Raw genomic sequence first — 134,109 nt, 5'->3', positions numbered from 1 at the left:
TCAAGAAGGGAGAGAGGCAGAAGAAGGGAAACTATAGGCCACTAGGTCTGACAGTGATTTGAAAGATGTTGGAGTCGATTGTTAAGGATGTGAATCTGGGACACTTGGAGGCACAAGATAAAATAGGCCAGAGTCAGCATTGTTTCCTCAAGGGAAAACCTTGCCTGATCAATTTGTTGGAATGCTTTGAGAAATAATAAGCAGGGTAGACAAAGGAGAATTGGTTGATGTTGTGTACTTGGATTTTCAGACCTTTGACAAGGTGCCACGCACGAGGCTTCTTAACTGAGCCTGGTTGGGCAGCGATGAGGAAGGATCTGATTTCAGGTTTGTGTAAGTCGAAGGTTGGCTTCAGTGGGAAAGGGCCGGGACCGAGCCAGACGGCTGGACAGTCTGGGACAGGAATGTAGGATCAGTTAGTTCTGGTTCCCCAAGCGGTGAGAGTGGATGTCGGTGATGAGGATCTGTCTACATGTATCGGTGTGGGATAAATGGTGGGAAAGTTGTGGGGATACTGACGGGGTGGAAGGAGGTTGTGGATGTAGGTTATCAGACACAGTGTGACCCAGGAGGATGGGTCCTAGGGCAGATTTAGTTGTACGCAGAGGAGGATCTGGTCCATTGCTTCAGTCAGCTTTGATGAAACAACAAATCTTTCTTTATATTAATCAGTCTAATTTTGCTGCTGACATCGTGATTGTCACAGAGCCCAGAGTCTGGGAACAGCTCGATGGTAGGAAGCAGATGGTGATGATGGGAGGCTGTTTATTGGAGTCAAGGCCCGTGCCTCCTGGAGCTCCCCAGGGTGACACCCATTGCTACGTCATCTATGTCAATAATATGGTTGATAATGTACAGGGTATGGGTCGTGAGTCTGCAGCAAGTAATTACTTCTTTTTGCAAGATAGTAAATTGTGTACAATTCTGGTCACCGAATTATAGGAAAGATATCAATAAATTAGAGAGTGTGCAGAGACGATTTACTAGGATGTTACCTGGGTTTCAGCACTTAAGTTACAGAGAAAGGTTGAACAATTTAGGTCTCTATTCATTGGAGCGTAGAACGTTGAGGGGGGATTTGATTGAGGTATTTCAAATTTTGAGAGGGATAGATAGAGTTGACGTGAATAGGCTGTTTCCATTGAGAGTAGGGGAGATTCAAACGAGAGGTCATTATTTGAGAGTTAGTGGGCAGAAGTTTAAGGGAAACACGAGGGGGTATTTCTTTACTCAGAGAGTGATAGCTGTGTGGAATGAGCTTCCTGTAGAAGTAGTAGAGGTCAGTTCAGTTGTGTCATTTAAGGTAAAATTGGATAGGTATATAGACAGGAAAGGAGTGGAGGGTTATGGGCTGAGTGTGGGTAGGTGGGACTAGGTGAGGGTAAGAGTTTGGAATGGACTAGGAGGGCCGAGATGGCCTGTTTCTGTGCTGTGATTGTTATATGGTTATAAACACCCCTCTTTCCATCTCCAAACTCTGAACCGACCAAAAGCTACTTCAGAAGATGCAAGATCTTCAAATGAGCAAACACCAAGGGAATGTGAGTGACTTTAAAGAGCTGGAATATTGACAGTACATTACAGGCCTGGAGTGATTGCAACTGGGTCTGACAGACTTAACTGATCCATGCATTCTCACCTCAACTATTCCCTACTTTATTTTGTACAGTATATAATGTCTAAAGGACCAGTGTTTGAGTAAATGAGACTCACCAAACTTGCTCCTGACTAAATCAATGGAAATCCTGAGTCAAAAGGGTTTCTCTCCAGTCGGTGCTCTCAGACCTTGGGCTGGTTCACTTGCTGCTGTTCCCTCATCTTCAGTCACGGTTTGCTTCCAGTTGTGGGCTTTTATTCAGATAAATCTCTTACCACAGGTCTAACTTTACCATGAGAGATGATGAAGCATGTTAACACTACAAAGCAGAACAAAATAACAAAATATTCCTGCTCACTGAAATCTAAACAGTGAAGACAAATATAACAATCTCAGTGAACAAATCTGTAATTGTCCTCGCACGTCACAAATCCTAATATAGTATAGGAAGGAGTCATCATTCAGTCACGGTCAGATATAAGATGCAGGGACAGAATTAGGTGATTTGATCCGTCCAGTCTGCTCCACCACTGCACCATGGCTGAGATTTATTCCAACGCCATATTCCTGCCTTCCTCTTGTAACCCTGAAACTACTTAGCAATCATGAGTATATTAATCTCTGTCATAAATATACCCAAATGGCAGCCTCGACCAACATCTGTGGCAACAAATTCCACAGATCAGACATCCTTTGGCTTTAGAAATTTTTTCTTGTTTCAGTTTTCAAGGGAAACATCTTTATTCTGAGACTGTGCTGTCAGATCACACTCCCTCCGTCTAATGGAAACATCCTCTCCATGTCCACTGTATCCAGGCTTTTTCAGCATTCGGTAGGTTTACTTAACCACCCCCTCCCCTTTCACCTCTGTCTGAACTCTATTGAGCACAGTACCATAACCATCAAATGCCCTTCGTACATAAAGCTGATCATTCCTGCGATTATTCATGTGGACCTTGTTAGTAACAACTGCACTGAACACATTCCAAAGTATAACAGACAATCAGGAAATTTAAACCATTCCAGAGTGAATGGAATAAAAAGAAACTGGAATCACCAGAATCGCTCAAAAGGTAAGGAACTGCTGTGGGGAGAGCAACAAATTTAACGATTCAGGTTCACAATCTTTTGTCAGAATGGATTGAGAATTTTTCATTTTTAGTGCAGATCTCCAGCACCTTGAGTTTCTGTTTGATTTCCATTGTCTGACAGACAGGTGACAGCAAGGAGAAATTTCCAGACACAGTTCGAACTCTGAACCCACCCAGGTCTACTTCAACTGGTGCAAACACAGAACTGCCGATTTATTCCCAGCCTACCCTTGTGAGGGATGTCATACAAACTCATTCTCTCCTCTGATTAGCAGCATTGTTTCAAAGGAACTCCAGAAACAAACATTATATCTCAGACCAGAAATACTCGCTCAACACCTCATAAACCTGGGCCGCTTGATCCCCGGGTCCATTTTACTTGGATCTAAACAGGGGTCCGGAGCTCACCGGAGCACCACTCCAGCACCTCTGTAAAAAAACACTAGATCCCAGACCAGAAATACTCGCTCAACAGCTCATAAACCGGGGCATCTTGATCCCCGGGTCCATTTTACTTGGATCTAAACAGGGGTGCAGAGCACCTCCGGAGCTCACCGGAGCACCACTCCAGCACTTCTGTGTAAAAAAAATCAAAATAAACAAGCGGGGAATTTAACAGCGGCTGCATATTACGGAAGCAGGGTTCGGTGACTGGTGGGGAAAACATTAGGATAGGATGTTTGATTGGTTTTGGTGAAGTCCTGGAGCTGTGTGTTTTTTATTTAGTTATTTGTGAAATTCGTCTTGCTCGACCCGTTGTTTTTGCAGCATACCCTGCTGTAGCCTCCCGCCATTTCACAGATCCTCAGTCTCTCTCCAGCCGAGGAATGACTGTACACAAGTGAGAGCATTTTTCCACTCTTTCCAATGGGTACCACTGGATTCCAGGTTGGAGCTATATTAAGCAAGGAAGGAACATTGAAACCCAAGGTTAAAAGTCGAAAATAATGAAAGAAAAATTCACTGCTCACTTATCTTCGGCCTGACTTTGATGTAATATTCAAGGCAATTATCCAAAATCCTCTTCTACACCTACATGAAGAGAATTTTTTTTTACAAGCCAAATGGAAAAAAAAAGCATTTCTAGGCTAGTTTTATGTCATTTCAACTATCATTAATAGCGGATCAATCCCTTGCCCTAGTTCCACCAACTGTAATTGATTGGAAAGAGGCTTTCTTTTCTCTTTGTGTTGATAGGAAAAGGAGTAACTTAGTGAGGCAATGAACGAGACAAAACGCATTTCCATACCTCCCGAATGGTTGCTCTCCTCCCGTTAACATTTGCCACTTCCAAAATACGATATTTTTTATTCGTATCGATACAATAATTAGTTATGTAAAGATTCAAGTTCCTTTAACTGTTAATATATTTAAAGACTAAACAGGATCTGTATAGGTCTAACCATGTAATACCCGGCATGTGAGATTTGGCAACCTTCCGCTTTTGAGACTAATATTCAGCAATATTCGTCGCTTTAGCAGTAGTTCATTAGACATTCTTTTCTCATACTTGATTCCAACGGGTTCCAGTTTAGGTGGCCAGAAGTATAAAAAACTTATTTGTTTTATTTCTGATATTTTTATACCTGCTTAGGAACACTGCTAAGCACTGCTGTCTGCTCTGACTCAGCTGTGATTAGTAAGGCCACATCTGTGGTAGTCCGTGGAGGACTCGCTAATACATAAGTAAATTTGCTCACTAACAACCTTATGGCTACAACCAAACAATGTTAACTTCTTTCGTTTGTAATTAAGATGAGGAGTGTAACAAGAATAACATACAAGAGACTGATCATGGTGAAAGTGACAAAAGCTGTGTTTCGCCTGCCTCTAAGTCAAATTTTCTAACCGGGTCCAAACGCAGTTCTGAAAGTCAGGCTTGTGTCCCTGTTCGGATAACTGATAGGCTAGAATCTTTTTAATGTCTTAACTATCACTATAGTCCTGTGGAGCTCTGGAATTCATATACAGAATTTCTTTCATCTTGTGTTAGTGTTTTGACATTATAAGAAGCCCTGTTCATATATGGCACACCCAATTTGTGTACCTGCTCATGACATGAATGGGGCAAGGAAGTTGCCCAGTACATGAAATCAGCAGGTACACTAATTAGGGGTCACCTACACGGGGTGATTGATAAGTTTGTGGCCTAAAATGGAAGGAGTCAATTTTAGAAAAACTAGCAATTTTCAATTATCTGAAATAGAATTGCCACAAAAGTTATTAACTTCAAACTTTCTGCATAATCACTCAAAGAGTTGAACTGCATGTGCAGTTAACAAGAGCTGTAAAACCTTAGGTCACGGACTTATCAATCACCTTCATACAGCTTCGGCACTGCAACCCCGCCCACAGTCCGGGCTCGGGGGTAAAACTAAAATCGGTAAACCGCAGTCAATGAAAACAAGATTGCAGTAAGATTAACCATTTACTGTTCACTCTTCCTCATTAAGGTTATGTTAGAAGGGCAACTGACACCAATGATGATAGATACTGGAGCCACGTACACTTGTGTACAGCCACAGTATGCCCTTCACCTTCCCGTGTCAGGAAAGTTTATTAAGATGGTACGGTTCTCGGGGAAAACACTGTTGACACAGGGCACGGCTCCAGTGCGTTTGAGAATGGGAAATAAAGGAATTGTTTTGCTGGTTATAGTATTTAAAGGAACTCCGATTAATTTGTTAGGCAGAAATGCCTTATTGAAACTGGAATTAAAATTAGAATGCACCAGAAATGGGCTGAGTGTGGAAAGAGCAGGGGCTCAATTGATAGTGCGAGAAGACAAGAAGGCTAATGTCTTTTGGATAGGAGACGTCGCAGATCAGATTCAGGAAACCTGGGAAAAATGGAAAAAGGGTGTGCAGGCTACATTACCTAGGGCTGTAATGCCCAAATCTGAGCTACATTGTACAGTGATTTTTGACGAGACTCAGAACAGGGAATTAGAGGAGATGGCACCTGGAGGCATGTACCCAACAGCACCTGGAACGGGAAGCTGTGATATTTGGAAAGCAAGGGGCAGCTTTACAAGTTAAGTGGAACACCTTTTTACAGGATACCGGAGGCTGAGCCCCACGTAACGTTGTTGGTAAACATGGGATATCAGTCTAAAGACTTAGGACCCTTAGTTAAGAGTGCTGAAACTGTTACAGTGTGGAGGAAAATCACGCCAGAGGTGTGGATATCAGAAGACAACAATTGCATTAAAATAATGGTAAGTGTAGATATGGTAGGGACAGTGAGAGAGGTCGAAATAACTCCCCAACCACACCTGCCCTTACTGGGAAAGGAAAGAGGCCAGCAGAAAGATAGAAGGTTAGATGAGTTGCCATCTATTCTGTGGTCACAGCATGACACGGACGTAGGGAAAATAAAAACAGCTAGTCCGGTGGAAATAAGGCTGAATATGGGAGCAATTCCACCCAGGAGACCACGATACCCTCTAAGACCAGAAGCAGAAGAGGGAATAGCATCGACAGTGCAGCGGTTGCTTAAAATAGGAGTGCTTAAAAGAACAAACAGTCCATGCAATACCCCGTTGCTGCCGGTCTTAAACGCAGATAAATCTAAGTGGAGATTGGTGTATGATTTGCAAGCGGTAAATGATGTGGTAGAGGACTGGCCAGCGGTAGTCCCCAACCCACACACGCTTTTGACTAATTGATTCATGTTCGGTGTTCTTCAGCATTCCTCTGGCCGACCAGCGTCAGGATCTGTTTGCACTTACTTACAGAGGTACTCAGTATACCTATACCAGAATGCCACAAGGGTTTAAACATTCACCACATGTTTTTAATCAGGTATTGAAGGCAGACCTAGAGGGCATGCCATTGGAAAGTACATTGTTACAGTATGTGGATGACCTGTTCATTTGCTCCCACAGCAAGGAACAGTGTGAGCAGGACACTATATCTCTGTTAGAGAAGCTGCTGCACGGAGGACATAAAGTATCCAAAAAGAAACTGTAATTTTGTACGCAGCAAGTGGAATATTTAGGCAGGGTAATATCTAAGGGAGAGAAGGCAATAGCACCAGATCAGATTGAGGCAATAACTAAGGCCCTAAAACCCCAGACTGTAGGGCAGATGATGACGTTTTTGAGAATGGCAAGTTACAGCTCAGATTGGATAGGAGAATATGCTGAGATTGTGGCACCTTTGAGAAAGATAATGAAAGAAGCAGGACATACAAAATAGAAGAACGGCTTACAGTTGAATGGAGAGGCGGAGATAGCTTTCAATACTATTTAGCGGGAATTGCAGTCAGCACCAGCGTTAGCTTTGCCTGACTACGAGAAGGTTTTTCATTTGTATGTATCCAACCAAAAGGAGGGTTATGTCACAGCGGTTCTAACACAAGAGATAGGCACAGGAAAAGCAAAGCAGGCGATAGCATACTACAGTATGAGACTAGATGAGGTGGTTCAGGGGTATCCACCCTGTTATCAGGGATTCGAGGCGCTGTACTACGCATATGGAAAGGCATCATCTGTAACCCTGGGCTATCCTGTGACTCTGTACACACACCACAAAGTAGCAGAATTGCTGGAAAGAGGGAAATTTGGGTTGACACCAGCCAGGATAGCAGCATATTAGATGCTATTGATATTTCCAGATATAACTATACAGAGATGCACTGCCAGTAATACAGCTGATTTTGTCCCTTTGGGCTATGAAGGAGAACCCCATGATTGTGTAGGGAAGATGATGACATTTGCCAAATTGAGAGCAGATTTACGGTCAGAACCACTAGAGGATGCAGATTAAAAGGTTCTGCTCGTAGATGGCTCTTGTTATAGGGACTATGATGGATATCATGCAGGGTTCTCAGAAGTGCAGCATGATCAGTCGAGCTATAACATTATTAGGATAGAGTCCTGTCCCAAACCGTGTTCCGCCTAACTAGCGGAAATCAAAGCCCTGACAGCTGCGTGTGAAATGATGGAAGGTGAAAATGTAGACATCTATACTGATTCGGCATATGCCCATGGAGTATGCCATTTGTTCGGGGCAGTGTGGTAGCAGAGAGGTTTTAAGAAAAGTAATGGAGATCCCATACAACATTGTCAGCAAATTCTAGACTTAATAAAAGCCACAATAAAACCTGAAGCATTGGCTATAGTAAAATGCCAGGCATATAAAAAGGGAAATGATGCAATAACAAATGGACGATGTAGCCAGAAAAGCGTCTGGATGTACTTCAACTGTCATTGCCCTCCAGGTAAGCCTAACTCCAGAACCTGAGGTAGAGGACCTAATTGAAATACAAGGTAAGGCAACTTTGGCAGAACAGACAATGTGGAGAAAAAGGGGGGTCAAGCAGAACCCGGAAGGCTTGTGGAGCATGAAAGATGGTTTGTTGGTAGCGCCCACCCCTCTACTGATGATTCTGATTTCAGAAGTGCATGGGATTGACTGTTGTGCAAGGGGGGAAGTGATAAAGAAAATAAAGAAGGATGGTTTTTGGTCACCTTATTTACAGGCTTCAGTGGACTTTGTCTTGTCACAGTGTGAAGTATGAGCACAGAATAATGTTCGGAAAGGAATTACAACCCCAATAGGTCACATTCCTGTACCTGAAGGACCATTTAAACATCTAGTGATCGATTATGTAGACATGATACAGACAGTGAGAGGAAAAAGATACAAGCTGGTAGTAATTGATCGATTTAGCAGATGGGTGGAGGCGGTACCTTCAAGAGATCAAGGGGCAAAGACAGTGGTAAAATTTCTGACAAATAAAGTGATCCCAAGGTTAGGAATACCTACAGAAGTTTGCTCAGACAATGGTTCAGCTTTTATCCAGAAAGTGGTCAAATTAGTATTACAAGCGCTAAGGATAAAGCAAAGATTTGGATGTGTATACCACTCTCAGTCGCAGAGCATGGTAGAGAGAATTAATGGAACCCTGAAAGCATTGGACTGGCTGTTGGCAGAAAAAGGAGGAGGTTGTGTGATGTTTGGAGAGAAGTGCTGTATTTTTATACCAAATAACTGTAGTCCAGAAGGATCGTTTACTAAGGCAATGTATAAGTTGAAAAGTCTAAGAAAGTAAGTTAAACAGAATGCAGGGTCCGGACATCAGTTATTTGACTGGCTAGAAAGTAGACTCGGAGGACAGGGAGCATGGCTGACTAAAATGGCAAAAACTGTCAGTATTGTACTGTTGAGCTGTGTGCTTGTGCTGTGCTGCTTTCTTCCTTGTCTCAAATCTCTTGCAGTGCGTGCTGCAACCAAACAATTTCCAGTGCTATGGGCAATTACTGAAGCAAGCTTAGTGGAGAAAGAAACACCGAAAATATATCGTTACAGCCTACAACACCTGCAGGATGAACAAGAGCAAAACGACAGTGTGGGAGTAGATTGTAAGGGCTTATGAGTCTTTTTCCTTGTCTCAGGTACAGAGGGACAGGTTTTTGGCTCAGCGGCCCAGGAGAGAATACCTTGAGGACTTGGCGCAGAAAATGATAGTTTAACCCGAGATTTGGGGATAAGTGCTTGAGTTTATTGGGGCTTTTGTGCGCAGACTCTTAGTCTTTTCTCTGTGTGAGACCCTCTGGTCTCAAAGGGGGGTTATATTGGAGTATAAAAGTTGCATTGTTTACTGTGTAACCAAAACTATGCAGTCAGCTTTGAGCTTGCTATTTGCTATGCATGTATCCAATTTAGTAGGAGAATGAAATCTTAAGAATGTAGAAGAAGATAATGGGGCGTTAATGAGAGGCTAGCTAAGAGATGTAGATTATAATGATGTGTTAATGAGAGGTAGCTAAGAGATGTAGATTAGAACATGATTAAATCAATGGGTAGAAACAATAGTGGCGGATGTACTTGTGAGACGCAACTATAGACCGTTTGGATATGCTAATACAACTAAACCAGGAGATTGCTATAAAACATGCTATGTGCAAGGATCGGTGGGCAATCAGCGACCAGCTCACAGACTGTCTCAGCTTTGATTTGCAAGTTAAAGTTTAATACTACTTGAAGAATCTTCTGCGTCTCCTGGTCACTTGCACGAGAAACCACGACAAAAGAGAGCCTGCAGCCGTTCAGCAGAGCTCCGTCCCGACCCTTTCCCATTGCGATCGACCCTCGAATTACACAAACCCAAGATCAGACCTCACCCCCGCCCGACCCGGAACACCACCGAACACGACTGGGGTCGGCACTGCGGCTGCGCTGAACAGGAGTTCGCCACAGCGCCATCCATGCTCGGAGGTCGCCATATCGACAACAGTGGCCGGAAGTCGCCGCAGCGCCGCCAATGGCCAGAGGTCGCCACGGCGCTACCGTGGTCGGTGGTCGGAGGTCGGAGCGAAAACGCAGGTTTAGCAGTCCTGCCCTTTAACTGGGACACCCCGACCTTCACATCAACTTCGTCCAGCCGTCTTTAAAGACAAACAAACATAATTCTTCTCAGCGATCAACTGACTGAATGGTTCCGGCTGCTAAGGGAAGGGTCGCCTCAACATTGACAACATTGTTAATTTACCAGGATTATTAATTTATAGTCTGCAGGGTCGAGAGGTATTCTGTTGAAGAATAGACTGTGTATACACCCCGCTAGCAATTCTGTTATAGATTTGGATTCAGAATGAAAACCATGATTAATTGTGTTATACCGCTGAAATTATAAGGGATATCTATTAAGGTGTATTAAAACACAAGCTCTTCCCCCCTCGTGACGTCACAACGGCACTCACACGCGCCTGACGTCATGTACACGGACTCCCATAATCGGGATCTGTTACGTCTGCCGCCGTCACATGCGCCCACACACGCGCTAAGATGGTTTAACTGCTGAGCAAACGATCACCTGACACCCCCGGGGGTCACCAGTGGATTTCGAATCTACGCTATTCCCATTGGCCCGAGGCGATGTCAGTCACTGGTTATATCCAATAGCTGAGCCAGACCAGCCGACAGGGCGTTATCTCCGTTGATGTTTCTTCTGCCCTTGAGCTGAACGCTCCACAAACCCGAACAAATCCCAAGGTAAATGTCTGATTTATTTCCATTTTCCTGTGAGGAAAGTTGGGGGCGTTTGAGAAGTGTCTCCTGTGATCAAATTCTGATGTATCACAGAGAGGTGGGACAGACCGCTCGGCCCATCGGCTTGATTCTGGATTCCCGGGGACGGAGGGATCCCGGCAGACGAAAGAGTTAAAGGGGGGGGGGGATTTTATTGAAAGCACAAAGATGGCATGAGAGGGGGCGGACAGAATGTGTGTCCCGGTCGGGACAGGAGGGTCTCATCTGTGAAAATGTCTAAGCCAACGGTGATGGCAAGCAGAGGGATTTACCACATTGTGGGGCAAACACCGGCAGACTGTTGACCTGCTACAATGGTCATGGCAAAGTGGGGATAAGAGGGGTGTTGGGGGTCAACGATGGACAGGCCTGGATCCTTATTGAATGACAGGACGGGCTGGAGGGGCCCAGTGGCCTGTTCTTGTTCCTGGTGTCTGTGTGTTTACCGAGAAGGGATAACCAGATCCTTCCCAGGCCTGCAGGATGACCAATTCGGTGTTGTCAGGACCGGGGCTTGGAGCCCACTGTTTCCCAAACTGAATCAACCATTTGGCTGAAATACAGAGAAACATAGAAAATCTACAGTACAATACAGGCCCTTCAGCCCACAAAGTTGTGCCAAACATGTCCCTACCTTAGAAATTACCTAACTTTACCCAGCATTACCCATGGGCCTCTATTATTCTAAGCTCTATATACCTATCCTGGAGTCTCTTAAAAGACCCTATTGTATTCTCCTCCACCATTGTTGCCGAAAGACCATTCCACGCACTCACCACTCTCTCCATAAAAAACCTTACCCCTGACATCTCCTCTGTACCAGTACATTTCTGAGTCTGTTGTTGACAGACAATTTATATTTATATGGCAAAATGATGGAAAATTCATTTTTTTTTTCATTTTGTGTATCACAGATCTGTACAATTTATCTGGTCTACATTTAAAAGTACAAGTTCAAAGTAAATTTATTATCAGAGTACGTATACGCTGCCTTATACAAAGCTGAGATTCATTGTCTTGCGGGCATGCGCAGTCAATCCAAGAGACACAATGGAAAGCCAACACACAACGGACTGACACGATGTAAAAGAGAGAACACACTGTGCAAATAAAAAAAAATAATTATCGTATATGAATAATGCAGCAAAAATGCCAGAAACATCAGGTGAAGTGTCTTTGAAGGTGGCTCCATGGATTGTGGAAACGGGTCAGTGATGGGGTGAGTGAAGTTATCTCCTTTGCTTCAAGTGTCCGATGGTTTGGGGGTAATAACAAGTCTGTGGTGCTGCTGCAAGTGAGTGTTTCACTGTGCCTGTGCCACCCTGTACTTGTGCACTTGGCAATTAAACTCTCCTGAAAGTGAGAAAACCCCCTGAGGTTTGAGTAGTGATTATATCGTCAAGAGGCTTCAGGGTGACAAAGGGAAACGGAGTGAATGGGGACAGGTCAGCTGGCAAGGAGAGGTCACCTTGCAGGAGGCACAGAAACACTGAGTGTGTTTAAATGGTGAGGGACTGGTGTGCAGTGGTTGGGAGGGAGGTCAAAGTTATTTACTGGAGGAGTTACTGGGTATACAAGGGGTGATTGATAAGTTTATGGCCTAAGGCAGAAGGAGTCAATTTTTGAAAACCTATTACAATTATTTTTCAACATTGTCTCCAACCTACATTTACACCCTTAGTCCAGTGGTCTTGGAGCATACGGATCTTGGACCTCCAGAAAGTGTCCACAGATGGGTGATTGATAAGTTCATGGCCCAGGGTAGAATGAGAAGAGTTATTAACTTCAAACTCTCTGCCTAACACTCAAGGAGTTGACCTGCATGAGCTTGTAACAAGAGCTATATATCTCCTTCTACCTTAGGCCACAAACTTATCAATCACCCATCTGTGGACACTTTCTGGAGGTCCAAGATCTGTACGCTCCACGACCGCTGGACTAAGTGTGCAAATGTAGGAGGGGACTCTGTTGAAAAATAAATGAGATTGGTTTTCTGAAATTAACTCCTTCTACCTAGGCCACAAACTTATTAATCACCCCTCATAAGTGAAAATATCCTCACATTCTGTGAGCTTTGTTGGGATTGCACCTACAGTACTGTGTAAAATCCTGCTCTCTTTACTCACAGAGGTTATTTGTGCAAAGAATGAACTACTGGAGCACCTCAGGCAACACGTGCAAAGCACTGGAGGAAATCAGCAGGGCCAGGCAGAATCTACAGATAAGGATAAGGAGTCAACATTCTGGGCTGAGGCCCTTCATCAGGACTGGACCTCAGTCACAAAGGCAGCATCTAGTGACAGAAATGGCCAGTCCAGGTTTTGGATCGATGACCTCGCTCTGGACTGTAAGCGGAGTGGAGATGACCAGAGAAAAAGGGCTGAGGTTTGGGCATTTGAAATGAACAATAGAGCGATAGCTGGGTCCAGTAGAGGGGAAGTGAGAAGTTGGAAGTAGTGGCAGGGTAATGGAGGTGACACACAGAGTCACACAGGGCTGGCACAGATGGAAATTAATTACACAGTAGTTTAAAAACAGGTTAGATAATATTTGTTATAGAGTGCAGAATGAAGACTCTGCACAGTGATCTCAGAGTGTTGTGGTCATCCCAGATGAAAGATGAAATGTGAGAACTGTTCCTTTTAGAGAATCGAGGACTGAAAGGTGAAAGGATTGAATGCACAACATCATGAATGGTTGAAACAGGGGCCAGAGTCTCAGAAAAAGGGGTGGACTGTTCATGACTGGGAGGAGGAAAAATGTCTTCCGTCAGAGCATAGTGAATCACGAGACTCAAATGGCAGTGAAGACTCAGTCAGCCTCCTCACATTAAGCATAGGTCAGCACATCTGCAGAGTCTGCAGGAAGCACAAAATTGAGGATCAGGCAAAAATCTCACGCGGCATCTGTGGAGCGAAATGAACAGCTGGCATTTCAGGCTGAGACTGAGAGTCAGGGTCGGTGATAAGTACAGTGAGGGGAAGGGGTGGGGGCAAAGCTGGGAAGATTTAGGGAAGTGTGAGATAGATCCGGGTGTGGAGCGTGATGAAAGATGGAGAAGAGAAGGGTGGAGGTAGTGATTGTGTCCGGGAGATCAGTAAACAAATTTACTTTGAAGTATGAAATGAAATGACACACAGGTCACAATATACAACGCTGAGAGTTGTTTCCTTGTGGGCATACACATTAAATTGAAGAGCCAGAATAGAATCAATGAAGGACCGTCCCCAACAAGGTGGAGAAGCAAACACTGTGCTAAAGACAATTGTGCAAATAAAAATGTGAAAATAAAATATTAATAATGATGATAATAATAAAGACAAAAATGAGCAAAAATATCATCAGATAAAGAGTTCTTGAAAGTGAGTCAATAGATTCTGGTAACATTTCAGTGATGGCATGAGTGAAACTCATGAAGTTATCTCCTTTGATTCATTATCCTGATGGGTGAGAGGCAATAACTGTTCCTGAACCTGGTGGTGTGAGTCATGAGGGTCTTGTACCTTTTTCCTGATAGCAGGAGAGAGAGGAGAACACGAGCTGGGTTGTGGGGTCCATGATGTTGGATGCTGCTTTCCTGTGACATCTGTCTGTGTAGAGAGCTCAATAGTGGGGAAGGTTTTACTCGTAATGGACTGGGTTGTATCCACAATTCTTTGTAAGACTTTCCCTTAAAGGGCATTGGTGTTTCCCTCTCAGGCCATGATTCAGCCAGTCTATATACTCTCCACCACACATCTATAGAAATTTGTCAAAGTTTTACATGCCGAAGAATCTTCACAAACACCTCAGGGTGCACTTCTTCATAATTGCACGCACTTGCTGGGCCCATGCCAGGTCCTCTGAAATAATAAGAATTTAAAAGTGCCTGACCCTCTCCACCTCTGATCCCCCGATGAGGACTGGCTCATGGACGTCTGGGTTCCTCCTTCTGAAGTCAATAATCAGCTCCTGGTCTTGCCGACGTTGAGTGAGAAGTTGTTATTGTAGCAACACTTGGACAGGTTTTCAATTTCCTTCCTAAATGCAGATGTGTCACCTACAGCAGTGCTGTTGTCAGCAAACTTGAATATTTAATTGGAGCTCCGCTTAGCCACACAGTTAGAGGTGTAAAGCAGGGGGTTAAACACACAGTCTCATAGTGACCTGTGCTGATGAGGTTGTGGGGGAGATGTTGTTGCCAATCTGAACTGACTGGGAACAAACTTTTGTGGATCTGCACCATAATGAGCGGGTCCCCACCACAAGTAGGAGCAGAGGATTCCAGAGATTCAGGACTCCTTTGAGAGAAGAGACTTCTGCACACCTCGATTTTAACTGATTTGCCCCTTAATTTTAAAATGTCTCTCTCACTACTGAAACCATCTCAGAACATATGTTCTAAAGGACCCCTACATGATCAGTTACTTTTCGATAACTGAAATCGTGCAATGATTAACTAATAGCAATAACAATCGATATAAAACTGACTGGCGTCTGCAACGCAACAGCCGGAGTGTCCAGTTGCTGAAGGGGATATTGAGACCAAGTTTGAAACGTATTGTGGAGTACAAGTCTCTGGAGGCATTCAAGAGAGAGTTAGATAGAGCTCTTATAGATAGCGGGATCAAGGGATATGGGGAGAGGGCAGGAACGGGGTACTGATTGTGTATGATCAGCCATGATCGCAGTGAATGGCGGTGCTGGCTAGAAGAGCCGAATGGCCTACTCCCGCACCTATTGTCTATTGATTAGGTTTGAGGGGATGGTAGCATTGAATGCTGAGCTGCCGTCGATAAAGAGCATCCTGATGTTTGTACCTTTGCTGTCCAGATGCTCCACGGTTGAGTGAAGAGCCAGTGAAACCGCATCTGTTGCGCCGAGAAGCAGATTATCGCAGGTTTCATGCTGCGCATGCGCTTATCGCCGGTGGGCGGAGTTTCCTTCTGTCCGGAGTTTGGGGAAAGTTTTCACCCGTCGAGAGAGGTTCCCGGCTCACCGGTGAGTATTTGCGCCTGTCGCGGAGTGTTGCTGGTCTGATATCGGGCAGTGTCCCCAGTTCAATTCACCGAACGGAAAGAGCACTTTAAAACGGAGAAATTGTACTTTCCGGGCGCAGCTCCACTTGTAGGAGTTTCTGCCTTGGGCCGTTTCGGCAAGGCAATGAGGCACAGATCCGACAGATCTGTGTGGACCGTCCGGTAGGAGGAGAAGCTATTTCCAATCGGCACGAACAGTGGTCTCCCAGTGAGGAAGTCAATCATCCAGTTTCAGAGAGAGGAACAAGAGATCAGGTTTTTGCAGCTTGTCGATTAGAACTGAGTGAATGTTTGTGTTGAACGTGAAGCTGTAATCGTCAAAAAAGCAGTCTGATGTAGGGTTTACTCTTGTAGTTCCGTCTGGCCAACGTCTCCCTCCTCTTCATACAAGGACGTTAATCTCAGATTCACTATCCTCCACTCATTCTGTTTGACTACACATGGACACCCAGGTGTGAACGGTCACATTATATACAGACACACGTAAAATTTACTTCAGAGTACACCGTTTCCAGCCCTTGGAAGACTCAAGCCTGCTGTTGATACGCAATATGCATGTCCCACCAATGCATATGGCATAAAGACTTAATTATTCACAGACGAAACAGAAAATAAACAATTCTCATTAGTATTGAACCTGCAAGTGTTCACATGTCACTTGACAACAATGTCAATCCTTTTCAAAGGGCAGGTTACATTATTCCCCTGTTGTAGAGTGTGGAACTCCGCAGCAACATGAAACCTCTCTTTACCATCACCATCCGTACCCAGTGTACTATTGGTTAGTTAGTTAAAAAGGTAAAGTCTGTCCCGAGCCATTTAGGCTCATCAGGCCGGTGATAATGCCGGTTTCTGTGGCATGAAGTAACTGAGAGTACGTGACTTCCCGCCCGAGAGGACGCCAGTCTACTGCGAGGTTAACCCCAGCATTTTGCTGGTACCCATTTTCAGTTGGCTAGACTGCAGCAAAGTGTGGTTAAGTGCCTTGCTCAAGGAAACAACACACTGCCTCGGCTGGGGATCAAACTCATGACCTTCAGATCACTAGTCCAACGCCTTAGCCATTTGGCCGCATGCCATGCATTATGGGTTAGTGTAAGACTTGTAATGTGACATAAGGGTACCTTGTCTTCAAGCCATTCTTTTATCTGCCTGCCTGATACCCAGTTTGATACTTGATATGGATCAAGTTGTAATAAATCTGCTATTAATCATGCAGACTGTGTGGCAGAAATCTCAGTCTTCTGTGTTTCCTTTATAGTTGAGTCTGTATGGTCAATAATCAGGTATGTTCTAGCTTGAAGGGGCTTCACTGCATCTAGAGTCACCTGGGATACATCACAAAAATTTGATTAATCTGGTAACCTTCTCCAGTAATATCCTGTATTTTCTACTGAACAGACTGTATCTAGCTCTAAAATTCGGCTATACTTAAGGTATTGACAGTGAGTATACCTGAGTGATAACCTGATCCCACTCATTCTAATAGTCCCCGTTTCCTTCTATCTTGGACAGTTTTAAAATCTGTCCTCCTTTGTTGCCTTCCAAGAAGGTGAGTAAATAACTGTCTCATTGTAGGCGAGCACCATTATTTTGGTTTGATTTTAAAACTACCTGTAGGAGCTGGTATCCTGTACCAAAGTGACAAATTAGCTCACATCTTCTAACACTAATCCCAACCCCTCTGTGTTACCCTGGACTCTGGTATCATTTCACTTACCTCAGGGTAACATAGAAACATAGAAAATAGGTGCACGAGTAGGCCATTCGGCCCTTCGAGTCTGCACCGCCATTCAGTATAATCATGGCTGATCATCCAACTCAGAACCCTGTACCTGCTTTCTCTCCATACCCCGATCCCTTTAGCCACAAGGATCATATTTAACACCCTCTTAAATATTGCCAATGAGCTGGCCTCAACAGTTTCCTGTGGCAGAGAATTCCACATATTCACAACTCTCTGTGTGAAGAAGTTTTTCCACATCTCCTCGGTCCTAAAAGGCTTCCCCTTTATCCTTAAACTGTGACTCCTCATTCTGGACTCCCCCAACATTGGAAAGAATCTTCCTGCATCTAGCCTGTCCAATCCCTTTAGAATTTTATACGTTTCAATAAGATCCCCCCTCAATTTTCTAAATTCCAGTGAGTATAAGCCTAGTTGATCCAGTCTTTCTTCATATAAAATTCCTGCCATCCCAGGAATCAATCTGGTGAACCTTCCTTGTACTCCCTCTATGGCAAGAATATCGTTCCTCAGATTAGGGGACCAAAATTGCACACAATACTCCAGCTGTGGTCTCACCAAGGCCCTGTATGCTGGCTTTTGGTATGCTGGCCTTTATAAATCAGAGCATTGAGTATAGGAGTTGGGATGCAATGTTAAAGTTGTACAAGGCATTGGTAAGACCGAATTTAGAGTATTGTGTACAGTTCTGGTCACTGAATTAAAGGACGGATGTCAACAAAATAGAGAGAGTACAGAGAAGATTTACTAGAATGTTACCTGGGTTTCAGCACCTAAGTTACAGGGCAAGATTGAACAAGTTAGATCTTTATTCTTGAGAGCGTAGAAGTTTGAGGGGGTACTTGAGAGAGGTATTTAAAATTTATGAGGGGGATAGATAGAGTTGAAGTGGATAGTCTTTTTCCATTCAGAGTAGGGGAGATTCAAACAAGAGGGCATGAGTTGAGAGTAGGGGCAAAAGTTTAAGGGTAACTCGAGGGGGAATTTCTTTACTCAGAGAGTGGTAGCTGTGTAGAACGAGCTTCCAGTAGAAGTTCAGTATTGTCATTTAAAGTCAAATTGGATAGGTATATAGACAGGAAAGAAATGGAGGGTTATGGGCTGAGTGCGGACCAGTGGGACTCGGTGAGAGTAAGCGTTTGGCACGGGCTAGAAGGGCAGAAATGGTCTGTTTCTGTGCTGTAATTGTTAAATGGTTATATGGTTAAAAATCACTACATCTGAAGTCCTGAGTAACATATTTTATGTTCTGTAAAAAGAAGGCAGTCTTGTGAGTAAAAGCAGCTTTTAAGATTGCTCCCCAAAATTACAATCTTCCCGATTATTTTCTTAAAATTCCTTATTTAACTGTCTACCCATGAGCAATTCCCCTCTGAAATGAGGGCATCTGATATCTGGAATAGAGGTGTATAAATTTCCATTACTTTAACCTGGTTTCCACATGGCCAGTGTGGAATCTGGGTCTCTCTGTGCAACTGTTTCATGGAAAAACGCATAAAGAAACACTGAACAAAAAGAAAGATAGGACAGAACAAAAATCCATGCTTGTAATTTTCTTCTTTCAATACCTTCGTAACTAACTGCAACCATTAGAATGAACAGTTAATTCCCACCGTGGAAAACCTCAACATTTCTTTTGGCACCATGTCGGTGTGTATCGGCATTCCTAGGTCCCTTTGTTCTATCGCAGACCTCAGTCCCCTAACACTCACTGTGTAAGTTTTAGCCTGGCTTGTCTTGTCAAAATGCCGCACCTTGCAATTGTCTATGTGAAACTCCACTAGTTATTTTTAAGCCCATTTTCCCAGCTGGTTCAGATCAGTTTACAAGCCTTGGTTGGTTTCTGCACTGTCCACTCCACCCATAATCTTGATGTCATCCGCAGGTTTTTGATTCTGTTTGCCCTGTTACTATTTCATCATTCAAATAGGTGCTAAACAACAACAGACCCAGCACCGATGCCTGCAGAACATGGGACTAATGACTGGCACTATTTGCTGGCTCTTCCCACTAAGCCCACATTGAATCCAGTGGACTGCTTCATCCTGAATGCCAAATAACGTATCCCTTTTGGGCCAACTTCCATGGAGTATTTTGTCGTAGATCATACAGACAACTTTCAGCTTCTCCTTCATCAAACTGCTTGGTAACAGCTTCAAAAACACCTATAAAATTCACTGGATGTGATCTGCTACAGGCAAAGCCATGTTGAGTATCCCCAATTAGTCCCTGTTTCCCCAAACACTTATATATGATGTCCATTATAGTACCTTCCAATAAACAAGAAAAATACTGGATTCCAGTCAGTCTATGTATGTCTATTAAATAGTTCAGTTGATAAATCTGTAGCTTAAAAAAAAACAAATTAAAATGTAGTGAGGCTCAGTGCCATTCGGGAATTGGATAGTAGAAGGGAAGAACATGTACAAACAAGCTGGGTGAACTCAGCAGGTCGGGCAGCATCGATTGAAATGAGCAGTCAACATTTTGGGCCGAGACCCTTCGTCAGGAGGGGGCAGGGGCCCTATAAAGAAGGTGAGGGGAGTATGGGAGGAGCCAGGTGTAAAACCAATCAGAAGAAAGATCGAGGGGGTGGTGGAGGGGATAGGCAGAGGGGAAGAAACTGTTCCTGAATCACTGAATGTGTGCCTTCAGAATCAGTACTTTCTTCCTGATGACAAGAATGTGAAAGAGACAGGTCCTGGGTGACAAGTTTCCTTAATACTATGGAGGCTAGTGCCCATGATAGAGCTGATTAAACTTACAAGTATCTGCAACTTATTTTCATCCTGTGCAGTGTACCCACCCCCCCCCCCCCCCCCATAGCAGCCAGTGGTGCAGCATGCTCTTCACGGTGCATTTGTAGAAGTTTTCGTGTGTTTTGGGTGATAAACCAAATTTCAAGCTCTGAATGAAATATAGCCACTGACTTGCCTTCTCTGTAGCTGCATCGATATGTTGCATCCAGATTCGAATATGTGGTTCTTTTTTAAAGACAGGATACTTACACTGAATGATGTAGACCAAGCTATTTCACTAGGAACAAGGAAACAGAAAAACAATCAACTTGCCTCATCAAAGGGGACTGTGTTGTGGGATGATGCCACTCATGTTCTTTACATTCATTTATCTTGAACAGCAAATACTTGTTCGAATTTTCAGAGTTTATAAAAAATAAACATCTTCAACGAGTTGAGAGATTTGTAAAACAATAACGAAATCAAATGCATCATCAAGGAAAGAACTAGCACTGAGATACACAAACTGAAATGTGAACATTACTCTTGTCAGCTAGAGGACAGATTTAGCCTGTTGTAGAACTGCAGTTGTTACCTTGAAGTTTGTCTCAGGAGAGCAAGTTCATGGGCCTGCTGAACAACATTCCTTAAATGGAATAATCAGGAGCAGACTTGCTTCATCACGTTCTTGTTGCCAAGTTCAGCACAGATACAAAGTAAACATGTACAATCACTATCTGTGGAAAATAACAAGAGAAAAACAATTGAATACTTAGCAAGCAGTGCGTGTTATATTAGTGTCTGGCGGCCAGTGATGTTACAGAAACTCCTGCCCCTATCAACTGGAGTTTGCTGTGGGTAATAAACGAGCTGTGTTGTGTCGTATAATGTGACTGAGGCTTAATATCGTATCGGGCCTGAGCTCGCTGCACTTCCTCTGAAGCACAGATAGAAGGGCCAAGCGAAACATAGTCAGTGTTACTGGACATGGACATAAGAAAAGTGAACACATACAAACTTGCTGGATGAACTCAGCAGGTCGGGCAGTATCCGTTGAAATGAGCAGACAATGTTTCGGGCCGAGACCCTTCGTCAGGACTGAAGAAGGAGGGAGCAGGGGCCCCATAAAGAAGGTGGGAGGAGGGTGGAAAACCAATCAGAGGAAAGATCAAGGGGTGGGGGAGGGGAAGCTGGGAAGGGATCGGATAGGAAATGTTGACAGCTCATTTCAACAGATGCTGCCTGTCCTGCTGAGTTCATCCAACTTGTTTGTACGTGTTGATTTGACCACAGCATCTGCAGTGTACTTTGTGTTTAGAAAAGTGAGTAAATTGCAAAATTTACTTCAAAAGTCCAAGTTGCAGTGAACAGCTTGATTCCAAGCAATCACTGAGCCTAGGAGGTAGATGTGAGCTTGGTTAATGTTTATCAAACGGAACTGAAATTTCCTCAGTGCTTGCTAATTTACCTCTGCAACCATAATGTTGGCTTTCTGGGTTCAGAATCAGGAGGGTACACACCAAGTAATATACTGACAGAAGTCATCCACCGTGTTCATCTCAATCACTGTCCACTCACACTATCAAGACACTGAACAGTAATTGAACAATAATGCTCAGAAATTACTAAATTATCAAATGGACAATGGATATGTGACATATTGATTCTTAACTGAATTAGCAGTGTTCTTCCACGATTATAATTAACAAAGCTGCTTAGTATATATTCCTCCCGCACCCACTGCTGTTGGGAAGATTAATGAAATTGTCCCCCTTCCATTGCAGTTCTGAACATTGAGCCAGAGATACAGATTTTTAAGGACAGTGCAGCCCAGACCATCTCCACACACCTGTGCTTCCAGTGGCAGGAGGTTGGTTCACCCCTCTGCACTGATCTCAGTTTCTGAGATTACTGAGACCGGGGCCCAGGAGGGTGGCAGCAGCCGGGAATTTGTTTCATTTATACATTTGTGCAATGTGGCATTGTGTGCAAGATCAGCCTCATTTCCTGTTTCTAAATACCCTTGTATTAAATGTAAAACTAAGCCATTTCTCGGAGGACCATATAAATCATCTCCAATGCCGGGGTTTCTTGATGGATATTTGGAGAGGAGGTTCCCTTCTTGAAAGGACAGCCGCCAGCATATTATTTAATTACTTGTCCTTCATTATCACCAGTATAGGGAGGGTACATGACAATGCTATGTATCGTTACCTGCACTGTGGTCAAGATTAGCTCTGTCAAGGCACATAGTTACTGTTCCATCATAATCCTCATACAGTGAGCATAATATACGTAAGCACAATAATGTGGCCATTTGACCATTTGATGCTCCATTGGAGTATGGTGGGTCTACCTGACTGGCAGATGGCAGTTTCTGCAGCTTGAGAGCTGTGATTCAGACGTGGCTATGAGCAGCACTGTGCCCCACGGGGGACTATATTGGACTATCCTGTTTACCCTGTACCTAGCTCAGACCTTACATACAACACTGAGCCATGTCATCTGCAGACATTCTCTGATGTCTCAGCAATAGGTGGATAAAGGGAAGATGGTAGGGCCCTGGTGGAGGACTTTGTCAAATGGTGCAAGCTGTATCATCAGTAAAACAAAGGAAATGGTGATAGACTTCAGGAAGACTAAGCCTGCACTGCTCCCTGTTACTGTTGGTGGTGAGGACGTGGATGTGGTGAGGATCTACCACTACCTGGGGTGCACCTGAATGACAGGCTTGAGTGGATCACCAACACAGAGGCTGAGTACGAGGAGAGCTAGAGACACCTCTCCTTCCTCTGGAGACTGAGGTCCTTTGGAGTGTGCAGGTCCCTCCTTCACATATTCTATCAGTCTGGTGTTGACAGTACAGTTTTCTATGTGGTGATGTGCTGAGGCAATGGCATGAAACAGGCTCAATGAGCTGATTCGAAAGTCTGGCTCTGTTATATGAGTCCAAGTGGACAAACTGGAAGTTGAGATAGGAAGGCAGACTGAAATTCCTCCTGAATTGTGGGGTGATCAACCGAACTGTAACATTTGGGTCCGATTTTTGAATTCCCTAACAAGTCAGAGGACAAGTGTTTCTTTGCCGATAGACACTGCTCCAAGAGGCAATGTTGTCTCCATGGGTCCAGGATAGTGAGCGGCTGCAGGACATTCAGAAGCTGCGATTGCAGTCCAAATGGTTACCTAGGACATAAATGGATAGAGCAGTGAAAACCTGCTGGTGTAACCTAGAGAACACGGAATGATGTTATAAAATGCCAGTTCAAAGTGACTAATCTCTGATTTACCGACCATGTTGTACATGGTTGTGTAGGGAAGTGGGAAGTTGGAGCAGATTACTGAGTGGCTGTAGAATAAGGGTGTTGAGAATTATCTACCACAAACTGCTGTAGAGTTGGAGTCATTGAATAATTTCAAGGTGGAAGGCTTGAAATACCGAAGAATCTGGTGGTGCCGGGGAGAATTATATGTGGTCATCAGTGTTTTGGATTATCATGGATTGTATTGACATCATTGCAGACATGGTGCTCTGCTCCCAAACATGGTTCTGCCTTATGTCTGAGAGTAGCAAATCTAACGACATTCCAATTTAAAAGGTTGGGAATGAGACAATTAACAATATGGTAAAGCAACAGCATGAGAATGCTGTGACACGGACCTGTGAAGGTGAAGCACTCATTGTATTTCCTCACGTTCTCAAAGTGGTGACGTGGACTTCCAGCTGGTAATTGATTCTAACTTCTTCCGGAAATCCATGGGTAGGTTGATGTTTCACCACCGGTTGCTACATTGCTGTTAGGCATTGGTAGTCACGACGAGCTGCTGCAAGGACTGTGGTTTTCTGTGTTGTAATTAAATATAATGGGATGTAATCTGAGTGACTAAAATCTTGACTGACACTGACCTCCCAGTACCTTTGGTGTGATCTTTTCACATTCTTCATTTGGGTTTACACATTCTCCATATGTCTTCCCAAAACATGTTGGTTGTTTAATTTTTCACCACAATTGCTACAGTGCCATTAGGTATTGGGACATCATCTGAGTGAGCAAAATCTTGATTGACAGGAAGACAATTGAGGAACAGAACTTTTGAATGCTTATTGAAATGGCAAAGGACCAGGTAACGATCTTGCCAGAATGGACCTGAGTGTTCCAGTGCACACAACACTTGCAAATACTGCAGGCAATGAGGGTTCAATCATAGAGAGCTTTCAATCAGATCACATCTCAAGTGTGGAGTGAATTCTGATATTATTTTCTCAAAAAGACAATACCCTGCAGATCAGAAGATGATGTAATGAAAAAATTGGAGTTTAATTACCGGAAGTCGCGTCAGTGTATTGTGAGAGATTAAATGGGCTGAATGTTTAGAAGCTGGAAGGGGCCTCATTAAAATGTTTATACATTTTGAAGTCCCGCACTGGAGCACATCTGCTGAATGCTTCGCTGGGCAGTCCAGTTGCAAGTCAGACACTGAACAGCCTGTGAGCGTTTTAGCAACAAAATGAGGAGAAATTTCTTCACTCAGATGATAGAGATACTGTGGAGCTATCTTCCGTGGCAGGTACGCAAAGGCTCAGGCATAGATCTCATTTAAAACAATGACATTTTTTGGGGGAAGTAAAATATCCCAGTTTGTAGCAAGGGTGAGGAAACATAGAGGAAGCCTGACCCAAAAGAAGGGCAGCAGAGACGATTAGCGGTGAATTATAACTTTAATACTAGAGTGTAGAGCCACACAGCCACAAAACAAGAGGGAACAGAAACTGAACAGAGCAGGCTGCAGGATAAACTTTAGGGAAGGAGAGTGAAAACTCAGGCAGCCAGTTGAGATCGGCTGGATAGATGAGTTGTTAACAATTGTGGGGTTACATAGGCAGAATAACACTATCATCCGGGTTGAGACAGGGACGTGCCTGCACGTCTCCAGAGGAAAGTGTAGACCTGATGGGAAGAAATGGGAAAACAAGTTGTGGAGGGAAATTCCATACAAGCTTTCTGAAGGTTGTGTGGGTGAATGATGCGGATTAACTTACCACTGCCTCAGTGTTTTTACATTTATACTCCAATGCATGACGAGGTGGGGGGAGCGGGGAGGCAATCGCTGAAATAGGTTACATTTTAAAAACAACAAGTATGAAAGGTGATGTATTTGAATTGTTTACATACTATAGGAGCCGTTGAGATCAGGAGCTGGGCCTATGATTCTTTCTGCATGATGTAAGGAGAATATTCCTCTGGAGACTTGCATGGGCTCTGGGATGGGAGGGGTGTGGGTGAGGTCAGATAATCTGTGATCAGCTAGATTGTGATCCAGAAAGGATGGATCCCAGGAGATTGGACAGTGTGTAGCCCACTAGGGCTGTGCTCCAGGGGATTTGAAAGTGTTTGAATGGGCAAAGAGTAGATGAAATGAGCGTAGGAGTTTTCAGGACAATGCTTTTCTTCTCATAATAATTTCCTTATCATCCTCTTAATGTTCCATCCATTACAGAGCACCCGGAATTGGAACGCTGATCTCCATCATGGATGATGTTGCAAAGATGAGAGAGGATCTTGAGATATCAACAAGGACGGAGAAGGGTGTGTTACTAATGTTTTGCAAATATTATTGTGCCTCCTGACAACTGAGCAGCATCTGGCTTGCAAAAACGCATTTTTACAGTGAAGATAAATAACCTGAACTGAGGGAAGGGTAGAGCACAATTACAGCTACAGGGGGAACAGGAACATTTGAGTAGTTGTCATTAGCTGGTCTGTCTAATTTTTGAAAAGATATGAGGAGAAGGCAGGAGATTGGAGCTGAGGGAAAATAGATCAGCCATAATGAAATGCCAGAGCAGAGCTGATGGGCCAAATGCTCCAATATCTTATTGTTTTATTAAAACAGGAGACCACTCAGAATGAAATGGCTGTGAATGGCAGGTTAGACACGTTAGTTGGAGCATGAGAGCAATGAGATTAGCTGGAAGAATCGGCCAGTTAGTCTGACGTTAGAGTTTGGGACGATGTTGGAGTTGATTGTTAAGCTTGAGGTCTCAGGGTACTAGGAGGCATATGATAAAATAGGCTGTAGTCAGCCTGGTTTCCTTAAGGGAAAATCGTGACTGGTGGAATTCTTTGAAGTAATAAAAAGCAGGATGGAGAAAGTAGTTGATGTTGTGTTGGATTTTCAGAAGGCCTTTGACAAGGTGCCACAAAAGAGGTTGCTTATAAGCTACGAGCCCATGTTATTGCAGTTAAAGATTCTGGCATGTATAACGCAGTGGCTGATTGTCAGGTGGCAAAATGTTGGATTACAGGGTGGTTTTTCTCGTCTGCTGCCGATGACTAGTGGTGTAACACAGGGTTATGTGTTGGGACTGTTTTTTTGTGTTATATGTCATTGGTTTTGATGATGTGCACTTGCAACACTGTGTGTAAGACAGAGTGGTCAGCAGCACTGGGGCTCCACAGTGGACTGTCCTGTCTCCCTTTCTCTTCACCATCTACACCTCGGACTTCAACTACTGCACAGAGTCTTGCCATCTTCTGAAGTTTTCTGATGACTCTGCAGACATTATGAAGATAGGTGGAGGGGTATGCAGTTTTCAGATAGTAGAGAAGCTTCACAACGACAGTCAGATTTGCAGAATGGGCAAAGAAATCACGATGGAATATAGTGTCAGGAAAAGATACAGGGAAAACCCAGGAGTTTGGAACTGAGAGAAATAAACTGGATGAGCCATGAAGAAAATGCAGAGGACTCGATGGACATCATTACGCATGATGTAATTTTGCTCCTGTATCTTACGGTCCTATGTCTGCTCCGGGGAGAAATGAAAAGACCAGCAGTTGAAACCAATTCTAAAAATGGAAGCTGGTGGGAAAGTAAGTGTTAGTGTTTAGTGTGAAAAACAACTGAGGTGGAATGTCCTGCTCCTCTGCTCAGTCTATGGACAGAATTATCTATTTTTAAAACAGATATTTAGTTATTCTGATAGATGTGAGTTTCTGAGGAATAGTTATTAATGGTGGTATTGGTAATTGAGCATTGTAAGTACTAAATCTAATTTATCAGATGTCAGTGGCGCAAGTAAGGCAGTTATTGTCTGTGTAATTGTAACGTTGATAACTTCTGATCAGATGGTCAGATGTGATCCCGTATCCAAAGGAGGAAGCCCAGTATCCATAGGGACGGGCTTGGAAGGATGAGAAAATGACAGACAGACAGACGTACTTTATTGATCCTGAGGGAAATTTGGTTTTGTTACAATCGCACCAATCAAGAACAGTGTAAAAATATTGCAATTTAAAACCATAAATAATTAAATAATAAGTAAATTATGCCAAGTGGTAATAAGTCCAGGACCAGCCTATTGGCTCAGGGTGTCTGACACTCAGAGGGAGGAGTTGTAAAGTTTGATGGCCACAGGCAGGAATGATTTCCTTTGACGATCAGTGTTGCATCTCGGTGGAATGAGTCTCTTGGCTGAATGTACTCCTGTGCCTAACCAGTGCATTATGGAGTGGATGGGAGACATTGTCCAAGATGGCATGCAACTTGGACAGCATCCTCTTTTCAGACTCCACCGTCAGAGAGTCCAGTTCCACCACCACAACATCACTGGGCTTACGAATAAGTTTGTTGATTCTGTTGATGTCTGCTACACTCAGCCTGCTGCCCCAGCACACAACAGCAAACATGATAGCACTGGCCACCACAGACTCGCAGAACATCCTCAGCATCATCCAGCAGATGTTAAAGGGCCTCAGTCTCCTCAGGAAGTGGAGACGGTTCTGATCCTTCTTGTAGACAGTCTCAGTGTTCTTTGACCAGTCCAGCTTATTGCCAATTCATATCCCCAGGTATTTGTAATCCTCCACCATGTCCACACTGACCCCTTGGATGGAAACAGGGGTCACCGGTACGTTAGCCTTCCTCAGATCCACCACCAGCTCCTTAGTCTTTTTCACATTAAGCTGCAGATGATTCTGCTCACACCATGTGACGAAGTTTCCCACCGTAGCCCTGTACTCAGCCTCATCTCCCTTGCTGATGCATCAAACTATGGCAGAGTCATCAGAAAACTTCTGAAGATGGCAAGACTCTGTGCAGTAGTTGAAGTCCGAGGTGTAGATGGTGAAGAGAAAGGGAGACAGGACAGTCCACTGTGGAGCCCCAGTGCTGCTGATTGCTCTGTCTGACACACAGTGTTGCAAGCATACGTACTGTGGTCTGCCAGTCAGGTAATCCATAATCGATGACACCAGGGAAGTATCCACCTGCATCACTGTCAGCTTCTCACCCAGCACAGCAGAGATGGGGAGGCTGGGCCGGTGATATCGGAGAGTTGGCATGTGAGAACGAGCAATATTGTGTCAGCTCTGAGTCTGGGGTGCAGTGGCATCAATGGAGGGAGAAGTAGAATAATTTATTTGGTCTTTGCTGCATCTTTGGATTCAGAACTAGACTGTGAGCTGAGATTTTGGTGAGCAGTCTCCGGAGTGGCCAATGTTAACGAATGCCAACTGGGCCGGCTATGTGGTGCTCATGTCGAGGGAACAGTCATGGCTCTTGTTTTAATTCACCCTTCGTATTCACAGGTCCTATGACTACAATCTCTAAGCACACCTCACAGTGGAATGAGGAACAACTGTTTCAGCTGTCAAAATTCTACCGGGAAAGACTGAAACAGGCAATTGAAGAACGTGTGGAAGAACTCACTGAAATGCTGAGACTGGAAGGACACATCAGTGATCAAGAGCAGGAGGTGAGCGGGAAAAATGTGGTGATGTCTGCTGGTTCTAACATCACGGAACTGAAGGTATCCAATGGGAAAAAAAACAAATTGTCTCTTCTCCCAGGTCTGCAGCTGTTTGATGTCATATTAACACTGATCTCTGAACATTGTTTTGACAGATCTGGCATCAGCACTGGAAACTTTGAGCTGGGCTGCTGGGAACTGGCTTCTGGCTGATCTTTCATTATCATGTTATAGTCAGGGTTTTATAGCTTTGTTAAATATGCAGAAAAGGGAATCTCAGGTAGTATGTGATGAGATATATGTGCTCTGATTATAAACTTTCCTTTGAACTGTAGAGTTAGGGAAACCCATTCTTTCCAAACATAACATGCTTATCACAGTGGCAAGTGAGCAGTGGGAATGTATCATGCCTGGTGAACAGCTGAGTTAAAAATTAGATCCAATCGTTCTACAAAGCTGCTGTTTAAGTTCAGTCAGTCAACTCAACCTCAATAAAAGATAGACCTTGCAGATGGTGACTCAAGACAGGTTGAATCACGGCCGTCTTTTCCCAGTTAACTAAAATTGACGATCATCCCAGCCCTGACCATCGCCGTATCAGTTCCTCCTGTAGTGTGAGAGGCACGAGCTTCTCCAGATGCTTAATCAGTGATCGTTCTGCCATCAGGGGCTCCAGGTGGGGTGTCTGGGTGGGGGTGATGATGGCTGTCTATTAAACAAAGTTCTGTTTATGACTCGTCTGCACATGTGGCAAGATATAAACAGCCCTCAGCCCGGGCTGTGCGCAAATGCATTGTTAGCGGTGACAATTTGCAATAAACAAGGGTGTGTTCACATTCCCTTGACATGCCATGACCTCAGCTCACCATTAGCACCCTGGAAGACAGAATTTGCAGTTAATAGCACCAGTTTACCTTGTTCACTGTATGAACCCATTCCACCTGAATCCATCTGAAAATTTCAGTGGAATGATCCAACCTCCCCACAACAAAAACCACATCAACCGTAATACCGTAAGCAAAGGATTTAGTTACATCTTTAAAAATACTCAATTAGTATAGTCATACAAAGATAAAGAAGGGAGGAAGAGAAAAGAGAGGAGATTACAGGCCAGTTAGACTTACCTCAGTAGTTGGGAAAGTGTTGGAGTCCATTATTAAGGATGAGGTTTCGAGGGACTTGGAGACAAATGATTAAAAACAAAGTCATATGGTTTCTGTAAAGGACAATTTTGCCTGAAAATTCTTTCAGGATTCTTCAAGGAAGTGTGAAGCACAGTGGACAAAAGGGAGGCAGTAGATGTCACTGGCTTAGAGTTTCAGAAGGCATTTGATAAGGTGTTACAAGAAATATACTGGCATGGATAGAGGAATGGCTAACAGCCAGGAGGCAGCAAGTGGAAATGAAAGGGACATTTTCGAGTTGGCTGACAGTGACTAGTGGTGTTCATCGGGGGTCAGTATTGGGACTGCTGCTTTTCACATTGTTTGTCAGTGATTTAGTGGAATTGATGGCTTGTGGCAAAGTTTATGGATGATCTGAAGATACGTGAAGGGGCAGGTAGTGCTGAGGAAGCAATGCATTTACAACAAGACTTAGACAAATTGGAAGAATGGGCAACAAATGGCAGATGGAATACAGTGTTGGAAAATGTATGATCATCTATTTTGGTAAAAGTAACAACAGTTATTATTATCTAAAACGGGAGAAGATTCAAACATGAGAATTACAAAGGGACTTAGGGGCCCTCGTGCAAGACTCCCAGAAGGTTAATTTACAGGTTGAGGCTGTGGTAAAGAAGGCAAATACAATGTTTGCATTTATCTGAAGGGGATTAGAATATAGTAAACAAGGAGAAAATGCTGAATCCTTATAAGACACCAATCAGGCGGCACGGAGTATTGTCAACTGTTTTGAGCCCCTTATCACAGAAGGGATGTATTGCCATTGGAGAGAGGCCAGAGCAGGTTCACGAGGATGATTCCAGGGATAAAAAGGTTAAAGTATCAGGAGAATTTGGCAGCACTGGTCTTGTACTCACTGGAATTTAGAAGAATGCATCGGGATCTCATTGGAACCTACAGAACTTCGGAAGTACTGGATAAAGTGGATGTGGAGAGAATGTTTTCTGTGGTGCAGAATCCAGAACGAGATTTGAGGTGTGACCTGTGAAAACAGAAGTAAGGAGGAATGTTTTTACCCAAAGAGTGCTGCATCTGTGGATTGCTCTGCCAGTGTCTGCGCTGGAGGCCGTCCATGGGTATATTGAAATTGGAAGTTGATAGATTCCTGATTGGTTGGGGCATCGGAGGATCTGGTGGGAAGGCAGGTGTATGGGATTGAGTGGGATCTGGGGTCAGCCATGATGGAATGGTCTAATTCAGCTCCTATGTATTATGGTCTTATGGACAAGTGTAAGCACAACGGGCCCACAGATGCTGGAAATCCAGAGCAACACAAACAGAATACTGAAGGAAGTCTGGAAGAGAATGCACATTTGTGGCTTTGGGCCGAGATATCATCAGGATGGGAAACAGACGGACATACTTTAGTGATCCCGAGGGAAATTGAGGAAAAGGAAGTGTGAAGAAGCCATCAAAAGAAGATTGTGCTGGGGTGAAGTCGTAAACTGTGGTGGATGATAGCTGAAACAAGTTTGTGGGGAGGTTGGTGGGGAGGTGATAGGTGGTAAAGACAAATGGCAGAAGATGGAAGCTGATAGGAGAGGGGCCGTGTGAGAAAGGGAAGGACGAGGAGCAGCAGATGGAAGTGATGGACAGTCGAGGAGAAGAGAACAAGTGATTGAGGATCCATAATCAGGACTAATTAAAAAGGAGAAAGGGGGAGGAGAAGAAATTACTGGAGGTTAGAGAAGTGAATTTTCTGCCATCAGGGTAGAGGCTACACAGACAAGATATGAGGTGTTGCTCCCAAAACCTGAGCGTGGCCTCATGGTGGCAGTAGAGGAGGGCTTGGTCCCAGTTTCTCATGCTGGCTTCTCATCCCTTCCTTTCCAGTCCTGATGAAGGATCTCGGCCCCAAATGTCATTTGTTAATTTCCCTCCAGAGATCCTGCAGTACCTGCTGAGGTCATCCAGCATTTTGCCATGTTGCTCATGAACCAGTTCATGTTGGCTCTACTTGATCACGAACTGTCTTTCCAAATGAAGATTAATCCTGCTTCTCTCATCAGTTTCTAATAATCACCAAGCCAGTGAGATTAGTCAAGAGGCATATAATCACATGTTTTATCTCTGCTCTCCTAGAATAACGTGAAAAAAGGGGTTTTCTGTTTTTCAGTTACATAATGGCTGGCTAATGAAAGTTTCATTCACCAGATATCAGAATCAAATTTCAGGTTTCATATCGGTTTGCACATGTCGTGAAATTTGTTAAATTTACAACAGCAGTACAATGCAATGTTTCTAAACAGTTATTGAACACATACCTCACTGCAATTTTCATATTTTGCACTACCCATTTCAACTTAGTAGTGCAAAGAAAAGAAAAATTGCAGTGAGGTAGTTTACAGGTTCAATATCCATTTAGAAATGAGATGACAGAGGAAAAGAAGCTGTTCCTGAAGTGCTGAATCTGTGCCTTCTGACTTCTGTACCTCCTTCCTGATGGTAGAAATGAGAACAGGTCATACTTTCTGAGTATGGAGTTTAGTAATGATGGATGCTGACTTCTTGAGGCACTGTTGCTTAAAGATGTCTTGGATACTACAGAGGCTAGTGCCCATGATGGAGGTGACTAATTTTACAAGTTTCTGCAACTTACTTCGATCATATGCAATAGCCCACTCACCTCCCCCAGCCCCACATCCGTTGTCTCATTCGAGAGACTGCTGCCGCCAATCAGAATGTTTCATGCTACTTTGTGAAAGTTTTTGAGTATCTTGGAAGATAATGGAGATAATGAAGATAATGGCTGATTAATATCCTTCCTCATGTCAAATAGCAGCCCAGTTTAATTCACATCACTGAGGTACGTCTAATCTGTCCAATTTCGCCTTGTTTGAAGAACCTTTTGAGGCATCCTCCCTCGGTTTTGCAGTGAAGGCCTCGCAGATTAATAATGCATTGCTTCCATCTTGCATTCCCCACAATTATCAAGCTTGAAGCTTCTTTATTGATAAATCTGTATAAAGTTGGATATTGAATGACACAGGAACTGATCACATTAAATCTGCATAGATCATTCCCCACTCTGCTACAACTAGTGAATTCAGAGTTTTATTAATTTTCATTTCCTGTTTTACTGCTGACCACTTGATCCAAGGATCGCAGAACGAGAGACGAGCCCGTCTAGTGACTGTACCTTGGCTGCCGAGACATCCCATAACTGGGCAGTGACCTTCCTCGTGTGCTTCGTCAGTACGCTCCTCAATATATTTGTTTTTGTTAATTATAGAAAGTTTCTGAACTTGTGGGGAAGCGAACCCGGCCGGAGGCTTCGAAGGTATTCTTCAGCCTGGTGATGGGGAAAGGCTCCCGAGCCCGGAGGGTGATGTGGGAAGCATTTGTGAAAATGCGAAATGAATTACCGAAGTTGGACAGAATATTGAAGGAAATCCAGGAGCTCGGTACAGTAAAACAACACATTGAACTCAAAATTGACAATAAAAAACATTGTAGCTGGAGCAATATAATTCAATTTTAATTTATTGATTTAAACAGGGGCTGACATACCGGAATACATGAACATCAGTCAAGGGTTAACCGAACTCCCACGTCAGTTAAAAGGTAAGAGATTTCACTTTCTGACACCGCTCACTTGCCAGAATCAATGTGAGCCTCAGATGCTTGTTCCGAGGGTTGAACCGTCTGGGAGACAGAGAGAAAATAAATTGTTTGATTCAGAAGGAATGATTGCGGAATTCAACACCAGTCACTCAGCTGTTTGCAGTTTAAATTTTTAATTATCGATTCTCTGCCAAATATTGAAAATGTTACGATGAATTATGTTGACCGATCCATCTGTTTAGCGCTGACGGGCCCTGAACACCTTGCACATTCTGTGACAACCATAGACCAGTGTTCAGATCCTGATGAGCCGCTGAGCCTCATTAACTCCTACAATGGTTCTGATGTACTGCGAAACTCCCACACACGTTACACACGTGACACCATCGTGATTGAGCTCAGGAGCAATGAGATGCCGTAATATTGGGGCTGTTTAAAACTCTGGTAGGGCCACACATAGAAGGTTGTGTTCAATTCTGGTTGACTCCTTATTGGGTAGATGCAGAAACTTTAAAGAAAATTCAAAGGAGATTTGCCAGGATACTGCCCATATTAGATTACATATCCTGGAGCTATCTAGGACTTCCCTCCTTTGTGTGAAGGAGGATGAGAGGCAACTTCATACAGGTGATAAAAGGCAGAGTTAGAACCTACAGCCATCACCCTTTCTCCCCAGGTGGCAATGGCTAATACCAGAGAACATACATTTATTGTGATTGGAGGAATGTGTAACGAGGAATATGTTTTGCCGAAGCAGATTTCCGGATTCGGCAAGAATGTAGGTGTAGCATTCTTCACCAGTGACAGCACGTAGGTTGAACTTCTCTGTGAGCAGGTATTCAAAGGTCATCCTCCTGCAAGGCAACAATTCATATGGACATAATTACGATCAATATTCAGATCAGGGCTCAATCTGTGTGCTTGAGCATGGTGGCATCTTGTTAGCTAGTGTCTCCATAACAAAGGCCAGGACAGGGTGGCTGTATCACACCGGGGAAAAGGTCTTGCGATGCAGAGTAGAGGCCTTCTACCACTGCTTGCCAGCTGGCCATCTGGTTCAACAGGTTGCTGCCTAGATTACTTGGAATGAACTCTAGGGAGAGTTCAGATAAACGTGGCTCGTTTTCTCTGGATTGGTGTGGTCAGAGGGCGGAACTGATAGAGGTTTATAAGACACTGATAGCTAGAGTTGACAGCTAGTATCTTGTTCCACAGGTTTGAGATGATTAGTGCCGGGAGGCATGTGTTTAAGGTGAGAGGGGGATGCTCTGAAGGAGATGTGTCGGGACACAGAGTGATCGGAACCTGGAGTGTCTAGCCAGGGTTGGTGATGGAGAAGTGGTGGACAGGAACACTTAACGGACTGTTAGACACGTAAAAAATGAAAGGAGGGGAGGATATGGATGGAACAGGCAGAAGGGACAGAGTTTAATTTAGCATTGTGGCTGCCCATTCTTTATAAACCTCATTTTCCTCTGCAATTGAAGATATTCAGATTTTCTAAGGGCTTCATTAGGACAGTGATCTGAAAGGCTAATACTGCTGTCTTCTACACATGTGGTGACTGTTTTGATAAGTTCTTCCAGTAAATATTTTAACTTGACAAAACGTCGCCTGTCAATATGAAGATATTATAGATTCCGGCATTGCTCACGTGTCCAGGCACCATCTACAGAGGGAAGTGAACAGTCGACATTTCAGACTGAGACCCTTAATCATGTGGATTTTCAAACATTATCCTAAAAATAAAGTACTTGGAGATTAAAGGATCTTGAGTTGGTCAATGCAGGCAGTTGCAGTGGAGTAGTAGAGGCATGTTCACCTTCACAGCAGACTGTGCTGTGAAGATTCAATTTTTAAAAATAGTTTTGCATATTGGCTACAGGCCAAACAGCTGTGTGTTGGTGGAACTTCACTTTGAGCAGTAACAAACATGACAATTTTGAGTTAACTGTTGACTTTCTAGTGATTTGAATTTTGCATGTATCCCTATTAAGTTGAGAATTTAACTGTGTCAGTTTTCTTTCTGTTCACATGGAAGATGTTCATGAGAAACATAAGAAAACACTGCAGGAAGAAACTGAAGAGCTCAGAGTGAACACGATTTTGTTGAGGGAGAAGGTGAAGGTTTCCAAGCTTGTTGATCGATACGCTGAGCTGACGGTCATTTCTTCTGTTCGAGAACGGAGGTTTGTGGAACACGAGCTGCTGGCAAGAGGCCGAGACCATGAGGAGTGGAGAGAGAAACACCTTCGGGGAGAGTTGGAAAAAATCCGTTCCGATCAGTTGCTTCAAAGCAGCTTTTCCCATAGTGTGACTTACTGGCAGCAAATAAAGAGATTCTTCGGATTTGACTCCATGACTCCGACATCAGTGAACAGAGTAAAACCTGGGAATTCAGCAGCAGTGGCCGGTGTCCCGGGGATCGGAAAAACAACAATGATTCAGAAGATTGTTTATGACTGGGCCAACGGGAATATATACCAACACTTCCATTTTGTGTTCAGTTTCAAATTCAGGGATTTAAACACCATTCACTGTAAAATAAGCCTGAGGGAACTGATTCTGAAACAGTATCCTTACTTTGAGAATGTTCTGGGAGAAGTATGGAAGAACCCAGAGGGATTGCTGTTTATATTTGATGGTTTGGATGAACTAAAGGATGCAATTGATTTTACTGAGAGTCAAAGAGACGCAGACTCTCAACGACGCGGTGCAGACCCAGAATTCCGGTGCCATGTGTCGGACATCGTGTACAATTTAATCCAGCACAAGCTGCTCCCAGGGTGTTCAGTGCTGGTGACCACCCGCCCCACTGCATTACATTTATTAGAAAAGGCAGAGATTAGTGTCTGGGCGGAAATCCTGGGATTTGTTGGTGAGGAACGGAAAGAATATTTCATCAGACATTTTGATGATCAGGCGGTGGCAGAAGCCGTTTTCAAACACGTGAAGGAGAACGAGATCCTGTACACAATGAGCTACAACCCCTCCTACTGCTGGATCCTCGCTCTGGCACTAGGCCCCTTCTTCACGCAAAGAGACAGGGACCCTCAGCAAGTTCCCAAGACAATCACCCAACTGTACTCCTACTATATTTACAATATCCTGAAAAACCATGGTCGTGAGATTGAGAACGTTCATGATGTGTTACTCAGGGTTGGTCAGATGGCCTTCGTGGGAGTGTCTGAGAGGAAGATTGTTTTTACAGATGAAGATTTGAATAAGTACAATCTGCAGCCTTCTCAGTTCCTGTCCGGGTTCCTGATGGAGCTTTTGGAGAGAGAGGATTCTGCCCACAGCGTGGTGTACACATTCCCACACCTCACCGTCCAAGAGTTTCTAGCTGCAGTCGCACAATTCCTGGAACTACATCCCGGGGATATCCTGACATTCCCCACTGAAGCCCACAAAATGACAGATGGGCGGTTTGATGTATTTCTCCGTTTTGTTGCTGGTCTCTCCTCCGGGTCAGCCTGGCGCTGGAAGGAGTTTCTGGGTCCTTTTCCTGCCGATACAGCCCGTCGGGTAATTGACTTTGTGAAGAGGGAGATCAAACGTCTGAGTGGCAACACAAAGAGTGAAGATGGTAAAAGGAGCCTCCTGAACACATTGCACTATCTGTTTGAGTCTCAGAATCGTGTACTGGCTCAGGACTCACTGGGATCTGTGGAAAAACTTTCACTCAGTGGACTGCGACTGACACCGATTGACTGCGCCGTCCTGTCTCATGTCATTGGGTTCTGTGATACAGTAAAGCACCTCGACCTAGATCACTGCTATATTCAGTGTGAAGGACTCCAAAGACTGGCACCCTATCTTCACAGATGCCAAGAGCTGGGGTAATTCTAAATATTTAGATTTTCTAACAGTGAAAATTAAAGATTTAATGTTAAAAATCTTTAGACAAATAGTAAGCCCTGTGTCATTGTTTGATCGGTTTGCCGGTGACTAAATGTCTAAAGTTTGTCATTAGCAAAGACCAGTAACTGATCTCTTCTCCCAGACAACGGCAGTGACTATCACCATGTGCTGCACAGGGAGCAACCACATCTCCATTCACTGCCAAAGATCAGAGCACAGCTTTGTTGTCAGTGGGTGATCTGAGCTTCTTCAGGTGGCCAGATGTTAGCTTAACTTAATAATGACACAGTCCTTTGCACTTCTCAACCACCTGCATCCCTTCACCCATTTCTAACCTTCTGCCTCTCTGGGCCGGGCAGTCCAAGTGCAGGCACAACACCCACAATCTTCATTGTCCAGTCGGTGATACCCTGAAGTTTATAGCAGCCAGCAAATAGTTCCAATATACCGGCTGCAGCAATTATCCTGAGAATAGAGACATAATCGGACCAATTTTCTGGCTACCCTCACACCACACATTAACTGCGAAGTTGTAAAGTGGTATGATCTGTTTGCTGATTATTGCTCTGCTTGAGACAGGGGCTACAGAAGTTCCTCAAGAATATTTGGGTTTGAAATGAAAGGCATTAATAAAGGGCATTGATACTTTGAAAAATTGCATCTCCAGAACTTCTGCCTGTCCAGAAAAATGCCTGGAAGGGTTTCCCAGCTGCTTTTCATTCTTATCGAGATCATACTGGAATATTGCGCATGGCAGATCGAGATTATATTTAATTTTATGGAATGTGGACCTTCCTCTGTGAAATCTGGGATTTCATGCGCATTGTAAACTATGCAGGATCACAAATATGAACTACATTATAACATCAAAATAATTCACAAAGCAAAACTGGACAGAGATAAGTTTAGATAGAGTAACTAAAGACACCTTGAAAACAACTGGGATAAAACATATTGGGATTTATTCTTAGAGCAAGAACAGATTGGCTGAGAACTTCTTCACTACTTTGAAATATTTACTTGAAATGTCAGAATGGCAAAATGGCAGAATGGCATACCAGGTCAGGTCTGATTCAGTTTGAGACTCACAGATCTCTCTCTCCCTTCAGATTGGCAAACAATGAATTGGGTGAGGGTGATTCAGCGGTGAAACTGATCTCTGTAGTTCTGACTGACCAGGGCTGTAAAATACAAAAACTGCGGTAAGTGCCATGCTATGAAAGTCTGATTCTCTGATTATATATTGAACAGAACACAATTAACATAACTACTGGTAAAATCTGGTGATCTATATTGAGTCGTTTCCTCTGAGGTCTCAGTCTCCCTTTTATCTTTTCATTACCGACGCTAGATTGGGCAATAACGGTATCACAGACTCTCAGACAGCAATCCTCACCTCTGCTCTCGTTAAAAACAGCTCACTGATGGACCTCGATATGAAAGACAATAGACTGGGAAATACAGGTGTAAAACAGCTGTTAAGAGTTCTGAATAACTCGGAATGTAAAATACAGAAACTGGGGTAAGTAGTGGAGAATGGTAGATACTGTTTCTAATTGTTGTTGTATGACATTAACTTTATTATCAGGAACACAGATTGAATGGTGTACTGATGTTCTCTCTGTCTCTCCCCAACTCTCCCCATCTCCCACCCCACTCTCTCTCTCGCCCCACCCCGCAATCCTCTGCTCTATTATACTCATTCGTTTCTGCTCTCACTCCGATTCTCCTGGTTACAAGGCTGAAGAACAATAGTTTCACAGCCTCCTGTGCCAAGAATCTTGCCTGCATTCTCAGAGCAAATCAATCTTTGATCAAACTGGAACTGGATAACAATAAGCTGGAGGATTCAGGAGTCAAACTGCTGTCTGAGGCTCTGCGGAACCATAACTGTAAAATACAGGAACTGCGGTAAGTACGAGACTGAGAATTTGTATTCACAACTTGAAGCCTAATGTAGAATGTATCTGTTTACAATTTGACTTCAGATTGAATGATGTTGACAAATATGCATTGGGTTGCACTTGCTCTTTTTGAACTGCAGGCTATGTAGAATCGGTCTCACAGCAACTGGTGCAGACTATCTCGCCTCCGTTCTAGTTACTAGCCCATCACTGACAGATCTTGCCCTGGACTATAATAATTTGGGTGATTCAGGGGTGAAGCTGATACTTGGACCTCTGATCAGCCCAGAGTGTAAAATACAGAAACTACGGTAAGTATCAGTCGAAGGAGAGGTCATCTTTTACATTTACAATGTGTCTGAAATTTAATAACATTCAAGAGAGTGGATCAGTGTTACTATCAATAATATGCAGTCTACAATAAGATATGGAGTGTATTGGAAGTGAAATTAAAACCTTCTTACAGACTGAAATGTATTCATTTCCATCTTTGTCTCTGGCCCTCAGATTATGGGATGTTTCTCTCACAGATTCGTTCTGTGAGGACCTCGCTATCGCTCTCAAAACAAACTGCTCCCTGAAGCTTCTGTCACTGGGTGATAACAATATCGGAGATTCAGGGGTGGCATGTCTGTCTAAGGAGCTGGTGAAGCTCCAATGTCAACTGCAGGAACTAGAGTAAGTAGTAATGTGAAAAGATTTGTTCCTAACTTTTAATGCGCAGTGAATATCATTCTCAATGTGGTAAAAATGGCACATAGACGACTGGACATTATTCGAGACATTGATTATAATGACCCAACTAATGAGAAGTTTATCTTCAACTTCTTCAAATATTGTTCAGATCCCAGCTGGAGCTCATGCAGTTCTGGTCATCGTGTGAAAGGGAGAAAGTCTGAGCACTGGAGATGGTGCAGGGAAACTTGATGGGATGCTGGTCCGTATTTAGTGTGCCAATCAGAAATGGCAACTATGCCACCACAGACTATGCATGGCCATCTCAGGCCTCCAGTTGTTCGTGGTGTTCTCCATATTCCAGTATCTACAGGAAAGTGCCCTTGCTGGGGTGATGCCTGGAGTAAAAGCCTCGGAAATCTCAATGAGTTTTCCATGGAACAGAAGAGGTACAGAGTGGCTAATTGGATATTGAAAAGTAATGTCTAGATAAATACTGCAAGACAGTTCTTCCTACATAAAATGGCAGAGTTTCCTGGAAATAGTTATAGATTTTCAAGCTATTACGTACCCCGTAACTGAGTGTCTTACCGGCAAAGTTAGAAGTATCCGTTGGAGTCTGGTACTATTTACAAAATAGTGTTTATTAGTAAAATATATGAATCAATATCAGCAATGCAAATATACAGATAATACACTTTAGCAATAATTCAACCTAAATGTGTGGATATAATAATAATCAATAATAAACAAGCTCTATCGATGTCTAGGGGATAATGAATTGTCATATGCGAATATAAAGTTCAGTTCAGTTCATACGTGCTGAGGTAGTTCTTGGTCGATGTGTTGAAATTGTTGCAGAGAGAGAGAGAGAGAGAGAGAGAGAGAGAGAGAGCGCGCGTGAGAGAACAAACTATGACAACCAGTCAAACCTTCCTTTACGTTCTTGATCCGTCGATGTGTTGTAGTGGCCATTCAGGTATGAGCCCTCTGTCCTTCAGCTAGACCGTTCTTCTCTGGTGGACTCGTCACCCAGGCAAGGGTGGACACACACACAAGCCCCCACCGGCCTCGCCATAAACACTGTGAGTTATAATTGACCGATCCTTCGTTCATTCTCCGATGCCCCAAACTTTTCTCGTGGGTTCCAACACATAAGCAGTGCTCACTAGTGTGTCTCTTGGTGCGTCTCCTGGTGTGTCTTAGGGGTGTCTCCCCAGGCCTCACTTTTATCCCTACTCATGGGGTCTCAGGTGTCAATCAGTTTTGAATGGCTTAGTCCATCAAACCAGCCCACTCCGGCTGTCCACTTTGGAATTTTAATTAAAAGAATAATACCAAGTAAACAGCCCTCTCCGGAGCCATAAGTCTTACAGGAGTCCTAATATGGTCTCTCTCCCCCCGTGTTATCTCGCCCTTGTCTGAAGCAAATGTTCCAGTCCCAATATGTTTTTGTTCCATCTCTTTCTCTCTCATTAGCAGCCTGGCAACAGTAACGGTTTGTAATTCTCCCAGGGCAGGGGGACATGGGCAACCCTGCACCCTTCTGCCCATTAGAGCTGTTCATCCTTCGTAACACCCCCATCCTTCTAGGAATTTTCACCAAATGGGAAAATAACTAGTACAGCGTTTTGCAGGATTACAGAGTTTAGCAAAAATACAGAAGTGTTCTTAACTATAAAGCAATACAGATATACCTTCAACTTAGCATCTAGATAACCAGTTTGAGATTACATTGTCACTTCCTTTAATATATTGTATCTTAAAAACTTAAATTCCTGTAGCATCACACTCCAATTTAATAACCAAATATTTTATTCCTTTTTGTCAGTAAAAAACTAAAGGGTTGCGATCTTAGCTTAAGTGTATATTACAAAATGTGAAATAATCCATGTGTGATTATTCTGTAGTGCATTATAAAAGTTTATGCAAATACTAATCTATATTTTACTTTTAAACTTAACAGTCAATCTTCCATGATATTTTAATCTTTCACATGCTTTGTCAAAATCCCTCAAAACCAGATCCTGTTATTCAAAGTGGCGTTTTTGTCAACCTTTGCCCCTTTTCCACTTAACTTTCACATGGTTAGCTTGCTCACCAGTGTGGAATAGACCTTCACATATACTGTTCATAGGAGTTATCTTATCACCAATGTTTTCCAAACTTAGCCCATTTTCTGAACTTCCACACAATTCTTTATTTTTGAGCAACTCATTAATTCTATCATCAGGACCCTTCATTCTGTTAGTTTTCAGTTTAACATCTGCAAGTTATTTACCTTTAAATTCCAAAACAATCTATAATTGATTCACAGGCACCTTGTTAACAAGCCATTGTTCCTTCAACCTGGTTGCTGCTTCTAAAACCAATTCAGACTTTAAATTTTCTTTATTCAATTTGGGAAGAACACCTTTCCCTTCTCCTTCAATAATATTCACATCACCACCTTTCATTTCCTCACTAACTTTTAACACAAACAACTGAGAATTCTCATTCTCCACTGGTACCAAGGTTAACACTTTCTTCACTGATCCAAGTCCATCTGACCCAATAGGACTGCAATCCTTTTTAACTAAATTAGATATCTCAGACTATTCCTGAGTTTCAATACTACGTTCAGTACCATGTGACTCCACACCCTTCACACCCTGAACACACTCAAATGGGAATCTGTCTTTTCCAGGCTTTCCATACCAGTCCCTTTTTCAAATTCTGAGTCCCCCTGATCCTCCCAGTTACTCTCTGGGCAACTCCCATCCGGAGTAAACTCAACCCTATGGGTTAAAGAAGCTTCATCTGCTAACCCAGCAGACTCCATCAAGGTAATGGCATCCTTTTCATCTAGGACTGCCCTTATATCGTTATTGAGAACACATTTAAATTCTTCAACTTCAAACTGCTCTGTCAAGCCAGACAGATCATCCATGTCCAACACTGGACCTTCGAACTGCCTTATCTGTTTCTCATCCTTACTCTTTTTCATCTCCCTGTTCTCCGCTTCACCATCCCCTAACTCCTCTTGGTACAGGGTCGGTAAAATCGTCTCAGCCAAATCAACACTGGACTCATTTAAACTGTCCTCTTTCTCAACCGCCTTTCTGGACATGCTGCGAGTGATTACGCATGCGGGATAGATCTTAGAATCCAGCGGCGGATCCTCAGCACTCACAGGCTTGCTCGTCAATTTCACTGCTGCACACACGTCACCACTTGCTAAATCATTACCAAAAAGGACGTCCACACCGTCTGTCGGCAATTCTGACCGCACCCCTACTTCGACTGGTCCAGATACCAGGTCAAAATTTATAATGATCCCATGCAAAGGCACAGCTTCTGTCCCTTTTCCTGTCTCCTTCTTCGGAGCAAAGCACTTAGATGCAATATGACCAACCTTTCCACAATTATAACAGGTCAAGCCAGGAACCTTCCTGCCAGCCTACTTGTCCTCCCCCTTACCTTTTCCACTAACTCCTGGCGTATTCTCAACCTTAGCCGGTGGACTTTCTCTTCCGTCCCTACTGCCTTTCTGATAACTCTTATTCGAGGAAAACCTTGACAGGTGGGTTAGGGCACATTCATTCCGAACCTGGCAAATTCCAATATAGACTTATTCGGCTTCTCGTTCAGATACATCCTGATATTATCTGAAACACAACCTTTAAATTCTTCAATCAGAATTAACTCTCTGAAACGATGGAAATCTTCCTCCACCTTTTCTGCAGCACACCAACGATCCAAGAGCACACCCTCTGCATACGTCTGATTCCACAGTTTCTTTAAACCTCTGAACTTTTGTCTATATGCCTCAGGTACCAACTAATAGGCCCGAACGAGAGCCTGCTTTATTTCCTCAGATCGTCCATGGACAATGCTGCATATGCCCGTTGAGCCTTCCCTTTTAACGCACTTTGTAACAATGCCACCCATTGATCTCTGGGCCACTTCTGATTCACTGCCACCTTTTCAAAATGCAAGAAGTAACTATCAACATCTGTCTCCTCGAACAGAGGTACTAACCTAAACTCTCTATTAAATTAAACTTCTCCTGTTGGTCTGCCCTGCTACCCACATGTTGCCATTTCCCCCTATCGAACTGCCGTTGTTTTTCAGCTTCCTCCATTCTCCTTTCAGCTTCCAGCTGTTTTAACATAAGCTCATGCTCACTCTGCTTCTCCTTCTCAACCAACTCAGCTCTTTCTTTCTCCCTTTTCACCCCCAACTCCTTTAGCAGGATCTCATACTCCCTTTTCTTCTGTTCCACGTCCATCCTTAATTTTTCCAACTCTAACTGAATCACCCCAACAACTGATTTCTTTTCAGGGATAAGTTCCAATTCCCCCGGCGTCAACACATCATCGGATATATAATACTGGCCTATGGCCCTCTGTATCTCGCACTTTTTCATTGAAGACTTCACCTCTGCGAGATTTAATCCTTTCGCAATATTCATCGTCCATCTTTTTGCACTCCCTAGCGCCTTCAAATTCGGGTTTTCTATTAATTCGTCTACATCCATCTTTGATGCATTCCTGTCTGGCTACCCACGTAACCAGAACAATTAATAGACTCATAGCCCGATTCACTGGCCTCCCAATTTATTATCAAATCCCGGACGAGCCCCCAATTTGTACGTACCCCGTAACTGGGTGTCTTACCAGCAATGTTAGAAGTATCCGTTGGAGTCTGGTACTATTTTCAAAACAGAGCTTATTAGTAAATATACGAATCAATATCAACAATGCAAATATACAGACAATGCACGTTAGCAATAACTAAACCTAAAAGTGTGGATATAAAAATAATCATTAAGAAACAGGCTCTATCGTGTCTAGGGGATAATGAAGCATCATGGGAAAGTAAAAAGTTCAGTTCATACAGGCTGAGGTAGTTATTGGTCGATGTGTTGAAATTGTTAGAGAGAGAGAGAGAGATATCAAATAGTGAGAGCCAGTCAAACCTTCCTTTACGTCCTTGATCCGTCGATGTGTTGTTGTGGCCATTCAGGTATGACCCCTCTGAACTTTAGCTATACCGTTCTTCTATGGTGGACTCGACACCCAGGCAAGTGTGGACACACACACAACCCCCCACCGGCCTCGCTATAAACCCTGTGAGTTAAAATTGACCGATCCTTCGTTCAGTCTCCGATGCCCCAAACTTTTCTCGTGGTTTCCAACACATAAGCAGTGCTCACTAGTGTCTCTCTTGGTGCGTCTCCTGGTGTGTCTGAGGGGTGTCCCCCCAGGCCTCACTTTTATCCCTACTCATGGGGTCTCAGGTGTCAATCAGTTTTGAATGGCTTAGTCCATCAAACCAGCCCACTCCAGCTGTCCATTGAAGAATTTTAATGAACAGAATGGTACCAAGTAAACAGCCCTTCCGGAGCCGTGAGTCTTCTTTCTTTCTTTTTCAATCTTTTTATTATTATTATTATTAATATCAACAAAATAAAATTGATACATAGATAATGGGATTACATACATACACTTTTCAACTGAACATGAAAGACTACATAAGCAATGGTTACAGTATAAATGAGTATTCCCAAATCATGGACGATACAAGTAACATATAAACAAGGCAAGCCTAGGTATATCATAACATATATTAAAAAAAACAGGAAAAAGAAAACATAAATTATGCAAAGAAAATCTAATAATCTAATAACTAATAAGGAAAATAAAATTAAAAAGGAAAAACGAGAAAAAGAAAAAGGGCTGTTTATACTATCTCATGAAAATACAAAATCATCAGTGTTGTCAACTCCGATCCTCTCAACATATATAAAATGGAAACTGGAAATACAAATAGGCTTGGATCAAGTTCATAATACATCATATGAAAATATTGAATTAATGGTCTCCATTTCTTTTCAAATTTAATAGAAGTATCAAATACAACACTTCTAATTTTTTCTGAATTTAGACGTAAAATAGCTTAGGAAAACCAATGAAATAAGGTAGGAGGACTAATTTCTTTCCCATTCAACAAAATGGATCTTCTAGCCATTAATGTAAGAAATGCAATTATTCGACAAGCAGAAGAGGATAAATGGAGTGAGTCCATCACTGGCATAACAAAATTTGCAGTAGTAGGATGAGCTTGTCAATCAGTGTTCAGTACCGTAGAAATAATATCAAAAATGTATTTACAATATTTTTTCAAAAGCGGACACGACCAGAACATTTTAGCTAAAGACGAGATCTCAGAATGACATCTGTCACAAATAGGATTTATATAGGAATAAAAATGAGGCAATTTATCCTTGGACATATGAGCCCTATGCAAAACCTTAAACTGTATTAATGAATATTTAGCACATATAGATGATATATTAACTAATTGAAGAATTTTATCCCAATTCTCAATAGGGATAGTAAGGTTATGTTCTCTTTCCCAATCATTTTTAATCTTATAGAAGGGATCCGAATGTATCTTCATAATTATATTGTGAAGTTTTGATATTAGCCCTTTCTGAGGAGGATTTAATTCAAACAATTTCTCCAAAATACCGGAAGTCACAAAATTTGGAAAAGTAAGAAGTACAGTATTTAAGAAATTCCTGATATGTAAATATCTAAAAAAATGAAATCTAGGAAAATTTTATTTATTAGATAATTTTTCAAAAGACATAAAACAATTATCCAAAAATAAATCGGAAAGACGTAGTAATCCTTTAATCTTCCAAGCTGAATAAGCTTGGTCTGTAATAGAAGGATAAAAAAAGAAATTGGATACAATAGGAATATTTAAGACAAACTGAGCCAACACAAAAAATTTCCGAAATTGAAACCATATCCGTAAAGTATGTTTAACTATCGGGTTGTCAGTTCATTTCGGCAATTTAGAAAGAGCAAAGGGAAGAGAAGTCCCTAAAATAGAACCCAATGAAAATCCTTATACAGATTTAATTTCCAGGTTCACCCAATGAGGGCTAAAAGATATATCCCAATCTTTTAACCAACTTATCAAATATCGGATCTTAACTGCCCAATAATAAAATCTAAAATTAGGCAATGCCAATCCACCTTCCTTCCTTGCCTTCTGTAAATATGTTTTACCTAAACTAGGATTATTATTCTGCCATTATATATGTGGAAATTTTTGAATCAACATTAGCAAAAAAAGATTTCGGAATTAAAATTGGTACCGCTTGAAATATATATAAAAACTTGGGTAAAATATCCATATTAATAGCATTAATCTGAACTATCAGAGATACTGGTGAACATTTAGTAAACAAACATTTAATCTGATCGATTAGGGGTAAAAAAATTAACCTTAAATAAGTCCTTATAGATTTTTGTGATTTTATTCCCTAAGTAAGTAAAAGAGTCATTAACTAATTTAAAAGGTAAATTTTCATAAATTGGAAACTATTTAAAGGAAACAATTCACTCTTATACCCGGAAATATTACTAAATTGAGCCAACAATGATATAACTGCAGGATTGGATTTCTCAGGATCAGAAATAAATAGTAATAAATCATCTGCATATAATGATAGCTTATACATATATCTGTCCCACGATTAATGCCAAAAATGGTCTGTGATTCTCTGATAGCAATTGCCAAGGGTTCTAAAGCAATATCAAATAATAATGGACTAAGATGACAGCCTTGTCTAGTAACCGGAAATGAACGAAAAAAGGGAGATCTTTGATTGTTAATAAGCACCGACGCTACTGGAGTATGATATAACAGTTTAATCCAGGAAATCAATGTCGGACTAAAATTAAACTTCTCAAGTACAGTAAATAAGTATGGCCATTCAACTCTATCGAATGCTTTCTCCGCATCTAATGGAATGACACAATCTGAAGTGCTATGTGAAGGAGTATAAACAATATCAATTAATTTCCTAACATTGAAAAAAGAATAGCGAATTTTAATAAAACCAGTTTGATCTTCCGAAAGAATCTGGGGTAATACCTTCTCCAGCCTGGATGCCAGTAACTTGGAAAAGATCTTGAATCTACATTCCATAAAGATATTGGTCTATAGGATGCACAGTCAGTAGTGTCCTTATCTTTCTTCAATATTAAAGAAATGGAAGCTCTATAAAAAGATTGTGGCAGATTACCCAATCTAATTGCTTCTTCAAAAACCCTGCATAACCAAGGAGAAAGAGTAGCGGATAAACATTTAAAAATATCTACTGTATACCCATCTGGACATGGTGCTTTCCCAGAATTCATAGAGGAAATAACCCCTTTAATTTCTGCATCTGTAATAGGAGTTTCTAATATTGAAAGATTATCTGATGATAATTTTGGAAAATTCAATTACCCTAGAAAAAACACTCATGGTATTATGATAAAGAGGGATTTCGGAATGATGCAGGGAGGTATAAGAATCTTGAAATGATTTGTTTATCTCATCATGGTTAACTGTCAGATCCCCATTCTGCTGATCAATCTTATTAATTTGACGCTTAACCAAAGCATTCTTCAATTGACTAGCTAACAGTTTACCCGATTTATCACTATGTATATAAAAATCAGATCTGGTTTTTATTAAGTGATTTTCAATCGAAGATGTAAGTAATAAACTATGTTCCGTTTGAAGTTCAACCCTTTGTAAAGCTCCTTACTAGGAGTAGTCGAATCTTTCTTGTCAATCTCTTTAATTTTATCAGCCAATAAAAGAGTTTCCTGCTTAATGCGTTTTTTCCAGACCAACAGAGTAGGAGATAATCTGTCCACGTATGTATGCTTTAAAAGTGTCCCAAAGTGTTCCGCAAGAAATATCATCCATGGAATTAGTTGAAAAGAAGAAATCGATCTGTTCCTACATAAATTTAATAAAATCCGGATCTTGCAATAAGGTAGAATCAAATCGCTATTGTCTTGCACTAGAAGCTGTATCTGTAAATGTAATAGAAAGTTTTCATGGAGCATGGTCAGAGCTGGCTATAATATCATAAGTACAATCAATTACCGATGTAATAAAACAAGAGTCAATAAAAAATAATCAATTCTCGAGTAGGAATGATAAACCTGTCTGAAAAATGAAAACTCTTTGTCCTTAGAATGCCGAAATCTCCAAATATCAAAAATTCCATTATCAGTCAAAAAAGAGTTAATATAAGTGGCCAACGTATTAGGTAAAGTCTGAGTAAATATAGATTTATCCAACAAAGGATTTAAACAACAATTAAAGTCACCACCCATTATTAACTTATATTCATTTAGATTAGGTAGAGAAGTAAATAGGGACTTATAAAAATCGGGACAATCCACATTTGGAGCATAAAGATTAACCATCGCAAACTTTTTGTTAAAATTATCAAAAATCTACCATTCGGATCCAAAAAGATATCGTGTTGGACAAATGCAATAGAGGAGTCAATAAAAATTGAAACTCCCTTTACTTTAGCACTCGAATTCGAATGGTACTGTTGATCTCACCAAAACCAAAAAAAGTGATAAATGCCCTCTTTCCTCACATGAGTTTCTTGTACAAATATAATATGAGCATTAAGTCTTTGGAATACTTTGATAATCTTTTTCCGTTTAATCAGATGGTTTGAGCCATTAGTATTCCAAGACACAAAATTAATGGTCTGAGCCATATTTCTGAAATGAACCCTGTGGTATATAAAGAGTTAACCAATTTATGAACTAATGCACCGGAAGAGGAACAAAAATAAGGGGAGGACCCGGAAATGACTACATCCCGGACATTTTAGTAGTTTAAAATCAGCCCAATTGAAGAAACTAATAAAAACTGATGTAAAAAAACATAAGATTTAGAAAGAAAAAACACCCCCCACCCAAGAGGAAAAGGCTGGGAAAAAGAAGAAATGAAACTAAATCTACCCCATATCAGCTGAAGACAACTCCGTATATAAAGGATAAAAAAGATCCACCCAAACTCTAAAGAAATAATAATCACTATACTGAAACCAAACTTCGTAATATAATTGGTAGTAAAAAAAACAACAAAAAGAATATGATCACTAGTAACTTATAAATCGGGTTAAAACCCAAACAAACCAACAAAAAAAAAAAAATAACTGTGATAAGAAATGCATTATAGGAAGAAGACGAGAGAAAAAAAAAGGGGAAATCAAATAAAAAGCCAAAAATATTTTAGAGAAGAAACCCCCATCTTAGTAAAACAAATTCGCCTTCGAAGGATTAATAATAATGACCAAAGATAAAGTACAGTGGTTGAAGTAAGTAAAATAAAAATATTAGTATGTCGAAAAAAAACTTTAATTAGAGTATAAAATATAGAGTAAACCTACACCAATAGCCAGAAACAAAATCTGGTTTTGGAAACAAAAGCCATCTTGCACGATCAAAATCACTTATTTATTGGAGATGAGAATCCGTAGCAGTAGGGAAGTTCTCATTCAGAAAGCTTCTCACTTCAGATGTAGAAAAGAAAACACGCCATTGTGCATTCGGAGGCAAGATTCTGAGCTTTGCAGGGTATAAGAGCGCAGGTTTTAGATTTTTCTCATAACATTGGGACATCAGAGGTTTAAAAAGAAGCCTTGCCTTCATAACTTCAGGACTAAAATCTTCCACTAATTGAAAATTGAATTCTTGAAATTTGACCAACCCAACACGCCGAGCCACACGAATAAATTGCTCTTTAACATGCACATAATGAGATCGGACAATTACAACCGGTGGTTTAGCTGAAGCACTTGGTGATCGACGCATAATTCTGTGAGCGCGTTCAAGTAACGGAGGACTGTCTGGGAATACAGAAGGGAACACATCCTTTAAAAGTTTGAGCAAAGTACTTTGAGGGGTCCCCTTTTTCAATACCTTCTGGGAGACCAAGTATGCGTAAGTTTTGCCTTCTGGACCGATTCTCAAAATTGACACTCTTGGCTTTTAAGTGTTTCCATCTGTTTAATCATCGAAAGTAATTTCTGCTCCAGTTTTTCAATTATCAAGTCTCGCTTCCGAGCGTCCTCTTGCAAAGTTGCGATTATAACTTGCTGCTGGTTAACTACTGAATCCGTCTTATCCATATAATTTTGAAATGCCTTTATAACTTGTTTGAAAATTTGTCGTTGTTCTTCAAATTTTTCATTTAAAACCTCCAATAATATTTCATAAGTCCATATTTCAGTGCGCTTAGGATCAGTCTTTTTTTTCTTCCCGTTCCCGTTAGCATCCTTTCCAGGTTCTCGCCTTTTAGATCTAAGAGCCACTTCTGTATTCATTTCTTCAAAAATTCACAATAAACTCTTAAAGATAAGTCCAAAAATGGAGCAAGAATCTATTGGTGTAGGTAAAAGTAAGTTAGATAAGGGTGATCATAGGTTAAAAAAAGTAAAGGTTATGGAGCGATTCTGAAACAGTGCTCACTCCATGAGCGTCTCCTGCTGACTCCTAGAGCAATGAATCTTATAGGAGTCATAATATGGTCTCTCTCCCCCGGTGTTACCTCGCCCTTGTCTAAAGCAAATGTTCCAGTCCCAACATGTTTTTGTTCCATCTCTTTCTCTCTCATTAGCAGCCTGGCAACAGTAACGGTTTGTAATTCTCCCAGGGGAGGGGGACATGGGCAACCTTGCACCCTTCTGCCCATCAGAGCCGTTCATCCTTCGTAACAAAGCTGAGAATGGTGCTTACCAGCAAGACACTGCTCGGGGGAGTTTTGGAAAAGGTCTTGACAAAGTGAGAAGACACGGAGTTGTGGAAAGAATGGTCTGTTTCACTTTTTGTGGTGCCATGACCCAAGACTCACTAACTCTATCATACATATTAGTTTCAGTGTGAATATATATAAAAGCACACACACGGTTAATCTGACTCTTCTTCTTAATCTCTCTGATCCCCAGTCTGTACAATAACGGTTTGAGTGATTCCTGCACGGAGTCCCTGTGCTTCGTTCTCAACAAAATGAGTTCACTGAAAATTTTGGACCTTGGAGGAAACTCCTTCTCAGACAAATCCACCGACTCCTTCCGCAAGCTGATACTACGACGCAAGAGTTTGAGGCACATCACGTGAGTATCAATATTAATGTTTAATGTCATAGAAATTCATTGGGTTTCCTGGCGATATTTCATGTTGTTATTGACACTGTATTACATCCTCTGTATTTTTACATCTGTTTCAGGCTGAGGGGGAATCGATTCACTGCAGATGGGCAGAATCATCTGTTGTCATTACGGGGAAGCAGACGTGGTCTTAATGTTACTGTGTGAGTCATTCAAATGTAGAATTTTATCTCCTGGACAGAATAGCATTCGTCAATTTCACTGTGGCACTAGATTTAAAACCTAAACATCTACAGTTCTAGATGAGTGTGTGCCTCCACACATCATCAGTGGCCCCAGTGCAGTTTTGGGTGTCATAGCTGCAGGGTCGCTTGCCCGATCTCTCAGTGTCTGACATCTGAGCTCTATGGAAATGCCCAGACAAAAGTGACCAAACACGAAGAAATCTGCAAATGCTGGAAATTCAAGCAACACACACCAAACAATGCTGGAGGAATGCAGCAGGCCGGGCAGCATCTATAGGGAGACGTACAGTCAAGATAATAAGAGATTACAATTTTTTTTCAGTTAGTCCTGATGAAGGGTCTCAGTACAAAGCATCGACTGTACTTCTTCCTATAGATGCTGCCTGGAGTGCTGCGTTCCACCAGCATTTTTGGAAATGGCCAAAGATGGGCTCCAGCTATACTGCAAAGCGATAGGAGGAATCCAAGTCGTTCAAGCTAGATTTAAATTCATCTGGGTATTACTTTGTTTTATTGTGTTGTGGATTTTCTGAGAAGAAAGCACGACATCGCCCCCACTTCCTCAGGATCCTGCAGAGGATGGATCATGGATCATGCCATTGAATATCTTGACAAGCCTCAATAGATGGATGGTGAAAAGTGTGCTGACTGCCTGCATTCCAGCCTGGTATGGAAACTCCGCCTTTCAGTGGGAAATCCTGCAAAATGTACTGGATTTGGCCCAGTATATCACAGGTGAAACCCTCTCAAGCATTGAGCACATCGACATGAATCATTGCAGTGGAAAAGCAGCATCCATCATCAAAGATCCTCACCACCCAGGTCATGGTCTTTTCTTGCTGCTGCCATCACGCGTACGGTACCAGAGCCTCAGGACTCGCACCACCGGGTCTAAGAACAGTTACTACCCATCAATCATCGGGAACTTGAGGAAAAGGGAATTGCTACTCTCATTTAAGGACTCTGTTGTATTGTTACTTTAAGTTTGTTATTTATTGCTCTTTATTTATAACTGCAGTTGTACAGTTTGTTAACTGTTCCTAATGATTGCAGTTTATCGTGTTACTTGCAAAGTATGCCCACTGGAAAAAAAAAGTCAGGGTTGTATGTGGTGATATGTTTGTATTCTGATAATAAATTTTACTTTGAATTTTGAACTTCCGAACTTTGTAGATTTTAGCTTCGATAGAAAATTATCAGTATGGCAAAGGCAGTGAAAGTAGTCAAAATCCCAGCTGCAGCGAGGCACAGTTAGTCAGGACGCTCGCTTGGTGCCAGGTCACAAATGTATTATGAATTTTGGGCACTTCTCTATATACCTTGCACATTCTCACTATGACCACAAGGATTCCTTCACTTTTTTTTCCTGTATCAAAAAGGCACGAAGGTCAGTTGTATTAATTGCCAGCTGTCCGTTTTCTCCAGTGTGTCAATGTTTAATGTGCGAGGCACAGTCGTTGTGTGAATTAATTCAATTTTCCCTTTGCCACCCCCCAAAAAAATCAGTGTACCCAAGAAAGTGAGGGCAAGAGGAGAAAATGGAAATAGATGCATTAATTCACTACACCCTAAACCATTATGATAAGTGCAGAGAGGTAAGAGTGTGCAGGGTGGGGAGAGAAGAAGGGAAAGACGTGTTTGTGTGTGTGTGTGTGTGTGTGTGTGTGTGTGTGTGTGTGTGTGATGTTAACAGATGGTTGGTCTATCAGGGACCAATCACATGATAAATTGACAGCGTTCCTCTAACTCTGAAACATTTGAGAAGTTTTACTGCTATTCTGCTCTTCACAAATTCCATCCATCCCGTACAGAGGCAGGTGGCGGGTGCTTTGGGTGGCTGGAGGATGCAGAAAGAACTTAAGCAGCTTCTCGACACTGACTGCACCGGCGGCGTTCAGTTTTTAATACGCCACACGACAGTGCCAGCTGATGCTATAAGTTATAACAGGGTCAGCATCCGAGAAATACTAATTGTATAAATTGATCCGTGATCTGACCAGTAACACCAAAGATAACAGACATACCGCAGCATAAGTTATTTACCTATAGTGCTTTATGCCATGGATCTGTTGTAATGTGGAAAGGTTTACACACATTGCAAGCTTGATCGGGGTATGTGTCATTTTTATGTGGAATTGGATTCACTGTGTGAAGGAAATAGAACACATTTCACAGAAAATCTGTATGTGACACTCTCTTTCATGCTTCCCGCCAGACTGTAATGGTGTAGACAAATGTCCACTTTACAAATCAATCACATCAGGGAAATTAACCAAATATTGCATAATATCATGTTATAGTCATTTGATTTATAATCAAAAGGTAAATTTTTGTTTCAGTGCATTGGGACACCAATAAAGAAATGGTTCTGCTTAGTTTGAGTGTTGGCTCTTATTAGTCAATGCTTGAAAATACCAGGCTTTGCTTCAAACCGAGCCCCTCTTTGTCACTTTGTAGATATCTCGTGTCTCCTTGTCTGAGAGGAGCAACATTTGGATTGTCAGATGCTCGCTTTGAAGACTGTGATAAAACATTACTGCTCACAGCTTCACACAGAACAGGACTTTGGCCTGACTTTCCATAACTTCAAACACCAGGGCGACCATCCTGCCATCGTAGGTGACGTCTTGTTTCCAATGTTATTGCCCTATCAGTCCTGATACTGACTATCCGATCTCCGTGAAGTCCTCACTGAACTGTTAATGTGATGATGCAATCCTGTTGTTCGCGATGATTGCCACACTTTAAAACACAATATCCGTTTACCTGTCTGACGTGAGTCAAATATCTTGCTGGTTGTGACATCGGGGTGTCGCGTCTCTGAGATGGCGGCTGCTGTGCCCCCGATAGAACATGAACACTTTGTTCAAACATTGACGAGATAATCGTGAACTAACATTGGAAATGATGTCACTCATGTACTGTTCCGACCGGTGATACAACAGTGAGACTGGGGAATAATGCTGCTTATCATTGTCTACACCGATTGCCAATGACGATTCACTGGCTCTAATCTAAGTACTGCTGCTGTACATTGAGTCCCTCCCAAGCTGCAGGATGACAGAGAATTCTCTGTTTAAGTTTACAACATTCCTAAATGGAAGGGTGAATAGACAGTGATTATGATCCACATTGGAACCAATGCCATTGGCAGGAAAAGTGGCGTGAACCCGGCACCCAAGAGGACATAGGGTGCTTTCTGGTTTGTTTTTCGCTCAGGTAAGTCAACTGATGACACCACGGCCTCTGCCCTTCACTTCGTCCTGCACCGCCTGGAAAATGGTATCTCATATGACAGGATGTTATTTATCGACTTTCTCTCAGCATTATCTCACAATAATCTCTGAGGCTGATATCCTCGTTGGTTCCTAACACTTCTCCCTGTAACTGCAGTTTGGAGTTTTAAAAACAAAGACCACAGTCATCACTTGTGACAAAAACATCCCTAACTTCATCAGGGTGAGCGCTGGCCTTCCCAGGGTTGTGTGCTCAGCCCACGGCTGATGCACGACTCTACTGCTCGATCCAGTTCAAACCAAATCACCAGGCTCCCCGATGACACAACAGTGGATTGACTCATCAGCAATGAAAATGCGATGATGTACAGAGAGGAGAGAGAGCGGATAGTGCGATAGAATAGTGCGATCACAGCTCCTTGAGCCGCAATGTTCAAACTGACTGCTACTTGCAGCACATGAGCGGCTCATCAGCCAAGACAGGGGACTACGTTTCTGAGCGTGAAGCTAACAGACAATTTCTCCTGGTCTCTCAATCCCACCTCTTTTATCAGGGTATCATAACTTCTCCATTTGCTGAGTAGAGGCAAGCAGGGAGGGCTCTCTTCCCCACCCCTCTCCACCCCGCACCACCAATCTAAATAATTTTACTTGAGTACCATCAAGAGTGGCCTGACAAGTTGCATCACCATCTGGTACAGGAATTGCAAAGTGTCTGACTGAAAGACCTAACGAAGGATTGATGTGATCAGCTGGACCTCCCTTCCACTCGACTGAGATCCGTATTAGGTGTGGAGGGAATGCAGGCCCTTCGCATCGTCAATGACCCTTCCTGTCTGTCCAACAATCTCTATGACCCCTTAACATTAGACAGGATTTACCGTAGCAATGAGAAAAACCGTGAGAATGGGAAACAGTTTCTTCCCCAGGCAATGAGAATATTGTACCCCATGCCACCAGTCGCTTACCCTTTAACTTGTGTCGTAAGTTAGAAAGTTTATACCGGAAGACCATAAAATATCGGATCAGAATAGGTCATTTTGTCTATTGATTCTGTGCTGCAATTCATCATATTTGATCCATCTATCCTCTCAGCCTGCCTTCTGCCCGTATCCCTTCATGTTCCGACCACTCAAGAATATATCAATCGCTGCTTTAGATATACAGAAAGATTTGACCTCCAAAGCTGCTTGTGGCAAGAATTGCACGGAATTATTCCTCTCTGGATAGAGAAATTCCTCCTCATTTCTGTACAAAAATGGTGCCGCTGTATTCTGAAGCTATGACCTCTGTTCCGAGACTCTGCACAACAGCGAACACCTCCTCTGTGTCCGCTCTATCACGACCTTTCATCATTTGATAGGTATATATTCTCATTCTTCCAAATTCTAGTGAATACAGTCCCAGTGCCACCAGGCGCTCTTCATGTAACAAGACATTCAATAATGTTTTCGTGAGCCTACTTTGAACCTTCTCCCGTTTCAACACATCCTCTAACGATTAACGGCCCAAACCTACTCGCAATACTCCACGTGAGTCCACTTCAGTGCTTTATAGAGTCTCAGCATTACTTCATTGCACTTATATCCCAGTTGTCTTGAAATGAATGCTAGCGTTGCATTTGCCTCTCGTGGCATAGATTAAAGCGGCAAATTAACTTTTAGAGAATCCTGCACAAGGTCTTTCATCCAGTTTCACTACTTTTTTTTGTATTTTCTCTCCATTTCGAGAGCAGTCGACTCTTTCATTTCCTCTACCAAAGTGCAGGACCATACGCTTCCTGGCACTGTATTCACTCTGCCATTTAGTTTACCCATTCACCTAATCTGTGCGACCTTCTGTAGCCACTCCACTTCCTCAAAACAACCTGCTCCTCCTTCAGGTTTTATACTGCCTGCAAACTTTGCAACAAAGACATCAATTCCGTCATCAAACTCATTGACATATATCCTTAAAAGAATCGGTCTCAACACAGGCTCTATGGAGTACCTCCTGTCACCGGCGGCCAAACAGAAAATGCTCCCTTTTCGGCACTCTTCGACTCCTGTCAATCAGCCGTTGCGTTATCCATGCTGTCATCTTTCCTATAGTACCATGGGCTCATAGCTTGTTAAGCAGTCTTATTTGGCACAACTTGCCAAATGCCTTCTAAAAAATCAAGTACGGTCATCAACAGATTCTCCTTTATCTATCCTACTAGTTATTTCTTGAATGATTTCTTCAACGATTGTAAAGGCAAGATTTTCCCTTGCAGAAACCATGCGGAGTATGGCCTGTTATTTTTTCATGTTCCTCCAAGTCCCATGAGACTTCATCCTTATTATTCGACTACAACATCTGTTCAATCACTGATACCAAACTATCTGGCCCGTACTTTCTGGCTCTCTCCCTTCCTGAAGAGTGGAGTGACTTTTGCAATTTTCCAGTCTTCCAGAACCAGCCCGGAACCTAGTGCTACTTAGAAGATCATCGCCAATGCCTCCACGATCTCCCCCACAGTTTCCGAAGAACATTCTCTCTAGTTATGGTACCTTTACAAACTCCATGACCCCTGACACCTTCAACTGCCGCTATACAGTTCCTGTCTTCCTCCGTGAAGACTCAGGAAAAATATTATTTAGCTCGTCTCCAGTTACTACGTCTTCAGCTTCTTTTTCCAGCAGTCTGACAGTCACTCTCGCCCTTTTTCAGATTCTATGTATCTGAAGAGACGTTTGGAATCCTCCTTAATCGCATTGGCTGGTTTAGTTTTGTATTAAATCTTTACTTTCTTAATGATTTAGTTGCTGCCTGTTGATTTTTTAAAAGCTTCCCAATCCTCTAACCTTCCACTAATATTCGCTCCATTGCATGCCTCCTCTTTGGCTTTTATGTTCTCTTTGACTTCCCTTATTAGCCACCGTTGTGTCATCTTTCCTTCAGAATTCTTCTTCCTCTTTGGGATGTATATAGCCTCTGCCTTCCAGCTTACTTCCAGAAATTACAGCCATTGATACCCTTCTTTTCCAATTAATTCTGGCCAACTTCACTCACATGACTCTGTAGTTCCCTTGACTCCACTGAAATTCTGAAACGTCCGATTCTAGCTTCTCCGTTTTAAAGTTCGGTGCGAATTCCTTGATACTGTGATCACTTGCCTCTAAGGGATCTTTTACCTGAAGCTGTCTAATCAATTATGGTCCATTGCTCAACACCCAATCTGGAATATCTGAATCCATAGCGGCTCTAAACAGCTACTTCATAGGGACTTTGGAAATTTCCCCTCGTGGAATCAAGCACCAAACTGATTTTTCCATTCTAACTGCATATTACAATGGCCACTGTAATCTTACCCATTTGGCAAGCATTTTCCATCTCCCGTTGAAGTTTGGAGGCCAAACCCGTACTACTGTTTTAGAGCTTGTATACAACTCCCATCAGTGTCATTTTACCCTTGAAGTTCCTCACCTTTATCAGCATCTTCCAGTCCCATGTCTCCACTTCCGAATAATTTGATTTTTTTTTTACCAGCAGATCAACGCCACCCACTCTACCTTGCTGCCTGGCTTTTCGATACACCGTGTATCCTTGGATACGAAGCTCCAGGCTGTTTATTTTTTCTTTCAGCCACTATTCATTTCTGCCCTGAACCCCACCCCCCACCCCGCGCCTATATTTTTCAGAAATGCCTATAACATCATTCTGATTTGCAATTGTGCTGCAGGTTCATCTGTCTCAGTCTGTATACTGCCCCATTCAAATATAACATCTTCAGTTCTGTATGCACCCTTTTCGATATTGTCCACCATTTATATTGCATCTTGTTGACTTTAATTTTGCCCCATCGACAGCCCCTCCTCACTACATTTTGTCCCAGTCTACCAACCAGCTCCCTCATCTTCAGCTCGTTTATCCAACTTTCCTACCATATTTCTTCTATTGAAATACATGCAGCTCGGGTCAGTAGTCATACCATGCTCAACCTGAGATTCCTAGATACGTCTGTAGTCTTTCCAGCATCTCCTTCCACAACTCAACATTAACTGTTCTGGCATTCTGGTTTCCATGTCCCTGTAAAATAATGCAGTGTATTGTGGCTAAGGATATCTTGGATAAGTCGCTCATCTGGGTCTTCCACTGGATACAATTCAGTTGCACCGGCGCTGCATCTAGAAAGGGGGCCCTGTCACAACCATGGATTCGACAGGCAGCAGAGACGGCAATCACGCTCATGAAGATGTACGTTATTATTATTTCCTTGTTATAATATTTAACTCTGTTCTTTCTGTCGTAGACTTGAACCCAGTACAAAAATGCCTCGCTCCCTGATTGGTTTCGGCTTAGCCTGGGAAATTGGGCTGTTCACGAAAACTGACTCCGTGTATACATTTTATATTTAGTTACTACTTTCAGCCGCAGTGTCGGCTTCATTTTCCATTTGAGAGTTTTATTTAATGGCCCTGTTTGGCTTAGTGCTTATTTTCTTTTCTCTCTAACTCTGTTCGCATAGTCCGTGGACTATCGACTAGCTTCAGTGTCTCTCCCTCTGCACTCGGGCCACATCTGAACCTTGTGACAAGTGTCGACCACACAAAGATGGACCCATCAGAGCGAGCGAGCGAGAGAGAGAGAGAGAGAGAGAGAGAGAGAGAGGGATTCATTGGTCAGGTAAGATACAAACTACAGTCAATGGAATCTGTTCTGAGTGAAGTTACTGAGGCGATGGGGCAGATAATCTCCTGCCGACACGCCCCGTCTCATCTGGAAGAACAGGTATCGACCCCAGCCGCAATAGTTGAACAGCTCACGGCTGTCAGTCGGACTCAGATGTCAACGATCAGGCTCTCACAGCCGCCATCGACGAATTTACTGTAGACAGCCAGCATCAGCTGACAGCCATTAACTTTATCTCCAATGCAATTCAGAAACCTCTGGCTGTCTCAGTCCCACTCCTAGCATCTAATAAGCCCTTCTTTTCGGCTGCTCCGACAATCTCCGCTCACTCGCCCGGACCTGAACTGACTCTGGCCTTCGGACCTCCACAGACACCCGCGTCCTTTCCAGATTAATCTGGCTATTCCAGTTGACGACCGGGTAAACGACTGGCTCCTCTCTCGTCACACAGCATCAGGTCCACGGAGGTGCAGCTGCAGTTAGGGCGCATGCTCCTGTCTCAAGAGGAACGAGAGTGGCGCAGGTAGACAGGTTCCCGACTCTATTGTGGTGATCAGGACACTTCTGGGCGGCAAGTTCCAAGCGTCCCGTAAAAGAGAATACCCGTCAGCAGGGAGGGGAATCCCGACGGATTGATTCTCTCAGCAGTCAGCTTTCTGGTAGTGGAGGTGTCAGACCCGCCGACTGTGGTGCAGCTGGGAATCTCATGGACACCTCTCCAGCTCAAAGATGGGAAGTTCCGATTCAGGAATGAAGAGAAAAAAATCAACGTCAAGGCGCTGCACGTTTGATCTCTGTGCACCGGCCATATCAAACTTTCCCCCAATCCCTCCAACGGAGAGGTAAATCACAAACACGACAATGTCTGCAGATGCTGGAAACCCAGAGCAACACGCATGAAATGCGGAAGGAACTAAGCAGGCCTGGCAGCTTCTATCGAAAAGAGTCGACAGTGGACGTTTCCAGTTGAACCCTCCTTCAGGACTGAGATGGAATGGGGGAAATATCTGAAAATAATCGGGGCGGGCGTGGAAATGAGTTGATGGGTGAAGCCAGGTAGGTGGGAAAGCTCAAGAGCAGAAGAAAATAGAATCTAATAGGAGAGGAGAGTAGAGAATCGGAGCAGTGGGCCCAGAGAGACGTGATAAGCACGTGAGAGGACGTGAATTGTCAGAGCGGAAGAGAGGGAGTGGGAGGGAGGGGCGAAGGGAAAATATGTTAATCGGAAGGAGAAATCGATATTCATGCCATCAGGTTGCGGGGGGGGGGGGGGGCTACCCAGACGGAATATAAGGCGCTGATCCAGGACACTTCTGGGCGGCAAGATGAGGGTGGCCTCATCTTGGCACAAGAGGGGGCGATGGGTTGACACGTCGGATCGGGAATGGGAATCGGAATGAAAATGTTTGGACACCGGGAGGTCCCGCTGGGAGCTGATAGTTCAAAGGTCAGTTTATTATCAAAGCAGGTATCCATAAACAACTCTTGCGTTCTATTTTTCTCCAGAGAACCACAAAACATAGAAAGAGCATTAAAGTCGTTCAGAGAGAAAAATCAAACTCCCACCCCCTGCATAGAAAAGGAAAGACATCCCGATCATCAACCCCCAAAACCCACCCCTCCCGCACAAAAGGGAACGATAACATCGATCCGCCCCCCAAAAAAACAACCCTGCCCTGCACAACTGCGGAGGAGCTGGTGTCGTCAGTGTAGAAGCAGCCGCGTCGGGGCAGCGGACAAAATAGGCGACCCCGGAAGATTCACAGGTGAAATGCCGCCTCACCTGGAAGTATATCTGGACAACGGAGAGAGTCCGGCTGCCCGGCCCTTTCACTGTGAAACCCCGAACTCCAGATCAAATCCGTTCAAACGAATCTGGGCGAACTTTAATGACCAATAATTATAATTCCTCTCAGCGATCAGCTGTCTGAGTGATTCCCTGTCTCTGAGAGGAAGGGGTGTCTATGGTCCACATTGTCAGGGACGGGAGGTTTTCTGTTGTGATAATACACCGTGTGTGTACCCCGCTGGCAATTCTGGTGTTGTGACCCGAATCGAGACAAACACCAAGCAGCCGACTCCACGAACATCACGGCACAGCTGGACACATAACCGGGGACTTAACATCTCACAACACCGGATTCAGTGATGAAACCCGTGATAAATACGAGCGCTGTCCCACAGGTGACGTCACGCAGACCCCCCCCCCCCCACCCCCGAGCTATTAAACCGGATTCTGATATAGATATGGGAGACCCAGTACTGGTCACATGATCCCAATTACCGCAAATCGTAGTGCGAGATTGAAGCCTTTCTATTTATTTGTGTTCCTCAGAAAAGACAACAGTTCAGTTAAGTTTCCTTATGAGGTTCCGAATCAGAAGCGCAGTCTGTCTAATATTTACACAGTAAAAGCGGGAATTTGTTTATTCTTATCACGTACTGAGATACAGTGAAAATCTTGCGTGACGTACCATCCACAGAGATCAATACATTACGACAGTACATTGAGTTGATATACGACAAAACAATAACTGTAACAAAGCATTATGGCTGCAGAAAAAATGCAGTGCAGATAGACATATGGTGCAGGGTCATGTTGGGTTACATTGTGAGGTCGAGCCATTTTATCGTTTAGTTGGCTGATAACCACAGACAGGAAGCTGTCCTTGAGCCGGGTGTTACGCGCTTTAAGGCTTTTGTGTCTCTTCCCCGATGGGGGAGCGGGTTTGCAGCAAGAATGTCCAGGTTGTGAGGATCTTTGAGTTCATATCCTGCTTTTCCGAGGCAGGGGAAGTGTAGGAAGAGTCCATGGAGGGGAGGCATGTTTTCTCTGATGTTCTCTGTTCTCCGAAGTTCTCTGCCGTTCCTTGCAGTCATGGGCAGAGCATTAGTTAAAGGAAGGCGTGAAGTATCGACAAGAAGCTCAGAGACTTCGGCCTTCACCCTGCCTTGCGTAGCTGAATCCTGGACTTTCTGTCAGATTGCCGGCAGGTGGTAAGAGTGGGCTGCCTCACCTCTGTCGCTCTGACCCTCAGCATACGTGCCCCTCAGGGTAGTCTCCTTAGCCCCTCCTTTACTACCTGTGCACCCATGATAGTGTCACCACCCTAAACACTAGAACACTACAGCACAGTGCAGGCCCTTCGGCTCTCGATGTTGTGCCGACGCATATATTCATTAAAGAAAAGTACCAAACCTACGCTACCCCGTAACCTATTATTTTTCTTTCAACCATGTGCCTGTCCAAGGGGCTCTTAAATACCCCTAATGTTTTAGCCTTCACCACTATCCCTGGCAAGTCATTCCAGGCTCCCACAACCCTCTCTGTAAAAAGCTTACCCCTGATGTCTCCCCTAAACTTCCCTCCCTTAATATTGTACATACGCCCTCTGGTGTTTGTTATTGGTGCCCTGGGAAACAGGTACTGGCTATCCACCCTATCCATGCCTCTCATAATGTTGTAGACCTCTATCAAGTCCCCTCTCATCCTTCGACACTCTAAAGAGAAAAGTCCCATCTCTGCTAACCTTGCTTCATAAGACTTGTATTCCAATCAAGACAACATCCTGGTAAATTTCCTCTGAACCCTCTCCATAGCTTCCACATACTTTCCATAATGAGGTGACCAGAACTGAACACAATACTCTAAGTGTTGTCCCACCAGAGATTTGTAGAGTTGCAACATGACCTCTTTACTCTTGAACTCAATCCCCTACTAATGGTCTAGCATCCCATAGGCCTTCTTAACTATCCTATCAACCTGTGCAGCAACCTTGAAGGATGAATGGATTTGAATCTTAAGTTCCCTCTGTTCATCCACACTCTTAAGTAACGAAAATTAACTCTGTACTCAGCCCTCTGGTTTGTCCTTTCAAAATACAACACCTCACACTCATCCAGATTTAACTCCATCTGACACTTTTCTGCCCAACTCCGCATCCTGTCTATATCCTCTTGTAACCTTCGACAACTTACAGCTCCATGAACAGCTCCTCCAATCTTCGTGTCATCCACAAACTTACTCACCCATCCTTCCACCTCTACATCCAGGTCAATTATAAAAATCACAAAGAACAGGGGTCCCAGGCCAGATCTTTGCAGCACTCCACTAGTCACCGACCGCCAGGCAGAATACTTTCCTTCCACTACTACCCTCTGCTTTCTTCCTTTAAGCCAGTTTTTTTGTCCAAACAGCCAAGGTTCCACTGAATCCTGGAGGGCCCTGTCAAATGCCTTGCTAAAATCTTTGTAGACCACATCTTCCGCCCTACCCTCATCAATTTCTTTTGTTATCTCTTCAAAAACTCAATTATGCTCGTGAGGCACGACCTTCCTTTTACAAAACCATGTTGACAATACTTGAGTAGACTGTACCTTTCCAAATGCTCGTACATCCTATTCTTATGAATCCTTTCCAGTAGTTTGCATACAACCGACCTAAGACTCACCAGTCTATAGTTCCCAGGATTCTCCCCATTACCCTTTTTAAACAAGGCAAATGCATTTGCCATTCTCCAATACTCCGGCACAACCCCTGCAGCCAAAGAGGATTCAAAGATCATAGCTACTGCTCCAGTATTCTTTTCTCTCACTTCCCACAGCAACCTGGGGTATGTCACGTCCGGCCCTGGGGATTTATAAATCTTGATGTTTTTAAGAAGGTTCAACACTTCTTCTTCCTTAATCTTCACATTGACCAGCATATAGGCCTGTTCTATTTCGACCTCACCCTAATCAATTTCCTTTTGTCTTGTGAATACTGAAGCAAAGTATTCATTTAGGACCTCCAGAACCTTTTCCGCCTCTAGGCATATGTTGCATTCTTTATCCTTTAGTGGCCCCACCTTCATTCTTATCATCCTTCTGTTCGTCACATACGCATAGAACGCCTTGGGGTTCTCATTAATCCTACATGCCACCGCCTTCTCCTGCCCCCTTCGAGCCCTCCTGTCGGTTCTTTAGCTCCTTCCTGGCTACCCAATATTTCTCATGAGGCCCTCTTACTTCCTGCTTCTTATATCTTACATATGCTTCGTCTTTCCTCTTGACGAGTTGCCTCAGGTTTTTCATCAACCCTGGTACTCTTTTCCTACCAGTTTTTCCCTTGTCTCAGTGGGACAAACCTATCCTGAACCCAGCACAAGTGCTCCCTAAACTTCCTCCACATTACTTCTGTGCTTCCACCCTTGAGCATCTGTTTCCAGTTTACTCTCGCTAGTTCCTGCCTCATCCCTTCAGTTAACTCTTCCCCAGTTAAGCACGTTCCCATTTTGTCTGTTTTTTATCTTTTTCCATAGCTATGCTGAAGCTAAGGGAGTTGTGGTCACTCTCACCAAAATGTTCCACCAGCAAGAGGTCTGTCATCTGACCAGTTTCATTACCCAGAACTAGATCCAGTATGGCCTCTCCTCTCGTCGGACGGTCCTCATGATTTGTCGGGAATCCTTATTGAACACACCTGGCAAATTTAGCCTCATCTGTTCCCCTTGCAGTCAGGAGGTTCCAGTCAATTTGAGGGAAGTTGAAATCACCCATAACTTCAAACCTGTATTTCCTGCAGCATTCTAAATTCTGCATGCTTATACTTATATTGCCCCCTGCTTGTCCCTCCGAACCAACTGAGAACACATAACATCATGCCCTGGTCCTTCTACCCTAATCTCTGCACACACATTATGATTCCCACCCCGCTGCCAAACGAGTTTAAACCCTCCCCAACAGCTCTAGCAAAGCTGCCCGCCAGGATATTTGTCCCTTTCCAGTTCAGGTGCAGCCCGTCCTTTTTGTACAGGTCAGAGCTTCCCCAGAAGGGTACCCAATGATCCAGAAAATCTGAACCCCTGCACCCTGCACCAACCCTTCAGCCATACGTTTAGCTGTCATAACTTTCTGTTCCTGCCCTCTCTGTCTCGTGACATAGGCAGCAATCCCGAGATTACCACCCTTGAGTTCCTGCTTTTTAAATATTTTCTTAACTGCCTATATTCCTTCTTCAGGATGTCATCCCTACTCTTCTCTATGTCATTGGTCCCTACTTGGACCACGACATCTGGCTTCTCATCCTCCCTCTTGGGAACACTGAGAACTCGATCCGAGATATCACAGACCCTGGCTCCAGGGAGGCAACAGACCATCCTGGATTCTTGATCTTACCCACAGAACCTCTTATGTGTCCCCCTAACTATCCAATCCCCAATCACTGCTGCTCTTCACTTTTCCTTCCTTCCTTTCTGAGCCGAGGGTCCAGTCTCGCTACCAGAGACGCGACCAATACAACTTGTCCACGGTAGGTCTGCCCCACCAACAGTATCCAAAATGGTATACTTATTGTTGATGGGAACAGCCACATAGGTGCTCTGCTCTTTCCGTCTATTTCCCTTCCCATTCCTGACAGTCACCCAGCTACCTGTCTCCAGACTTTTAGGGGTGACTGTCTCCCTGAAACTAAGATCTATTACTGCCTCTGCCTGCCGAATGATCACCCACAACTCCAAACAGCTAATTGAATTTGCTGAGGACTCCACACAGACTGGCCAAATCTCAAATAATAACGAAGCAGCCTATAGAGAAGAAGTCATCACCCTGACACAGTGGTGTCAAGAAAACAACCTCTCCGTTGATGTGACATAAACAAAGGAACTGGCTGTGGACAAAAGGAGAAATAAAGACGACGGATCCGGGGTTGACAGGGTGAACAGCTTTAAGTTCCCATCATGCACAACACCGCGGATCAGAGGCACTGCAGAGCCTCTTTCACCTCAGACCATTGGGGATCCGAGTCACCCCAAGCATAAACTGATCCAACGGTACCGCAGCATAAAAGCCAGGACCAACAGGCTCCGGGACAGCCTCTTCCACCAGGCCATCAGACTGATTAACTCATGGTGACAAAATAGCATTTCTATGTTATATTTATGGTGACAAAATAGCATTTCTATGTTATATTTTGTACATACTATTTATTATAAATTACTATAAATTGCACGTTGAATATTTAGACAGAAACGTAAAGTAAGATGTTTTACTCCTCAAGTATATGAAGGATATAAGTAATAAAGTCAATTCAATTCCCTACCCATCTGGGACAATCACTATCCCACCAGCTCAATGATATATATCAATCATCTTGTTCAACCTCTGCCCTGTCTATATCCCAAAACCTCAATGACACCATCTTGTACACCCTCAGTCCAGTCTGTATCCCACCAGCTCAATTATATATATATCAACCATCTTGTTCAACCTCTACCCAGTCTGTATCCCACCACCTCAGTGATATATATCAACCATCTTGCTCAACCTCTGTCCAGCCTGTATCCCACCACCTCAATGATATATATCAATCATCTTTTTCATCCTCTGTCCTGTCTATATCCCCTCAATGAAATGTATCAACCATCTTGTATACCCTCTGTCCAGTCTGTATCCCACCAGCTCAATTATATATATATATCAACCATCTTGTTCAACCTCTGCCCAGTCTGTATCCCACCACCTCAATGATATATATCAATCATCTTGTTCATCCTCTTTCCTGTCTCTATCCCCTCAATGAAATGTATCAACCATCTTGTACACCCTCTGTATTACCTGTATCCCGTCTATGTTTATTCATCAACCATCTCTATACTACTGTTGTCTTCTTTGTGACGGATTTGGTCTCATTGAGTTACTTCTGAAATCGGTGTTTGTTACCTGGAACTACCGGAGGGTTTGTTGTACACAGCAGGAGCCACTACAATTTTAGCTTCAACGTTACCAAATGTTGGAAGCAGAGATAACAGATTGCTAGCAGGATGGGGAGGAAGTTGTTTGTATTGACTGCATTATCCCTGTATTAGATTGAACAGAAAGCTAGTGAATGTGGGACTTACATTTGCGCAACTTTGTTCAGGCCGTCACAAACATCTTGTAATCAGTCAATAGTTGTGCATCATTTAAAGTAAAAAGAGAAAATGCTGGAAACGTTCCGCAGCTCGGGCAGCATCTTGGACGGTCCCATTTCTGATACTGGGTCTTCCACAGTTTCTTTTTACGCACATCCAATCAGATGTACTGATTTTCCAGCGCATTACTTTTAATTTTATGTTAAAAGCGTTTTATTCCTGTTAGCCTATAGGAAATGCGATGGCCAGTTGTGTTGGGCAAGAATTAATTTCGCTGGCGGAGACAATGTGAAACCTTTACGCGCCTGCGGGTGTCCCGCGCCCTGGTTTTCCAGCCTGATCTCTAGCCCAGTCAGAGGATCATCAGGTTCCCATTCTGACACAGGTTGATGGAGTGTTAGATTTTGAACTCTGAACGTCCGAGACACTGCAGCATACTGCTGGCAACAAGGAGTCCTGGGCGTTTCTGCTTGAGCTGTAATTCTGGGCATATCGAGCTGTCGGTATCTGGAATTTGGCCCAGGTCAGTACTTCCACTGATGGGGGCTGGATGTTCCTCCGTTCACAATGAATCCAAAGGCTTGGGGTGCTGGGCACTGGTTGTGTGGAAATTTCTGATCGCACCATTCGCTGTGACATGTGGGAACGATGTGTAAGGATTCGGGGGTCGGTGGGTGGCAGATTCAGCAGCGTGACAATATGAGGTTTGGTCCTGGATTATCAGAGTTTCAGATCCATGTACAATGGAACCGGGGTTCCCGCTGCCCAAGTTTATGAGGTGTTGAGCCAGTATTTCTGGTCTGGGATCAGATGTTTGTTTCTGCAGTTCCTTTGGAAGCAATGACTGCGATACTCAGGAGACGATGAGTTATCATCCCATCCCTCACAGTGAGAAGCTGTGCGTAAATGGGCTGTTCCGTGTTTGCAACAGAAATAGAACAGTGAGTTTGGTCTTCAAACTCTGTTTACAAATCCCCCCTCACTGTCACCTGTCTCTCTGTCGGTGGAAATCAGGCAGAATCTAAAGATGCTGGAAATATGCACTAAAAACGGGAAATAGTTGAAACCATTTTGTCGAACGGTTGTGAACCCAAATCGCTAACTTTGTTCCACTGGAAATGGACCTGAGCACAGACGCTTGTTTTGTGATACTTAGTGGAACAGTAAAGAAAACACAGTTTTCCCCTGTGAATTATGCTGTTGCCATATTCCCTGTTATTCCTGGATGTGTTCAGTACAACTGTTGCTAAGATTGTTCACAAGCGTAATACCAGGAATGAGAGAGTTTATGTATGACAATCATTTGATGACTCTGGGCCTGTACTTTGTGCGGTTCAGAACTAAAGAGGCGGATGGAATGTTATTTAAACCCACAGAATGCTTCCATTCTGAGAGGATGTTTCCATCTGATGGAGAGCCTGTTATCTGAGAGGATAGCTTCAGAATGAAGAAGTTTCCCTTCAAACCTGAGATGAGACAACTTCGTCAGTTAAAGACTTTTCGACCTGTGGAGTGTTGCAACAGATGGTGGTTGAGGCTGTCATTTGGTATCTTTATAGCAGAGTTTAATATATTATTGATTGCTAGCGTAAGGATCATTTTTTGTTCGCCAGAACTACTGGTCGATTAATTGAATGTATGGCTAAAAGCAGCCTTTACAATTTTAGATTCATCATTTCAAAGTAGCTGCAGTGTTAACATTTGTCACAATGTAACTCATAGGGTATGACGTTGAGTTTGTTATTTCCTTTTTCAGTTACCTTTGTTGAGACATTTCCTCCATTTCCATGGTAACAAACCACGACAACTGCAAAAAGTGTTGCATAATTTTATCATTCGGTGTTCACTTCCTGTCAGGGTAGAGACAGTAGCCTCGGGAGAAAATGCAGCAGAATGACAGTGGATGCCGTCAGATTGACTGTAGAAACATAGAAAACCTCCAGCATCATACACAGGTCCTTCGGCCAACAGCGCTGTCTGAAACATGTACTTACTGTAGGAATTTCCTAGTGTTACCGGTAGACCTCTATATTTCTCAGCTCCATTAGCCGTATCCATGTACTTATCCATTAGCCTCGTAAAAGAGCCTACTCTGTCCGCCTCTAGCACCGACGCCGGCAGCCCATTCCGGGTACACACCTCTGTCTGCGTAAAAGCAAAAAAAAAAAAATGCCCTTGACACTGCCTCTGTACCTACTTCAAAGGGCATAAAGATTCTGCCCGCTCATGTTATCCATTTCAGCCCTAAGAAAAAGCTTCTGACTATCCACGCGATCAAAGTTTATCATCGTCTTCTACACTTCCGTCAGGTCACCTCTCCCTTTCATTCTCCATCGCTCCAAGGAGAAAAGGCCAGGTTCGCTCAAACTAATCCCACAAGGCATGCTCCCCAATCCAGAAAACACTTTTCTAAATTTCTTCTGCACACTTTCTATAGTTTCTACATCCTTCGGGTGGTGAGGTGACCACAACTGAATACAGTTCTCCAAGTGGGACTCAGTCCCACGGTTAATGAAGGTCAATGCACTGTATGCCTTCTGAACCACATAGCAGGTTTAAGTCTCCTGTGGACTCGGACCCCAATATCACTCTGATCCTCTACTCTTCCAGGAGTCTGATCATTAATACTAAATTCTACCATCATATTTGAGCCCAGGTTTACATCCAATCGATGTCCAGGTGTAACCTCTGACAGTTTTCCGCACTATCCACAATACCCTCAACCTAGGTGTCATAAGCAAATTTACTCATCCATCCCTCCACTTCCTCATCCAGGTCTTTTATAAACATTGCGAAGGGACGGGATAACAGAACAGATTCATGAGGGACAGCACTGGTCAGAGACCTCCATGGAGAATACGATCTGTCTACAACCTACTTTGCCTTCTGTGGACAAGCCGATTCGGAATCCAAAAAGAATGGATGTCTTGGAATCTATGGCTCCTTGCTTTCTCAATAAGCCTTGTATGGGATACCTTATCAAATGCCTTGCTGAAATCCATATACACTCCATCTACTGCTCTACTTTCATCAATGTGCTTAGTCATATCCTTTAAAAAATTCAATCAAGCTCGTAAGGCACGACCTGCCTTTCACAAACCCATGTGGACTATTGGTAATCATATTATGCCTCTCCAAGTGTTCATAAATCCTGCCTCTCAGGATCCTCTCCATAAATTTACCAACCATTAATGTAAGTCGCATTGGTGTGACTTAGTCATAACAGGGTCGTCGTCGTGTTAGATTTTAATTTGCCAGGTATTGATTGGCAACTCCATAGAGTAAGAAGTTTAAATTATTGTTAGGTGTGTTCCAGCAGGTTTCTTGAAACTATATGTAGATAAGCCTACAAGAGGAGAGAGTTTACCTGATCTGTTTTTGAGAAATAAACCTGGCCAGGGTTCAGATTGCTCAGTGGCAGAGCATTTTAGAGAAAGTGATCACAATTCTATCTGCTTTACTATAGTATTGGGCAGGAATAGGAAAATATAAGTTAGAAAAGCATTTAAATGCAGTTAGGCGAAATATGACTGTATCAGGCGGAAACTTGGAAGCATAAATTTGGAACAGATGTTCTCATGGAAATGTACAGAGGCAATGTGGCAATTGCTGAGGGGGTATCTGCATGGGGTTCTGCATAGTTACGTTCCAACGAGACACGAAACAATGGTAAGGTACAGGAACCGTGCTGTAGAAATGTTGCTGAAAATCTAGTCAAGAAGAAAAGAAAAGCTTAGGAAAGGTTCAAAAACTTAGTAATGATAGGGAACCAGAAGATTATAAGGATAGCAGTAAAGAGCTGAAGAATGAAATTAGGACAGCCAGAAGGAGCCATTTGAAGGTGTTGACGGGCAGGATTAAGTATATGAAGAGCAAAAGCATAAAACGTGAGAGAATAGGAACAATGAAGTGTGAAAGTGCAAAACAAATGAATCTGGAACCGTAGGAGATAGCAGAGATACTTAATGAATCCTTTCCTTCAGTATTCACGACAGGAAAGTATCTTGGCGATTGTAAGGATGATTTACAGCTGACTGAAAATCTTGTGCATATAGCTATTAGGAAAGAGGATGTGCTGGAGCTTTTGGAAAGCATCATTTGGATAAGACACCGAAGCCGGGGAGATGTACCAAGGATCCTGTGGGAGGCGAGGAAGGAGATTGCTGACCCTCTGACGATGTTCATTGCATCATCAGTGGGGCGGGAGAGGTTCCGGAGGATGCAAGGTTTGCGGACGTCGTTTTTATTCAAGAACGGTCGGAGAGTTAGCCCAGGAAAAATATAGACTAGTGAGCCTTTCTTCAGTGGTTGGTAAGTTGATGGAAAACATCCTGAGAGGCAGGATTTCGGAAGATTTGTAGAAGCATAATACGTTTAGGAATATTCAACATGGCTTTGTCAAAGGCAGGTCGTGCCTTACGAGCCCGATTAAATTGTTTGACGATGTACTAAACACACTGTTGAAAGTAGAGCAGTAGATGTCGTGCATACGGATTTCAGCAAGGCATTTATAAGGTACCCCATGCAAGGGTTATTGAGAAACTATGAAGGCATGTGATCCAAGGGCCTACTGCTTTGTAGATCCAAAAACTCGCTTGCTTAAAAAGAAGACAGAGAGTGGTTCTAGAATGGTCATGTTCTGCATGAAGGTCGGTGACCAGTGGCATGTCTCCGTGAACTGTTCTGGGACCCTTTCTCTTCGTGATTATTATAAATGACCTGGGTGAGGAAGTGGAAGCTTGTGTTAGTAAATCTGCTGATGACTCAAATGTTGGGGGTGTTGTGGATAGTATGGAGGGATGTCAGACGTTACCGCCGGACATCGATAGGACGTAAATCCGTGCTGAGAGGAGACACATGGACTTCAACCCAGATAAATGTGAGATGGTTCATTTTCGTAGGGCAAATATAATGGCAGAAGACAGTATGAATGATAAGACTCTTGGCAGTGTGAAGGATCAGAGGGATCGCGATGTCCGAGTCCATAGGCTATTTAAACCTGCTACACAGCTGCTCAAAGCTTTTCTCTGTGGTTAAGCAGGCTTACGGTGCATTGGCCTTCAACAGCCGTGGAATTGAGTTTCGGAGCAGACAAGTAACGTTGCAGCTATATAGGGCCCTGGTCAGAACCCGCTTGGAGTACAGTGCTCAGTTCTGATCACATCACTGCAGGAAGGACGTGAAAACCATGGAAAGGGCGCAGAGGAGATCTGCAAGGATGTTGCCTGGATTGGGGAGCAAGCCTCATGGAAAATTGTTAAGTGACCCGGCCTTCTCTCCTTGGAGCAATGGAGAATGAGAGGTGACTTGATAGAGGTGTATAGGATGATGAGAGATGTTGATTGTGTGACCGAAGCAAACTTCTTAAAGGTTGAAATCGTCCCTGCCACTTGCTCTGGCAGCTCGTTGCACAATTTCCCCGGCTCTGAATGACGACGTTCCCCCATAATTTTCTCTTAAAGTAATGAGTAATGATCTATCACGAATCACCAGATTTCGGAGCGGTTCTGGTTGACTAGAAAGTTGCAAATTTCACCTCTCTCTATAAGAACAGAGAGAGCCAGAAGAAAGGAAATTATAGGACAGTTAGCCTGACCTCGGTGGTCAGGAAGAGGTTAGAATGTATTGAGGGTGATTTATTGGGGTACAGTAATTGGGGACGAATGATGAAGAAGGTCGACGTCAGCAGGATTCCTTTGGAAGAAATCGTGTCTGACAATCTTTTGGAACACTTTGAGGAAATAATAGGTGGGATATATAAAGCAGAGGCAATGGATGTTGTTTGTTTGAATTTTCAGATGATCTTTAACAAGGTACCCCATGCAAGACTTATTGAGAAAGTAAGAAGGCATGGGATCCAAGGGGACATTGTTTTGCGGATCCAGACCTGGCTCGCCCACTGAAGGCAAAGAGTGGTTGTAGACGGGTTATATTCTGCATGAATGTCGGTCACCAGTGGTGTGCCTCAGGGATCTCTTCTGGGACCCCTACTCTTATTGATTTTTATAGATGTCCTGAATGTGGAAGTGGAGGGATGGGTAGGTAAAGTTGCTGATGACACAAGGGTTAGGGATGCTGTGGAGAATTTGGAAGGCTGTTAGAGGTCACAACGGGACATTGATAGGATGCAAAATTGGGCTAAGAAGTGGCAGATGGATTTCGATCCAGGTAAGTGTGAGGTGATTCATTTTGGTAGGTGAAATGATGGCAGAATATAGTATTAATCTTAAGACTCTTGGTAGTGTGGAGGATTACAGGGATCTTGCGGTCCGAGTCCATAGGACTCTCAAATCTTAACTCTCTGTTTAAGAAGGCATACGGTGCATGGGACTTCACCGATCTTGGAATTGAATTTAGGAGCTGGGAGGTAACGTTGCAGTTGTGTGGGACCCTGGATAGACCCCACTTGGAGTACTGTGCTCAGTTCTGGTCGCCTCACTACAGGAAGGATGTGTAATTCATAGAAAGGGAGCAGAGGAGATTTACAAAGATGTTGCCTGGATTGGGGAGCATTCCTTATGGGAATAGGTTCACTATGAGAATAGTGAACTCGGTCTTTTCTTCCTGGAGTTACGGAGGATGAGAGGTGACCTCATAGAGGCGTACAAGATGATGAGAGGCATTGGTCGTGTAGATAGACAGAGGCATTTCTCCAGGATTGAAATGGCTATCACGAGAGATCATAGTTTTGAGGTGCTTTGGAGTAGGTACAGAGGAGATATCGGGGTACGTTTTTTTTACGCAGTGGTGAGTGCGTGGTATGGTCTTCCGGCGGTGGTGGTATTGGAAAAATAGGTCTTTTCAAGACTCTTGGGTGTCCACATGAAGCTTAGAAAAATAGAGTGCTATGTGAAAAGACGAGGTAGTTCTAAGTTAGGGACATGTTCGGCACAGCTCAGTGGGCCCAAAAGGCCTGTATGTTTCAATGTTTCTGTGGGAATCGAACCCGCACTCTGAGAACCGAGGGCATGGAGCGAAGGGGACTGCGAAGATTCCGAGGGAAGAATTAAAAATGCAGCTGGTGTAAAATGCTGTGTGTTGGTCCGGCAGTGTGTGAGAGGTGAGGAGCAGAATCACCAGTTCAGGTGCGAGACCCTCCACACGTCATGTGATCGAGTTTCTCGCTCCCATTTCAAACGCAGATAAACAGCACACGCGGTTTCCGCTTTCGAGGCCCCGCTCCCGTTCTCACGGTTCCCGGATGGGCGGTGGTTTTCTCTCCGTTCTCTGTTGAAGGAGACCGTCGGCTGGGAGCCGGTGGACCGATCGCTGTCTGCGGGACTGATTGATCAAGTTCTCATTGGTCAGTATTGAGGCCGGTCACTAGGGGTAAAGGCGACCAACAATTTCCTATTGGTGAGTACTGAAGCCGATCCCGGGGGTGGTTGTTGGGAACCTGATGTTGGGCAGAGAGTCCCGTCAACTTCCTCGAACTGGCGGCCTCGTCCCGCTTCCTGGACACAACCTGTCGTGGTCGGTCCGGGTTATGGGACCTTCACACTGAAACGCCTGAGATGAGCCGCCGCTCAGCCCCTGGTGTTCTGGTCCCAGGAGCGGGATGAGGTGGTGATGCCGAAACTGAACCCATCCATTAAGATGTACCTGGTGAACTTTACCTCCATCACCTGGCCCGGTATCGGATCCAAGCGACAGCTAGTTCGACGCCTGGGGTCGATAATTGTTTTACATATTTCCAGCACACTGGAAGCGGCCGTTGGTCTCGTTGTGTTCTTGCAGACAGCAAGGGTTAAACAGAGTAATCGCACCCTCGGAAGACTGCTCCACGTGTATGAGTAGTTTCATCTTTCCCCCGTTCAGACAGGAGAGTGAGATCCAGATCTCAGAGGACTGGGAAGTTTATTTCCAGCATGACATGCAGTCAATGTTTCCCAATATGTGGCCCTATTAATGGGAGAATTCAGTATCTTTCATGTATCTGGGATTCTCGGCGATGTGTACACTCCCTCCAGAATTTCCAATGGAGCAACTCAGACCGTCTAATATTTCCTCACGGTTAAAATGGAGAATCCCTATTTTTTCATGTAAGGATGTGCAGTGAAATGATGCCTTTGGTGTCATCCACACAGATCAATACATTACAACAATACATTGAGGTGATATAAGGTAAAAGAAACCCAGAAGGTATCAACTCATTATGGTTACAGAGAAACTACAGTGCAGGTAGATATGTGATGCAAGTTCACATCTTGTTAGATTGTGAGGCCAAGGGTCCATCTCATCACACTGGGGCACATTCAATTTGCTTCTAACAGCAAAATAGAAACTGTCCTTGAGCCTGGTGGCATGTTTCTGTTTTATTTGATCTTCGACCCAAGAGGAGGGTGAGAAGAGAGAATGTCCAAGACTGTGGGGATCTTTCCTTATGTTGGCTGCTTTACGAGTCAGCGTGAAGTGTAGACAGAATCCATGGAGAGGAAGTTAGTTTCTATGATGTACTCAGCTGTGTTCACAGTTCTCTGCTATTTCATTCAGTTAAAGGAAGAGCAGTAACCGTATGAAGATATGAAGCATCGGGATGGGATACTTTCTGCGGTGCATTGATAAAGCGTGTGGAGTAGAAAGGGGCATTTTCTAGAGTTCTTATTGCTTCGACTGTCTTTGTGGTATTGTAATCTGTTATCTACTAGTGCGTATTATTATTTCAGTATTTCTGTATTACTGGAGGACCATCAGAGTTTGCCCTTTATGCCATCTGATAATCCCCTGCCCATTTTGTTCATCCTCTACCCAGTCTGCATCCCACCACCATAAATGATATATATCAACCATCTTGTTCAACCTCTGCCCAGCCGGTATCCCATTGATGCAATGATATATTTCATCAATATCTCTTTCAATCTTTGTATTCATTGTGAAGTGTCATTTTGCATCTTTTCCAGAATTTTTTTTTGATAGCTGGGACTGCCAGAGGTTTAATTGAACACAGCCCGTGGCAGGGTAAAGGCAGTCATTTCAATTTTAGTTTCACCGTCACAAAATGGCTGCAGGGTAATCTTTGTCACAATGGAACTTATAGCATATGAAGCTGAGTTTGTTATTTCCTTTCTCGGTTATTTTCGGTGAGCCACTTCCTCTGTCTCCACGGTAACAGCCAGTCGGAGTTGCAGCAAGTGTTGCACTTCGTTACCGCTCTGTGGTCACCGCCTTTCAGCGGAGAGACAGTGGCCTCGGGAACAAAAGTAACAGAATGATAGTGGGAGGAAAGGATGCTGTGAGTATTGACTGTATCGAATATATTACACTAGGATCGGAATGAACTCAGAACTAACAAATTGGTTGGGGTGGGGTGCCTTTTACAGTCTAGGGTGGCAATCAGTAACTAGCTGTGCATTACTGTGGCAGGAAGTTTAAAGTCAGGAGGTGAACATGCTGGAACCGCTCAGCAGATCGGCAGCATCTCGGACAGTCTCAGTTCTGAAACAGAGTCTTCCACAATCTGTCCTTTCAGAGATGTCGTCTGATGTACTGAGTTCCCAGCGTTTTCTACTTTATAATTTTTCGTTTTGTTCCTGCTACACTGCGGAATACATAACAGGCAGCTGTGCTGGGCAAGATCCCACAGAGCAAGAAGATTTTGATCAGATGTGCTCGGTTTAACTGCTGGAGACGGGCTGAAGTGTATACGCATCCTTTATACAGACCGGGGACTAGCCTGAGCACTGGCCCCGGCAGAGGGTCATTAGGTTCCAATTCCACCTTAATTTTGAATCGGAAATGGCAGGAACACCTGCCGGCAAATCGCCGGCACCAAAGCGTCTTTGTATGGGTGAGAATATAGGGCCGGTGAATCTGAGGATATGGAACTGGCAGTATACGGGCTTCCGTCCAGGTTCGTAATTCGACAGCTGGGATCGGAATTTTCTCAGTCTGTTCTGAAGCTGAAATCCTGGGCGGTTGGGCATTGGTAATGGGGAAGTTAGCGTCTAAACAGCCAAATAGGACATCATATCTGTCAGGTATTTTGGATATTATTTAGGAGTAAACTAGGGAGTTGGGTGAAGTTGGGCAGTGATGTTGTTCATCTGAACTTTGGTAAAGTATGTAACAAGATCCCGCATGGCAGCTGATCTGGAAGGTTCGGTCACGTGGGATTCACGGGGAGCTGGCGAGATGGATTCACACCGAGCTCGAGAACAAGAAGCAGAGAAGCAGAGGGAGATGATTAAAGATGGTTTGAGCGAATGTAGCCATGTGACGATTGGGATGTGTGTGGCAGTGTTGAGCCCTCTGTACTTCACTATTCATGTCATCAGTTTAGCAAGTTTGAATTGAACTGATTTCTTACATCCTTCAGATATATGAGTAAAAGTCTTTAGGTTACGTCTCGGTCTAAATGTGCAATGTGCAATCAAAGTAATTTATAATAATTTAAAATAAATTGAAGAGTCCATATAAAATAGATTACCTCAAATCAACGTGAGTTAATTAGTCTGACGACCTGGTGGAAGAAGCTGTTCCGCTGACTGTTGGACCTGCCTTTTATGCTGCGGTACCGGTTGTCAGATGGTAGCAGCTGGTATTGATTGTGGTTGGGGTGACTCTGGTCCCCAATGATCCTTCGGGCCCTTTTTACAAACCTGCCCTTGTAAATGTCCTGAATAATGGGAAGTTTACAACTACAGATGCGCCGGGCTATTCGCACTACTGTCTACAAAGTCCTGCGATAAAGGGAGGTACATTTCCCATACCAGGCAGTGATGTAGCCAGTCAGGATGCTCACAGTTGTAGCCCTATAGAAAGTTCTTAGGATTTGGGGGCCGATACCGGACTTACTCAAACCCGAGGTGAAAGAAGGGCTTTTGTGCCTTTTTCACCACGCAGCTGGTGTGAACAGACCACATGAGGTCCTCGGTGATGTGGATGCCGAAGAACTTAAAGCTCAGCCCCACATCCATTAATGTAAGTAGGAGTTAGCCCGTCTATGCTCCTCCTGTAATCCATAACCAGCTCCTTTGTGCTTGTGTCATTGAGGGAAAGGTTGTTGTTTTGCCACTACTGTGTAGAGAGATGACTTCTTCCCTGTAGGCCACGTCGATATTGCTTGAGATGAGGCAAATCAATGTAATCTCGACGACAAACTTAACTAGGAGATTAGAGCTGTGCGTGGCGACACAGTCATGGGTATACAGGGAGACTAAATTCGGGTGACTGGTTGATAAGGCAACAGGTGAGAATGAATTTCAAAGACATCTTGGCCAATTATGGAGATGGAATGAAGAATGGCAAATTGTTTTCAACTTGGACAAGTGAGAGATGGTGCAGTTTTGACAGTCAAACTAGGTGGGACTGGTATAGTGAATGGGAGGGCACCGAGTGTTGTGTAACAGAGCGAACTGGGAGTACAGGAGTACAGTTCACTGAAAGTGGACATTCAGGTATAGAGGGTGAAAAAGAAGGCTTTAATCAGCAGTTAGGGCATTTAGTTCCGGATTATGGATATTATATTTTAGTTATATAAGTTGCTGCTGCGGATACACAGTGTATCATGTAGTTGTGTTGACCCTACTGCAGGAAAGATATTGTCAATCTGGAGAGGGTGCAGAAAATATTGATGAAGATTTTGCCTGGACTAGAACATAGTAATAGAATACTACGGCAATTTACAGGCCCTTCGGCCCACAAAGTTGTGCCGACCCTCAAACCCTGCCTCCCATATAAACCCCCCAGTTTAAATTCCTCCATATAGCTTTCTAGTAGTCTCTTAAACTTCACTAGTGTATCTGCCTCCACCACCGAATCAGGCAGTGCGTTCCACGCACCAACCACTCTCTGAGCGAAAAACCTTCCTCTAATATCCCCTTTGAACTTCCCTCCCCTTACCTTAGAGCCATGCCCTCTTGCACTGAGCAGTGGTGCCCTAGGGAAGAGGAGCTGGCTGTCCACTCTGAATATTCCTATTAATATCTTGCACACCTCTATCATGTCTCCTCTCATCCTCCTTCTCTCCAAAGAGTAAAGCCCTAGCTCCCTTAATCTCTGATCATAATCCATACTCTCTAAAACAGGCAGCATCCTGGTAAACCTACATGTACCCTTTCCAATGCTTCCACTTACTTCCTATTCTGAGGAGACCAGATCTGGATACAGTACTCCAAGTGTGGCCTAACTAGAGTTTTATAGAGCTGCATCATTCCATCGCGTCTCTAAGACTCTATCCCTCGACTTATGAAAGCTAACACCCCATAAGTTTTCTTAACTACCCAATCTACCTGTGAGGCAACTTTCAGGGATCTGTGGACATGTACCCTCCGATTCCTTTCCTACCCCACACTACCAAGTACCCTGCCGCTTTCTTTGTACTCTGCCTTGGAGTTTGTCCTTCCAAAGTGTACCACATCACACTTCGCTGGTTTGAACTCCATCTGCCACTTCCCAGCCCACATCTGCATCCTATCAATGTCTTGCTGCAATCTTCGACAATCCTCTTCACTACCTACAACACCACCAACCTTTGTACCGTCTGCAAACTTGACAACCAACTCTTCTTCCCCCACATCCAGGTCGTTAATAAAAATCAGAATGTAGAGGTCCCAGAACAGATCCTTGTGGGACACGTCAAGTCACAACCTTCCAATCTGAATGTACTCCCTCCACCACGACACTCTGCCTTCTGCAGGCAAGTCAATTCTGAATCCACCTGGCCAAGCTTCCCTGGATTCCATGCCTTCTGACTTTCTGAATAAGCCTAGCATGTGGAATCTTGTCAAATGCCTTACTAAAATCCATGTAGATCACACCCACTGCACTACCCTCATGTATATACCTGGTCATCTCCTCAAAGAGCTCTGTCAGGCTTGTTAGGCACGATCTGCCCTTCACAAAGGCATGCTGACTGTCCCTGATCAGACCATGATTCTCTAAGTGCCCATAGATCTTATCTCTAAGAACCTTTTTCAACAGCTTTCCCAACACAGACGTAAGGATCTCTGGTCTATAACTACCTGGACTATCCCTACTATCTTTTTTGAACAAGCGGACAACATTCGCCTCCCTCCAATCCTCCGGTAGCATTCCCGTGAACAACGAGGACATAAGGATCCTATCCAGAGGTTCAGCAATCTCTTCCCTTGCCTCGTGGATCAGCCTGGGGAATATTTCGTCCTAATCCGTCCTAATGTATTTTATTGTATTAATGTATTAATGTATTTTAACAAATCCAACACCTCCTCTCCATCAATATCAACATGCTCAGAACATCAACCACACTCATTTTGTCCTCACCGTCATCAAGTTCCCTCTCAGTGGTGAATATCGAAAAGAAGTATTCATTGAGGAACTCGCTCACTTCCACAGCTTCCAGACACATCATCCCAATTTTATCTTTAATCGGCCCTACCTGCACTCCTGTCATCCTTTTTTTCATTACATAATTGAAGAATGCCTAGGGGTTTTCCTTTACCCTACTCACCAAAGCCTTCTCATGCCCCCTTCTTGCTCTTCTGAGCTCCTTTCTTGCTACCCTATATTCCTCAATAGACTCATCTGATCCTTGCTTCCTAAACCTCATGTATGCTGCCTTCTGCCACCTGACTATATTTTCCAATTCACTTGTCACCCATGGTTCCTTCACCCTACCATTCTTTATCTTCCTCACCGGGACAAATTTATACCTAACATCCTGCAAGAGATCCTTAAACATCGACCACATGTCCATAGTACATTTCCCTGCAAAAGCATCTTCCGAATTCACACCTGCAATTTATAGACTTATAGCCTCATAATTTGCTCTTCCCCAATTAAAAATGTTCCTGTCCTCTCTGATTCTATCCTTTTCCATGATAATGCTAAAGGCCAGGTCACTGACCTCCAGATGCTTACCCACTGACAGATCTGTGACCTGACCCAGTTCGTTACCTAATACTAGATCTAATATGGCATTCCCCCTAGTCGCCCTGTCAACAAATTCTGACTGGAATCCATCTTGGACACACTTAACAAACTCTGCCCCATCTAAATCCTTGGAACTGATCAAGTGCCAATCAATATTAGGGAAGTTAAAGTCACCCATGATAAGAACCCTGTTATTTTGGCACCTTTCCAAAATCTGCCTCCCAAACTGCTCCTCGGTACCTCTGCTGCTACCAGGGGGCCTATAGAATACCCCCACTTGAGTAACTGCTCCCTTCCCGTTCCTGACTTCCACCCATACTGACTGAATCATAGGGCTGAGTCATAGGAAGAAGTTGGCCATTCTGGATCTTCATTCCAGAGGACCATAAGGATGACATTGTAGGTGTTTATGAAATCAAAAGGGAGTATAGATAACGTGGTTGGTCGTGTTATTTTCCCCAGGGGTCAAGATTCAAAATTGTTTAATGTCGTTCCAGTAAACAAGTGTAAATGAGAACAAAATAATTTTTACTCTGGATTCAAAGTCAGACAGAAAACAACGATAGAGTCCACAATAATAAACAAAACACAATACATAAAGTATGATGGTATAAAAAAATTGATCGTCTGTCCATACAGTGACGTTAGGCACAGGAGAGTCCAGACATATGGAGACTGATATTGATTGTCCGTAAAGTGACGTTTGGACACTTTATGTCCAGGAGTGTCTGGACATCTGGAGACTGACATTGATTCTATGTCCATAAAGTGACGTTAGCTACAGGAGTGTCTGTACATATGAGACCGACATTGATTGTATGTCCATAAAGTGACGTTAGGCACGGAATTGTGTGGAAATATAGACTCTAAAATTGATTGTCTGTCCATAAAGTTACTTAAGGCACAGGAGTGTCAAAAACTGTCAGAAAATGTTAAACTAGTAGTCGGTGTGGTGTGGAGGGTGGGCTAGTGAGTAGAGGTGTTAATCAGGCTTACTGCCCGAGGAAAATAACCGTTCTGAGCCTGATAGTCCTGGCGTGGATATTACAGATCCACAATTCCTTTAAGGTAACACCAGAGTCGTAAAGAGAGTTTTTGGCATATCGACCTTTATAACGCAGGCTATTAGGCAGAGGGGTAGGGATATTAATTCTAAAGTTGTAAAAGACACTGTGATTCCAAAATATGCAGAAATGTGGGCCGTTCTAGTCAACCACTTGGAGGAATGATATCCATAAGCTTGAAAGAGTGCGGGAAAAATAAACGGACGTTGCTGGTATTTCAGGAAATAATTATGGTGATAGATTGAACAGGTTAGAACTTGATTACCTGGAATAAAGGGCAATGAGGGGCTTTCCTAGCTGGTTTCCAGCTTTTCTATGCATTTTCTCCTACAATTAAAAATGTCCATGGACCCCAGGCTGGGAACCCCTACTAGAGATCTAGAAATCTATGATGGTATAAATAGGGTGAATAGACAATCGACAATAGACAATAGGTGCAGAAGTAGACCATTCGGCCCCTCGAGTCTGCACCGCCATTCTGAGATCATGGCTGATCATTCACTATCAATAACCAGTCCCTGCCTTGTGCCCATATCCCTTGATTCCCCTATCCATCAGACATCTATCTAGCTCCTTCTTGAAAGCATCCAGAGAATTGGCCTCCACCGTCTTCCGAGGCAGTGCATTCCACACCTCCACAACTCTCTGGGAGAAGAAGTTTTTCCTCAACTCTGTTTTAAATAACTGACCTCTTATTCCCAGTCCATGCCCTCTGGTACTGGAGTCTCCCAACATCTGGAACATATTTCCTGCCTCAATCCTATGAAACCCTTTAATTATCTTAAACGTTTCAATCAGATCCCCTCTCAATCTCCTGAATTCCAGTGTGTGCAAGCCCAATCTCTCCAATCTCTCTGCGTAAGACAGCCCAGCCATCCCAGGAATCAACCTAGTGAATCCACGCTGCTCTTCCTCAATTGCCAGAATGTCCTTCCTTAAACCTGGAGACCAAAACTGTACACAATATTCCATGTGTGGTCTCACCAGGGCCCTGTACAAATGCAAAAGGACATCCTTGCTCTTGTACTCAATTCCCCTTGTAACAAAGGCCAACATTCCATTTGCCCTCTTCACTGCCTGTTGCACTTGCTCATTCACCTTCATTGACTGGTGAACTAGGACTCCTAGGTCTCTTTGCATTTCTCCCTTACCTAACTCTACACCGTTCAGACAATATTCTGCCCTCTTGTTCCTGCTTCCAAAGTGGATAACTTCACATTTATGCACATTGAATGACATCTGTCAAGTATCAGCCCACTCACCCAGCCTATCCAAGTCTCCCTGTATTCTCCTAACGTCCTCTTCGCATGTCACACTGCCACCCAGTTTAGTATCGTCAGCAAACTTGCTGATATAGTTTTCAATGCCCTCATCGAAATCGTTGACATAAATCGTAAAGAGCTGTGGTCCCAATACAGAGGAGCCCTTTGGTACCCCACTAATCACCTCTAGCCAGTCCGAGAAACACCCATTCACCGCTACCCTTTGCTTTCTATCTGCCAACCAGTTTTCTATCCATGTTGAAACCCTGCCCCCAATGCCATGAGCTCTGATTTTACTCACCAATCTTCTATGTGGCACCTTATTGAATGCCTTCTGAAAATCTAGGTACACTACATCCACTGGCTTACCCTCGTCTAACATCCTTGTTACACCCTCAAAAACTCCAACAGATTAGTCAAGCATGATTTGCCCTTGGTAAATCCATGCTGGCTCGGCCTAGTCCTATTACAGCCATCAGGATATGCCACTATTTCGTCCTTAATTATGGACTCAAGCATCTTCCCCACGACTGACGTTAGGCTAACAGGGCGATAGTTCTCCGTTTTCTCCTTCCCTCCCTTCTTGAAAAGTGGGATAACTTTAGCCACTCTCCAATCTTCAGGAACGGATCCTGAATCTAAGGAACATTGGAAAATGATTACCAATACATCCGCAATTTCCTGAGCCACCTCTTTTAGAACCTTCGGATGCAGACCATCTGGACCCGGGGATTTAGTAGCCTTCAGTCCTATCAGTCGACTCATCACAGTTTCTTTCCTAATGTCAATCTGTTTCAATTCCTCTGATATCTTATGACCCTGGCCCATCCATACATCTGGGAGATTGCTTGTGTCCTCCCTGGTGAAGACAGATCTAAAGTATGCATTAAATTCTGTTGCCATTTCCCTGTTTCCCATAACAATTTCTCCCAATTCATTCTTCAAGGGGCCAACATTGTTCTTAACTATCTTCTTTCTCTTCACATAGCTAAAAAAGCTTTTGCTATCTCCGTTTATATTCCTGGCTAGACTGAGCTCATACCTGATTTTTTCTCTCCGTATTGCTGTTTTTAGTTAAGATCTGCTGTTCCTTAAAACTTTCCCAATCATCTGTATTCCTACTTATCTTAGCCCTGTCATACTTCTTTTTCTTTAACGCTATACAATCTCTGACTTCCTTTGTCAACCACTGTGGACCCTTCCCCCTCTTTGAATCCTTCCTTCTCGTTGGAATGAACTGCTTTTGCATCTTTTGTATTATGCCCAAGAATATCTGCCACTGCTGATCCACTGTCTTTCCTGCCAGGGCATCCGCCCATTTAACTTTGGCCAGCTCTTCCCTCATGGCTCCGTAGCCTCCTTTATTTAATTGCAACACTGACACATCTGATCTGCCCTTATCCCTCTCAAATTGTAGATAAAAACTTATCATGTTATGATCACTACTTCTTAATGGCTCCTTTACTTCAAGATCACTTATCAATTCCTGTTCATTACACATCAACAAGTCCAAAATAGCCTCGTTCCTGGTTGGCTCAAGCACAAGCTGTTCCAAAAATACATCCCTCAGACACTCCACAAACCCTATCCTGGGTTCCAGTACCTACCTGATTCTCCCAGTTCACCTGCATGTTGAAATGTCCCATAACGACTGCTTTACCTTTAGCACATGCCAATGTTAAATCCCTAATCAACTTGTACCCAATATCCACGCTGCTGTTTGGGGGCCTGTAAACAACACCCATTAGGGTCTCTTTACCCTTACTGTTCCTCAGCTCAATCCACACAGACTCTGCTTCCCCTGTTCCTAAGTCACCCCTTGCTAAGGACTGAATCTCATTCCTCACCAACAGGGCCACCGCACCACCTCTTCCCATATTTCTGTCTCTACGATAGCACGTATACCCTGCAGGTAGGCATTTTCCCCTCGGGTTGGGGAATATCATGGATTATGGCAAAAAGTCAGACAGTTAAGCGGAATCTGAGTGAGGAATACTTCAGTCAGCGGATGGAGCGAATGTGGAACAAGCTCCGAGAAGAAGTATGAGATGAAGGTTCAATTGTGGTATTTGAGAGATGTTTGCTTGGGTATATGGATGAGGGAGGTACTGAGGAAAATGGTCTGGGTGCAGGGGGATGGAACCACACCGAACATGGCTGGAACTGAATGGGCTATCAGCACTGTGTCTGTGCTCAAAGGGCTTTGTGAATCTACATTGAAACTTCCACACATAATCGACATTTATTGCAGACGGGTCGTATCCAACAATGTGTTTTTTTTATTTTGGAACAGCGTCTGCACTGCTAAGAGCTGTGTAGAACTGGAACTACCATGAGATTTTGTGAGTGCACCACAACAGGGAAAAAACAACCACTGGAAATTTAGTATCACCATTACAAAATGGCTGAATGTTCAGTTCATCTTTGTCACAATGAAACAGGAAACCTGTGACATTGAGTTTGTTATTTCCTTGCTCGTTTATCACTGCAAACCACTTCCTCCGTCACCAGGGCAACAGCTCACTAGAGCTGCAGAGAGTGTTGAACATGTTTATCGCTCTCTGGTTGCTGACTCTCAGCGGAGAGAGTGTGGCCTCCGACACTTTGAGCATTTACTGTCCGGGATGGAATGAAGAAGACTGTAGGGATTGTATTTATGCAATATTGTTCAGGGTATCAAACATCTTGCAGTCAGTCAATCGTTTCTGCATCAAAAGAACAAAAAGAAATTCTCCCGTACTGAGTTTCCAGGGCTATAGTTTCAATTTTATGTTTATAACATTTTGTTCCTGTTACACGACGGGGAAAGTGGCTGCTAATTGACCTGGGCTACACCGCACTCAACAATAAATTAATGAACAACTGTGCTCAATGTAACTGTGGAGGCAAGTTGAAATGTATCAGCACCTTCTTTGTGACCCAATGCCCAAGTTTCCCGGCTGATCCCCGTCCAGACAAAGGATCATCAGGCTCCAGTTCTGTCGAGGAGTGTACGATTTTGAACTGGGATTAGCTGAGGAACTGACGCATATTACCGGCAACAATGAGCCCTGGGAGAGTTGATGCTTGAGATGCAATCTAGGGAAGGGGGCTCCAGGAATATGGAAATGTCAGTGTTTGGGCTTCGGTCCACGTTGGTGCTTTTACAGATGTGGCTGGATGATCCTCCTTCCGCAATGAAGCAGACGTCTCCGGGGGCGACGTGATATTGGTAGAGTGAATCTCTCAGTGTGAGATGTGAGAAAACCCAGTGTGAGATGTGGAAAAGATGTGCGAGGCTCCCGGTGTGGGCTCTGACCCTCTGAGGTTGCATCCTGGGATACCCACACATTTTTTGACCCAGATAGAATGAATCAGAGGATCAGGTTTTCCGGGTTTCCGAGATGTTGAGCGAGTATTTCTGTGCTCAGGTGTTTAGTTCTTAAGTTCCTTTGGAAGTAAAGCAGAGAATGAATTCCCATTCCATCCCTCACAGGGAGAGGCTGTGAGTAAATACGCTATTTTATGTTTGCACCAGTAGAAATAGACCGGGGTTTCAGAATTAAATTCGCATTTGGGAATTCCCCATCACTCTCACCTGTATAGCTGCCAGTGGGAGTTAAACAGAAATTCAAGATGCTGAAGATAGAATAGAACATAGAACTGTGCATCACAGGAACAGGCCATTCATTCGGCCACAATGGTGTGCCAAAACCAGCTGAAAAGTAAATCAAACACCATCCCCCAAAAACTAACGGCTCCTACCTACACTATGCCCATATCTTTTCAATCTTCCTCACACACCTGTGCCTATCTAAACGTCTCTTAAAAGCCTCCAATGTATACGCTTCCAACCGTAACAGACAGCGCAATCCAGGCATCCACACCTCTCTGAGAAAAACAACTTGCCCTCACATGTGCTTTGCATCTACTCCCTCACTCCTTCATTGCATGTCCTCTGGTAGTAGACATTTCTAAACAGCGAAAAGATACTCCCTGTCTACTCTATCTATGTCTTTCATAATCTTTTATACCTCTATCAGATCTTCCATAAATCCCCACCTTTCTGTTACTCTGAACAACCCAAGATTTTCCACTAAAAACTGGATGATGTTTGAATCAATTCTAACGAAATGTCAGGAAACCGAATCGCTAACATTTTCCCTCTCCTGGCAGCTGTTCCTTAACTGCTGAGCGTTTCTAGTGATTCCAGTTTCTCTTTATTGCATTCACCCTGGAACATTTCAAATCTCCTGCGAATGGACCAGTGCACCAGTGCTCGTTTTCTGAGAGTTGATGGGAAAGTAAATAATCCACACCTTTTCCCAGTACATTAAACTGGTAACAATTGTCCTGTTCTTCCCAGAAATGTATTCAGTATAGTTATTTCCAACAAGGTTCAAAGAATAATCTGAGGAATGATAAGCATTATGCATGTGGAGCATTTGATGTCCCTGGGCCTGTGATCAGTGGAGTTCAGAGGGATGGTGACAGGGTTGGGGGGGGGAAGTTGGGGCAGTAGTGATTATTTCCATCAACTGAATAACAACAAGTCTGGACGCAGTGGGAATGGAGAGAATGTATTGATTAGATGGAGAGTCTGTGATCTGAGAGAGCAGCCTCAGAATAAAGAAGCTGAGATGAGAGCAATTACTTTAGCCAAATGTTGGTTGATCTGTGGAACTTGATACCACAGAGGGTAGTGGAAGCTTTCGTTGGGTATATTCATGTTCTGTATTGCTGAATAGATCGAGTGGTAAAGCAGGGGAGCAAAAATACAGCGTGAGAAAATGAATCCTCCGTGATTGATTATGGGGTAAACCAGAATGACCGAATCACCTAATTCTACTCCTATACATTATGAATTGTAACTTATACCATGACTGAACGATGACCTATTTGTATCCTATCACAAAAAAAAGAGAAAACATGCACTTTCTGGAAATATAGGCAACACACACAAAACGCAGAAGGAACTCATCAGGCCAGGCAGCGTCTATAGAAGGGAGTAGAGTCGACGTACTAATGCTGCCTGACCTGATGAGTAACAGTTACAGATTGTTTTTTCACTCGGATAAATGTATATGCGTTCAAGAATTAATGTTCAATGAGGTAATGCTTTGTTCACCTTTGTGTTAGTAACGTTCTTCATTATCTGGTTAGTTAGATCTGGGCTGAGAGATTTGTTGGAAGAAAGGCCACGACTGGAAGAAAAGCATAACTGACGACGAAGGAACAGCAACAAGTGAACCAAATCGAGGAGTGAGAGCACTAACTGGCGAGATCCCTGAGTTTCCATTGATTCACTCAGGAGAAAGTTTGGTGAGTCTCATTTACTGAAAGGCTAGACCTTTAGACATTACATTTCTGTACCAAGGAGGGTAGGAAATACCTGGAGTGAGACTGAATAAGCCTAGAAATACCATTTATGCCTCTATCAGACCCAGATGAAATCATTCGAGTTCTGCTACTGTGCTGTCAGCATGAGTTCCGTGAAGCTACGCACATTCCCTCATATTGTGATCTCATTGCAAACATCACTTCTGATGTTTCCTTGCTTGGCTGTGCTAGGTCACAATTATCTCGAAATGCGTTGAGAATTTCCTTGCTTTAGAAGACGCCACAGTTGTTTCCTGCTGTAGTGATTGCAGAAATGAGAAATTACCATGAAGTACAGCGACATGTCATTGATTACTCTGTCTATTGCAAGCTGTATGGATATACTTGCCCTCCAGTGTATAGCCGTGCTAGCCTCTGCTAAGAGAAAAACTTAAGGAAACCAAGTCTCCCAGCATCACATTTCATTCAGTCCAAACTAGCAAATGCCAATCAATAATTTACATTTACATACCCTTTTGTCGTAAAGTACTTTTCTACTAATAAATTGTCAGAACCTACCCATCAATGATTAAGCAGAATTAGGTTTTTCAATGAAGTTATGTTCCCGTTTGATCCTGTACCAAACCTGTACTTGAAATGAACAAATGTTCTTGCTGCCAGGACTGGTGGAGCTGCCGGGGTCGGTTTAAACTCAGTCGTTGCGGGAGGGGAACCAGAGTGCTTTGGCAAATGATAGAAGAGTTGATATATAGGTAGAAGCGACGTTCAGAGACACTGTGGAAGGATCGGTTGTAGACAAGGCATCATATAGCCAGTTGGAAATATGATTAATTCAGTACAATAAGTATTAAGAATAACAGTAACTTAGAACATAGATGGTACATGTTATCACCATTGCACAGACCTGACAGTTACAAGGGCAGGATTGGTGTTAGATGCTCCAGGTTTTAGTTGTTTCATAATAAATATGTCGGGGTGTTGAAAGGGCGAGAATTGTCTAATTAGGGATGGTATCACAGCTACATAAACAGAGGACATCAATGTAGGTGAAAGCCAGAAACGGAAAGGGGGCTATCATTCTGGGAGTATTCTATAGGCCTTCCCCAAAGCCACTGGGATAATGAGGGCAGATAACTTGTCAGTTTTGGGAAAGGTGCAAAAGCAACAAGGTTGTTATGATTGTTGGCCTCAACTTTCCTGATGTTGATCACCTCTATGTTCCAAAATGTGTCGGGGGCGGAATGCGTTGTGTTCCCAGGAAGGACTCTTGACATATTACGTGGATGGGCTAACTGGAGAAGGTGCCAAACTGCATCCTGAATGAGGCAATGATGCTGGTAAAATGACAGATGGCACTATGGGTGACCTTCTTGAGATAGTGACCACAACACTGGAACTTTCATCATGCTCATGGACAATGATCGTAGCAGACGATAAAAGGCAGTATTTAATTAGTGGATGGATATTCGGAGCACAAATTGGGAAAACATTTTCAAAGGGAAATGCACAACGGAACTGTGAAGTTTGTTTCAGGAACACGTGAATGCGGTTCAGGGTAGATTTGTTCCACACACAGTGAACGAATGTTTATATAAACGAACCGTGGTAAGCAAGAGGGAAAAGGAAGCATTATTTAGGTTTAGCAAGCAACATTCAAGCAAGGCTGTACAGAATTATAAGGTTGCCTAGAAGGAGCTTAAGAAGCGACTTAGAGGTCGAAGGGAACTTGAGCAGTCCTTGGGAAGTAGGATGAAGGAAAGTCCAAGGTGTTATACATGTGGGTGAAGAAGAGGAGGGTGAAGAAGAGTATAAGACTACTCAGGAGCAAAGGTGGAAACGTGGCTGGAGGATGCGGTGACAGGTGAAGTGCTTAATGAATGCTTTGCTTCAGAGTTGCCAATGAGATAGGCAGTTGTTGTGACGATAGCATAGCAGCATGATAATTTTACGAAATAAATGTTGTTCAATCTACCTGTAAACAACACATTACTACAAGAAATGAGGGAGGAGATTACGGGGCATTGACAATGATCATTATATCCTCTCTGGCCACAGGGATAGTAATGCATGATTGGAGGCTGTCAAATGTTTATCCGTAATTCAACCCAATGGATTTATTCCTGGGGATTATAGACCAGTGAGTTTTACAACGGGGGTGGGCCAACCCATGGAACGGATACTTGGGGACAGCATTTGGAGAAGCATAATCTTATTAAGGGTTGCCATTTGGGCTTTATGATGGTGAGTGGAGTAAATGGAAGGGGAGGTGCTGGGGATAATTTTCCACAGTATGGACCAGTCACACACAGAATATCTACCAACATTTGGATCGGCAGAGTGTGTTCAGGAGACACCATGGAATTGTGCATGGAAAGTTGTGTTCAACAATACTTTTTAAACATTTTTGAAGGTGATTGTCAATGGAGATAGCGGAGTGTATGTTGACCTACAGTAAAGCCTTTGGCATGGTGCATCATGACAGCTTGGATGGAAGATAAGGTCCCTTGTGGTACAGTGAGAGAAAGTTAGATAGATTCAAAAATTGCCCTGGAGGTAGCAAGCAAAGAGTCGTGGTTGAAGATTTCTCCTCGGAATGGTGGTGGGTAACTAGTGGTGTACCGCAAAGCTACAAGTTGGGACATTTGATATTCTTCATTTCAGAGAAATGATTTGAATGCAAATGCACACTACTTGACCAGTAAGTTCGTGGATGACACAAAATTATTTGATGGTGTTCTAGGTGAAGATTATCGTAGCTTATAGGGGATCTAAATGGGCAGAGGAGTGGTAAATAGATTGCAAAACCAACACGAGCAGCAACGGTTTCATGCAGAGACTGGTGATGATGCGAAGGAACCTGCACATGAGGCATAATTCTAGAAGCAGTTGTGATGTAAAGATAGAATGAAGAGGCCAGGAGGGAAATGGGCCCAACTTAGGAATTTAGGACCATCTCTGTGGGCACTGTGGTCGGCATTGTCTCTTTGGGCTGAAGGGTCTGTATCTGTGCTCTGTTGCTCTGTGACTCTATCAGTAGGATACTCCAGGTATCACTGGACAGACATACAGACATGGTGTGGGTGTTGATGTTAACAGTGAATGTTTTGTTCCTAAGCGAACTGCTGCTCTGATGCAGAGGATTGCGATACTGTCACATTTTCAAAGTAATCCGCCTCTCTCTGACGCACTGTCTGCTTGTATCGTGTAATTCAGCGCATTACCGAAATGCAACACTGAGCGTCATAGGAAGTCATTCCTGCCTGTGGCCATCAAACTTTACAACACCTCCCTCGGAGTGTTAGACACCCTGAGCCAAATAGCTGGTGCTGGACTAATTTCCATTTGGCATGATTAACTTATTATTATTTAATTATTCATGGTTTTCTATTGCTATATTTCTTCACTATTCTTGGTCGGCGAGGCTGCAACGAAATCCAGTTTCCCTCGGGATCAATAAAATATGTCCGTCTGTCTACCAGCAGGTGGGACTGATCTGCACCGTGACCAAAGTGCAAACAAAACGACGACAATCAGCAATCGTCAGTCAGAATCAAAATGGCTACAGGTATGTTCATTGGGATCTTTACAACTAAACTTCTGCCCTTTTGCTGCACAATAGTACAGATGAAGAAACTTATACAGCCTCTAACAGGGCAGAGAAATGTTTCTTCAAGCAGTGTCATTGAACCCACTGGTAAAGATGCATTGTGTAATCAATCAATCCAACAGTTCCAGCATAGGGATCTGAAACCAGTAATGGTCGAATGACTCCGCTCACCAGGCAAAGCTTCACCTGAGTGAAAGGAGCCGGAGACCCTGAATCAGCAGGTTGAGAGTGAAACACAAACAGGAATGTGACAGCGGTGTCGTTTGTTACGTAAAAGTCCAGATTCGGGGGTTATTGCACATTGGGGCCTGTTTAGAGGTGGAAGACATCTCCAACTTTTATTTATAAAACTCAGAGATAGTTGCTAAGAGTATTTCCGGGATTTCAGAGATTGTATGATAATACAACATTTCTGGTTATATCGTGTGTTACGTATTCAGGCAACAATAAATATATGAGTTCGGCAAGGGTTTCTTATAACAAACAACACGTTTATTAAACACAGAAAACAAACCCCCCAAAAGAAAACAAACACTACCGTAACCGGAAACAGCTGCCGAGCGGCTGTTCAAACAGTTCGTAAAGTGATATTCTAAAACAGTTCTTTAAAGTGGTATTCCAAAACAGTTCTTAAAGTGATATTGCCAAAAGTTCGAATTGCTCACAGTCCATTTAAAAGGAGAGACTTTATAGGACGATTTAGGTTCTCTTTCACGTCGCTTGCTTCGATCCCCGACGTCGAAATTCCCACGAAGAATTTACGAAACAGAACGGCTTAAAGGCACTGACCTTTCCTTCCACACTACCTTCAATCCTTTCTAGGTAAACCTAGGGATTAGCACGAAGATAGTCAACGAAATCCTTCCAAATAAGGATCAAACAAAGGTCGCCCCCGTTTCACCGTAGAAAGCGATTCTCCTCGATCTTTAACTTCCGAACTTCCAATCTTCACTCTCCACTAATTTCGAACTAACAGAATCATAAAGAACCTGCTGGCAATGACCTTTTAAACTTTAGACATTAAATAAAAACTTCATCCTTCAGCTAAACTGTGTCATCACTTCAAACACGCAGTGGCATGAAGTCAACCTGGCAAATCCAGCCACGAACTGCCCCTCCTCACAGGGTGGGGTCTACCTTTTATAACCTGTAAAAAATACCCGTCACATGATCTCTACTGGCGGGAAAATGACGTCATTCCACCATCACAAGACCATCACCTCAAGTCCAGTACAGCTTCAACCCCACTCACATGACAAGGGCTCCACTGTCATGTATCACGAGTACGTAACACCTCCCTCCAAAAAAACATTTTTGGTCTGACAAGAACAAAAATTTTTAACAATTGCTTACAAGAAAAACAAAGGTATAAATTTTATAACATATACAATACACAACACCATCATATAACAGCTTATAAGTCACAATACAGTAGGAGAGTTACAATTGAAAAAAAAACACTCCTTAAAAAAAAATTACAGTGTACATTCAACATCAAGATAGACAATCAGCAACCACATTATCTTTACCTTTAATATGAGTCATCACAATATTGTACTCTTGTAACATCAAACTCCAATTTAATAACCTGTTTTTGTTTTTCATCTTACTCAGAAAAACTAACGGATTATGATCAGTGTAAACAATAAGTGGTTTCTGATTTGTACTAACATATACCTCAAAATATTCCAAAGCTAAAACAAGAGATAACAATTCTTTCTCTATTGTCGAATAATTTCTTTGATGCTTATTAAATTTCTTAGAAAAGTAAGCTACTGGATGATCAACCTCATCACCCTCATTTCTTTGCATTAATACTGCTCCTGCAGCCTCATCACTAGCATCCACAGCCAATGAAAAAGGTTTTCCAAAGTCAGGTGCCTTAAGCACAGGTTGTTGACATACCATTGTTTTCAATTTTTCAAATGCTTCTTGACAAGGCACCGTCCATACAAACTTCTCATTCTTCCGCAGAAGGTTAGTTAATGGAAGGGCAACATTAGCAAAATTCTTACAAAATTTCCGATAATATCCTACCATTCCCAAAAACCTTCTGAGAGTCTTTTTCCCCGTTGGAGTGGGAATCTCTAAAATTGCCTGAACTTTTGCCTGAACAGGAGCTACCTTACCTTGACCCACAACATTACCAAGGTAAGTCACAGTGGCATGTCCAAATTCACTCTTAACTAAATTAATAGTTAAGTTAGCTTTTGAAAGCCTTTCAAACAATTTTTCCATTGCAATACTGTGTGCTTCCCAAGTATCATTTCCTGTCACTAATCATCAATATAAGCATCAGTATCTTTCAATCCCTGAATCACAAAGTTAATCATCCTCTGGTAAGTACCTGGGGCATTCTTCATCCCAAATGGAAGAACATTATACTCATATGATCCAGATGGAGTTACAAATGCAGAAATCTCTCTACCTCTGTCCGTTAATGGAACACACCAATACCCTTTCAATAAATCAATCTTTGTAAGGAACTTTGCCTTTCCAACTTTATCTACACAATCATCTACTCTAGGAATTGGATATGCATCTGTTTTCGTTCCAGCATTCACCTTCCTATAATCCGTACAAAACCTAATACTACCATCTGGCTTTGGCACCATAACACATGGCGAACTCCAATTCGAGTTAGAATGTCTAATGATATTATTCTCTAACATATATTCAATTTCTTTCTCAGCAAGTTCACATTTTTCCTTGTTCATCCTATATGGATGTTGTTTAATAGTTTTGGCATCCCCAACATCTACATCATGTGAAGCTATAGAAGTCCTTCTCGGAACATCTGGAAACAACTCCTTATATTTAAAAATCCACTCCTTCATCTGTTGTCTCTGCTCTAACTGTAAATGTGCTAATTTTTCATCAATATTTTCCAGAATGGTTAAATTTGGTAACCTAACAGAAACAATGTTGGATTTAGAATGAAAGTCAGATGAATCATCTATCATGTTCCTAGTTAAATCAAACTCATTCTCACTAACCACCACAGTCACAGTATCAGATTGTTTCTCAAAATATGGTTTCAACATATTTATATGGCAAAGTTGTGTTGACCTTCTACGATCTGGAGTTTTTACCACGTAATCCACATCATTGATTTTAGACACAATTTCATAAGGACCATGAAATCTAGCTTGTGAAGGATTTGTCTGCACTGGGAAAAGAACCAACACCTTACCTCCAGCCTTAAACATCCTCATCCTAGCGTCTTTATCATACCAAGTCTTCATTTTCTCCTGAGCCAACTTTAAATTTTCCTTAGCTAAGCTACAAGCTTTATGTAACCTGTCCTTAAATTTCAACACATAGTCCAACAAATTAGTGTGTACTTCCTTACTAATCCACTGTTCTTTCAACAAAGCTAAAGGTCCTCTATCTCTATGCCCAAACACAAGTTCAAATGGACTAAAACCTAAAGATTCCTGTACCGATTCCCTTACTACAAATAAAAGTAAGTTTATCCCCTCATTCCAGTCACTTTCATTTTCCATACAAAATGTCCTAATCATATTCTTGAGGGTAGAATGAAACCTCTCCAAGGCACCCTGCGATTCTGGATGGTATGCAGACGAAGTGATTTGCTTAGCTCCCAATTTATAAACTATCTGTTGAAACAATCCAGACATAAAATTACTGCCTTGATCAGTCTGTATCTCCTTAGGTAATCCAAAATAAGTAAAAAAAATTATCAGGGCCTTTGTCACAGTCTTAGCTTTTATATTCCTAAGTGGTACTGCCTCTGGAAACCTAGAAGAAGTACACATGATAGTCAACAAATACTGATAACCAGTTTTTGTCTTTGGTAATGGACCAACACAATCTACAATAACTTTAGAAAATGGTTCACCAAATGCTGGGATAGGTTGTAATGGAGCTACTGGTGTAACCTGATTTGGTTTACCCACAATTTGACAAGTATGGCACGTTTTACAAAACATCGCCACATCTTTTCTTAGACCAGGCCAGTAAAAATGTTTTAAAATCTGGTCCACAGTTTTCCTTACCCCTTGATGTCCACCTAAAGGCACACTATGAGCTAAAGTCAAAATCTCATTTCGATAAGCTTTTGGAACAACTACCTGGTAAACAATATTCCATTCATCACTTGCAGGAATTGTAGGCGATCTCCACTTCCTCATCAACACTCCTTTTTCCAAGTAATATCCTACTGGCACCTTATCAATTTCACTATCTAGTAAAACCTGCTCTCTTAATTTTATAACCTCAGAGTCTCTATTCTGCTCTGCTATCATCTCCTTCCTAGACAAAGATAAATCTTTATAGTCAGACTTACTCCCAGAATCTTGTTCAAACAACGAAGATAAGAAAGTCTCTGACACATCCTCAAAACTCGAATCCTGAGTCGAACAGTCCTGAATAACAACCTCATTCTGCGCATCAATCTTTTTAGCCATAGCTCTAGTCACAACACAGGAAGAATCTGTGTTAGAATTCAACTCTGGTTCCTCTGACTCCATTGTCAAACGCACTTCAGGAAAAACTTGTCCACCTGCCAAGTCATTACCTAACAATAAAGAAATACCCTTCACAGGTAAGCTATGCTGTAATCCTACTTTAACAAATCCTGTAACTAACCCTGACTTTAAATTTACTTTATGTAAATGTACAGGCATAAAATCACTTCCAACACCTCTTATGTAATTTACCTCACCAGTATCAGACTCTTCATCAAACTTCAACACACTGTCTAACATCAATGACTGAGAAGCACCAGTATCCCTAAGGATTTTTATTGGCACCAGAGTAGATCCTTCATTCAAGGATACAAACCCTTCAGTTATAAAATGATCATATCCCTTTCTAACTTGGTCAGACTCTAACAAAGCCTCATTTGTTTTTATCAAACCCTGTAACTTTACAGGTGCTTCGGTATGTTACACACAAGCATCTGGAACTGCTTCCTTCTCTTTCTTTTTCAATTTGTAACAGTTAGCTATTACATGGCCAGGCTTCTTACAATAGTTACAAGTAAGACCAAACTGTCTTTCCTTCACAGGCTTTCCTTTCTCATCAACTTTCTCATTAACCTCCGATTTAATTTCAAATTTACCTGGAGTCTCTGTGTTGTTTTTCCTCTTAAAAATTCCGCCCTGAGGAAATTTGTTCTTATGGATCAAAACATACTCATCAGCTAATCTAGCACAGTCCTGCAATTTATCAGCATCCTTCTCATTTAAGTAGGTCCTTACTTCAACAGGAATGCTTCTTTTAAATTCCTCCATTAAAATCAGCTCTCTCAATGTATCATAGTCCCCATTTACATTTTTAGAAGAAACCCATCTCTCAAAACACATAGCTTTATCATAGGCAAATTCCACATAAGTTTTTTCCACAGACTTTTTCAAACTTCTGAATCTTTCCCTATATGCTTCTGGGACTAACTCATATGCGTTTAAAATATGTCTCTTTACAATATCATAATCAAGAGCTTGTGCAGCTGTTAAAGCTGTGTAAACTTGTTGTGCTTTGCCTTTAATTACACTCTGTAACAACACTGACCATTTATCTTTCGGCCACTCTGACATCCGAGCAATAGTTTCAAAATGTTGAAAAATCCTTTCCACTTCTGTTTCACTAAATGGAGGGACCAATTTAATTTCTTGACTAGCAACAAACGTTTTTTTAGAACCAGAAGACTGATTCCCAGACTTTAATTCCTCCATTGCATATGCAAATTCTCTCTGCTTTTGTTCCATCTCCAATTTACACCTCTCCAAATCAGCTTTACTTTGTTCCAATTTCATTTGTTCGATTTGCAACTGCATCTCCAGATTACTTATTTGAAACGACTCTAAAATCGATTCATCAAAAACACCCGAATCCACATAGTGTGACGCGATTGTCCTCTGTATTACAGCCTTAGAAGTAGTCTGCAAAATACCTTTAAGTCGCAATCTACTAGCTATCTCAAACACCTCAGTTTTTGTCGCCTTCGCCAACACCTCCGCAGCTGGCGAAGCCAGAAACTCATCAATATTCATTGCTGCCGAATACCACAACAAGCCAAACAAAAGAACCAAGTAATCCCCGTTTCCAAAACACCGATTTAAAAGTCAGCAAGCATTCAAACTCAAAAGTTTCAATCCAGACGCAGCCCCCATATTTAATGTTACGTATTCAGGCAACAATAAATATATGAGTTCGGCAAGGGTTTCTTATAACAAACAACACGTTTATTAAACACAGAAAACTAACCCCCCATAAGTAAACAAACACTACCGTAACCGGAAACAGCTGCTGAGCGGCTGTTCAAACAGTTCGTAAAGTGATATTCTGAAACAGTTCTTTAAAGTGGTATTCCAAAACAGTTCTTAAAGTGATATTGCCAAAAGTTCGATATGCTCACAGTCCATTTAAAAGGAGAGACTTTATAGGACGATTTAGGTTCTCTTTCACGTCGCTTGCTTCGATCCCCGACGTCGAACTTCCCACGAAGAATTTACGAAACAGAACGGCTTAAAGGCACTGACCTTTCCTTCCACACTACCTTCAATCCTTTCTAGGTAAACCTAGGGATTAGCACGAAGATAGTCAACGAAATCCTTCCAAATAAGGATCAAACAAAGGTCGCCCCCGTTTCACCGTAGAAAGCGATTCTCCTCGATCTTTAACTTCCGAACTTCCAATCTTCACTCTCCACTAATTTCGAACTAACAGAATCATAAAGAACCTGCTGGCAATGACCTTTTAAACTTTAGACATTAAATAAAAACTTCATCCTTCAGTAAAACTGCGTCATCACTTCAAACACGCAGTGGCATGAAGTCAACCTGGCAAATCCAGCCACGAACTGCCCCTCCTCACAGGGTGGGGTCTACCTTTTATAACCTGTAAAAAATACCCGTCACATGATCTCTACTGGCGGGAAAATGACGTCATTCCACCATCACAAGTCCATCACCTCAAGTCCAGTACAGCTTCAACCCCAGTCACATGACAAGGGCTCCACTGTCATGTATCACGAGTACGTAACACGTGGCAGCTATCAACTCCCCCCTCGATGGGCAAAGTAGATGAGGGGAGTTTTCAAAACTCTGTTTCTGTAGCAGAGCTGAGAAGATTGCCAGCCTTGGAAATGGCTGAGGATCAGGAGACACTTCATCTTAGATAAACTTGAGGTCTGCTTCAGTGAATTACTGTCTGGTATGGAGGGGCTACTGCACAGGACCTAAATACCCTGCAGAAAGTTGTAAATCTAGTCAGCTCCATCTTGGGTACTAGCCTACAAATTATCCAGGACATCTTCAGGATGTGCTGTATGAGAAAGGCAGCGTCCATTATTAAGGACCTTCAGCACCCAGGGCATGCCCTTTTCTCACTGTTACCATCCGAAAGCAGGTGCAGAAGCCTGTAGGCACACATTCAGTGATTCAGGAACAGCTTTTTCCCCTCTGCCATCCGATTATTAAATGGACGTTGAATCTTCGGACACTACCTCATTTTTTTTTCAATATACAGTCCTCTGTTTTTGCACGTATTAAAAAAACAACTATTCAATATACATAATTGGTTTACTTGTTTATTGCTATTATTTTTCAATAGATAGTAGGTGCTATTCGGCCCTTCTAGCCAGCACCTCCATTCACTGTGATCATGGCTGATCATACACAATCAGTACCCCGTTCCTGACCTCTCCCCATATCCCTTGACCCCGCTATCTATAAGAGCTCTATCTAACTCTCTCTTGAAAGCATCCAGAGACTTGACCTCCACTGCCGTCTGAGGCAGAGCAATCCACATATCCTCCACTCTCTGGGTGAAAACAGTTTTTCCGCTTCTCTGTTCTAAATGGCCACCCCTTATTCTTAAACCGTGGCCTCTAGTTCTGGACTCACCCATCAGCGGAAACATGCTTTCTGACTCCAGTGTGTCCAATCTCTTAATAATCTGATATGTTTCAATCAGATCCCCTGTCATCCTTCTAAATTTCAGTGTATACAAGCCCGGTCGCTCCAATCTTTCAACATATGACAGTTGAACATATGACAACATATGACAACATTTTTCCCTGCTAGATTATGTATTGAAATGCTGCTGCTAAGTTAACAAATTTCATGTCACATGCCGGTGATAATCAGTTTGATTCTGATTCTGTTTTACTACCCCAATCCATGTTTGATCTGTGGCCAAATGGTGAACCATTTTTTTAATATACCACTTTTTTAATATACCACTTTTTTTGCACGGTCTTTTAAAATATATTCAACATACGTAATTGGTTTACTTGATGATGATGATGATGATGATAATGATGATGATGATGATGATTATTATTATTATTATTTTCATTATTATTTTTCCCTGCTAGATTATGTATTGCATTGAACTGCTGTTGCTAAGTAAACAAATTTCACGTCACATGCCAGTGATAATAAATCTGATTCTGATTCTGTTTTCCAATCCATGTCTGGTCTGCGACCAAAAGAAGAGCATGAGTTTCTCAATATTTCCCACTTGAGATGATCTGCTACCTGAATTTAAATTTCCTGTATCTCTTATGGGAGATCCGGTATAACCAATGACCAACTGTCTCTGTCTCCGGTAGGCAGTTTGATTGTGATCAACACTGTGAATAAAGTTGGAACTAAACAGAGATTACATTCTGGAAACGGTTCCTTCGGCCCAACTAATTCATGCTGTTCCAAATGTCTATGAACTTGCCCGATTTCCCAGCAGCTTTTCCCAAATTTCCCTTGCAGACTTCTTCTATACTTTTTCCTGCCCACACCTCAACTTTGTAATTTTGTTTGTGTTTTCGGCCTCCTCTGGCTGCACGTCGTTTATACCCATATTCCGCCATGTGAAAAAAATACCTCTTTGGTCCCTTTTCAATTTCTGCCCAAAAGTCTCAGACTCTCCTACACTGGGAAAAGCACTATGACCAATTACCCTATCTACAGCCCTGATTATTTTAAGTATGTGTGTAAGGTTAAGCTTTATGCTCCAATGAGTCAGGGCAAACTGACCCACCTGAACCTTATACGGTAACACAAAAACAAAACAGTGCCATCCAGTAACGTACTTGTCAATCTCCTCGACACCTTTTCTAGCTGAATCGCATCCATACTGTCGATTAGCAACTGCAAATGCACGCAAAACTCTCTGAGTGAGACTTTAAATTTAGATACTAGAACTGCATGCCAATGACTTATATAGTTGTTACATGACGATAATGATCCAGGAGATGGGATGGGACTCAGTGGAACAGGTATCATAGACTTCAAGGTTATGGTCAGTCTGTAACCCAGGGGACTGGGCATTTTTTGTTCAATGCACTGGTTAGTCTGAGACCCAGGAGGCAAGACAGTGTGTGACAAATCAATTGGAGAACGTGTGGTCTGGAAGATCGGACCATGAGTAATCCAGTGGCTTGTCTGTGAGTGACACAGTTGACTGGACAGTATGTGATCCGGAGAGATTTATTTTTGTGTAAGATAACCCCAGCGATAATTCCCGGTATCAGGGATGCCGGACTATTAATAATCGCTGCTTATCAGTGTGTTCAGCTAATGTGTAGTCGGTGATCAGTATTATTATGTCGATCCATTTCTTTTTCTGAGAGTGGGTGTGTCCAGACACCGGCTTATCGGGATGGTCACCTAGCAGGAAGTGTGTTTCAAAATCATTCACCAGCATAGTCTCACTTCCAATCTGGTCCCCCAGAGTCTCGGCTACATTGCAGGCACCCATTCTGAATCCTTGTTCAGCTCCAGTATAAATCACTCTAAACCAGTTATTCATCGTTTACTTCAGGTGGAAAATTAAATCGGATACGGAAGGTACTCAATAGGTTCTTACCATGCAGCCCATCGAGGGCAGACGATCGTGACACGGGATGCAAGGGACCAATGCTGGGTCGAATTGAGAGCAATGTCCCTCTAGAATATGGTGTGGCCTCAGCGGAAGAGGAGCAAATTCAGCCCAGAGACAGTGACGTCAGAGACACTGGGCAGGACCCTGGAACTGGCACAAGTCAGGCGACTGCCTGTCAGCACGGAAGCTCATTAAACACGGAATTGTCAAGTGCCCAACAGGGAGTGGGTGAGTGAAATATAAGCATGATAGTGTCACAGAATGTGACGGGGGAAGGGAAAATGCGTTGCCTTTTTGAAGGCTTGTTCAAAGAAAAGGGAGAATGTGTGCGTTAGGGTCAAGTGGTTTAGTTAGGCACGCGTTAACCCACTGCAGGAAATGTACTACATGCTCTGAGGATTTCCTAGATGTGTATTGGAGGAAATGCAGCTGTCCAGATAAGAGAGTATTTCCGGGATATGAATTAAGGGAAACGTATTCGCCAAATGGAGAGAGCATCTCTTGTACGCGAGCATCATTGACAGCCTCAACAGCCATCCTCAATTGAAACAACTGAACTGGGTGGGATGGGGGTGTGTCTGTTTTTCGCTAAATTGGTCCTTCCGGTAAGGCAAAGCCCAAAACATTGTTGGGTAGGTTTTAAGGTCTGTGACACGGACGTGAAAGGAAAACGAACCCAAGTGCAGGACTCCGACGCAGAGGTAGGATTAAGAGGCAGAATCTCCGTAACGAGTGTAGAATCGGGACCAGGCTGTGTCAGGACCTGGGAGACTTGGTTTACGGAGAGATATGGGGGAGAGAGACGTGGAGCAAGTTTCCTCTCTCTCTGAGAGTCGACTAACAATCTGGCAAGAGCTAAGCGGAGCTGTCGGTGTCTTATCCTCCAGTGGCTTATGGACAGCAGGTGCTGGTGATTGACAGAAATAGGGAAAGATTGGGAATCAAGTCTGGAGATTAAGGAACAATTAAGGACGACAGGGAAAAGGTGGTGTATGCCAGCCAGAACCATGACAAAGTCAGTGTTTGAAATTAGTCCAAAATCCGTGCTTGGTGCTGAACACGGGTCAATATTGAGTTTCGAGACATGATTGGTTTACTGAGAGGTGTGAGAGCCGTGGAGATGAGGAATATCGGAGTTCATGTGTACATTATCTTATTATATTCACAGAGCTCGAGTTTACAATTTCTGACCTCCTGGCACAGGGGGGTGAATATCAACTCTACCAACTGACAAAGTTCTACTGGCACAGACTCCAACACGCAATTGAAGAAAAAGTTGAAAGACTTGGTTGGATGTTGACAAAGGAGGGACATTTCAGTAGAGAAGAAAATGAGGTGAGCGTATTTTGTGTATTGTCCCCTACTGCTGGTACCGGAGGGAGTGATCAGTATTAATCTCCTGCACGTCCAGGAGTTCGAAATGGCAGTCGAGACTTTGTTCTCTAGTTGTCTCCAGCAGTTCTGTTTTCAACTGTTAACGTGGGGAATACTGGGATCTGCAGGTTCAGCGTCACATATCCCTTCACACCTACTGCATTTGTCAGTGTGATGTAAGTGCAGTGGTTCCATATCTGGACTGCTGATCATGCAGTCAGTCTAAATGTAATATAACATAGAAAACATAGAATACCTACAACACAATACAGGCCCTTCGGCTCACAATGTTGTGCCGAACATGCCCCTACCTTACAAATGACTAGGCTTACGTTTCGCCCTCTATTTTACTAAGCTCCAAGTACCTATCTAAAAGTCTATTAAAATACCCTATAGAATCCGCCTCCACCATCGTTGCTGGCAGCCCATTCCACGCAGTCACCACTCTCTGAGTAAAAAATCGACGCCGACATCTCCTCTGTACCTACTCCCTAGCACCTTGAAGTTTTGTCCTCTTGTCCTTTTAAGCACTGGGAAAAAGCCTCTGACAATCCACATGATAAATGCCTCTCATCATCTTGTACACCTCCATCAGGTCATCTCTCATGCTCCTTCGCTCCAAGAAGAAACGGCCGATTTCACTAAACCTATTCTCAGAGGGCATGCCCCCCAATCCAGGCAAAATCCTTGTAAATCTCCTCTGCACACTTTCTATGGCTTCCACATACTTCCTGTAGTTAGGCAACCAGTAGTGAGCACGGTACTCCAAGTGGGGTCTGATCGGGGTCCTATATCGCTACAACATTACCCCTCAGCTCCTAAATACAAAACCACGATTGATGAAGACCAATACGCCCTACGCCTTCTTTACCACAGTGTAAATATGCGCAGCTGCTTTGAACGTCCTATGGACTCGGACCCCAAGGTCCCTCAGAACCTCCACACTGCCTAGAGTCTTACCATTAATACTATATTCTGCCATCATATTTGTCCTACCAAAATGAACCACTTTACACCTATCTGGGTTGAACTCCATCTGCCACTTCTCAGCCCAGTTTTGCATCCTACCAATGCTCCGCTGTAAACTCTGATAGCCCTCCACACTATCCGCAACACTTCCAGCCTTTGTGTCATCAGCAAACGTACTAACCCATCCCTCCACTTCCTCATCCAGGTCATTTATTAAACTCACGATGAGTAAGGGTCCCAGAACAGATTCCTGAGGCAGTGCACTGGCGACCGACAGACAAGAGGCACTCCACATTGCTCTGTGTCCACAGAGCAATGACCCTTGGATCCCTCCTTACTTTCTCAATAAGCCTGGCATGGGGTACCACATCAAATGCCTCGCTGAAATCCATATACACTACTTCTGCTGCTCTTCCTTCATCAACGTATTTAGTCACATCCTCAAAAAATTCAATCAGGCTCGTAAGGCACGACATGACCTTGACAAAGCCATACTTACTATTGCTAATCATAATATATCTCTCCAAATGTAAATAAATCTGCCTCTCAGGATCTTCTTCATCAGCTTATCAACCACTGACGTAAACCTCACTGGTCTATAATTTCCTGGGCTGTCTCTTCTCGTTTTCTTGAATAAAGGAACTACATCCGCAACCCGCCAATCCCCAGGAGCCTCTCCCGTTCCCACTTATTTTTCTCCCGTGGACCCGGTGTGACTACCTATCTATAACTCCTTTTTCTCACCTCCTCGTCGAGCTGCATCTCCAGTTCCATAACTCGGGCCCTGACGAGTTGCAGCTCGACACATCGGGTGCAGATATGGCCGTCCGGGAGTCTCGGAGACACCAGGACTTCCCGCATTTGAAATCGAGCACAGAGAACACGCCTCACACACATATTACTTTCTTTCCCGCAATTAGCACAAGTTGACCTATCTCGGCGCTGTACAGCCTAAGCCCGTTCTAGACGAAGCCTTACCACTCTACTAACTCCCACTCCACTGCCCGCTCTGAACGCTGCCCGCTGGGTATGGCGGTCTTCGTTTTAATCCTTTCGTGGTCTACTTTGATGAGCTCTGGGAATGAACTTAATTCACTTCACAGCTTTGTGATTTAGTACTTACAAACTTTTCCCGCTCTACTGGCCGACGTCACGTGCCTGTGCAGTCTTGCCTCTCTTTTACTCCGAGTCGTAAAACTGCCTCGCTCCGAAATCCTTAGCCGTTCACCCGCAGCTTCTCGCTCCGAATTGATGGACAAGTAAATTAATCACGTAGCATCTACTGCAGGGTATCGGTAAATCCTTATTCTTACACAATAGTTATTTAGAATTTCCTTCAGTTACGTTCCCAGGTTAATGACTGAACCCAAGGAAGATGAGGCAGTAGCTGGTGACTGCATCAGCTCAGAAGCTACCGCGACCATGAACAGATATTTTCCTTCACATTTTCCATGTCTGTCTCTCTGCTGCAGAGTTAATTCATTGTATTCCTTTTACAGAAGGTCACTGAAATGACAGAGAAGGGAAACCGGACAGAGGGGTCCAGACTTTTCCTCAGTTTGGTGATGGACAAAGGCTCCCAGGCCCGGAGGTCGATGTGGGAATCCTTTGTGACGTGGAGGACTGAGCTACCGAAGTTGGACAGAATACTGAGGGAAATACAGGAGTTCGGTATGTTAAAAACACTCACTGAACACAAAGGCACATTGAAATAAACAATGTTAATTATTTTAGCAACACACACGAAATGCTGGTGGAACGCAGCAGGCCAGGCAACATCTGTAGGAAGAAGTACAGTCGACGTTTCGGGTCGAAACCCTTCGCCAGGACTGAGAGAAGAGATACGAAGAGATTTGAAAGTGGGAGTGGGAGGGGTAGATCCGAAATGTTAGGAAAGACAGGACGGGGAAGGATGAAGCCAAGAGCTGAAAAGTTGGTTGGCAAAACGGATACACAACTGGAGAAGGGAAAGGATCATAGGACGGGAGTCCAAGGGTTGAAATAAAGGGGGAGGGGAGCACTAGAGGGAGATAGAGAAAAGGCAAGGAGTGATTGTGAGAGGGGCAGAGAGAGATAAAGGGGGAGGGGTGTGTGGATAATAAATAAATAAATAAATAAATAAAATGGGGTAAGAAGGGGAGGGCTTTAACAGAAGTTAGAGAAGTCAATGTTTATGCCATCAGTTTGGAGGCTACCCAGACAGAGTATAAGGTGTTGTTCCTCCAACCTGAGTGTGGCTTAATCTTGACAGTAGAGGAGGACATGGATAGACATATCAGAATGGGAATGGGACGTGGAATTAAAATGTGTGGCCACTGGGAAATCCTACATCCTCTGGCGGACAGACCGTAGGAGTTCAGCGAAACGGTCTCCCAGTCTGTGTAGGGTCTCACCAATATAAAGAAAGCCACACCGGGAGCACCGGAAGCAGTATATCACACCAGCCGACTCACAGGTGAAGTGTCGACTCACCTGGAAGTATTTTCTGGGGCCCTGAATGGTGGAGAGGGAGGAAGTGTAAGGGCAGGTGTAGCACTTGTTCCGCTTACAAGAATAAGTTCCAGGAGTGAGATCGGTGGGAAGGGATGGGGGGGGGGGCGATTGCGGGCGAATGGACAAATGGACAAGGGAGTCGCGTAGAGGGCAATCCCTGCAGAAAGCAGAAAGTGGGGGGGGGGAGGGAAAGATGTGCTTTGTAGTGGGATCCCGTTGGATGTGGCGGAAGTTACGGAAAATTATATGTTGGATCCGGATGCCGGTGGGGTGGTACGTGAGGACAATGGAAACCCTATCCGGAGTGTGGTGGCGGGAGGATGGGGTGAGAACAGATGTGCGGGAAATGGGAGCGATGCGTTTGAGAGCAGAGTTGATGGTGGAGGAAGGGAAGCCCTTTTCTTTAAAAAAAGGAAGACATCTCCTTCATCCTGGAATGGAAAAAACCTCATCCTGAGAGCAGATGCGGAGGAGACGGAGGAATTGTGAGAAGGGGATGGCTTTTTTGAAGAGATCGGGTGGGAAAAGCATTTGTCCTGATACCTGTGAGAGTCCAGAGATGGAGACATAAAGGCCATGAAAGGGGAGGGAGGTGTTGGAAATGGACCCGGTAATTTGAGGGCGGTGTGAAAGTTGGAGGCAAAATTAATGAAGTCAACGAACTCAGCATGCGTGCAGGAGGCAGAGCCAATGCAGTCTTCGATGTAGCGAAGGAAAAGTGGGGGACGCATACCAGTATAGGCTTGGAACATGGACTGTTCCACAAAGCGAACAAACAGGCAGGCATAGCTGGGACCCGTGTAGCTGTCTATGCTGCACCTGTAGTTTGCAAAAAGTGGGAGGAGGCAAAGGAGAAATTAATAAGAGTAAGGATTAATTCCGCCAGACGGAGGACAGTGGTGTTAGAAGGTAACTGGTTAGGTCTGGAAACCAAAAAGAAGCGGAGAGCTTTGAGACCTTATTTTATTTTAGACCTTAATTATTTTAGGTCTGATTTCATGGATTTTTTAAAAATTTAAACAGGTCCTGATCGACAGGTGTACATGAACATTGCCCCGGTGTTATCAGAGTTACCCACTGAACTGATAGGTGAGTGATGAAATGCCACAACTCAAATAGCAGACTGTGACACGACAGAACCGCTGTATCAAAATTCACCATTAATCATTCTCTGATCTCTCGAATTCAAGTAACAATTCATAGAATCTCTCGTTGCAGCCTGACTATTATAAAATGTATTTTTCTATTAATCCAGTTGGTTCTGCAGACGGCTTCAGTCTAGGTTCAAATGCTCTGGGAATGCCCAAACACTCCTGGCGGGCTCCTGATACACTGTATCATCCAGTCCAGGCGACATTTCTATTTTCAGACCTTTCAGATACCGAAGCACCTTCTCCTTTGCAATAGCACTGAAGACTGAATTCTCTCCGGTCATATTCTTTATATTTTGTAATTTTCTAGTGACTCTCTGCGTGAAAAAAAATCTTTCCCCTGACATCTCCTCTGTATCTACCTCCAAGCACCTTAAAATTATGCCCTTTCGTGCTGGCCTTTTCATCCTTGGGGAAAAAATGTCTATGACTATCCACACAATCTTTAGCTTGTACACCTCTATGAAGTTACCTCTGATCCTCCGTCGCTCCAAGGAGAAAAGGACGAGTTCACTCAACCTATTCTCATAAGGCATGCTCCCTAATCCAGGAAACATCCTTGTAATTCTCTTCTGCACCATATCTATGGTTTCCACGTCCTTATCTTAGTGAGGTGAACAGAACTGAGTACAGTACACCAAGATGGGTCTGACCAGGGTCCTATATAGCTACATTACCTCCCGGACATTAAACCCAAACCCACAATTGATGGGGGCCAATGATGAGAACCACAGTGTGAACCTGCGTAACACCTTTGGGTGTCCTATGGACTCGGACCCCAAGATCCTCTAATCCTTCACACTCCGAAGAATCTTACCATTAACCCTTTATCCTGCCATCATATTTGACCTACCAAAATGAGCACTCTTACACTTATCTGGATTGAACTCCATCTGCCACTTCGCACCCCATTTATGCATCGATCAATGTCGCGTTGTAAACTCTAACAGCACTCCACACTATCCAAAACACCCACAACCTTTGTGTCATCAGCAAATTTACTAACCCATCCCTCCACTTACTCATCCGAGAAATTTATAAACATCACGAAGAGTAGGGCTCCCAGAACTGATCCCTGAGGCACACCAATTGTCACCGGCTTCCATGCAGAATATGTTCCGCCTTCTACCACTCTTTTTCTTCTGTGAGCTAGCCAGTTCCGCATCCACAAAGCATTGTCCCCTTGGATCCCATGTCTCCTTACTTTCCTGGTAAGCCTTGGATGGGGTACCTTCTGAAATACCTTGCGAAAATCCATATACACTGCATCTGCGGCTCTACCATCATTAATGTGCTTAGTCACATCCTCAAAATACTAATTCAGACTCGTAACGCACGACCTGCCTTATACAAAGCCATGCTGACTATTCCTAATCATATTAAGCCTCTCCAAATGTTCATAAATCCTTCCTCTCAGGATCTTCTCCATCAACATACCAACCACTGAAGTAAGACGCACTGGCCTATAAGTTTCAGAGCTATCTCTGTTCCCTTTTTTGAATAAGGGAACAGCATCCACAACCCTCCCGTCCTTCCGAAACTCGCACGTCGTCATTGATGATGCAAGAATCCTTACCTGAGGCTCAGCAATCTCCTCCCTCGCTTCCCATAGTAGACTGGGTTACATCCCGTCCGGTCCCGATTGACTTATCCAACTTGATGCTTTGCAAAAGCTCCAGTACATCCCCTTTCTGAATACAGTGAAAACCCGTTATAAATGATTGTTTAGGTCCATAAAATGTCATCGGGGTCGCGCTAAAACAGCGTTGTTCTTACTATAGAAATTAAAACACAAAATAAATTTAGTAAAGGTTTTTAATGCACAAAACAGCAAAGAAAAACATTGAAGAATATTAGTAATAATCATTTACAGTTTATTTCTTTAATAAGTGATCAAGTGTTCCTTGCTTGCACGTAGCTTGTCGCTGGCTGCGAATTTCTCCTGACACTAACTCTTGTGAGATCCTGTGACGGCGTTTAAACCGGTCTAGTCATCTATTGCTAGCTTTGAATTGTGAAGTTCCTCCGTTGATCTGCTTGTCAAATCTGGACTTGAGATTTCAGAATAGGACCAGAATTTAGAAGACCTTCTGAGCGGGCCTGAACGAATCACTCGTACAAGGAGTCAGCGAGGCTGAAATCTGCGGCAGTCTTCAGGCGTTTGGCTTTTATTCTTGTTTCTTCTTCAACTTTGCAAAGCGACGCGCGTAACTTTTCTTTGTGAAATTTCCAACCACGAAGGGTTGATTCCGGTTACCCGAGGTGCAACTTGAGTTTGACTTTTAGTCTTGATTGCGTCAAGTGCGTGAAGCTTATCTTTCACAGAAAATGATCTTCTTGTTCTGGCAGTTTGTTCCATTTTGAGCAAAAATAGGTCGACTCACACAAAATGCTGTTGGAAAGCAGCAGGCGAGGCAGCATCTGGTCGGGACACTTCGTCAGGACTAACCGAGAAAAGGGACAGCAAGAGATCTGAAAGTGGGAGGGGTAGGGGAGACCCGAAACGATAGGAGAAGACAGGAGGTGGAGGGGTGAAGCCAAGAGCTTGGAAGTTGACTGGCAAAAGGGATACAAGGCTGGACAAGAGGGAGTATGGATTGACATGGGTGGAAATAGAGTCAGATGATACATCGCGTTGTATCCGAATTCGCGTTGTCGAGGCACGTAAAATCGTAGTTTCACTGTATTTATATTCTCAAACTTTTCAGTGCCCTGGAAGTTATCCCAACAATCGTCAAGATCCTTTGACGTAGTGAATACTGAAGCACAGTATTCATTAAATACCTCCGCTATTTCCTCCGGTTCCGGACGTACTTTTCCATTCACACTTGATTGGTCCTATTCTCTCACGTCTTATCCTCTTGCTCTTCACATATTTTTTGAATGCCTTGGGATTTTTCTTAATCCTTTCCGCCAGGGCATTCTCATGGTCCCTTCTGGCTCTCCTAATTTCATTCTTAAGCTCTTTCCTGCAAGCCTTATAATCTTCTAGATTCACATTATTACCTGTTTTTGAACCTTTCGTAAGGTCTTCTTTTATTGAACAGATTTACAACAGCCTTTGTACACCACGGATCTTGTACCCTATCATCCTTTTCATTTCTCATTGGAACGTACTGTATCTACTCAGAAACCCCACGCAAATATCCCCTGAACATTTGCCCCATTTCTTCCGTACGTTTCCCTGAGAACATCCCTTTCCAATTTATGTTTCCAAGTTCCTGCCTGAAAGCCCCGTACCCCGTTTCCTCTTATCCTGATTAAACGTTTCCCTAACTTGTCCATTCCTATCCCTCTCCAAAGCTATGGTGAAGAAGATAGAATTGTGATCACTGAGAAACCTGTCACCTGACTAGGTTCATTTCCCAATACCAGATCAAATACAGCCTCTTCTCCTGTAGGCTTAGCTGCATATCGTGTCAAGAAACCTTCCGGAACACACCTAACAAACTCTACCCCATCTAAATCTCTCACTCTCGGGAGATGGTAATCAGTATTTGGGAAATTAAAATCTCCTACCACAACAACCCTGTTGTACTATTGGGTGGTCTACAAGTGCACCCAGTAGAATTATTGACCCCTTCGTATTCTTAACTTCCACCCACAGAGACTCCGTAGACAACCCCTCCATGTCATCTTCCTTTTCTGCAGCCGTGACAACAGCGCCACGCCACCGCCTCTTTTGCCTCCCTCCCTATCCTTATTGAAACATCTAAAATCTGGCACTTGAAGTAGCCATTCAAGTATCTGTAATGGCCACCACATAGCTCCAAGTGCTGATCCACGCTGTAAGTTTGTCCGCTTTATTCATGATACTCCTCCCATTAAAAGAGACACATCTTAAACCATCAGACTGAGCGCGTCCATTCTCTATCATCTGCCTATCCTCCCGTTCACAGTGTCTCCCAAGCTTTCTCTGTTTGTGAACCAAGCTCCCTTTCCTCCGTATATTCTGTTCTGTTCCCACCAACAACCCCCCCCCGCCTCACCCCGCAACGTTCACAAAAATATTGCTTAAACTACAACTGAAGAAAGACACCACACTTTACCTTAAGTACAAGCCGGCTCCACTTTTAGAGTTGGACTCCTCCAAATTCAACTGTGACTAATCCACTGTTACAGATAGGACAATACATAACAACTCTATGGCTATAATATTACAGAATCAACAAGCAAAAACAACGTCTTAAAATAGATATAGCCATTCAAAGTACACATAATTCTTAGATATCAATTAATGGAAAACATCAGAAATATGCTGAATAAAAGGGGAATTGAAAGACCGTGGAACACGAACAAGATGTTCATTGTCCCGATAGTAATATCGACAACTTGTCGCATCACAAAAGCAATACGCATTAGGATTTAACAATTAGTTCCACACATGTATATCTTCCTTAAGCCACAATAGTATAGACCACGAAGCCCGCACCTCAGGATTTAACAGTTTGGACTGCGAAAAATAGAAATAATAAGTTATTTATAAAGCACCTCATTTTGACGATGTAGTTCAATTTGCATTTCAATGTTATACAGTGCAGTGCAAATTCGACAATAAAAGACAACATAATGGCAGTGTTAAGAAAAGTTCAATGAAAAAAATAGTTTAGCGTTGGTGTTCAAAAGAAACAACCAGAGTCTGCAGCCACTTACACATTACTTACGAAAGTCTTAGTCTCCATAGTTATGTACATGCGTCTAAGACTTTTGCACAGTACTGTAGTTCTAAGTGCTGTACTTTATAGTTTAGGACCTAGTTAAAAAAACCCTAACCTGACAATGATGCTTTGTACCTTGTAGTCTGCTAGCACTATATGAACTTATCTATTTGGATCGCATGCAGGAAAGTTTTCCATTGTACCTCGGTACATGTAAAAATAATCGACCAATTTACCGATTTATCATTGTCAATAGTTCAGAGCCTCTTGGTAACCTGAGACTTCATACTGGGGTTGGGAGTGGGGATACGTAGGCGGAAGCATTCTATCCGACAGCAGATGGACAAAGGCTAGTTATTGGTACTTAAAACTAGTCGCTTCGGTCAGCCATGATTGGCCGCTCATCCAGAAGAAGGTAAACTCTGATCTCCGCTGCCTTGCAACTTTACCCTCACGGGGAAGACTTTGGGAATTAACCCAGTGGAAGAATCTGGAGCTGGAGCCCCTAAGGCAGCCTTAGGTTGTTTTCAGCTCAGACTGGCAACGACTGTGGTGCTTCTGGTGCCGAATTGTATTGGGCTCTGCTGTCCCTTTGGGTTCATCAGATGCATGGAGAGAGAGAACTTGCTACAGAGGCAACAGTTTGCTCTCCATATCATAGTGTCCTGGCTTGCGTATGTAATCAGCGGACGCAATATCGTAGAGACAGAAATATGGGAAGAGGGGGTGGGGTGGCCCTGTTGGTGAGGAATGAGATTCAGTCCTTAGCAAGAGGTGACTTGGGAACAGGGGAAGTAGAGTCTGTGTGGATTGAGCTGAAGAACAGTAAGGGTAAAAAGACCCTAATGAGTGCTGTGTGCAGGCCCCCAAACAGTAGCGTGGATATTGGGTACAAGTTGATTAAGGAGTTAACATTGGCATGTGCTAAAGTTAATGCAGTCGTTATGGGAGATTTCAACTTGCAGGTGAAATGGGAGAATCAGGTAGGTGCTGGACCCCAGGATAGGGATTTTGTGGAGTGTCTAAGGGATGTATTCTTGGAACAGCTTGTGCTTGAGCCAACCAGGACTATTTTGGACTTGGTGATGTGTAATGAACAGGAATTGATAAGTGATCTTGAAGTAAAGGAGCCATTAGAAAGTAGTGATCATAACATGATAAGTTTTTATCTACAATTTGACAGGGATAAGGGCAGATCAGAGGTGTCAGTGTTGCAATTAAATAAAGGAGACTACGGAGCCATGAGGGAAGAGCTGGCCAAAGTTAAATGGACGGATGTCCTGGCAGGAAAGACAAGTGGATCAGCAGTGGCAGATATTCTTGGGGATAATACAAAAGATGCAAAAGCAGTTCATTCCAATGAGAAGGAAGGATTCAAAAAGGGGGAAGGGGCCACAGTGGTTGACAAAGGAAGTCAGAGATTGTATAGCATTAAAGAAAAAGAAGTATGACAGGGCTAAGATGAGTGGGAATACAGATGATTGGGAAAGTTTTAAGGAACAGCAGATCTTAACTAAAAAAGCAATACGGAGAGGTATGAGCTCAGTCTAGCCAGGAATATAAAAGGGGATAGCAAAAGCTTTTTTAGCTATGTGAAGAGAAAGAAGATAGTTAAGAACAATGTTGGCCCCTTGAAGAATGAATTGGGAGAAATTGTTATGGGAAACAGGGAAATGGCAACAGAATTTAATGCGTACTTTAGATCTGTCTTCACCAGGGAGGACACAAGCAATCTCCCAGATGTATGGTTGGGCCAGTGACATAAGATATCAGAGGAATTGAGACAGATTGACATTAGGAAAGAAACTGTCATGAGTAGACTGGTAGGACTGAAGGTTAATAAGTCCCCGGGTCCAGATGGTCTGCATCCGAGGGTTCTAAAAGAGGTGGCTCAGGAAATTGCGGATGCATTGGTAATCATTTTCCAATGTTCCTTAGATTCAGGATCAGTTCCTGAAGATTGGAGAGGGGCTAATGTTATCCCACTTTTCAAGAATGGAGGGAAGGAGAAAACGGAGAACTATCGCCCTGTTAGCCTAACGTCAGTCGTGGGGAAGATGTTTGAGTCCATTTTTAAGGACGAAATAGTGGCACATGATGGCAGAAATAGGATTAGGCCGAGCCAGCATGGATTTACCAAGGGCAAATCATGCTTGACTAATCTGTTGGAGTTTTTTGAGGGTGTAACAAGGATGTTAGACGATGGTAAGCCAGTGAATGTAGTGTACCTAGATTTTCAGAAGGCATTCGATAAGGTGCCACATAGGAGATTGGTGAGTAAAATCAGAGCTTATGGCATTGGGGCAGGGTTTCAACATGGATAGGAAACTGGTTGGCAGATAGAAAGCAAAGGGTAGCAGTGAATGGGTGTTTCTCGGACTGGCTGGAGGTGACTAGTGGGGTACCACAGGGCTCTGTATTGGGACCACAGCTCTTTACGATTTATGTCAACGATTTCGATGAGGGCATTGAAAACTATATCAGCAGGTGTGCTGACAATACTAAACTGGGTGGCAGTGTGATATGCGAAGAGGACGTTAGGAGAATACAGGGAGACTTGGATAGGCTGGGTGAGTGGGCAGAAACTTGGCAGATGTCATTCAATGAGAATAAATGTGAAGTTATCCACTTTGGAAGCAGGAACAAGAGGGCAGAGTATTGTCTGAACGGTGTAGAGTTAGGTAAGGGAGAAATGCGAACAGACCTAGGAGTCCTAGTTCACCAGTCAATGAAGGTGAATGAGCAAGTGCAACAGGCAGTGAAGAGGGCAAATGGAATGTTGGCCTTTGTTACAAGGGGAATTGAGTACAAGAGCAAGGATGTCCTTTTGCCTTTGTACAGGGCCCTGGTGAGACCACACCTGGAATATTGTGTACAGTTTTGGTCTCCAGGTTTAAGGAAGGACATTCTGGCAATTGAGGAAGTGCAGCGTGGATTCACTAGGTTGGTTCCTGGGATGGCAGGGCTGTCTTACACAGAGAGTTTGGCGAGATTGGGCTTGTACACACTGGAATTCGGGAGATTGAGAGGGAATCTGATTGAAACGTTTAAGATAATTAAAGGGTTTCATAGGATTGAGGCAGGAAATATGTTCCAGATGTTGGGAGAGTCCAGTACCAGAGGGCATGGATTGGGAATAAGAGGTCAGTTATTTAAAACAGTGTTGAGGAAGTGCTTCTTCTCCCAGAGAGTTGTGGAGGTGTGGAATGCACTGCCTCGGAAGACGGTGGAGGCCAATTCTCTGGATGCTTTCAAGAAGGAGCTAGATAGACATCTGATGGATAGGGGAATCAAGGGATATGGGGACAAGGCAGGGACTGGGTATTGATAGTGAATGAGCAGCCATGATCTCAGAACGGCGGTGCAGACTCGAGGGGCCGAATGGTCTACTTCTGCACCAATTGTCTATTGTCTATAATATCCATGGTCAACTCTGACAGACAGAAGACTCATAATACAGCGCCCCACATCCGCTCTGCCAGACTGATGAGTAACAGCTCCCTAGACTTTACCGCCTTCCCCCAGAAACACAATGTTCATCACTGAGACGCTTGTGATCTTTCAATTGACAGAGATACCGTCTTTCCACCGCTCCTCAGTCTTTGAAACTGAAAACAGCCCATTTTCGTTCTTGTCATTCCAATAGGTTATAGATACAAAACTTCACTGTTTTTCTATCCACGGATGCTGCCCGAATTCATGCATATTCCGCTCCTGTTTTCATACAAAAACTGTGGACCTGTGACTTCCCAGAGTGCAGATTTGCCAGAATGCAGAGTGCTCTGCTATTCATAGTTCCACACCAGAAGAATATTACCAGCTTCTGTTAATGATGCAAACAGTCCTTTAAATATAGTGAAATGTTCTAACGGGAGAACAGTCAGGCTTGCAATAGGATACCGGGGGAATGTTCACCTTCACAAGTAATAGGTACCAGAACATGAGGACTGGGAATGTTCTGGGATATTCATCGCTGTTAATTCAGGTGTCTGTGAACAACATTTTACTTTCTGTCCTGATATCCAAAGAGCCTTTAATTAATTCATGTAATTTCAAACAATAAATACTAAAATGCAGTTATAATGTTCTTTGTCATATGAGCCATTTAACATTTTGACAATGTTCTCATTTCCCGTGAAAGATGTTCAGCAGAAACACAAAGAGACTCTACGGGCACAAACTGAAAAATTGAGAGTAAACACGATCCTGATGACTGAGAAGGTGAAGGTTTTCCAGTTGGTTGATCGATACGCTGAGCTCACGGTCATTTCTACTGTTCGAGATCGGAGACTGGTGGAGCATGAGCTGTTGGCAAGAGGCAGAGACCACGAGCAGTGGAGAGAGAAACATCTCCGCAGAGAGCTGGAAAAAATCCGGACTGATCATCTATTTCAGAGCAGTTATTCACATGGCTTATGGGACAGAATTAAAAGATTCATCACACGGTCAACTTCGGGCTGTTCGGCAGCAGTGGCCGGAGTCCCGGGGATCGGGAAAACAACGATGGTACAAAAGATTGTTTATGACTGGGCCACGGGGAAAATATATCAGCAATTCCAGTTTGTGTTCAGTTTCAAATTCCGGGATTTAAACTCCATTAACTGTAGAATAAACCTAAGGGAACTGATTCTTGATCAGTATCCTTACTTTGGGAAATTCCTGAGAGAGGTCTGGAAGAACCCAGAGGGATTGCTCTTTATATTCGATGGTTTGGATGAATTCAAGCAAAGAATCGATTTTGCTGACAGTCGGAGAGATACAGAGCCCAGGCACCAGTGCCCAGATCCCGAGTGGTGGTGTGAAGTGTCTGACATTGTGTACAGTTTAATCCAGGGCAAGCTGCTCCCAGGGTGTTCAGTCCTGGTGACCACACGTCCCACTGCGTTACATTTATTAGAAAAGGCAGAGATCAGTATCTGTGCTGAAATCCTGGGATTTGTTGGTAAGGAACGGAAGGAATATTTCATTCGGCATTTTGAAGATGAGACGGTTGCAGCTGCTGTTTTCAAACACGTGAAGGAGAACGAGATCCTGTACACCATGAGCTACAACCCCTCCTACTGCTGGATCCTCGCTCTGGCATTAGGACCCTTCTTCACACAAAGAGACAGGGACCCACAGCGGGTTCCCAAGACCATCACCCAACTGTACTCCTACTACATTTACAACATCCTGAAAAACCACGGCCGTGAGATTGAGAACCCGCGTGATGTGTTACTCAGGGTTGGTCAGATGGCCTTCAGAGGAGTGTCCCAGAAGAAGATTGTGTTTACAGATGGTGATTTAATCAACTACAATCTGCAGCCTTCCCAGTTCCTGTCCGGGTTCCTGATGGAGCTTTTGGAGAGAGAGGATTCTGCCCAGTGTGTGGTGTACACATTCCCACACCTCACCATCCAAGAGTTTGTAGCTGCAGTCGCACAATTCCTGAATCCACATCCCGGGGATATCCTGAAATTCCTCACTGAAGCCCACAATACAATAGATGGGCGATTGGAGGTATTTCTCCGTTTTGTTGCTGGACTCTCCAGCCCAATGACAGCTCGGGGCCTGGAGGAGTTTCTGGGTCCATTTCCTCATCAAACAACCTGCCGGGTGATTGATTGGGTGAAAGAGGAGGTTAAACGCCAGATTGGAAACATGAGGAGTGAAGCCGGTAATAGGAGCCTCCTGAACACATTGCACTACCTGTTTGAGTCTCAGAATTGTAGACTGGCCCAGGCCGCACTGGGATCTGTGGAAACACTTTCATTCCGTGGAATGAGACTGACCCCGATTGATTGTGCGGTCCTGTCTCATGTCATCAAACTCTGTGAAACAATAAAACAGCTCAAACTGGAGTACTGCCTGATTCAGTGTGAAGGGATCCAGCGGCTGGGACCCGGGCTGCACAAATGCCAGGACCTGAGGTAATTTGTTTTTAACTCTCACTCTGAGCAGCGGAACTGTTCCGTTGTTTTGTTTCAATGTAAAGGAATTTTTGTAAAAGTCTAGTAACTCAGATTGTGAAGAATTGTGAAAAATGCCCAGGGGTGCGGTCGGTATTCCTCAAGGACGAGAGGGTTCGGTGATTCCTTGTGAAGGGATGTTGGAGACTTCATCAGATCGGGGAACAACGTCCAGTGGTTTAATGGTAGAAGATCACAGGAACGGCCGTGTTTCTCTCTGCCTGTGAAAAGTCCATTCATAATGTTCCTTCTCACTGTTACTGACACCCAGAACGACAGGCTGCAGCAGGCGGGTCAAAGCTTCACACCCCGTTCCCGTTGAGGGACAAGAGACCTTCAGCAGACTGTCTGAGTCAGAGGGAGACTCCTTCATCTGTGAGATTCCTTCTCCCTGCCCTTCGCTGTGGGTTGCTATTTCCATCAGTCCACCCGTGTAACTGTTCTCACAACAAAACACCCAGATCTCATGGGCGCATTTCTTTTCTCCAGATTGTGGGGCTTCAATTAGACCAACTCGTCCGTGCGATCTATATCTGTCTCCTTGTGTTGTGGATTCATGTTTTCCACATAATGGATCTCTCTACCTCATCCACCTTCCTCCTGATTGGATCTGTTCACCTTATTCTCCTACCTCCTGTGGAATCACTTTCTATCCTACTTCCTTCTGTGGGATCTCTATTCCCCCTCCCCCTATCTCCTGTGGTATCTCTCTTCCCCATCCACTTCCCATCTTTGAGGACCTCTTCCGCAATTTCCCATGGACATTTTCCAAAACACATCTCCTCCTTACCATGAAACTTTCTCCCACCCTTCAGCTATGGCCCTTGCTACCCTCTCAAGTCACTAGCACTTTTCTAACCATCGTGAAATGGGACAAAATTTGGGGACATTACAGTGTAACACTGATGGACTGAATCATTGACGTTCGTTGAACACCCCGGAGTTGGTCAGTGAGGGACATTGACAGTGATGGGAACTCCGATTGGTGATTTAATGAAGGGTTTAATGTTTCCTGTAATATCCGAGTGACAGAATTTCCTCAGACCCATAGTTCGAATCACTTTGTTCATCCAATTATCTGTTTGTGTTTAGACTTGGAGATAATAAACTGGGAGATTCAGGAGTGAAACTGGTGTCAGCAGCTCTGACGAACCCAGAGTGTAAAATACAGAAACTGTGGTAAGTACCAGACTGTGGGAGATTGTGCCGACAGTCACTGGGTGTCTGACACCAAACATTAATGTGATCAGTAAATGTATTATTGATAAACACTGGGATTTTGTATCTCCTCTCTCTACATCCTTCACCCTCACTCTCTCATATCTATTTAGCCCGATGGGAGTTCGGGGAGCTGGGTTAAGCACAATAGGCAGCGATTCAAACAGAGAGAGGAGAAATGGGCTAAAAATTCTATATCTGAATGCACGGAAAAAAGGCGGATGAGCTTGAAGCCCAGGTGCGAATGGGTAACTATGATGTTGTTGGGATAAAGGATATATGGCTGCAGGGAGATCAGACCTTGGATATGAATGTACAAGGGTATATGTGCTAAGGTAGGGACAGAAATGTGGGAAGACGGGGTGGGGTAGACCTGTTGGTGAAGAATGAGATTCAGTCCTTTGCAAGGGGGGACATAGGGTCAGGAGAAGTAGAGTCTGTGGATAGAACTGAGGAACAGTAAGGGCAAAAGGACCCAAATGGGTGTTGTCTACAGGCCACCAAACTGTAGCATGGATATTGGGTGCAAGTTGAATAGGGAGTTAACATTGGCACGTGGCAAAGGTAATGTAGCAGTAGTTATGGGGGATTTCAACATGCAGGTGAACTGGGAGAATCAGGTTGGTGCTGGACCACAGGATAGGGAGTATGTAGAGTGCCTACGGGATGCATTCTTGGAACAGTTTGTACGAGAGCCGACTAAGGACAGGACTATTCTGGATTTAGTGTTATTTAATGAACAGGATTTGATAAGCGATCTTGAAGTAAAGGAGCCATTAGGAGGTAGTGATCACAGCATGATAAGCTTTTATCTGCAGTTTGAGAAGGATAAGGGCCAATCGGAGGTCTCAGTGTTGCAGATGAACAGGGGAAACTATGGAGCCATGAGGGAGGAGCTGGCCAAAGTTGACTGGACGGATAGCCTAGCAGAAAAGGTACAAAATCAGTTCATCCCCCAGAGAAGGAAGGATTCAAAGGGGGGAAAGGAGCCACAGTGGTTGACAAAGGAAGTCAGAGATTGTAACCAGGATGATAGACAAATGAGATCAGTGGATGTAGTGTACCTTGATTTTCAGAAGGCATTTGATAAGGTCCCACATAGGAGATTGGTGGGTAAAATCAAAGCTCATGGCATTGGGGGGAAGACATTGCCATGGATAGAAAACTGATTGGCAGATAGAAAGCAAAGGCTAGCGGTGAATGGGTGTTTCTCGGAATGGCAGGTGGTGACTAGTGGGGTGCCACAGGGCTCGGTATTGGGACCACAGCTGTTTACAATTTATGTCAACGATTTAGATCAAGGCATTGAGAATAACATCAGCAAGTTTGCTGCTGATACTAAGCTGGATGGAAGTGTGACGTGATGAGGATGTTAGGAGAATTCAGGGTGACTTGGATAGGTTGGGTGAATGGGTAGATACTTGGCAGATGAAGAGGATTTGATAAGGGATATTGAAGTAAAGGAGCCATTAGGAGGTAGTGATCACAATATGATACGTTTTTATCTGCAATTTGAGAAGGTTAAGGGCAGCTCGGAGGTGTCAGTGTTGCAGTTGAACAGGGGAAACTATGGAGCCATGAGGGAGGAGCTGGCCAAAGTTGACTGGACGGATAGCCTAGCAGAAAAGACAGTGGAAGAGCAATGGCAGGTATTCTTGGGAATAATGCACAAGGTACAAAATCAGTTCATCCCCCAGAGAAGGAAGGATTCAAAGGGGGGAAAGGAGCCACAGTGGTTAACAAAGGAAGTCAGAGATTGCATAGCATAAAAAAAAGAAGTATGACAGAGCTAAGGTGAGTGGTTTTTAAGGAATAACAGAAATTAACTAAAAGATAATACGGGGAGAAAAAATGAGGTACGAACGCAAGCCAGCCAGGAATATAAAGGAAGATAGCAAAAGCTTTTATCGGTATAAGAAGAGAAAGAAGATAGTTAAGAACAATGTTGGGCCTTTGAAGAATGAATTGGGTGAAATTGTTATGGGAAACAGAGAAATGGCAGAAGAATTTAATGAGTACTTTAGATCTGTTTTCACTAAGGAAGACACAAGCAATCTCCCAGATGTATGGATGGGCCAAGGACATAGGCTAACAGAGGAAATGAAGCAGATTGACATTGGGAAGGAAACGGTGATGAGAAGACTGATGGGACTGAAGGCTGACAAATCCCCAGGTCCAGATGGTCTGCATCCTAGGGTACTAAAGGAGGTGGCCCTGGAAATTGCGGATGCATTGGCAATCATCTCCCAATGTTCTTTAGATTCAGGATCAGTTCCTCAGGATTGGAGAATGGCTAATGTTATCCCACTTATTAAGAAAGGAGGGAGGGAGAAAAGAGAGAACTATCGACCTGTCAGCCTGACATTGGTGGTGGGGAAGATGCGAGAGTCCATTATTAAGAACGATATAGTGGCATATCTAGATAGTAGTGATAGGATTGGGCCGAGCCAGCATGGATTTACCAAGGGTAAATCATGCTTGACTAATCTTTTGGAGTTTTTCGAGGATGTAACCAGGAAGTTAGATGGGGGAGATCCAGTGGATGTAGTGTACCTCGATTTTCAGAAGGCATTTGATAAGGTCCCACATAGGAGATTGGTGGGTGAAATCAAAGCTCAGGGCATCGGGGGGAAGACATTGATATGGATAGAAAACTGGCAGATAGAAAGCAAAGGGTAGAGGTGAATGGGTGTTTCTCGGAATGGCAGGTGGTGACTAGTGGGGTGCCACAGGGCTCAGTATTGGGACCACAGCTGTTTATAATTTACGTCAACGATTTGGATGAAGGCATTGAAAATAACATGAGCAAATTTGCTGGTAATACTAAGCTGGGTGGCAGTGCGACATGTGATGAGAATGTTAGGAGAATTCAGAGTGACTTGGATAGGCTGGATGAGTGGGTAGATACTTGGCAGATGATGTTTAGTGTGAATAAGTGTGAGGTTATCTACTTTGGGAGTAAGAATAGGAAGGCAGATTATTATCTGAACTGTGTAGAGTTAGGTAAGGGAGAAATACAAAGAAATCTAGGAGTCCTTGTTCATCAGTCACTGAAGGTGAATGAGCAAGTGCAGCAGGCAGTGAAGAAGGCTAGTGGAATGTTGGCCTTTATTACAAAGGGAATTGAGTACAAGAGCAAGGAAATCCTCTTGCATTTGTACAGAGCCCTGGTCAAACCACACCTGGAATATTGTGTACAGTTTTGGTCTCCAGGTTTAAGGAAGGACATCCTGGCTGTTGAGGAAGTGCAGCGTAGATTCACGAGATTAATTCCTGGGATGTCTGGACTGTCTTACGCAGAGAGGTTACAGAGACTGGGCTTTTACACGCTGGAATTAAGGAGATTGAGAGGGGATCTGATTGAAACATATAAGATTATTAAGGGATTGGATATGATAGAGGCAGGAAATATGTTCCAGATGCTGGGAGAGTCCTGTACTAAAGGGCATGGTTTGAGAATAAGGGGTAGGTAATTTCGGACAGAGTTATGGAAAAACCTCTTCTCCCAGAGAGTTGTGGGGGTCTGGAATGCACTGCCTCGGAAGGTAGTGGAGGACAATTCTCTGGATGCTTTCAAGAAGGAGCTCGATAGGTATCTTATGGATAGGGTAATCAAGGGATATGGGGACAAGGCAGGGACCGGGTATTGATGGTAGTTGATCAGCCATGATCTCAAAATGGCGGTGGAGGCTCGAAGGGCCGAATGGTCTACTTCTGCACCTATTGTCTATTGTCTATCTCCAGGCTGGACTATGTCGGTCTTACAGATTCTGGTGCCAAAGATCTCGCCTCCGCTCTCAGTACAAACCCATCACTGGCGGAGCTGAACCTGAGTGGTAATGAACTGGGAGATTCAGGAGTGAAACTGGTGTCTGCGGCTCTGAGGGACCCAGAGTGTGAAATGCAGGAACTGTGGTAAGTACCAGATTTGGGAAGATTGTGTTCACTGTCACTGGGTGTCTGACACTAAACATTAACGTGATGAGTAATTGTGGGACTCTTAAACAGTGGGGATTTGAACCGTCTCCTGTCTCACTGCGTCCTTTACGCTCATTCTCATTTCCAGTCTGAACAGTGTCGGTCTCACAGATTCTGGGGCCGAGGATCTCGCTTCCGATCTCTGTACAAACCCATCACTGACGGTGCTGAGCCTGGCATCAAACTCGCTCACAGACCGATCTATCCCCGCTCTCCGGCGCCTCATACTGACCCTCTCGTGTTTGGAGTGGATCCGGTGAGTGTTTATGTTAATGTTCAATGTGATTAAAATATCAGCGGATCTGCGGGTTTTCTGTTGATATTTACCTGTAGCTGTTGTTGAAACATTAACCCCAGCCTCCTGATACGACACTATTGTGTAATCCATTTATTCCTCCATCTGTTTCAGCCTGGCTGGGAATCAATTCAGTGAGACCGGGAAGAAGGAATTGCGATCTCTGAAGGAACCCAGACCCGGACTGAAAGTGGATCTATGAATATCGGCATGTTTGAAAATCTCAGACCTCTGTGACGTCAGCGATGGATCCGCAGTGTAATTCCGTCTCACGTCCAGAGTCGCTGTTTCCGGCGTAGTCCGGGTTGAGAGCTCCGCCAGCTGTGACACCGAGAATTACACAGACAGGAAGACACCGTGGGTGGGGCTGTTCCCGGGATGGGATTATTCCAGGAGAGAATTTTTTTTTTCAGTTTGGGATGACGATGCATTCGGCAGTCCGGCCGATATAATGATGTTAAATTAACAGACTCCTCGGCAGTGACCCTGGATCTGCAAAGATCTCGGACACGGCCCTTAAGTGTGACTTTATAATCATTGGTGAGAAATGGGACTGTTTCTTCAAACTGTCACTCGTTGTCGCCGATTGTGTGTAACCGTGAGTGAATCGCGAACAGTGTATTTATTCCTGCACGTCAGCAGCTCACATATTGTTTAAGTTACTATTGTCATGATTAAATCAGTAAACCGCTGCAATTTCCTGTCTTGGTATCTGACTTGAGTGTCATTAGAGGAGAAACAGTGACCTGGGGTTACTGCTGCCCCCCGCACACGATGGACTGCAATAATGGGTCTGAGCTGCTCACTCTGATACAGTGGTGTCTCAGCTTCCAGGCTGAGGGATGTCAGTCGAATAGTACCTTGTCCCCAGGTCCTCTTCACTCTCCCATCCCCATCCAGGCTGACCACCACTTCCTTGCACCCCAGATACGCGCACTATCCTGATCCCGATCTAAACCCCGAAGGATCACTAGGTACCCGAGTCACCCCAACCACAAACTGTTTCAGATGCTACCATACTGGAAGAGGTACTGCAGCATAAAAACCAGGACTAACAGGGTCCGGGCAACTTCCTCTACCAGGCTATCAGACTAATTTATTCGCGCTGATACAATTGTACTTCTGTGTTATTTTGTCTGTCCTCTTGTACATACTATTTACTACAAATGACTATAAGTTGCGCATTGCGTATTTAGACGGAGAGTTAAAGTAAGGATATTTACTCCTCGTGTGTGTGAGATATGTAAGTAAAAAGTCAGAGAAACATAGAACATAGAAACATTACATCACAGTACAGGCTCTTCGGCCCACAAAACTGTGCCGAACATGTCCTTACCTGAGAAATTACCTAGGGTTACCCATTCCCCTCTATTTTCCTGATCTCCATGTACCCGTCCAGGAGGGTCTTAAAAGACTCTATCATATCCGCCTCCACTACTGTCGCCGGCAGCCTATACCACGCACTTGCCACTCTCTGCGTAAAAAATTACTATCCCTGACATCTTCTCTACACCTACTTCCAAAAGCACTCAGCAGAGCAGAGCCTCTGCCTGCTTATGGATCCTCCGTCAAGACCACTCGTGAAATCAATAAAGACGTCCGCTCATTCTACTGGTCCTTTTTCTCACTACACCCGTCAAATGCAGAGGCGTGCAATGATGTCTGGAAATATTTGCCTAGGATCAATCCCGAGGACATAGTGCGGCAGGACGCTCCACTGACTCGGTAGGAGCTGTCTCCTTCCCTTCGGCAACTCCGGAGGGGTAAATCTCCTGGCTTAGATGGACTGAGTGTGGAGTTTTATCAAGCTTTCCGGGATGTCCTAGGGTTTGATTACAGCCTTGTCCTAGGGGAGAGCCTAGTCACAGGGAAAATTCCCCTCTCATTTCGGAGAACTGTCATGGACAAGAAGGGAGATCTCGAAATGGCGTCCGGCCTCCCTGTTGTACGTGCAATATAAGATCTTCGCCCGGGCAATGGCCAACCTTCTTGTCTCGGCATTGAGACAGGTGATCCATTCTGACCAATCTTACACGATCCTGGGCCGCACCATCCAGTACGGGTCCTGTTCCACCTAGAGGTTTTCTCGGAATCGTCCTCCGCTAGGATCAACTGGGTGAAATGTTCTTGGCTCTTATTGGTCAGTGGTAGGTGGACTTCCTGCCGGAGGAAATGAGAGCGTGTGAGTGGAGCACCAGCAGTTCCTCTATCTGTGAGTCAAACCTGAGTCCTTCTGGGGAGACCTGGCTGGCGAACGCGCAGATGAAAGTCATGGCCCGGCTGGGGCGTTGCTCAGGCCTTCTGAGGGTGCTTTCCTATCGAGGCAGGGTGGTGGTCAAAAACAAGCTGGTGGCTCCGTGTTGCGGTATCATTTGGTCACCTTGACCTTAACCGCCCCCTTTGTCACGAGATTGCAGAGGTTGTTAGTGAACTTTTTACTGGGCTAACAGGAAACACTGGCTCTCTGCAGCTGTCCTGCTCATGACAACGGCAGAGAGCGGGTAGTCGCTGGTATGTTGCCGTACGTGTTTGCGGCTTCTCTCGTCAGTATCTCTTAATCAATTTGCAAACTCAATCGTAAATGTCTTAGGTGGCGGAATAAAATGGCATGAACAGGGACATCTGCAAATAGTTTAGTATGTATTAACTGGTGAGAGAGAGAGAGAGAGAGAGAGAGAGAGAGAGAGAGAGAGAGAGAGAGAGAGAGAGAGAGAGAGAGAGAGAGAGAGAGAGAGAGAGAGAGAGAGAGAGAGAGAGAGAGAGAGAGAGAGAGAGAGAAAGTGAGTGTGTGAGCGAAAAATGGAGAAAGTCTGTATGTGTGTGTTTCCATTCACTGTATGAAGCGATAATGGTTTTTACTTTGAATTTAATTGGTTGGTGGGTGACCATTTTGGCTGTGCTGCCCCTATTTCCACCAGGGCACTGCGGAGGTAATCCCAGGTACACAGGTTTATATGTTAAAGTAGGAGGTGATGACATCTGTTTACAGAGTGCAATCTATCGAACATTAAATACCACACCAGTATTCACACCAGAGAGAGTGTTGGTAGATGTGTTCGTAACCCAGAGGGCAGTGAACGGCAGCCTTATCAGCCCATCATATTCTTACAGTTAATTCATCGCCACGGGATTTCAGCATCGAACTGCTCCTCAGGTGGATTCAACAGCGGTTTTGTCCGTCAAGATCCACGGCACATGTTGTATTCTACACACATATAGACACACACATACAGACACGTACACAGACACGTACACAGACACATACGCACATACAAACACACACACAGACACGTACACACACACAAACACACACAGACACGTAAAGACACACAAACACGCTTACACACACGCACGCACACACACACTACAGATGTGGAGAAGATCGCTTAAGAGATGGAGGGAACTGTGGAGAGCTCTGGACATCAAGGCATTGAAAATAAATATTCAGTGGAGGCTGATCAAAATGAGGTCAGCATTCATGTCGTCCAGGGTTGATGGAGAGTGTTTGTGTACACTGCCGCTTTGTTGTATATTTGATGGCACATAGCGGGGTAGGGTTGATGCCTGAGCGGCCAGTGTGGAGCAGTTGTATATAAAAAGTGAATGACGATATGTTAAATTCTGCAGGAGGAGCCCGAGAGAGGATTTCATGTGTCCCTGGATCCAGAACACACTGAGGGGAAACCGGATCTATCTGTAGATGAAGCAGCACGTGTGACAGTGAAAAGTGCCGAAGATGCCGGAAACAGCGATTCCGGATTGCTTGTGGAAAGACAACCAGAGAGAAAGTTTCAGTTTTTAAAATGGGAACAGTCGTGACCGCTGACAATACCACTGTGGAAAGTTGTAAATAGAGAAGCTCATTGTTCACTTACTGGTCTCATTAACATTTTGTTCGAATTACACAGAGGGATCTGAATAAGGTAATGCCAATAATACTGAAGTGTTCGGGTTACACGCGCACAGAATTTGCACCGGAGGCACTGCCGGTGATGTAATTAATTTGTTCAATAACAATGGGTAGAGTTTGGGACCTTGTCACTGGAGATCGATCCCCTGTATAAATCAGAGCCTGTTGCAGTGCGTCAGCCCAGAGTGTCTTGCCGAGCTGTGGAATTCACTGCGTCGCTCTGATGGGATATGCAGTAATCTGGCGGATAGAAGACATTTACTACCCTGGTATTTCAGCCGCTGGAATTCCCGGTAAGCCGCTGTCACACCTGCAAACGGCGGAAACTGAGAGTTAATTCCGATGTTCTGAAGTGTTTCTCTCGCGACTTGTTTCCACAGCCACTTGCCCAGTCCCCGCATTTCAGTGATGGGCGGAAGGCGCCGACAATATTAATCCCATTGCTTTCGTAGAAGGCAGCGTTCCATGTTGAAGCCGAGATGCTATCTGATTGAAATCCTCTCCGCTGCCTCGATGTCATGGAATAATTGTGAATCGAAATGTCCACACACGAAGACACCGGGCTTCACTGCGTCTGTGCATTTTATAGTTCTGTCCGCAGGAATTGAGTGTGAATTGCGTGACTGGGTGATGGAAATGTGAGCAGAGGGAACTGCAGAAGTGGATTTTATTTCATTCCTGTGTGCTTAGAGACAGTGATCCTCACTCTGTCCATCCCTCGCTGTGGCTGAGGAATCATTTAAGCAGCTGGCCTGTCGCCGGTTTGGAAATTCTCCCAGATTTAACCCATTTACAAAACTGGCGGTACGTTCCCGGTCACCCCGATAATGCACACTCCTAGTCGCTACAGATGTCCTTGGTCCGATGGCCGCACTGTCACGCCGATAATCAGACATCTAGCGGGTTCATAAGTTCTGAATCCGTTTTTTGTTTTACTTTTTGAAGCAGAGAAAATACAAACACAAGATCTAATCTGATTCGAACACACGAGCCGACTAGTCAGTAACTTCTCGGCTTCCTTTACTCCCACTTGCAGTGAACCTGGTGGCGATTATCATCCTGTGCCGAGGAAAATGTGGTCTCTCTAAATGTATCACTCTCTATCTGATGGGAATGGCAGCGACTGAGCCCCTGGTCCTTATCTTCGACCCACTGCTGAAGAGGAACGTTTACATATACTTTTGGTCATCCTTCGGACTCCCGTCTGCAGCGTCGTTGTTTCCCTGATTATAACAAGCACCGGTGACTCCTTCTGGCTGATAGTCGCGTTCACCTGTGACAGATTGCGGCCATTTGTTGCGAAAAGCTGAAAACAAAATACTGCATCAAAGGAACGGCGGCTGTGGTTATCGGGACAGTGAGAGTTCTGGGCTGTTTAGACAGTATTCCTTTCTACTTTACATTAGAGACTTCGGTGATTGTTGATTGAGTTTTCTAAGGGTTCTAGACCAAAAAGAGTTTTTCTACGTCCCCTTCATGGACCGCACTTCACATAATTTATCGCATATCAATACCTGTCTCCAAATTGCTCTTATTTTATTAATAAGTGCTCTGACAGACGAATGTTTTCCGCCAATGAAGTCCGGATGGGGCTCCGGGGCGGCAACAGCGATCATAAAGACAGGGACCAGGAGATGGAGAGCCGAAGGAAGTGGGTCGTTTTACTATTCAATATAACCGATAGTTTTATATTGCTGTGGTTAACGCGACTCTCTTTTTTAAAATCCACGTAAGGATTACAATCATTGTCCGTTACTCGGTACCGGATCCGATTTCTGTCGCAGACTCCCTCCACGGCGACGATGCTGCAGATTCTCAGCTCCTGCACCGACACGTGTATTTACACCGTGACTCCGGGCAAGCTTAGCGATTTCTGTCGCAGACTCCCTCCACGGCGACGATGCTGCAGATTCTCAGCTCCTGCACCGACACATGTATTTACGCCGTGACTCCGGGCAGGCTTAGCGATTTCTGTCGCAGACTCCCTCCACGGCGACGATGCTGCAGATTCTCAGCTCCTGCATCGACACATGTATTTACGCCGTGACTCCGGGCAAGCCTAGCGATTTCTGTCGCAGACTCCCTCCACGGCGACGATGCTGCAGATCCTCAGCTCCTGCACCGACACATGTATTTACGCCGTGACTCCGGGCAAGCTTAGCGATTTCTGTCGCAGACTCCCTCCACGGCGACGATGCTGCAGATTCTCAGCTCCTGCACCGACACATGTATTTACGCCGTGACTCCGGGCAAGCTTAGCGATTTCTGTCGCAGACTCCCTCCACGGCGACGATGCTGCAGATTCTCAGCTCCTTCACCGACACATGTATTTACGCCGTGACTCCGGGCAAGCTTAGCGATTTCTGTCGCAGACTCCCTCCACGGCGACGATGCTGCAGATTCTCAGCTCCTGCACCGACACATGTATTTACGCCGTGACTCCGGGCAAGCTTAGCGATTTCTGTCGCAGACTCCCTCCACGGCGACGATGCTGCAGATTCTCAGCTCCTTCACCGACACATGTATTTACGCCGTGACTCCGGGCAGGCTTAGCGATTTCTGTCGCAGACTCCCTCCACGGCGACGATGCTGCAGATTCTCAGCTCCTGCACCGACACATGTATTTACGCCGTGACTCCGGGCAAGCTTAGCGATTTCTGTCGCAGAATCCCTCCACGGCGACGATGCTGCAGATTCTCAGCTCCTGCACCGACACATGTATTTACGCCGTGACTCCGGGCAAGCTTAGCGATTTCTGTCGCAGACTCCCTCCACGGCGACGATGCTGCAGATTCTCAGCTCCTTCACCGACACATGTATTTACGCCGTGACTCCGGGCAGGCTTAGCGATTTCTGTCGCAGACTCCCTCCACGGCGACGATGCTGCAGATTCTCAGCTCCTTCACCGACACATGTATTTACGCCGTGACTCCGGGCAAGCTTAGCGATTTCTGTCGCAGACTCCCTCCACGGCGACGATGCTGCAGATTCTCAGCTCCTGCACCGACACATGTATTTACGCCGTGACTCCGGGCAAGCTTAGCGATGAGCTCAAGAACGCGCTGAAATATTCGCTGAGTGTTAACCAAATTCTCTAAATGACAGAGCGACCGGCTGGTTTCTGCAGTAGAATTAAGGCAAACAACGTGTTCCCTCCATTTGCTACCCACTTGCCGAAGTGTAGAGCCACGGTTAACAACTAAGCGCTCTGAAATTCGCAGACACTTAGTGATGCTATGTTTCACTCGCTATCCACCACGTATAGATGAAATGTGTCCTTCATCAAGGTTCCCTTAAAAATGTCGGACTCGCCTCAGTGGTAATTCACCCTGATGGACTCTCTGTGGAACTCGGGAACTGTCCGGGACGGTCCACTCTGGACCCGCCCGTTTTATTTTCATTCACTCCGTTGCATCTCTTTCTTCGCTCTGGTGATGCTGACAGCGCTTTACTCTGGGTTTGCTCAGTCAGGATGGATCGGCTCCCTTTCCTCCACCCTCTCCGCTGATTCTCATTCTCCCATTTACTGATCTCCTCTGCACCCTTTCTATGAATTCCACGTCCTTCCTGTAGGGAGCATCCAGAAATGAGCACAGTACTCCAAGTGGAGTCTGAACAGGGTCCTATATAGCTGCAACTTTTCCTCTAGACTCCTGAATTCAATTCCACGATTGATGAAGACCAATGCACTGTACGCCTTCTTAACCGTACAGCCAACTCGCGTAGCTGCTTTGAGTGTCCTATGGACTCGGACCCCAAGATCCCTCTGATCCTGCACACTGCAAACAGTCTTACCATTAATACAATATCTGCCATCATATTTGACCTAACATAATGAACCACCTCACACTTATCTGGGTTAAATTTCGTCTGTCATTTCTCAGCCCAGTTTAGCATTATGTCAATGTCCCGCTGTAACCTCTGACAGCCTTCCACATTATCAACAACACCCGCAAATGTTGTGGGATAAGAAAGTTTACTAACACACCCCTCCATTTCCTCATCCAGGTCATTTATAAAAATCACAAGGAGTAAGGGTGGCAGAACAGTTCCTGAGGCACACCACTGTCACCGGCCTCCATACACCATATGACCCGTCTACAACCACTCTTTGCATTCTGTGTGCAAGCCAGTTCCGGATCCACAAGGCAATGTCCCGTTAATCCCTTGCGCTCTTACTTTCTCATTAAGGCCGGCTTTGGGTACCTGATCAAAATATCCATATAACCTACATCTATCACTCTACCTTCAACAATCTGTTTACTCACTTCCTCAAAAAATTCAGTCAGGCTCGTAAGGTACGAATTGCCTTTACAAAGCCATGCTGAATATTCACAATCATGTTATGCCTCTCTAATGTTCATAAATCCAGCCTCTTAGGATCTTCTCCATCAACTTACTAACCACTGAAGTAAGACTAACTGCCCTATAATTTCCTGGGCTGTCCCTACTCAGTTACTTGAATTAGGGAGCTGCATATGCACCCCTCCAATACACCAGAACCTCTCCCGTCCCCATTGATGATGTAAAGATCATTGTTAGAGGCTCAACAATCTCCTCTCTCGCTTCCCACAGTAGTCTGGGGTACATCCCGTCCGGACGCTGTGACTTATCCAACGATGCTTTCAAAAAGCTCCAGCCCTTCCTCTTCCTCAATAGCTACATGGTCAAGCTTTTCAGTCTTCTGCATGTCATCTCCACAATCGCCAAGATTATTTTCCGTAGTGAATACTGAAGCAAACTATTCATTAAGTACCTCCGTTTTTTACTCCGGTTCCGTGCACACTTTCCGCTGTCACACTTGATTGGTCCTATTCTCTCACGTCCTACGCCTTGCAATTCACATACTCGTGAGTTAGATTGGTGAGTCTCATTCTCGCATCCCACAACAACCTTGAGCAGCTGGAATACATCACAGCAAATGTGGAGAAGATCGTGAATACCGGTGGCTCTTTTTCTGGGAATAGTTGGAGGAAAGAGTGCAATGGGAAGCTGGAAA

General features: G+C 43.8%; 2 protein-coding genes across 5 annotated transcripts; both read left to right on the top strand.

Moving 5' to 3' along the window:
- Positions 1-15,670: 15,670 nt before the first annotated feature.
- LOC132386673 (NACHT, LRR and PYD domains-containing protein 3-like) lies at positions 15,671-53,495 on the top strand. Its single transcript, XM_059959012.1, has 13 exons — positions 15,671-15,704; positions 25,724-25,812; positions 28,816-28,982; positions 33,393-33,564; positions 33,659-33,724; positions 35,766-37,566; positions 38,698-38,790; positions 38,940-39,110; positions 39,329-39,499; positions 39,633-39,803; positions 40,000-40,170; positions 51,980-52,147; positions 52,261-53,495. The coding sequence occupies exons 2-13, from the start codon at positions 25,755-25,757 to the stop codon at positions 52,346-52,348; spliced, it is 3,297 nt and encodes a 1,098-aa protein (XP_059814995.1). The 5' UTR covers positions 15,671-15,704; positions 25,724-25,754; the 3' UTR covers positions 52,349-53,495.
- A 23,784-nt stretch (positions 53,496-77,279) lies between these two features.
- LOC132386665 (NACHT, LRR and PYD domains-containing protein 3-like) lies at positions 77,280-125,885 on the top strand. 4 transcript variants are annotated; one of them, XM_059958999.1, is made up of 12 exons: positions 77,280-77,396; positions 89,488-89,642; positions 93,140-93,225; positions 103,057-103,344; positions 104,285-104,451; positions 106,959-107,130; positions 108,976-109,041; positions 117,903-119,670; positions 120,802-120,888; positions 124,672-124,842; positions 124,994-125,161; positions 125,315-125,885. In XM_059958999.1, exons 3-12 carry the CDS (start codon positions 93,216-93,218, stop codon positions 125,400-125,402), a joined length of 2,985 nt encoding a protein of 994 aa, XP_059814982.1. In that variant the 5' UTR covers positions 77,280-77,396; positions 89,488-89,642; positions 93,140-93,215; the 3' UTR covers positions 125,403-125,885. The 4 variants fall into 4 exon arrangements, with proteins under 4 accessions (XP_059814982.1, XP_059814983.1, XP_059814981.1 ...); XM_059959000.1 differs by having other exon boundaries at positions 77,332-77,396; positions 89,484-89,642; positions 93,143-93,225; XM_059958998.1 differs by having other exon boundaries at positions 77,332-77,396; positions 89,484-89,642.
- The last annotated feature ends 8,224 nt before the right edge of the window (positions 125,886-134,109 follow it).

Source organism: Hypanus sabinus, unplaced genomic scaffold, assembly GCF_030144855.1.
Source record: "Hypanus sabinus isolate sHypSab1 unplaced genomic scaffold, sHypSab1.hap1 scaffold_125, whole genome shotgun sequence".
In the NCBI taxonomy this organism is placed as follows: domain Eukaryota; kingdom Metazoa; phylum Chordata; class Chondrichthyes; order Myliobatiformes; family Dasyatidae; genus Hypanus; species Hypanus sabinus.
This window is presented reverse-complemented; position numbering and strand designations above follow the sequence as displayed.

Bases quoted from the DNA above. Each gene is read 5' to 3' on its own strand.
- LOC132386665 (XM_059958999.1), top strand. The intron at 119,671-120,801 runs GTAATTTGTTTT...GTTTGTGTTTAG, and splicing joins CACAAATGCCAGGACCTGAG to ACTTGGAGATAATAAACTGG. The intron at 125,162-125,314 runs GTGAGTGTTTAT...CATCTGTTTCAG, and splicing joins TCGTGTTTGGAGTGGATCCG to CCTGGCTGGGAATCAATTCA.
- LOC132386673 (XM_059959012.1), top strand. From the start codon at position 25,755: ATGGATGATGTTGCAAAGATGAGAGAGGATCTTGAGATATCAACAAGG. The intron at 37,567-38,697 runs GTAATTCTAAAT...CTCTCCCTTCAG, and splicing joins CACAGATGCCAAGAGCTGGG to ATTGGCAAACAATGAATTGG. The intron at 52,148-52,260 runs GTGAGTATCAAT...CATCTGTTTCAG, and splicing joins AAGAGTTTGAGGCACATCAC to GCTGAGGGGGAATCGATTCA.